This window comes from Aptenodytes patagonicus, chromosome 6, assembly GCF_965638725.1.
Source record: "Aptenodytes patagonicus chromosome 6, bAptPat1.pri.cur, whole genome shotgun sequence".
NCBI lineage: Eukaryota > Metazoa > Chordata > Aves > Sphenisciformes > Spheniscidae > Aptenodytes > Aptenodytes patagonicus.
Window position 1 is genome coordinate 3,811,095 of NC_134954.1, and position 124,591 is coordinate 3,935,685.

The following is a 124,591-nucleotide window of genomic DNA, read 5'->3' on the forward strand; positions in this document are numbered from 1 at the left end:
ATGGGTTGAGATAAAAACAGTTTAATAATTGAAATAAAATATAATAATAATAATAATAATAATAATAATAATAATAATAATACACAAAGCAAGTGATGCACAGTACAATTGCTCACCACCCACTGACCGATGCCCAGCCAGTCCCCGAGCAGCAGCCCCCCCCGGCCAGCTTTCCCCCAGTTTCTGTACTGAGCATGACGTCCCATGGTATGGACTGTCCCTGTGGCCAGTTGGGGTCAGCTGTCCTGGCTGTGCCCCCTCCCAGCTTCTTGTGCCCCCCCAGCCTTCTCAGTTGGCAGAGCATGGGAAGCTGGAAAGTCCTTGGCTAGTGTAAGCACTGCTCAGCAACAACTAAAACATCGGTGTGTTATCAACGTTGTTCTCATCCTAAATCCAAACCACAGCACTGTACCAGCGACTAGGAAGGAAATTAACTCTATCCCAGCCGAAACCAGGACACCCAGTTAAGACAGATTTTAACACACAATTAAAAAGCTATATTAGGAACAGGAGGGAGCCTTAGAGCTTTGCCTTAAGGACAGGACCTATTTCACAGACATAGTCTCTAAAGACCAGGACAAAGTCTGGGAGATATTGTCGGCGGTGGTGGACTCTCACTGAGCTCAGTGCAATCTGATTTTCACTGTAAATTTCTCTGTAGGTTTTTATTAGCAGAGCACAGCTAGACAAGTGATAATGGACCCTGCTACAGCTCTGCAAAGGATGGAACCAGAATGTAATAAAATCAAAGTATTTTCCCAGTAACAGCAAATACTCTGAACCTCATCCAGAAAAGGACTTGTGAGTTGTCTTACGGACTTCTGAAGTTGCTTTAGATATCGCAGAAACATTTGGTAACTAATTGGCCAGAGTACTTGCAGGTACCTTTAGTATTTCCACTTCTAGAAACTGAACTGAAAAAGCCAAGTCTGATACAGTTATAATCCCATTTTTGTATTTATTGTGTTACATGACCTCAGCCAAGAGCCGGTCAGCTGTTTCTGCCTGTGTGCACGTTGCGTAGCATCGTCTCTTGCTCAGTCTGTGGTCTCTTACCCGTTTTTCTGAGGTCAGCGTGGACTGCGGCACTGTGGGCTCAAGCTGCCCAGCAATGGACCTGTTTCCCTCCCGGACTGCCGTGGATCCTTTGCAGTAGCCCACAGACTCCTAGATGCCGTTTTCTAATTGCCGGCGTGGCCAGCTGGGGCTAGTGGAGGTGGGATGTGTGGGAAGCCCATGCAGAAAGGGTTGGGGGGGGGCAGCACCTTGGGGTTGTCGAGTCACAGGCGAGAAGAGCTTGTCTTCCCCGGGGGGAGCACGGCCGGGAAAGCTCGCGTGGTGGTGCGGGAAACCGGCCCTGTGGGTTTGGTTTCAGCTCGGGTGTCACGAAGAAAACAACAGAGAGCAAAAACCTCCAGATTTTTCTGGAAAGCCTCCAGTCGTCTCTCTTTAGAGATAACACAGCCTGTTTTCTCTTCGGTGGCTCTTGTTTGCTAAATTACAGGCTTGGCTTTCTAACGGTAAGCCAGGAACGTAGGGACCAGTAACTGGACCAGTCTGATAGAGCAGGAACAGATGGATAAGCATCATGGATCAGGGTCCCTCTGGTGACGTTGGTACACTTGGCATTTGCCCCACCGAACTGCTGCGTTGCCCGCCCCAGTGAGATGGGATTCACCTCCGGGCTTGGAGGAGACACTAAAGTGCCCGGAAAAGGGTGAACTCACCAAAAGGGGCCTGCCGGGCTTTCTAGGAAGAGCAGAGAAGGGGAGGGATGCGTAGCCCTTTGGTGGAGCCAAAGCTCTAGCTGCTCCAGCCCTGCGAGCACACAGGAGATGCTTCACCAAAACGTCCCTTGGGAATTGCTTCATCTGACAGATGCGTGCACGCACGCGTAGATCTCCCGCAAGTGCTGTAGCGTCAGGTTGGACTCAAGAACATAACATTCTCTGCCGGCGCAGTAATCTGGCTCTGTGATTCATTTGTCTCATGACTCGGTGCTAGCATCAGAGCTACAGCAATTTCAGGTCTAGAAGAATAATTTGCATTAAAGTAGGTAATTGGCATCTCAACACGTTAATATATCCACTCACAATCACATTTTGTGTTGGAGCGGGTTATGCGGGGTCGCTAACGCCGCTCTCTGCCTTCCTTTTTGTGCTTTCTGCAATGGGCAGAAAAACATACTGCAATCAGAGGGATGGTCTCTGCAAATTACTTGCTAAATTGAACTGTATCCTTGAAATGAACTTCAGAAGTCAGCTGAACTGCTCTCCCAGCATTGCAAAATTGAAAATTATATCAAATTTCAAATCACAGGTGAAGAAAGCAAGCTGGCTTGTTCTGGGGAACAGAACTACGGTTCCTATATGCTGCAATCATTAATGATCCCTGTCAGACTTTTCTGGAATCACAATACTTTCCTGGAGGGAAGGACACTTTATTTTTGATGTAGAATGTTTAGCATTGGGCTGTAGTGCTGTCTCGATGTGTTTGTATGATATTTACTTCTTCGATAATTCTCTTGCAAGAAGGAACGCAGAATCCCTGTTACAGATGTTGTCGGCCACAGAAGCACCTGGAAAGAAGATCCTATTTTCTGCTTCCCGGGTTAAAAGAGGTGGATGATCTTTTCTTTTCTTGAAACAAGATATTATTTTTCCTGAAAAATGCAAGTCCCCTTTGAGTAAAGCAGTCTGCAGATTCCTGAAAAGGAAAAAAAAACCTCAGAAGCTAAACAGAAAGGGGATTTTCAGAAGAGAATATAGTCCATTTCATTTTGAGATGGTTCTTATCTTCAGCTTGTACTTCACTTTTATAGAAGAGCTTTAAAAACAACTTCAAGATCTGTATAAAAAATTGTGTTGTGCGAAATGTCCCCAGCCACTACCTTCTGTTTTCCCCAGACTTGGGTAATCACGAAGCTAATCAGGCTGGCGAAGAAAGAGAACTTTCAGAGCCAGCCCAAAGGCAGCGACCCGTGGCAGGGAAGGGTGCGGGAGCTTTGCCCACCGCGGCTGGGAGCGACTCTTGTCCCCCGGGAGCGCTCCCCCCCGCCTGCACTGCACCCAAGGGCGAGGTTCCCAAACCAAGACCCCAGCCTTGTCCCCAGGTAGCCCAGCTCCCAGGGGCTTCAGCGGGAACGGCACGGGGCCTGCAGGAGACGGGAGAGTTGGGCCCTGACTGTTTACACAAGGTGTATAAACACCTAATGAAGTGCATTAATGGGTTTCAGGGAGGCACACGAGCGTGTTCCTGGGGTGCCCCCTGTGAAACAGTGCTGCGTCTGACCTTTCCACAGGGGCCTCAGACATTGTCCCCTTTGGCTTTCTTACTTGGGTGTCGTGGTTTAACCTCAGTCGGCAACTGAGCACCAGCCAGCCGCTCGCTCACTGCCCCCCCTGCTGGGATGGGGGAAAGAATTGGAAAAGCACAAGTGAGAAAAACTCGTGGGTTGAGATAAAAACAGTTTAATAATTGAAATAAAATGATGATAATAATAATATGATGATAATAATACACAAAGCAAGTGATGCACAGTGCAATTGCTCACCACCCGCCGACCGATGCCCAGCCAGTCCCCGAGCAGCGGCCCCCCCGGCCAGCTTTCCCCAGTTTCTGTACTGAGCATGACGTCCCATGGTATGGCATGTCCCTTTGGCCAGTTTGGCTGTGCCCCCTCCCGGCTTCTTGTGCACCTCCAGCCTTCTCAGTCGGTAGGGCATGGAAAACTAAAAAGTCCTTGACTAGTGTAAGCACTGCTCAGCAACAACTAAGACATCGGTGTGTTATCAACATTGTTCTCACCCTAAATCCAAACCACAGCACTGTACCAGCGACTAGGAGGAAAATTAACTCTATCCCAGCCAAAACCAGGACATTGGGTCAGGGAAGGTGGTCCTCTTACTGCTGTGTCCCCATGCTGTGCCGGTCATCTACTGCCTGCTGCTCGTTGGGGCACGGGGAGGACGTGAGCTGTCCCGGGCAGGGACTGATGCTTACCGGAGATGCTGGATGCACGTGCGTTTGTCACACGCTGAAAGACGAATAGACCCGTGGGATAATTTGGATCTACGTAAATATTTGTCAAGACGGCTCGATGTGCTCAGTGAAGTCAGCAGAGCTGCGGTAAATTACCCCAGTACACAATGCGTCTATTTAAAGAGTGCGAAGCCCAATGGTTTCAACATTTTCTTAGATTTGCCAAGGCGTAGCGACTTTGAAAGATGAGCTGTTTTAATGTAGATGCCCAGTTTTAGGCAGCCAAATTATTTTGCATTTCCAAAGGTCACAATATTTTTAGGAGAATAGCATTCCTGGCAATGGTTTCTTTTACCAGAAACTTGCATAAGTAGTGGAAGCACCGATTAGCCAGGGCTGGTGCCTTTCTTGTGAGAAAGTCAAGCTGAAGACCCATCTCCTGCTGCCCAAGTCAGATCTGGTGGCAGAACAGGTCCCCCCACACCTCACTCCTATTCCACAAATATCGAGCAGGGGCTTGCTTGCTCACTTTCTAATATTTTTTTCCTGTCTGTAGTAACAGCTTAACTAAAGCACCCCGTGTTTTGTATATCCCAATAGCCTTTTTTATAAGGGTGTGTGTGTGTGTGTGTGTGTGTAGATATATATGTTTATACACACACACACACACTACAATTCCTGTGCTCACCCACCAAGAATTGATAAAGCAATGCATTCCCCGTTCCTTGGCTTTTGAAAGATGTAAAGTAAAAGAGCAAGCTATAAGTCCAACTGTGTACTCATAGGATATGTAGGAGGACAAATAATCATATATCTTGTCAGGCAAATGACTATTTAAATTATTTTTCCATCTCAACACATAGGAAGCCACAGCCACTGATAGGTACAACTCAATAGGTAAAATATGCAACTAGCCTAGAAATAGAGTACATCTATTTTCAGGTGCCACAAAACACACGTTCATCAAGAAGACTGTTAAAAAATTAATTTCCTAAGGACATCAGCATTAGACTGTTGAGGAGATCGAGTACTGGATAATGAATTGCGCAGGCAGAAAAGTGTGCTCTATAAAAGGTGAGCTACAAGGCAAAGTCATTTCCTTAGGAAAAAGGCAAATGTCCCAACAGTCTTGGTGTAGGATAACTAAATTCTGCTCTATCTTTGCAGTTTGATATGTGAAGTATGCGTTGTTTGAAAGGTCACATCCTTTATAAAACAGTCTGCTGCTGCTTTTGGCTGCTTCTTTGGAAAGGTGCTCTAGCACAGGAGTTGTTAATTTTAAAAAATATCCACAGTCCAAAGGTGAAGTCCCACTTTTTTTTCCATTCCGGTTATTTTAGCTGTAGGAGCTGGTCAGCAAGAATTTTATCAGCAATGAAATAGACTCAGAATTTATGACGAAGATGATTAAGGCAGGCTTACTGAGTCATGCACTCAGCTGAGCCAGGAGGACGGTAAATGGAAGAAAAGGAAATCGCACAACCTGATTAACAAATGAGTTAGCCAAGAAAGCAACCACCGAGGTGTCAGCTCAGAGACGGAAGGCTCCCCAACGCCTAAGGTTGCCGAGGAGAACCGGGCTCCTCGGCACTCCTGCTGATCCGCAGGCAGTCGCCAGCCCAGTTTCCCCCAGACAACTCCATCGGTCGGCGGCATGGCCAGGCTGCCAACTACCCTTTGCCTTCTCCGTGGCAGGTGGTGGTAGCCAAGTGATAGGGGTGGGAGGCCTCCCCAGCCTCATTCGTCACCCGGCTTTGGAGAGCACTTCGGTGAGCAGCCAGTATTGAGTTAAAAATGTAAATGTTGCCTTCGGCAGGGTTAATGAAATAAAGCTGATCTGGTTTTCCGGCAGCCTACTTGTAGGTCGGATGGATGGGAAAAGGTGTTTGAGCATAGTGTTGATTATATTGATTGCACCTCAGAATTTTCTTGCAAGAAAAATTTGGCTGTTGTCAAAATATTGTTCCTCAGGGACTCGGTCTGCCTGCCACAATTTAGCTTAGCATATTTTTAACGTCCAAACTGCTTAACATCCCCTCCGTTCTCATCTCTGTGCTTGAACGGAGTTTTGTATTTTCGGAGTTGATACTTCAGCCTGTTTGGAAGGCAGGCGGGGAGGGCCGAGGGGGATCTATAAATAGCATCTTAGTTTGGAGCCGAGAGATTTGGAGTCTGATGTGGCCATCTATGCGTGAAGCAGCGATCAGCTCCACAGAGGGCACGTTAAGCTAACCTTAAAGGAACTTCGCGGCCAAAGCAACACTGAAGAAAACCGGACTTGCTCTGTGGCTCCCCACGTGAAGTGGGGTTTTTTTTTAACTACATGTTAAACCGTGTGTTTTAGCTCTATGTTCGTCGATGTGTCCCTAATTATTTCCACTGGTGTCCCCGATTTTCCCCACACTAGGGAGGGGAAGATGGGGCTGCAGAGGTGGCGTTGAACATTGGTCTGTCCGCGGTGGAGGCTGGGCTTCCGATTCCTGCCCCCGCACCTTCTCTGGGCTGGGGATGATCTTCAGCTTAAATATGGCCCCATCAGGTGGGATATCACAAAATTTACTGGCATAGAAAACACATAGCGCTATACGGTACAGACTTATGTGAAGTGGTTAGAGTCACCTGCATTGTGTCAGATATAAATAAGAATGATGTAAAAGGTGTTGCCAAATTAGGAAGCGGCCGGTAGCTTTGAACTCTTGCGTAGGACCAGCAAGGCGCAAGGTGCTGACTCTAAAAGGAGCAGAGGAGAAACGGCATAAAACTAAAACAAAATTGGTGTTTTTGTAACAAGTAAGAAAGATGTTATAAAGGTTATTTACGTTACAAAGGATTTGACAAATTTCCTTTTCGATTTTTTTTTTTTTTTCCATAGTTGTGGCATTTTCAACAGTAATTTTTTTCTAGAACAAAAATATCCATGAGCTCTTCCCAGCAGTTAAAGATCCTTTGGATGAAACAACTCCTTTCGTGGCAAGGGGGAGGCTCAGGAGTGCAGAATACAGAACCTCGTGGCATCGAAGCGGCCGCTGTGCCCCAGCCGTCCCTAAAGGCTTGTGTGACTGTGGTGGCACCAGCTTCAGACCGTGCACTCCGGTGAGGGGAGGGCCGGGGCGGGGGGCGGGGGGGGGGGGCTGGCGGTTTTAAAATAGAAATTAGAAAGCCAAAAATACATGTGAACAAAGTGCAACCTGACTACTGCTTCTAGGAAAGCAAGGTCCAGGGCCATGGGTGAGACTAAAGGACTCGTGAGTTTGTACAGTAACAACATTTCTGTTGTCTAAATTAACCGGTGGAATATGATGGTAGTTGCAGACTTACATACAGAACGAAATTTTCAGAGTTAATTTTCTTCTTAGTCTCCTTCAGCGTGCTAGTCACTAGCGCAAAGTCTCTACCTTGTTGCACTCGTGTTTGTAAGAAAAAAATCGATTTAATGCATGTTGGATCTGAGTAAATTGAGCCTTGCTGAAAACAGTTTTCCTGACAGATTACATTTGCATCCCAAAACTTACTTACAGGGATTTAACGCATCTCCCCTTGTTATGCCACATGAACGACAAGCAAGGAATGTTGGGTTTATCGCCTTTAATGATTTATCTTTATTTTTATCTTTTCTGTGTCGGTACACGGTGTTCCTGGCCTGGCTCTTACACGCTTAATAGGGGAGTACAAGTACTGGTAGTGTCTAAGTGGTTTGTTGCTCTGCTGTGACATTTATCAGCAGGTGGCAAAACACATAGCCATGGTAGAAAATGTGTTCCTTGCAGAAATTACATGTTGCATCTCATCCAGTCTGACACCTTCTCTTAGGTCAAAGAAGAGAGAGAAAAGTGGGGGTGGGAGGTTTCTTTCTGCATTTAGGGGCAACGGATTCACAACGTGAATCTAAATGGAATCTAAAATTTGAGCTGGAGAAAAGATCCATTTAAAGGAAGTGTGGTTTTGGAAAGAGTTTTAATAGGCAATAAAGAATGACCATGTGTTTCACCTGGAGATCTCAACAGCCAGGCGCGGTGTGCCTCCTCTTCTGTGTGTTGGCACGAGCTTAGGGCAAGAGGGAAAATAACCCAAAAAGGCTTTACCGAGGTGACCCTGAGCAAAGCTCTGGCAGGGGTGGATCCCACCATCTCCAGTAGATGAGGTGCCCCAGTGGCGGTGACTGCAGTAAGCAGAATAGTAGGAGAACTGCCCTGATGTGGGTCGCCCCCTTGAAAAATACCTGCTCAAATTTGCATAAATGCTTAGTTCTCATTTAAGCCTTTAAACGGAGTGGTACAAAACGCACCCCACAGCTGCACCAGGAGAGGTTTGCTCTAACTTAAGCATGAAGCCAAACAGATCCGGCGGACTCAGATTTGGTGACATGATCGGGGAGCCACAAAGGTGGTATAAAGCTCATTCTTTCTTCTCGAGCCTGTCCTGGATCCTGCTCATCCGACCCAGAGGACTTGGCTGCTTTGCGGCGCTCCCACCGAGCCGCCCCGTCAGAGGCCGGCTTTTCTGCCAGGATAAAGCCAGGGGCTCTATTTTTAGGCAGACGCCAGGAAGGTTTTTGGGAAGCATGTCACGGAGCAGCAATTGCAGGAGCTGGGGAGCTGCCAAACAACCATTTGCTAGCCCTCCTCCCCCAGGCACGTAGGACCTGCATGGCTCGTTGTCTGCAGGTTTTTGTCTTAGCAGAGGAAGGCAGAGCTCTCTGCATTGGGCCGCTAGTCATTACGTAGCAGATCGGCTGAATGGCTGTGGTGAATTTAAAATAATTGCACTATAGTTATTCACCAGCGTACGTTGCATTTGGAATCAAAGGTCGCTTTTCTTCCTTTCAAGGGGAAAACATTGTAAGCGAACCCGTAATTTTGAGTACGCTAATTCCAAGACATTTGCAGATACTGAGTGGTTGCCTGGAATAACAGCCTCTCTCAAGAGAAACGTCAAATGCATTTAATCAGCCACATGTAGAGCTCTGCAACATCTGCAAATGAATTATTAACGATCTCAAATGTTTCTGAATGATCCAAAAGTCAGGAATAACGTGGCTCTTCAGATAATCAGCTCTGATTCAAGGCTGCTCCTTTCCATTTTATGCACTAGAGGCTCTGCACCTGCCCGCTGCTGCTAACCGGAGTTCCTTGCAGCTCAGATAAACCTCTCCGGAGGCGCTTGGGTAGCTGAACAAATGCGAACTGCAGCTGGCATCCAGCTGTGTCTGTATAGATTTAGGCATCGCGTAGTGAATAGCCGCTGGTCGGTGTTGTGCATCTTGGGGGGAGGTAAGGGATGCTGCGGGGAGCGCAGTTCCCACGTGGCAGTCGTCACTGCACATGGCTCTTGTCCACAGAAGTCCTCCACTCCCGCGACGCTACGTCTGACCTGAAGTAGTGGAAGATTGGTGGGGGTAAGGTTTGCCTGGAGAAGCAGGTTTGAGTCATGAGTCTTCTCGTTAGCTAGCAACAGCAAGAATGGCAGAATAAAGCTGTGAAGCAAAGCACGGCTCAGGACGCCCAGGTTCCAGCCTTGGCTTGCCCTTTGCCACGTTACGAAAATCATAGATGGCTCATGTCGCTTCGCCTGCAAAGCCAGGTATCTTGTAAAGTGCTTCGGGAAATACTAACGACTGTCATGCTGTATGAGACTCAAACCCCTTCCACTGCAATGTGGAAATACCCTTGTACAAGGAAATAATTGCAACAACCTAATTTCTTCAGATGAGGTAATGTGGTTACATTATTTTTTTGAATCAGCAAACGTTCTCATTTAAGAGCCCCAGCTGACAAAATAATGGAGCCATCAGGCTGCAGATGTAAACAGAACACTTGCAGTAGCATGTGAATTAATGAAAAAACAAAAAGGTATTAACTCTTATGGACACCAATACCGTGAATTCTGGTATATGTACAGAGAAGAACTCCCTCGGGTCTTGAGGAAGCTGTTCAGCAGCTTCTTATATTCGGACCAAATGCAGAATTTCTGTTCAATCTGCTTGTTGGGGAGGACACGATGAAGCTTGCTGCAGGTTTTAAGAGGAAGATGTGAGCAGAAACATTTTTTCTTTGCTGGACAAAAGCCACCGATAAACAGAGAGTACAAACCAGCTGCATCTGGGATGCCGTCAAATCGTAGCACAAAAGAGGAATTAAAAATCTACTCCTTATTTTACTTGAGTAAAAATCGCAGGGTGGTCACTTTGTATATAATTATAATAATAAGCTTGATGGAGCGTCTGCTATGGATTATGTATTCTGTGTGCATTATTAACAACATGCCTGTTGTTGTCCCACTACACTCGTAAGGAAAACGTAAAACACAGACAAATGAAAGCAGAAGCGGCTGTGGCTATTAAGAACAATTAAGCACTACACAGCCTCTCTGCAGGGGGCCGCTCCGGAGTGGTTTAATGGAGCAGATCTCATGTTATGATGTAGGTTTTGATAATGCTGTCTTGCATATTCAGGTAAAACTATCTGCTCTTCCGCAGGAGCAAGAGGCAGCTGTAGCTACCAAGAGGGTGCTGCCTATTTAATATTTGCTCATTTCGTTTCATTTCAAAAGGGAGCTGGAGATTCGTCTGTTAGAAATAAAGCACTTCACAGGGAGATTAGCTGTCTGCTTTCTGTGCCTAGAAGAGGAAAGGGTACTGATGTCACTTTTTAGCTCGAAATCACCCACGTAGTTCTGTTACACCACGTGCAATTCTGTTATTTCAAGCTCAACATCCCTTTTCTTGTTTATGAAGATGAACCACAAACAACAAAGTCCCTAGTGGCTTGCACACCCTGTAAGTGAGATGGTCTTCTAAAAAGTGGTGTAGTTACTCCATGATTCTGTGATTTTTTACTCATGCCAAGGTTTGGGTTTTCCAAAGCTTATTTCCTCTTCTACACAGTCTCTGAAAGAATCTGTCCTTTTATGCATAGGTTTGTACCTCTGGTTCCTTAGATCCAAAATCATTCTGGTATCCAAAATTTTCATTGAGCTCTCCTTGAATAAGAGCCCGGAGGCAGCGTTTATGCCAAACAGCTCCCCGGGGCTTCGGTCAGCTCGGGAGCTTGCGCAGCCCAGGGGAATGCTGTGTTCAATTTTGGGCCCCTTCACCTCACAAGAAGGACGTCGAGGTGCTGGAGCGTGTCCAGAGAAGGGCAACGAGGCTGGTGAGGGGTCTGGAGAACAAGTCTGATGAGGAGCGGCTGAGGGAACTGGGGTTGTTTAGCCTGGAGAAGAGGAGGCTGAGGGGAGACCTCATCGCTCTCTACAACCACCTGAAAGGAGGTTGTAGTGAGGTGGGGGTCGGTCTCTTCTCCCAAGTAACAAGCGATAGGACGAGAGGCAATGGCCTCAAGTTGCGCCAGGGGAGGTTTAGATTGGACATGAGGAAAAATTTCTTTACTGAAAGAGTGGTTAAACGTTGGAACAGGCTGCCCAGGGAAGTGGTGGAGTCACCATCCCTGGAGGTATTTAAAAGACGTGTAGATGAGGCACTTAGGGACATGGTTTAGTGGGCATGGGGGTGTTGGGTTGACGGTTGGACTCGCTGATCTTAGAGGTCTTTTCCAACCTCAATGATTCTATGTTTCTGTGACTCTAAGGGAGTGCTACGGGCTGTGGTAGGAGGGGAATGAAACTAAGGAACTTAAAACTACCACCAGTCATGCTTGACCACGTTTCTTTTGTGCGGCATCTCTTCTAGGTCCGCACACCTTGTAAATTAGGTATATTATTGCCTGGTATATGTTCAAGGAATAATGGCTGAAACAGGGACCTGTGAACCTCTGTCCCTTCACTGGAATCATTCTTTTGAAAAGAATGAGATCAGCTAAAGAGGTAGGAATAATAATAGCATGCTACATTAACGTACCTGCTGTAAAACATCATTGTTTTGACGCAGTCAGCCTTTTACATCGACTTCAAAAAACCCAAATCCCTTTAAACCATAAACCCCAGTGCCTGATGGTTTTGTTTTCCACTTGAAGAGCATATCAAAGACACTCTGAGCCAAGTCTCTTAGGAAGGCCCTCGGGTCTGGGGACCTTCGGTGGCGTTAGGGGAACCGCGGTGCCGCAAGTATCGGCTCAAGGGAAAGAGGAGCATCACCGCGCAGTGCCAAGACCCACGGCAGGGCTGGTTGGCTTGTGGCGGAGGCCATCCGAGGGCAATTTTAGGACAAAGCAGAAGCGAAGGTTGGCACTTCAAAGCATTTTTCATCTTCATTTCCTCAGCGCTGCGATGCGCTGCTGGGATGCGGTACGGCTGCCTCCCGGCTGCCATAGCAACGTGTTGCTCAGCCCTGCATCGCGGGGCGAGGGTGATGCTCCTCCAAGCCTGCGGCTTGGCAGCCGCTGGGGGGGGAAATGGAAAAGCTCCTTTTTAAAGCACAGTTTTATGTCACCGTTGAAAGAAAGGAGGGCAGCAAAAGGAAAAAAAAAAAAATGCAGTTTATTTTCACTGTGAAAAAAATAGATAAACTCGTATCTATTTTAGCCATGAGGACAAAACCAGCAGCATGCACTGTACCATGGCTGTGCGGTAGCACACGTGGTGCAAGGTGTTAGCTTTGATGTGCGACTTTATTACCTGCCCAGAGCTGGGGGCAGAGGGCACACGTGCACACACGTGCTTTAAGGCTACTGCTACGTAAAGGAACCGCAAGAAAACACATTCAGAGCCTCCCTGATATCCTGCTCGTGCTTTGAGCCGTCTGAGGCAGGAGAAAGGTGCTGTTTCAGGGTCTGTGCCAGAGTCGGGGAGAAGATTACTGTTGTCTTCAGCGAGCTTTGCCCGAGCCCTGCTAAAGATGTTTTTAATTATTTAGTCTGGTATCACGACGGTGTTCGTTAAGTGTGTTGAACAGCGTGTTTGCAGCCGCTGTACGCCTCCATCGAAGCTGTGAGCGCCCAAGGCCCTGCACGAGCTCCTGCTGCTCTGCGGCGGCAGCCCCACGCTGCGGCACGCAGGTCGCGGCCAAGTCCAGGAGATGAGATCCCCATGCCGTGGAGGCTGCAGCTGCACGAGCCCTTCTGTGTCGTCATCACGGAGACCTCGGTCCCACACTGAGCTCGGCCACGGGACAGCAGGCTGCTCCCGAGAGGCCGTTGTCCCTGGACGGCAGCAGCGCCCGTGCATCCAGCCCTTCCAAAAAAAAAAAAAAAAATCTTCTCCTGGGAGAGATGTTTTGCAGAGATGGACAAACCATTCCTCACCTGGTGAGCGAGATGGAGCGGTGGGGAAGACGCCCTCGCTGCACCCTGGAGAGCCAGAGGCGTGCAGAGCCAACGCCGTGACACCGGCTGCTGGGTCCCGGGTCCCCTCCCAGCATCTAGCGCCTGCGGCACAACGCCTGTGTCCGGCGGGCATCTCAGGCCTCCACACGGCCTTGTGCTTCTCTGGCTGCCCATTATTTCCTTTTATGAAAATGTTTATGTGAGTTAATTCCTTTCTCCCATAAGAAAAGGGGAAAAAAGGCATTTAACCACAGCCCGGGAAAAAACCAAAGTGTCTAGCAAGTTGGCTATAGTTAGGCTTTGTTACCCTGTGTGTGTGAGCAAGGGCAGCAAATACAGTCTCCCGTTAAAATATCACCTTGGAAGGCAAGTATAAAACTGTTAAACTTGCTCACTGAAAACAGCAAACATTCATTTAACTCTCAGTGCTCTTGTCTGGACAGCGCTCTTAGTCGTATGGTTTAGTTTTAGGTAGTCCTGTGCGGAGCAGGGAGCTGGACTCCATGATCCCTATGGGTCCCTTCCAACTCGAGATACTCTAGGGTTCTACGTTTTTATGACTCTTCCTCAGTTTTACAAATTACATATGTATTAAATGTTACTGATTTGACAAAAAGAAAATTTTCTGGACTGTGAGGATTGCAGGAGCAGTATTAGGCTCAAGGAGGATAACAGTATTAGGAATCAAGGTGATAAAAGTTGTTATTTTTTTAAAGCACGATTTTGTTTTGAATAAAAGTGTGATTCCAAGTTACCAGTGTCACAAGCAAGCGCGTATCAAATGGCAACAGGTTTGTCCTTCTTCACAAGAGTGAATATAACTCTGGGATTTTTTCAGCTCTGTGTTTAATATTTCGACTCATCCAAGTAACAGGGAACTGAGGGATTTTGCCGTGGCCCAAAGCAAGAGCTCTGGCTGAACTCCTGTCGCCTGCGATTGCTCAGGGTAACGGTGACACTGAAGATGAAGCCTTATTTCTGCAGCCTTTGTACTTTGCTTCATTAGACTTCTCCTCGCCAAAAATCATCCCCACCCCACTTAGCAGAGACGAGCTGCTGAAGAATACCGCAGGGAAAACCACTTTTAAACTATAATCCTGGAAACGCTTATGCCTGAGCTGGCCTCGTGAAAACCGTGTCTGACTCACGGAGCTACACAAGCACATTTCGTTCTGTAAAAGAGCCGTAGCTTTTCCAGAACATCCACTGCAGGATGTCTTAACAGGAGCTCAAGAGACATTTCAAGTGCCCAGGACATGTGGTGAATAATAAAGGTTCTGCGTGTACTTACGTATACGTGTCGCGGCCATTTCATGAAATGGGAAATAATTTTTTTATTAGACGGGAAAGTGGTGTTACCTACAGGGTGAGTTCTCTGCCTGCCTTGCCTTGAGGCCTGTCTCTTTCTTCGTGGTAGCCATCGTGAGAGATGGCGAGGAACCCATCTGCTTCCCCGCTACTTCATCAGAGCTTCCCAGAGCTGCTGCTACTCACACACAAAGGTTCAGTTTTGTATTTTTGTAGTGCTTCACCATAGAGTCTGCCTTAGCTGGACAGATCATTTATCTTCCTCCCACTGCCAAGAGACACATAGTCATTAATTTGGGGGGAAGGGGGGGCAATTTTCAAAAAATTTGAGTGCAGTTGCTGCCCTGGTTGACTTCAGCAAGCTCTTCGGGTACGCACCGCCCTTAAAGATAATGCCAGTCGGTGTTCTTACAGCCCAGAAAAACCAGAAGTATAAAGCTACCAACTTATTCTACAGTAAAATGATAGACTTCAGAAGAATTGTCTGTAGAAGTAAAACGTATATGTCTCCGTTTCAAATTATTATGACTTTATCAACTGCCACAAAGAAACACAGTCTCTTGTCCAGAAATAATTTATTCATCAACAATAAAACGCTGAATAGAAAAAGCCTTTTAAATAAAACTATATATATAATGCTTTATTTTTTTACTCGATACTCCACAAAAACCACTACAGACAGTAACAAAATAATCCAATTAATCTTAAAAATTTCAAATGATAATTGTCACTCTTCATTTATCGTGTTTTATGAACAATGCAAAGGTCATTTGTTTACATATTGTAGTTTTACTTGATTTCATTAAATCGTTTCTTAAAACACTCGAAGCAATTTGTTGTTTGTTTGCCCCATAATTTATAACATATATAAGTATATCAATAAACAATATAACAGCTCTGAGAAAGATATGCAGACCGTTCAATGGCAAGTAGTCTACCGTAGGTTGTTTAGTGGGAGAGCGGGAAGAAATCACAACTGAATTGGGATAGAAGTCAACACATTGAAGAGAAATAATATTTGGGGAACAATTACATATTTTCCATTGCCCGTTTAGTAATGTGATCTCTTTCAAGCTCTGATTTCTCCTGTTTTAGATACTCTAGCACCTTTGCTAGCATATCCTCATCCAGATACTGCCTGTTTTGCGTGTCATCCATTTCCCCGGCCACGGAAAGCCTTTTGCTGAGCGAAGCCAACTTCGCGGCCTCCTGCGGTCCCAGCTGGCGTAGGTGCTCCCTGATGGCCTGCTCCAGCCGGTCATCTTCCTGCAAGTCGCTTTCAGAAGCTGGAACGGGGACTCGTTTCATCTGGTTCGTATTGATAACTTCAGGATATTTTGCCAACACCTTTGCCAAGTAGTCGGCCAGCTCTTCGTCCTGCTCGTTCAGTTTCTCGTACTCCATTTGTCGCCTTTCCAAATCGTTCATCCAGGCGGCTTTAGGAAACGGGTGTCCTTTCAATCTTCTGGGAATGTAAGACAGTCTTGGCAAATCATTTTCTTGATTAAGACGATTCAGTAAGTAGGAGGGATTCTGATTAGCCAAATTGTCAGTTCCCAGAAGGCTGACAATATCTTCAATATTGAGGTCTTCAGGTAGATTTTCTGGAATAACATTAAGAGGCTGCTTTACGTTATTTTTAAATATATCGCTCTGTCCTAGATTAGTTTCAGCGATCTCGTCGAGGTCTTCTGGGAATTCTGCTTCCTGCTCAGCTTCCAACCTTTCACTCTGAAGCTGCTTTTTTTCTCCAGCCTTCAACATGTCTATTAAATCCTCAGGAGGAATTTGTAAATTCCTTGAGATTTCTATCAGCTGAGCTATAGACTGAGGATCGAGTTGCTTATCCAAAAAGGTGGGTGCTCTTTTTTTCTCAAGTTCTCCTCCAGTCCTTAATTTCCTATTTGCAGCACCGCCCATCAGCCTCTTCAGGTAATAATTCATTAGCTTTGAAACGTCCTGTGACATTTGATCCTTATTGTCTCTTCTTATTTCATCCTCAAGGAAGCTGAGTTTCCCCGATCTTTTCATTTCGTCGTCAATCTCCTCTTCGTGTTTATCAATTTCTTCTTTGCTATCTTTTATCTCTTCCTGGGTTTGACTTTCCACTTTTTCCTCTATGGGATTCCAATCTTCTCCTCCAACCACATCCTCATAGGCAATGTTATTCACTTTATATACATCGTCTTCGTCGTCTGTATACAATTTCTGGTCCTCATCCAGCCTTTCTTTCTTGTGGTTACTAGGTCCTGCCATCTTCCCCAGCTCCTGAAACACAGACTCCAGTGTAGCAAGGCTTTGGGGTGTGTATTGCTCTTCCACTATTTCATTAGTACGCTTGAAAGGACTGTCTCTTGAACTGTCTTCATAGTGCCCAAGCGGCATTTTGAGATATTTTTGCCACCTCTCAGGCCACTTGTAAGCCTCATAATCGTCAGTTACTCCAGCTGGAAAGTTGTTATCTGAACTCAGACCATAAGGTTTATTCTCCTTTGGGCCAACTTTTGACTCTTTCTCAGCTTGCCGCAGGGCTTCCAACATTACCTTAACCCATTGGGACTCATCTTCGGTCAAAGAATCCCTTACGTTATCTGGTAGGTGAACCTGATCTTTGCTTTCTTTCTGTTGCAGGAGATACGGGACACTTTGATAAGAGTTGTAATCAGGGCTGCTTTCTCCCTTGTTAGTTTGCTTGCGAAGATCTTCTATGTATTCCAAAGCTTTGATCATATCGGGATTTGGGAACCTCTGTAAGTTTTTCATTACATAGTCTGGATCTTTCTGAAGCAGCTGATGCTGCTGGAAGGAAGCTGCATCAACCCAACAGACTACGACAAAGAAAAAGGTGAGAGCACAGGCTGCTTCAAGCTGGAAGGTTTTAGTTTCTGCCATGTTTAAAATATTTCCTTGAAATAAAGAAGAAGAAGAAAAAAGAAGCAGTTAACATATGGAGACAGACTTAGCAAACTGAGAAGCAAAATAGAGATTGTTCTTTTAAACTGGAACTTATCGGGAAGAATACCACCAGTACCACACATGTTTTTACTAGTTATGGAAACCTAATATAACTCATACATGGAAGCCATATATTTTGGTGGAAATTTGAGATTTTCTGAATCTTTCCTATGATTCCTCAGTTATACTGGCAACTATTGGTTTCCTATGCTAGAAATTTCTTATCTCTATGTTCAGTGTACTTTATGAACATCAATTTCCCAATGGCAGCACCAAAGTATAAAATACAAGTCCTATATAGCTCATGAAATGCCCGTAGAGGAATCTAGATGTCATTTTGATTATGAAAACAAAGGCTTCAAATGGTAAAATCAGTATATCCAGATATTTAAATGCCGCCCAAAATGTTAATATTAAAACTGCATTCAGAATTATTTTGTGAGATTGTTCCGTAGGGCATCTAATTTCATGCTGGGGTAATACGACTGAGTGGTGCTAGGCTGCAACAGAATTAATGTAATCAAGTGGAGAACGCAGCCTATAAAATGACTTGCAAGTTTATTTCTGTCATTCTTGTTAGCGTTGTTATTTCCTTTTTTGCTATTTCATTAAAAAAAATATTATTTGGATTACAGGTGAATGTTAGTTAAGAGCCTCTACGAGCGAACCATTTTCCTACGGGCAGTGATCCCCTATATGAAGGACAAACTATAATTTGTCCTAAAGGTACAATATAATTTTACTGAATCCTTTAAGACCCGTCTCAGAAATGAGCTCGAGTAGGTGGGTTCCGAGTGGTGATTTCATTCATTCATTCACTTCAGCAGAAATTGAATCGGGTCCCAGGACAGGCAGGAACATGACCATTGGCAAAAGTGAGCTAAATTCAGTTAGAATAGATCAGTAGAAGCCCACGTCTAGTCAGCCTGCCCAGCTTACGCCGGCCAACAATAAATTCTGGAACAGAAGCGGGAAAAAATATGCCTCCGACCGAATTAAGAAGATTACAGCACTGCTGCGTATGAGGATACAGCTGCACAAGCCCAGTCCTGCGGGGAGCTGAGCATCCTCTACCCAGCGAAGGGAAAAATTGCCGTCACTTATTTCCTAGGAGATGCTCAGGCACTGATACACGGGGGCCGTGAGACAGACTAGACTCTTTTCTGACCCAGTTGCATTAACGAATAAAGTACAATAATGAGAAAGAAATTACAAAGATAGAAACTGCTTTGATTGACTGACCTATTTTGGTTCCTTTGGTTTTTGGCTTGGTAAAAGCATCCTGTTGAGACGTTGGTGATTCATGACAGACCGAAAGAGCTACGTATACCACTATTTACCCACTAGAAAGTGGGCGTGAATATGCTCATTTCAGCTCACTTGTAGATTTTTCCACTCAGTTTTTGTTCCTAACGTAATGTGACTTAACTAGATAATTAAAGCAGTATCAGTTCAGAGAGCTGCTTCCCTCCCCCCCCCCCCCGAGTATGCCTGGGCAAGCTAACAGCCGTAACAGCAAACAATTTCCCCAAACATTTCTGGCTACTCAAGCCTGGATACGTTTGAGCATTGATTTCACAAAGGATTGGTTCAGAACAGCTGATGAGAAGGTCCCACCCTCCAGGTCTGAGTTTGCCCCGAAACAAAGCCAACACATCGCTTCATTTTCTGTCACAGAAAAGGCACTAGTCCTATACATAAATGTGTATCTCCACGAAAAATAAAGCACTTTGCTACTTATTGTAGCAAATAAACGAAATTCAGACTTTCTCTTCCGGCAGCGAGACTGGTTATTAACAGAGCCAGTTTGATTAGCGCATGAGAAACTCTGTCCTTTCCGAGGGGTGGGGGAAGGGAGAGTTGTTCCATAATTATCTGCCAGGCACGTCCCACTCACAGAGAGCAGGAACTCAACCCCCTTCGCTGCACACAATCATGTGTTGTTACAGCCTTTGTGAGAGTCGTCAGCATCCCATTAAAATCAAAATGCGCGTAGCCAGGCAAAGTTTAGTTTAGCGTTCCACAAGGGTGTTGCTCGGCTGGGTATCTCCTTTGCAGGAATAACGGGTCGTTGGCTCCTCTCTAGATATTTTGGGAGCATTTGTCTCTAGATCGATTTTCACTTCTGATTTATTGGCAGATGATACTTGAAAGCCTTGTCAAATGGATTTGGGAAAGCTTTCTTTCAAAAGCTTTGAGTTCAGGTCATAAAATCTTGTCATTAAATATACTGCGTTATCTAGGGCAAGAGGACTCCTCCCCAGCCTGTCAGACTTTAATTCCATGTTTTTTTGGAAAAGAGAGGACATTTTAGACTACCTTTAGGATCTATAGTAAAACATTCTCTTCTGTGCCTCTCAAAGGACAAATGCTAAAATGGCTGTTTTGTCTACAGACGGATAATTGTGAAGCTAGCCTAGATGGGGAGCATCTTTTCTCCTCTATTAGCACCTAACAATCAGGCAAATCATCTTTCGGCCAACAAACGTAGAAGTTCCTATTTACAAAACGAGGCGATCGAGTTCACAATTTAACAGGTACCAAGGCAATGCAGACTGACAGAAGTTCCCCCCAAAACAGACAAAAAAATACATCTCCTTTCTGGGATGTTTCCATGGTAGCAGTAATTTTCTCTCTCGATCTCTCTCAGCAGCCGCCTCTGATGCGAATGTAATGTTTCCAGTGAAAATTTGCGATGAAAACTCGTAAGCTTTCCTATGGATGAGTCCCTGCCCTGGGGGTCTGGGGGGGGGGAATCCAACAGCAGTTTTCCATAAGGAAAATAAAGAAATGTCTCACGCACTCGTCCTCCCGTTTACTTTTGCAATAACTAACACGGCTACGGTAAATTTGCCTTTTTTTAAGGCGTATCTAACCCTTTACCCTGTGCAAGGGACTTGAACCACGAACAAAATAACAGCGGGGTGAGGAGAAGGGAAAAAAAACCCCAAACCCCAAGCGGTTCTGAACGAATACAACGACTCTTGGCATACGTGTACATCTGGAGAGTTAGCCAGATTGCGTCTGCATCCAAGGTAACCTCTCATCCTCTATTTTGACGCGGCTGGAGCGCCATGTGTGCGAGCCGGCGTGGCCGAACGCAGTCGCAAACAGACAGGCTATGCTTCCCGGCTTCAGCCCCGGAGGTGGCTGGTGACACAAGTGTACCGCGTATAGACAGTCACGGGTCTGTAGTTTATATATTTATATATTCCACTGCAAAACATCGGCTACGACCCCCCGCCTCCTGCCGTAACTCGCTGTTTAACTTCACCTCCCTTCCCCTGCCGTCGGTTCCGACCCGGCTGGCAGCCGAGCCCCACAGGGCGGCCGAGGGAAGCCGGCCCCGTCCCACCCGCCCCCCCACCCCCCCAATCCCCGGCCGCCCCTCGCCGGGCCCGGCCGCGCCGCGGAGCCCGGCGCGGCCCCTACCTGCCGCCGCCGCTCCCGCCGCCGCCGCCGCCGCCGCCGCCGCCTTCAGCACCCGGACAGCGCCCGCTTATACCGCCCTCGCCGCGCTGACGTCAGCGCCCTCCCGCGCCCCGCCCCGGCGGCGGAGCCTCGGCCGGGCCCCGCCGGCGGGAAGGGACCGGGGACCGGCAGCCCCCCCCCCACCCCCCCAGGTGCGGGCTGAGGGGCGCACCCCCAGACACACCAACACCCACCCCACACACACGCACCCACACCCCCCACACACACCAACACCCACCCCACACACACCCCCACACCCACACCAACACCCCCCCCACACACACACCCCCCAACACCCACCCCCCCCCACACATCAACACCCACCCCCCCCCACACACACACACACACGCACCCACACCCCCCCTACACACCAACACCCACCCCCCACGCACACCCCCACACCCACACCAACACCCCCCCCCACACACACACACCCCAACACCCACCCCCCCACACCCCCCCACACACACACCCACCAACACCCCACACCCCCACACACAGCAACACCCACCCCCACACACACACACACGCACCCACACCCCCCACACACACCAACACCCACCCCCCACGCACACCCCCACACCCACACCAACACCCCCCCACACACACACACCCCCCAACACCCACCCCCCCCACCCCCCCCCCACACACACCCACCAACACCCCACACCCCCACACACACCAACACCCACCCCACACACACGCACCCACACCCCCCCCTACACACCAACACCCACCCCCCACGCACACACCCACACCCACACCAACCCCCCCACACACACACCCCAACACCCCCCCCACACACACACACCCCCCCACACACACACCAACACCCCACCCCCACACACACACCCCACACACACACCAACACCCCACACCCCCACACACACCCCACACACACCCCCACACCCACACCCACTCCCCCACACACACCCCCCACACCCACACACCCCACATACACACTACCCCCCACACACACACCTCCACACCCCCACACCCCCCCACACACCCACGTCCACTCCCCCACACACACACCCACACCCCCCCACACATACACTCCCACACCCCCACCACCCCTCCACACCCGCACCCCACACACCCCCCTTCCCCCCCCCCCCCCCCCCCAAAGGGGTGGGTATAACCTTTCCTATGGATGAGTCCCTGCCCTGGGGGTCTGGGGGGGGGAATCCAACAGCGGTTTTCCATAAGGAAAATAAAGAAATGTCTCACGCACTCGTCCTCCCGTTTACTTTTGCGATAACTAACACGGCTGCGGTAAATTTGCCTTTTTTTAAGGCGTATCTAACCCTTTACCCTGTGCAAGGGACTCGAAACACAAACAAAATAACAGCGGGGTGAGGAGAAGGGGGGGGGGGGGAGGAAAAAGGGGGAGAAAAGGAAAAAAAGGCAAAAAGAAAAGGAAAAAAAGAAAAAAAGGAAAAAAGAAAAAAGGAAAAAAGAAAAAAGGAAAAAAAAGAAAAAGGAAAAAAGAAAAAAGGAAAAAAAAGAAAAAAGGAAAAAAGAAAAAAGGAAAAAAAGAAAAAAGGAAAAAAGAAAAAAGGAAAAAAGAAAAAAGGAAAAAAAAGAAAAAAGGAAAAAAGAAAAAAGGAAAAAAAGAAAAAAGGAAAAAAGAAAAAAGGAAAAAAAAGAAAAAAGAAAAAAGAAAAAAGGAAAAAAGAAAAAAGAAAAAAAAGAAAAAAGGAAAAAAGAAAAAAGGAAAAAAGAAAAAAGAGAAAAGGGGGGGAAGGAAGGAAGGAGGAAAGAGGGGAAAAAGGAAAAAAGGGGTAAAAAGAAAACAAAACAGGCAGACGGGGTACAGTCAGTGCCTTCTGCTTCTCAGCTCCCACAGGCCGGGGGGTGGTGAGGAGCTGGGGGGGGGGCGCGGAACTTTGTTAAGCTGACCAAGACCTGGGGTTTGCAGGTGACGGGCGAGCCGGCAGCGGGGGCGCACGCCCGGGTCCGCGGGACGGGAGCGCGGGGACTGGAGGTGAGCGTGAGCCACACGGCGAGGAAGACCGTGCGCCGAGGCAGCGGGGCGCGAAGGCCAGCGGGTGCACGCACCCGTGTGCACCTACCTGTGCCCGTGCTGTTTGCGGGGGCTGGCCTTTTAACAGCTACAGTCTGCGGGGATTTTTTTTTTTTATTTTATTTTATTTTTTTTTTATCCGTTGCATGAGCCCTCGCAGCGCAGTTCTGGCTTTGCGACAGGGTAGGGACGGTTCACGGCATCCCTGGCCTCTTCGTCAGGCGCGGGAGGCCCGGGAGCTCCCGGACCGACTAGAGCGTCCTGCTGAGGTCTGGGTGCTCTCGGGGCAGGGGCTGAGGGGGGGGGGGGGGGTGGCAATGACACCCCTCCGTTGGATGCCTGAGACAGATGGAAAAACCGAAGCACGTCGGGGAAAGATAAGGGGGAAGGATCCCCTCTACGGTAGCTTCCCTGCCCCGGGGCCCGCGGGCAGCGGTGCAGGAGGGCACAAGCACCCCACTGCCGCAGGGCTCTGCCTCCGCCGGTGGCTGCGGCGTGGGGCCGGGGCCAGGCTGCCGCGGTCCCGGCTTCGACCCCGCTTCCCCGGGGTGCGGATGCAACCGGAGAGGGACTACCCGCCTGCGGCACCGCTGCCAGGCGCTGCTGGCAATGCCCTTGCAGTTTTAACTCTGCTCTCGGCACTCTGCGTGCAAAAAGGCCGGCGCTTGCATGCGTAGATCACTAGGGTGAGTAAATACCACTGCGCCATAAGTCAGAAAGCATGAAATGTAACACGCCGCTTCAGCTGCTGCTCTGGGGTTTAGCTCGTTCCTTCTGCTTCCTTTCTATTCCAGAGAGGTCGTTTTATTTTGGCTTTTAAATAAGGACTCCTTTTCCCCCAAAATAAATCTTTCCTGACAATTTTGACCTTTTACAGCACAAAATGCAAAAAACTAGGATGGATGTACCTTCCAAACCAATAAATGTTACAAAATTAAATTGTCACAAGAACAGCAAGGTAGAAATAATCGCAGCCGTGAACACAGACAAAAGGACTCTCCTTGCTGCATTTGTTGTAGTTGAAACGGAGATCTGGAAGCCTCTCGTTTCACCTCACGTAGAGCTAGGAGTAGCACAGAGGACCAGTTTTTGTGCTGAAACTCTTCAGCAGCAGCTTTATTCAGGCCCCAGATACCATCCAAAAGGCTCGCTTTCATCACCGGACCCAGAAAGAAAAGAGGCAAAAGAGAAGTTACGTCGGGACCCACGATGGCACCCCTGAAGATGGGAAGCAGAAAGGCATCTGCTGCAGTAAGCAGAAAGCGAGGTCCAAATAAACCATGGTCTACCCTGAGCAGCTGGGAGCCGTATCGCTGACCACCACATCCCCCCCTTCAGCCAGGCTCTGAACTCCCACAAAACGTACAGCTGCAGGCAGCGTCGTCACTAATGCACCCGACTCCACTGAGAAGATAGTCACCGTGATCAAAACAAAACCAAAAAAAAAAACCCAAGAAGAAAAACGCTCAGTCCCGATTTTCAGGAATTTTCTCGTGCCTCCGCATGCGCTTCCAGCAGACTCTTGTTTCGTGCATTCTGCCACCGAACGCCTAGCATTTATCCAGCAAATTCTTTCCCATGAAATCATCTCGCTGCCCCCCTCCATCTATCCCTGATCTTCAGCACCAGTGCGTATTTCAGACGGCTCAGATTAATTGGCGCATGGGCACGATTCCTTCCTCCGCTCCTTAACCGCTCACTTGAGATTTACAGCGTGTGAAGTCAGGCAGACACTTGGCTTAGGTCTCCGCCGCGGCTATTTTGGGTTCAGTGGATAAAATTTACCAAAGGGTATCCACAATTCAGCTGTCAATTTTACTCCACGCCAAAAAGCGCTGCCTGGACGTTGCGCTTATGATTGATTGCATCCGCGCAGTCCTATACGGAGGGCCTTAGTGAATGGACTTTTTTTTTCCCCCCATATTGAGTGTGTGGCATTCTTTTCCTCAGCATGAGTCACGCAACAGAAAATTCGATCTGTGCTGTCATTAGAAGTTCCATGGCATTTTATACAAGAGTAAGATCACATCATGGCATCTCTGAATTTTAGGAAATTGCATTAGAACTAGCTCAATATCAACTCTTTAACCAGAGGAGCTTGGTAGTCTTGTTTTTCTGAGCGCATTTTGACCACGCTGCATCCCTTTTGGGGATCCTGGGAACAGAGCGGTAATAAACGCAACGGTTTCTCTGAACGGCTTGCCCTGTCACATGCTCCACCTTACATACTTACGCGTCATGAGAAGCTAAAAGTTAATCAATCAACCCTGCATCTTGCACGCTAACTTAAGGGTAAGTAAAGCTTCAGAGAGATTTCATTTCATTTCACGTAAGAAACAAGGCAGTGGGCGGGTGGGTGGGGGAACTTCACTGCAGCAAACAGGGGCAAGAGGGCTCCAGCCCGCTGTGTTGTGTCACACCCAGCTAGAAGATCATCATCCCTAAAGCTAACGGAGAAAGAAAAGTCAGGCAGCTCGACTTCAGGTGGTAGCAAGGTCTAGACGCCGGGCTTGGTGTCGTTGTCCTTGCGGCCAGTCCCCGGGACAGCGCCAGCACCGGTGGGGTGATGGTGGCAAGAGCCGCCACCGTTCATGGACCGTGGCCTCCCGGCGAGACCTGCCTCCCACCGCATGGGCCCAGCTCGCATGAGAGGATGAAGCGGTGATCTTGACGGTACGAGCATCCCAGCAGTAACGCGCAGCAGCAGGCAGCACATTCGTCTGGCTGTTGCGGCTCTTTCCTAACACCAAAATAGTTCGCAGGTTGTGCGGTTCACTTCAGCTCTAGCCCTCTCCTCCTCTAACTGGTGTCACCAAAGATCAGCACTGCTTAAAAATAAAGCAGGGTTGTGTCGATATTGATTATTCTCCCCCCCCACCTTCCTCCATTTGCAGCGGCAACTAAAAATAATTTACAATTCATTACAGACCTGGCATTTCTTGCAAAATAAGTGCCATTGTCACATTTAAAATTCAGTCCATATCTGACCTGAATATCTGCATTTATTCTGTACGCAATGAGGAGGGGGAGGTTTTCTTTCCTCAGAAAAAGTTCATCTGCCATCACAGATATAGAATCTTCTAAATTATTTTAATTTTAAAATACTTGAACTCTGCTTGTGTCCAACATTAGACTTGTTATTTTGTGCTCATTTTGCATGCTTGAAAGATCAAACATATTTGTAATGCAAATATTTTTGGCATCCCTAAATTTAGTACGTAATAAATGGCTCAAATTTCATTACCAAGGCTGTAAGGGGAGGGAAAAATATGACATTGTAAGGAAAAGTAAGGGCTTTGCAGTTTGTAACCGTAGTCCTTTAAAGGCATGGATGTCAAGGCAAGCGTCTGGTGGCCATAGATCACCGAGCTTTATTCCACGCTGCAGCGAGATTAAGCAGGTTCAACGCCAGCCTGACCGACACGCCTCCCTGAAGTTTTGCTACTCAATCCGTAGGGACATTTCAAGAACAGATTTTGCTAAGAACAAAACCAAAAAAAATACAAATCCTGACTTTTACCCAACATTTACATGTTCAGGATTTCAGGCTGCCTGCATGTAAAGAAAATGAGCTAGGAAGAGGAGCTTTAGGACACGACTTGACCGCTGCCTCTGAGACATGGGTGTGTGTCCACCTTTGCAATGTGGACATGCCAACAACCTCGCAAGTGTCGCTATTTCAGCGCAAGCCTCTTGCGCCATGGGTGGGGTTTCCCTTACCCACCCTGCGCCGTCTGAGATCTGGGCACCCCGTACGTGTGAGAAGCACAGGCGGGCACCCGGCCCGAGGAGGTGGCCAAGACGGCCACATACGCGTGAGGAGCACGGGCACCCGGCCCAAGGAGGTGGCCAAGACAGCCATGTACACATGACGAGCACGGGCACCCAGCCCGAGGAGGTGGCCAAGACGGCCATGTACGCGTGAGGAGCACGGGCACCCGGCCCAAGGAGGTGGCCAAGACAGCCATGTACACATGACGAGCACGGGCACCCAGCCCGAGGAGGTGGCCAAGACGGCCATGTACGCGTGAGGAGCATAGGCACCCGGCCCGAGGAGGTGGCCAAGACGGCCATGTACGCGTGAGGAGCACGGGCACCCGGCCCGAGGAGGTGGCCAAGACGGCCACATACGCGTGAGGAGCACGGGCACCCGGCCCAAGGAGGTGGCCAAGACAGCCATGTACACATGACGAGCACGGGCACCCAGCCCGAGGAGGTGGCCAAGACAGCCATGTACACATGACGAGCATGGGCACCCGGCCTGAGGAGGTGGCCAAGACGGCCATGTACGCGTGAGGAGCATGGGCACCTGGCCCGAGGAGGTGGCCAAGATGACCACATGTGCATGAGGAGCACGGGCACCTGGCCCAAGGAGGTGGCCAAGACGGCCATGTACGTGTGAGGAGCATGGGCACCCGGCCCGAGGAGGTGGCCAAGACGGCCATGTACGCATGAGGAGCACGGGCACCCGGCCTGAGGACATGGCCAAGATGGCCACATATGCGTGAGGAGCACAGGCACCCGGCCCGAGGAGGTGGCCAAGACGGCCATGTACGCGTGAGGAGCACAGGCACCCGGCCCGAGGAGGTGGCCAAGACGGCCATGTACGCGTGAGGAGCACAGGCACCCGGCCCAAGGAGGTTGCCAAGACAGCCATGTACGCGTGAGGAGCACGGGCACCCGGCCCGAGGAGGTGGCCAAGACGGCCCGGCAGCCTCGCTGAGGACACCTCGCAGGCTCTCCCTCCATGCATGCCCACCAGCCTGCCTACAGGAGCCACCCTGGCCCAGCTGCTCAGCCTGCAACACAACCGCTTACGGCAAACTGAAATTGGTGGTGGTTTGTGATGGAAAACACTGCTCCGCGCCTACAGCAGCTCAGCAGCCTTCCTGCGCCAGGGTTGGGGTCACCCAAGGCTCAGCTGTGCCATGCCTGCTTGTGAGTCCTACCCCAGGGCTTTGCCACCCCTGGAAGTGCCTCTCGTTTTCTCCGGTGACTGCTGGAGGAGCCCAGACCTGCTGCCTCGCTGTTCCTACCTCCCTGCCCGATGACCTACGCTTGCTGTAGGATGCCTCAAGCTTGGGATAATCGGGGTCCACCACATAGCACAGACCCTCTGCTCATGGCAGGTGGATGGGGCCTGTGGGCCCAGCTAGGGCTAGAGGAGGAGAGACGCCTCCGCTGGAAGGAGCCTGTAAAAGCAGCAGATGAATCAACAGGGAAAGAGTTTACTGTTATACTTGTTCCAGTGCAGCCTCCAGTTTGAGTACCATGAACAGGAATAGCAAAACACCAACAGATTAAGGAATACATATCTTCTCACATAACCACCAAATTATTTTTATCTCCGGGCCTCCCCCACATCCATACTCACATATTTTCTTCCGTGGAGTTTCAAGGCTCTTCACAAGCCTGTGACATCTGCTTACCAACATTTGGTGTAAAAATATCAATATCTGCTCTGCATAGCTGTTCTGAGTGCTACATTTACCAGCCAGTAAAGATCAAGAGCCTCCTGGGAGCTGGCTGGATCCAACTGTCATGATTTCAGCACTGCTTTGCGTCAGACGGCAGAATTTAAAGTCAAAACACAGATAGTTTAGGGAGGAAGACAATGCGGAGCCCTGAGTCATACCCTGCTGAGGGTGAGGAGAACAGATTAATAGACAGCAAACATGAATGAAACCGAACAGCTCATTTTAGTCATGCGGCTGCTTCTGAGACCCAAAATAGGATTTATTTTTAGTCGTTGAGCATGAAAAGAGGATTTCTTTGCACTTTGCCAAGGAGAAGTTGAGAAAAGAGCTTCAATTAGCGTGGGGCAGGCTCCCCTTTCCTTGACACCCAGCGGAGCTCAGCAGCGGGGCTCGCTGTGCTCAGGGAAGTTTTCCTGTTCACGGGCTGCTTTAACGATGCGTCACCCACGAGACTTTGCACGACCCGGCAACTTTTAGCATCATTCGGATACAGAAGATGCAGCCCGTACTCCAGCCCCAGCCAACTTTCCTTTGCCAAAGTTGAGTCAAAAAAATAATAAATGATGATTGCTTATAACCAGGTCGTATCTTTTTGAGGAGCTGCGCTGCTCCCCACTGCTGGCTCATGGGGGAAGGAGACAAAGCAACCGTGGCTTGGCAGTTGGAGAAACTGCACAGGTTCACCCAAAATCATTGGAGATTCCCTAAACGAAACCTCCGAGCCCTTCAGAGCAGCTGCGGCAACGACCAGCAACAGCAGACGGCAAAACCGGTTTGCCTCTGCTTTCCCGGGCGAGTGCCACCTGCCCGTGTCAAGCTCCTTGGCTGGTGTGAGGGTCCGACCCGGGGTGTTGGCCACCTTGGGGTATTTGGGTCAGCGGAGATTGACCTTCAGTGACGGTTTTTTCATGAGAGAACGCAAAGGTTTTACATGGGAGCGAAAAAAGTTGGCACAACAGTGATCTGTACACACATTTATGTGGCTTTTCATTTTAAATAAACAGATAGAAGAGATTTCATGGCTGTGCATAAGGTTAGTTACATTATTTAGTCCTCTGCTAAATCATTTCAGCAATTCTGCCCTGCAGAAACTTCATGATCTTGGGGCTAAGCCATTTCTATCCCTTACTTACATTAAAGCCTCATTCACTTTCACATTAATCACTCATAAACGTGGAAAAGCTCGGTGATTTTGGATCTCCCTGTCTCCGGCAGAAAGCCTCCGTTTTGTTATCTGCTGCCTTGTCTGACAACACAGGATAGGACTCAGAGTAGCAAAACTGCCACTCCAAAATTAACACTCCTGTTCTTACTGTTTGTTTGGGGGTTTTTTTGAGAACCCAACCGTTCTCAAAGCATGAACTAGCATGCTTGCGTTACCTCATGGGGGCAAACGTTCTTCCGTCCCCAAGCCATTGGGGCAACGGGTGCTTTAGCAACGCAGCGTGCGAGAATCTATCTGCTAAAGGTAGGAGGGCAGGAAGCCATGCTCCGTTTCCTTGCCATAAAACATTATCACAATTTTCTCTTGCATTGTCTTTGCTACTGGCATTAGTTTCACCGGTGCCATTACAGCCTTTTTTGTGGCCATAGGTTCGTCCTTCTTCGCTTAGTAAGTATGTGCCTACATATGTTCCAACCCTATTGCTACAGTAATTTATATAGATCTGGGTCAAAACCAAATTTAGCATTTGGTCACGAACGTGACCAAAATAGAAAAAAAGGGACTCAGTGCAAGGCACAGCACAGAGCCAATGTTACAGAATTTCTTCCTGGAGACAACTTCTACCAAGAAGAGGGCAAACAGTTTGATTTGGTAGCTTGTGTGGACAAGGCAGAACCACTTCATGTCATGCCCTTTTCTTAAAATGTATACTAAATTAAAAGTTAATTCACCATAAACATGAGTGAGTGCATCAAAACGAGACCACAAATTCCTACCGTCCCATGTGGTTACAGCTATTAACATTTGCCACATCCCCATTAAAGGGGAGAGCTTATATTTTTAGGGTTGAACTGTACTGACTTCGAACTTCAGGATACGCAGCCAGGGAGAGGTGGCTGGCTTCAACGGCAGCTTCGCTAGGTTAGTGATTGTAGGATCAAGGCAAGTCCAGAACCTCGGTGCAAAAAGCAGGAGAGATACAGGGTTAATCATTTACCCCCCAGCCCTGCACCAGCCTCCTGCCTGGCCAGCCTCGCCGCCGCAAGCAGCCGGGCTGCGGTGCCCCGTGGCTCGTACAGCCGAGCAGAACTCCAGCACGGCCCATTTATCAACTGGCAGAGACACTCTCCCCGGATGGTGAGGATTTAATGCCGTCGCCCAGATGTGCAGGAGGCATCTTCTGAACAGCAAGAGACAGAGAAATCGAGCAACGCGGTCTGGGAGCAGCGAGCTGCCGCCCTGCGTTAAGTGCACGTGGACGAGCCGCCGCGCTCCATCCAGCGTGGGATGGGGTGGGAGCCAGAGGGCGGGTACAGCTGGGGACATGGCACAACGCGTCCATCCGTTGAAAAGATTAAGAGCTCTCTTAACATCTGTAATTTGCTTTTTCTTATCACTCAATCCTGGAAAGGTTTCTCGGGCTAGGAAAAAAGTGCTAGGCAGGCCGCTCCCTTCTCTAGCAAAAGTCAAAATGTAAGCAGTGACATTGCTTCCCCAAACAGGCTGCAATCTGCATGGCAACTAGTAACACCTCTGCAAGCTGGGAAGAACATTTGCTTGGACCTCCAAACTGTTTTAGGTAGCAGTCTTGCATCTCTCTCTCAGCTATCAGAGCCTTGACTGGCAAGTAAAATCCATATAATCAGGAGAAAACGCTGCGATTTTCCCCTAAGGCAAATACTTTCTGTCTGATACGCCTTGCTGGTACGTGCCCCAGAAGGGCTGAGTGCCCTTCCCGGCCCTTCTCTTCTTCCAAACCCTGGGCCAATCCACCCAGTCACCCACCAGCTGGGCTGTATGGAAACCCGCTCTGGGCTGAGATACCCCCACTGGGTAAAGGCAGACGTGTGCCAACCCACTGACCGGCTTTTTTTTTTCGGGTAGGAAAATGGTACCGTAACAAGTAAGTTGGGGAAGGGACAAATACCCAGTGAAAAAGTAGCCCACGCGCTATCGTGTCTGAATATTAGTCCAAACAGCGTATGGCTGCAGGCATCTTGCTGAGCAGTCCCAGCTTAAGCACAAGATAGGACTGTGTGATGTAAGATCATTTTTTTCTGCCTCAGAATGAAAGAATTGAGCAAAAAAATTGGATACATGTTGACGAGTAGATGGAGAGCACGGATTCTGTACCAGCAAAGATAAAATACACAGCTTCTTTTATAAAATATTAATCATAAGCTATTTTTCCAGTCAAATGAAATGTACTCAAAACAAACCATTTGTATCCAGGGATCCCTGCAGGCGACAGAAGGCTTGTCATGAAAATAGCGGCTTGAGTGCTGGGCTAATAATTCATATTCAATAGGATTCGAATCTGAAAGTAAGCAGACACATTATTGTATCTCAGCCCAAATCTGCAGCATCCTTACTCCGGAAATTTTCTCCCGGATACCTTTAAAAATCCAGCGCGAACTCCGTAGACCCTGTTTACCCCTGTCTCATCAGCCAGAATCTGCAACAGGGCCGTGGCTGCAGGAGATGCACTTCTCCAGCAGGATGGGACCGAGTTATTGGCTTCCATTTGCAAGCGCTCACACTGGAAAAGCCCTTTTACTTTCACACGGGGCTTTTCAGCTGAGCGGGGGAAACCGACTTTTGTCGCCACAGGCATCCCGTGAGCATCGTGACAACTGAGATGATATTATTTTGCCTTTGCCTGACGGCAGCAACAAGGAGTTACGTGATGCTGGCAGTAGCTTCCCCGGTGCTATCTGCGTTCCACAGACTGAGCAGACTTCCCAGGCGCAGGGACACCGCGTAGGGCCAGAGCCGGGGCTGCTCGTGGGACTCAGGTCTGTCCATTTTTACCGTTAACGCTGTAATTTTTCTACCTCTTCTATTTCACCACCTTAGCAAACTGTTTGCCTGTCCCTAAAACCAACCCAATATTCAGCGATCATCTTCCCTGTACGAGGCAACGTGGTGGGGAAAGGTCTGGATCAGCGTGATACGTTTTCCACCAGACTTGCAGCTCTTAATTTTATTTTGAAGCAGTCCTGCTGCTGCACCGCCACTGTGCTGCAAACCATCACCCCGGGTCCGTCCCACCGGCAGCAGGTCTGCACAGCTCGGGAGCTGCTCACAACCGCAAGCTGCGTCCCCCAAGGACTCAGTGGCCATCTTCCGAAAAACGACAGGTATCCTGCCATCTGTACCTACTGCATTCTCGGCGTGATGCTGGATCCCATAGAAGTGTTCTGGTTCACCCAAAACAAATCGTTTGAAATTCAAGGCAAAAGCAATTCATTGCAGCTGTTTAAAATCAGGTCGCAAAGCGCCGCAATGAATTACTGTCAGCCTTACCTAGAGCATGGCTTGCATATGCTTCTGCGTAGACGTGGGGTCAACGGGGAGTTGTTTGGCTGGCTGTGGTTTTCCACTAGTGTATCTCAAAGCTGAATCAAAAGTCCGGATACTACATCTGGCACTGGAGATCTTGTCTGAAGAAATAAAGGGATTACTTGTCCGTGGAGGGAGGTTTTCACCATCTGCTGCAGATGGAATATCGATGAGGTTCTCAATTTTACGTAACTGTTTCACGATATCGTTATACGAAAAACAAACAAACAAAAGAAAACACAGCCTTTCTGGGTTGATGCCGCTTGCTTTTAATGAGGAAGTCATGACCATATATGTTTGTTGAAGTGGTGTCTTCTCAGCTTCTCCAGATGTGCCGTTGCCTGTTGCAACGTGCTCCAGACAGCGTCATACCGCTGCTTGGCTTCTCTCTCAGACTACGGCTGCAGCAACTGTCCCGGCTCAGTGGCTGTTTGCACAAGCCTCCACTGGCCGGGTTTCACCCTGGCGCACGAAGGTCCTTTTCTCATTCCTCATCCTCTCTTCTGCAAGGACCCGGCGGTGGCTGGTGGGTACAGACGTGGTCCTGCGTAGGAGCAGTCCTCCCTGAGCTCCTGTGGAAGGATTTCCTTTCTCACTGCTAGGCATTGTGAAGGACGCCAATTCCCGTCTTATTTTTTGTAGAATGGAGGCGTTCTGTACAGAACAGGAACAAATGGGAAGGAAGAACTGTAACACCTGAGGGGAGACAGCAGAAATTGGGCCGAGAAAGAAACGTTTCAGTTGTCAGTGGCGCAGCTGCAACACGTGAGCCAACGCAGCTGAGAAGACGTATGCTCCTCCGGAGACCACGGCCAGAGGCTCTGAACCGGAGAGAGCAGATGGTGCAGGAGCTGAGGCAGGAATGTTGAGTCTCTCTTTCAGGGTCTGTGCCAAAGAGGTGGGACCAAAGGGTAATTAGGCTGATGAACAGTGATATTAAACGTATGAAAGGAGGCTTACGATGTAAGAGAAAGCTTGGGAAAAATAAGTTGAAGTGAGAAGCATAACAGAGTAAATCCCAGCACAATTAACCTGCGGGGAAGCAGAAATACAGAACCTGCTCCCAAAAGTAAATCCTTACATACAACTGCAGTTATGTTCCCTGATTTTCACCCACCGAGTACACGTACGAATCACAGCCATTTATTTGCTTTAAAGAAGCAGTAAAACAATCGAATTGAAAGTATGTGCTTCGGTTGTAATAAGACCAAATACATTTGGAATATGCACAAAATTAAAAACATGCCTAAGTGCTTTGAGCAGCAGTCAGTGTTTGCTGAATGAGAGCCCTTAACCACGATTTGGAATTACTACTGACAATTCGAAGTTTACGCTGTTACTTTTCACAGCTGCTTAGACACCAGGGCTCAGAGACCATCTACCGACAGTCAGCAGCACCGAGACAGCGTTAACTCAGAAATCAGAAAGAACTGCAGAGGCTTTTCCGTGCCAGTGGCATCAGACAAAACCAAACCAAACCTCCCTTTTATAATCATTACAACCAAGTCCAACCACTGCTTTCACCAAACAATGACACTTTAAGAGAAAAGATCCCAAGAAACAAACAATGATTTTCAGGCAAACAGATCATAAAACAAGCCTGCAAATTTGTATTGCTACATGGATCATCGAAAGGAACATCTACAAAGGTGCCCACAAGCCACTGATAAATGCAGTGTCTTCCCACGGCTATATTGCCTATTATCTGAGGACTACTCTGGCCTGTGAAGTAGCTGTTGAATTCATACTTTGCATTGCGCTGATGTAAGTCCTAAATTCATAAAGCAACATGAATTTTAATAAAGCTGAGCAAGTCTTGCCCGGCCTATCAGCTGCATTATCTTAAAAGAGATGGATCATCAAATACCACAGTATATACCCACACGTGCAGGAAATTATACACACCCCAAAGGGGTTGTTCTAGCAGGTTTTTTTAGACAGAAAAGAAAAGAAAAGCGATTCAGTGATGTAATTTTCTAAGTAAGTCCCTGAATCCTTGGATACTGCAGACAAAAGTTCAGAGGTGACCCTGTATTTCTGAGATGACCCTGTCTCACAATGAGGTCTCAAAGTACTTCTAGAGTTGTAAATTATCCCTCTCCAAAACTTATTTTCAAGTGTCTTGAGAATGTAGAGCTGTCTTACAAAGTAGTGGCCATTCCTACACATTCCTTTCTGCCTTATTTAGAGTCTACCAACAGCCCTTAAAAAATCTGGAACAGCTGCGATATAAAAACAAATCCAACTCTAAAATAGCATCCTGGAAAGAACCAGGAGTCCTTGTTTTGCTTGGTTATAGCAAGTACATCCACTCCAGTGTACAGATGGAGTGGGTAGACATGACTGTAATCAAGAACAAGTGTAGCACTTGCATGGGGGGGGTTAAATTAACATTTCACAGACCGCCTCAATGCTGACACTTCCTAACATCTGTTTTCTCTGCAATCTTAACTCTCCCTCATCATGTTTTTGGAGTATTCTCTACTGTGTCTAACAGAATGAAACCCTGGTTGGGACCAGCAGAATCTGCTGTGAATTATTTATATTCCAGTATTGCTGCACAAGAATTAAGCCATTATACTACTCTGTGGGAACATACCTCATCTTTTAGTCTCGTTTTCCTCTGGTCTGACTTAGTTCAGATTAAAGAATAGAACCTATATGCCCGTCCCACTGTTTCTTTCATTCTGATTTGAAGCACTTAACAGCATCCTACTACAACACGGCGTAAGTCCTCCTCCAGAACGACTTGCAGAGAAGAAAGGAGAAGAGCGGCTTCCATTGCACTTTTCTTACCAGCCTTTCCATGACCTTCCTGTAGACTTTCTTGTGAGCAGTCCAGGGCATAAGTCAAAGTCTTGGTGGCCTAGCTGCAGATTAACGGCAACTCTGGGACCATCCTATTAATATTATAAGAACAAAAGTTCTGTAAGATATTTGCCAATATATTTTACCTTGAGGCATTTTGAATAGCTACCTTCACAGAAAAGTTGCATTACAGATACAAGAACATTTCCTTGACTGATTGTTTGCTATTCTCTGGTGCAATCCTGAAATATTTTAAGGTTTGCTTACGACTCAAGAAAGGGGAAAATAAATAAATAAGAAAAAAGGAAAGGTTTTCATCGGAATCAAAGATTTTGCAATTGATGCAATCAGTGGACATTCACGACCTCTTGCACCATTTTAAAACCTAGATTAAAGGTGCACAAGACAAAGGCAGAAAGACAGCTAACTTGCAAGACTGACGAGTGAAACACAAGTTTCTAAAACTTAAGTGTTCGCTTTTGTACTGACGCATTGGCAGCAGAGCATTAGTCAGACAGCCAGAGAGTTTTCATCTAATATAGGTATATTAGCATGCAGTGCCTGACTACATTTTGATTTGAAGCTAAGCAAGGCAGGCTCATCCTCTCCAGCAAGTCAGACTGATGCATTCTCCCAAGAATCATGCCTTACAGAAAAATAATCATGAAATATTAATCATTTCCTATTTAGAGCTGCAACTGTCACAAATGATGTAGCTCTCTCGCGTACAACCTCCTGCTGAAAAAGTGCACAAGGAACGCAGCAATCGTTGCCTGCTTCCCGGGCAGAGACAAAGCCTGGGCTGTATGAGCGTTGCAGCCCGGCCGTGCCAGCGGTTGCCCGCAGGAGCAGGGAGAGCGCCCGAGCCCCGCCGGCATGGGTCGGCTCAACCCGCCTGCGGTGGCACCAGCAAACCCATACCGAGTCATCCTCATTAACCACTACCACGCTGCTTGTACGTTCAACCCTGTCTTCCCGCACCAGTGAGTCCCCTACTTACAGTCAAGAAAACGCTGCCAAAAAGTACTCAAAAAGCTTTGTCTGAAGACAAGCAGTTGGCTGCCCTACAGAGTAGGCAGCACTCCCATTCCTTGCCGGCAATAACCAAACACCGACAGGAACGCCGTATGGAAGAGGAAAGCACGGCAAACGGGTTTTCATCAGGGTTTATGCTCAGAGCATGCATACGGCCCTATTGAAAGATCATCTTGAAAGCTCCATGTGAGTTTGGAGACCAGTCAGACGGCGATCAGACTCAACGCCCCATGACTTGCAAGGCCTGTCATTCAGCCGAAACAGCAAATAATGAGAAATAATTTCTCTGAATAGCTGGTAGGCAATCCAGAGCATGAAACCTATTTGCATAAAACAGTCATTGTCATTTCACACACGCAGATCTCTGGCAGTCAAAACCTCACGGTAGATCATTCAGGGACTGAGGGAAAGAAATTAAATCAGTTGTTTGCTACAAATAACTCATCCAGTTGTTACTGACGTGGCACTGCCTCGTTACTGGATATTGCCAATGCTCCAAGCCATGACCTATAGCCAGGATCCCAGGACATAAAACCCTGTGTGACATCTTAAGATACGCCCTTTGCTATTACATGCTGCTGCAAATGGGCCAGGAAAATCAAATTGTTCACACGGGACAGAAGGGAAAAAGCACCTCCAGGCTAAAGGTAATGATGTTTATCAGACGGAATTAGGTGATCCAGGTCACAAGAAGTGCACTGAATGTCTGTAACTGGGACACTTTTGGTTTCGATGACCATCTTTGCCTACTATCAAATACACTTTCAGTCATATATTTCTTGGGCGTCTTCTGATCTTTCTCAATAACAATTATATCCTTTATCTGCAAACAGAGCCCTGTTTGCAGATAGATATACACACACACACACACACACGCTTCCCTGGAACTATGTGATTCCGTAGCATTTTCTCCCTCTTGATACTACGGAAATTAGTTTTTAGACAGAATAAAAACATTCAACTATTACCTCTGTTACCATCACCAGGATGGTACCATCTCACTTCTTGGAGCCAGAGGGGGAAGCCATTTTAATGGAGCTGGCTTCGGTATCCGTACAACGGTACCTAACTTTCAGTTTGAGTAACGGTTGTGAAACACTATCTTCAGCCATTGCATTGCAATACCACCCAAGTTTATTGGGCTGGAAATACTTGCTAGGACAACTAGCAGTTGCTTTCTAATGTTTGAAGGCAAAGCATGGAGTTGTTCTCCATCAACACTCACCCACGTCCCAGTCAAGGGATTCAGATTGGATGGAGACTTTGAAGAAAATAAGGTGATTATAGCCTTTCTGCCTGTACGTAGCGTCTGTGAGTGTAAGGTCCAACAGACAGTCTTGAATACCTACAGCCATCCGTCCCCAGTTATCTCCATCTCAGTGGAAACACTGCTAAGAGTTGCTTTTGCTAGGTCTCTGCTAACACTTGACAGTCTTCAAGAGGAAGAGCCTAGACAGAAAGCAGGTTCACCTTTGTAACACAAACTACAGCAATACGCTTACCCAGTCACTGAAAATAAAACAGATGATGAAGTTTTCCAGACACAATGACCATTTGCTATTTCCAAAGTGAGATTATGGCGGGGCCCCAGGTTCTGCTCCTTTTTTTGCTGGCTGCGGGAGCGCAGCAGCAGTCTGCCATGTTACCGTGCTGGCTGCAGAGGCTGCGTGGGCACCCAGAGATCTCTCTAACTGGGTAGAAAAGAGGGCACTCCGTCACTTCTGCGCCGTATCTGAAGGCACATCCACCCAAAGTCATGCGGTTCCTCTTTCCAGAATTTGTTGCATTTTGCTTGAGCGTGGGGCTTGTTCCTAGTAACAGAGCGCCGTACTTTCAGCATAAGGGATGCTTAACACACGAGTCCGAACAGCAAGTTTGAGAGCAAGGCTTGCCACGTGGGTTAGCAGGGCAACCAAGAGCATGTCTTCCCCCATCTGCCATGGATTCCCTGCGGGGACTTCAGCCTCTCTGTTCCCAGTTTCCTTCTCTGCAGGACAGATAAGTTCCCCTGCCCATCACAGCATTAAGCATTCAAGACTGGGAGGCCCCTTTAGTATAAAAAATGTCATAAAATTTTCGGTAGGTTTTGAGGGGGGTAGGAAGGGAAACAACTCACAGGAGAGAAAACTGCTCAAAATAAACCGCAAAAAAATAAGAAATGTGACAGAATAGCCCCCTGTGCTGTGCCTGAAAACAGTTTTCTATGGTTTTGTACAGAATTTACCTGCAAAAATTTCTGTGTTCTATAGCATTGTGGCATTAAGGTTTGTTCTAGCTCTGAAGCACGACGAATTTAAAGCAATTTAGAATATGGCAGTTCACAGTCTAACTAAAGAACTTCTGATAGCCTCATATCACAGGCTTTACATTTTAAGCTATACCATTAAACTCAAATGGTGAGAACAAAAAGGCCAGGTTCAGCTATTCAGAGCAGTGAATCTTATTCTCCTGATGTGCCATACAGTGAAAGGCGTCAACGCCGTAACGCATATTAAGAAATCTGTCACTAGCTGTCATCCGGTTGGAAAGAACAAACTCCCCAGGTCTCACTGTTGACAGCACTGAAAGGAACAGCCTCACATTAATTCATCCCGGTGAACGCCTCAGCGTGCAGCCCTTCCACTTCGGATATGGACAAGCTACTTTCTGCACTAATTAAAGGATGTTAAAATGAGATCAGCCACCTCTTATTGCCTGTCTCACATTTTGTGTTTGCAACTGTGTTCAAGCACAGCTAGGGGTGGCTAAATATTAACCAAGAACAAGTTAAATAAAAAGAAAAAAATCAATAATTTCTAGATTAGCTGCCTTTTATTTCCCCATTCTAGTGACTAGAATTTCATGTGCCATTTTTTTATTCACAATTCACGTGGCTGAAGCACCCCTGGGTCTAATGAATATCTGCACGTCCAGATTTTTCCCCTAAATTAAAGAATTTATGGGAAATGGAGAATTTGATCCCTGTGGGCAGGTACAGTTGTGTCTTTGCCGAGCAGCAGATCCAGCACGGTGCTAACACAGGTCTGCAGACGCTGGACCAGAGCCGACTCGGGTCCACCCAACCTGGAGTGCACAGGGACAGGTAGGGGCAGGTCCCAGCACGCTCTCGCTCTTCACCAGGGTATTTGAGCTTTCTCTCCTCCGCAGTACTCCTTCCCTGGTGCAGCAGGGAAGGGAGGGAGGGGAGAGGACAGTACTTTACAAATAGCCGTGGCTTCACAGAGAGTCTAAGCCCCAGGTACCCGACGTGCTCACGCGGGATGTCTGCGGGGGCCCCAGAACTGATCCCAGTCTGCCCTAGCCCACAGAAGCACCTCAGCCCCTGGGCCACCCTTCACCCTGAAACTCACATTCCGCCCAGGATGCACCATTTGCTGTTACGTTTCGGTATCAAAGTAAGTTGCAACCTTTCCGAAGCGCAGACTCTCCTACAGGGACAAAACCCCACAGCTCCTCAAAATCACGAGGCCTTCAGCTACACACAAAATCGGAATCGGAAAGGTACAAAAAATCCCAAGCATTTCCCCGGTGGCAACCAGAGTCATCCACACGTATTACTTTGCTGTGGCCCTACTGCCCACAAAAATCCTGGCTTAAGTTTGTTTCTCTTAAAAGCGCATTATTAAGTTCCAGCGTCTCGACTCTGAGAAAACTCCCCCTAGGAACACGCATAAGAGAACACAGGAATTCAGGCTCTAGCCAAGGAAGAGCCCATGGTGTGAACACTTGCTGCCTCCCAATGTGCCCACCAGCGCTGAGCGATGCCAGTGGTCTGATTTCCAGCCTCAGCGAGCGGGCATGGAGAAAGGAGCGGAGGGGCAGACGTTGCCCTCTCTCACCACGGCTCAGCAGAGAGCTTGGGGCACCGGTGCTTCAGCCCCGGGAGCAGCACTGTGCTTCTTGTTTCTCCTCTGCAGCGCACAGTGGACTGCTGGATTTTTTTGTACATGAGCACTTGATGTTACGGTTTCCCAGGCTGGTCTCTGCCCAGAAACGAAACTGGAAGCACAAGCGCAGGATTACTTGCTCATAACCAAACCACCACAACTCGCATGATTAACGCATGCCAGGAGAGGTACAAAGCTGGGCTAATAATACATGATGTCCCCACTGCGTGACACGCCAGCTAGCACAGCGCAAGATAAATGGGTATATTTCCTCTGATAGGCACCAACAGAAATCGTATTTCAGACAAGTCAAATCCATCCATTCTAGTGAAATGCCAAAACATCCCAGTTTGCAAGCTCCATCTCCTTACTGACAGCAGCGAAAGAAAACAGCTCAGATGTCGGTGGCACAAGTTTCTTTTTGCTGCTGGTGAGTTAAGAAAGCGTGTTCAAAACGGCAGTAAATAATCTGCCTAACAATTCAGAAGTATCTGCATTGGTTTGTGCCTCTGTTACAGTATTAATCTCCCTTGAGATCTTTCAGCGGCATGGAGACTCACATGAAAAGCAGTGGTGCAAAACACCACGTGGCACGCAGGCAGCTTGTTTATCACACGGGCTGCTCGCTGGAGCCAAAAGTCTTAAATGCATCAGGAGAAGACATTTGGGAAACAAGATCTCCAGCAGCTTTTGTATTTGCCTGATAGGAGCACACATAATATTACTGAATAAGGACAGATTAGGAAACGCAGGGACTGCATTCGGATACGTCATAGGAAAGGTTGTAGTCATGGCAAGTTGTCATCTGGATTGATTCTAACGCCTTTCAAGTCTCTGGTTAAGGTCACAGAGTTAACCCACCTGCAAACAAGAGGAGAACACAATCTCAGCGCTACCAAATACAAAATATTTCTAGCTCAGATGATAGTTTTCTCTACTGATGACAGCAGAGACACAAAGATGCTTGGGATGCTGCTGCACACAGATTCATGCGTATGCAGCAGCTATTCTCGGCAGCCAACAGCCCCAACCTACTCTCAAGCTACCAGAATTGAGGGCCAATAGTTCCAGAAACTAATTGCTGCTGCTGGAACACTGCGAGGGGGAGAGGTGAAACCCGGAGTGTTTCTTGCTCCAGGGGAATTCTTGCCTTTAGTACCAGCTAATTTCACAAAGAGAGGTCACTGCAATTTAAAATCCTCTATCTATGCCTTAACCTCTGTTGCCACATGAGGTTTTTTCCACCACTGCAATTGAAAACCACGTTGCTCTGTCACTGTTACTAGGCGGCATACCGAACACTAGAAAGCCATCCTTGTGGAACGAACGCTGCACGAGACACCACTAAACCCAGAGGGCTGGGCTCATCTCACCCAGCACTCGCTGTAGGCTGGAGTGCGACGGTCTTTCCAGGCTGCTTTCAAAAGATGGCAAACCAGGGCAGTTCAGCCCACCCAAGGGTACGTTTAGGAGAGATGTAACGGGTGACCCATCAGAATTGCTCCTCTTGCTCTGGCTGTAGATGGCTAGACCGACTCCACATCCACTTTTAAGGCAGCTCAAGCTGGATGAGGTGAACACCATCCAAAGTGATCACATTTGAAAAATACATCAACGCAAGTGCTGGAACATACTAGTAACACCGCGTGGAAAATTTCTGCACCGTAGTATCTGCAAAAGGGTGACACCAGGTAAAACCAAACATACCCACCACACCCACACCTTCCTGCTTATCAACTCTTGCTGAATTTCAGGCACCTTTCAAAGAAGAAAATTGAAATTTTGCAGCCCATCAACCCCAGAGATTAATTCCATTTTTAATTAAAAGGAGGGTTTTCAGACTGAAATGGCCTTTATAATTTCCCTGTTGCACTGGAAGGAGATGAGAGGGGAGGAACTTCCCTAACTACCGTTGCTACCAAACTCTGCTTTAAGGCACCCTGGGCAAGAGCAATGTCACTACACGGACTCAGCCTTTAAACCTAGCAGAAGTTTTAGAAATACGTGAGTTCGTAAGAAGAAATAGCAGCAGTAGCATTAACCACCATCACCCCCAAATTATTTCTAATCGCTTCTTACTCCATCTTTACTGTAATTATATGACCCTTCCTTTGCAATAATTTCATGTCGTACTATGGAAGAATGACTTTCGATTAAGCAATCTCCTTCAGTAACTAATGGTAAGATTAAGACGGTCCTTCATTTAACATTAACGATGAACAAATCAATACATCTAGTAGCTAAAGCTATTAGAGTAGTTTCTTCATATTCAATTATTGTCCACAAAGGTGCCTCAGGAGGGCTTCCGTACAAACATTGGGCAGTGCTGGGAAAGGGTTAATCATCTTTCATGAGTCGCTAAGCAACGGGATTCTGCTCTTATGGCATGTTTTGCCAGCCAGAGCTGTGGCAATGATGCAACCTTTCTGCATCTTACCCAGAGAGTTCTCTGAAAACTTGTCTGCCAGAACAGCAAACCCCTAGGCTGCTCGCAGACTTAAATTTAGCTCCTGATAGCTATTAGTTTTCAAATTGCTTTGGTACATTTAATTTTCTGTTCCAAAACATACATTGTATTTTAATATGACTTAAATGATGGAGAAGAGGACTGAAATGCAGCTATAGAACTAAAACCAAACAAAAAGTCCCAATATTCAGCGGTATTCAATGCCCCGCTACTAAGTCCCTTCATGAGGCGTCTCAAATACAACCAATAAAAGCAATCTTAAAAGAGTGCAGAAATTCAGAAGCCAGGTTCAGACTTCAGGGATGGTCCTTTCTCCCTCCCAGAGGGGAAGGAGACCCACAAGGAAGGTACAGACAACTCCAAGCGGCTGCACTGGAGGTACAGCCCAAACCACACCAAGGCTGCCTCAATCATCAGGGGTTACAGAGGGCCGGTAACTCATAACTCAATCATCTCAGTTATTTGTGCTTATCTGACCGTACATATCTCATACACATCTTAATCAGGAGAGAAGGATGCATCCTATGAGACATGAGGAAAAATTTCTTGACTGAAAGAGTGGTTCAACATTGGAAGAGGCTGCCCAGGGAAGTGGTGGAGTCCCCATCCCTGGGGGTATTTAAAAGACGTGTAGATGAGGCACTTAGGGACATGGTTTAGTGGGCATGGGGGTGTGGGGTCAATGGTTGGACTCGCTGATCTTAGAGGTCTTTTCCAACCTTAATGATTCTATGATTCTATAATGAGCAAAGCCAAACAACAGGGATTTAAATATCCATGAGCTCTGGGAAAATATATTACCAACCTTGGAAAGTTAATTTTCAGGGACTTGCTTCTGCAAAGACTTTGGGAACATTCAAACTCGCACATGAACATCAAGATCGTTTTGGACAGAGCACATGTAAATCAAGCATGCACGTCAATCCTTGCTCAGCTTCAGTCATTTAGTCTCAGCCAATCTCTATGAAACAATACAAATAAAATCTTTGTGTTGCCAGCATTTTCTAGCAAAAACTACTAATCGGATTTTACGGAGCCAGGTTTTGCTTTGTTTTCCCCTAATTTCTTAGCTGTCTCCCATAATGGGCCTACTTACGGTAATATTCTGGTCTGCGTGTTTATCACGGGGGGGTGTATCAACTTACTGGGGTAAACAGAGGTCTCAGCCCAAGCTCCTGGCTGTGCAGTAGGTTAGACACAAGCACCAGGCGTACAGGACTGGGAAGGCAGCAGCTGTACAGCGGGTCTGACTCTCTTTTGGTCACTTTGAGTGTTCACTAGATCTTAACAAAGTCAGTAGACGCTATTCTGGACTAAGGGTTGGGTTGATGAATGCTGCCAAGTATCGGGAGGCGGTCAAGTTTCGGGAGGGGGTCAACGACTCTCACGACTAGGATCGCTTTTCCTTGGGAGCAGAAAGGACATCTGCGTAAAGCAGGTCGCTGAATAATGAGTTTGCCTTCTGGCAGGTTGCTCTAAGCAGGTTGGGAGGTCTCCTTTGGAACTACTGGAACGAAATACCAGGTCTGAGTGAAGGATTATTACATGGTATCACATCACTACATAATGATTACATTAGATAACCAAATCACAAGAAAAAGGATGAAAACATATGAATTTGGGGGGTTGGCCAGCCTAAAGTTACTGAAAAATAAATGATGCACCTAGCTTCACTTCAGCCTGTTAAAGCTTCTGCTGGTATTTCTTCCCTGGGATTGATGAAGAGGTTTAACCGAGTAAGCCATTTTTATCAGAATACTGGGATTTACTGTGTTGAATTAGTTTCCATCTCAAAAGAGAAAAATCTAAATTTCTTAAAACAGGATTACTTTAATACTGATAAAGATCAAAAAAACCTTTGAGTGAGGAAAGAAAAAAAAAATCCTTAAAATAAACACGTGTGTGTTTCAGAAAATTCTCTATTTTGTAATGAACTGGGTTTGCTCGTAAAGCATCTTGGACCCCTTGCCATGCGTGGGTTGCTTTACGCGGGCCAGAAGGAGAGGCTGAGCAGGCTCAGTCCCGAGACCACGTCAGCTCTTGGACTTACAGCTGGACCAGGGAGGCCTGTGGGATGCAGTTGACGTGAGTGGGACCCCACAGCAGAGGAGCCCGCGGGGAGCGGGCAGCACTTCTGGAAGCAGAACCAGCAGTTAAAAAGAAGATCACGAAGACTTAGTCAGAAGGAAACCTGGGCCGAGGAAAGCTGACGGGCTGCCAAACACGCAGGGTGGAGGTGTTCCAGGTGGCTCTTCCCCTCCTCCACAGATGCGCGAGCACAAAGGCACGTAAACTACGGCCGGGCGCAGCCGGGAGACCTAGGTCAAGGTCTTTACTTGACTGTACACTTGAACTTGGTACTTGACTTACAAGACTGACGGTATTTAAAATCCAGATCCGAGTTCTGGTCTGCTCTAGAAACAGGCCCAAGGTACGAAACAGAATTTCAGCTCTATCTTGGATTTGAACCCCTTTCAAGTCCTTGTATTTGTGGTTCAGTCCTTTTCTAGCGACGACCTACCGGCCAAAGAAAACCTGTACATTTTTAAGCCAGGCTTTCAAACACACTTGCCAGATCTCTACCTATATCAACACAGTTCATGGTGCTTTGGAGGGGGCGACAACCCCCCATGTCTTCAAGCGCCTCCTTCCACATCTAAAGTTAGATAAAACACCAAGTGCCCAGGAATCCATTCAGACTTTTTCAGGTAGTTTTCAGCAATCAGAATGGACGGTGACTCAGTGGCCGAGGAGAGGAAATGAGTCATGAAGCAGCATCTCTTGTTACTGAGCTGGAGTGTCCTACGCTGAGCCAGGGCCTCTGAACGCCCAAGTGATTGGATTAGACTTCTGCTGTATTTTCTGAAAAGAGCTAATGAGATAAAGCTGGAGGGGAGAGCTCTGAATGCCACCCTTGGAAAGGCAGGGCTCTCCGCACGCTGCCAGGGCTACTCTTTCGCACGGGGGGGGGGAAATAGCCTGCATCAGTGACGGTCACTGCTGGTGCCACCCGCTTCCTTAAAACTAGAGAAAATAGAGCCGGAATGGGCCTCTGGAGGTCATATGCTCCCTCTCCCTCCTGCACAATATTATTTGAAATAATTAATTACTATCATCTAAATTATTTCTTTGGGACCAGGAAAAGCATGCAGACATCCTGAAAAACACAGGAAATCTCAAATAACGCTCTCTTGCATGAGGCAGGTAGGTCGCTCCCCCCTACCCCCCCCGCCAAGCATGTTGTAATAGAGACAGACAAGAATTTGGGGCACAATCGTTCCCTATATTCTGGGAAAAAAAAAAAAAAAACCAAGCAAAACTGACAACAGCATGCATTTACTCGGGAACAGTAAGTTAGTCTTTCTGTGTCCAATTAATCCGCCCGTACTCTTTCTAGCCTCATTACCCACGCTTCACAGTCAATCTCGTGTTTCAGCATCCAGACCAGATCTGCTTCAGTTCACATTTCCACAGAACCCAATAAAACCTCTCTCCGCTGGGGGAGATGGCTCAATATATCAAGCTCTTCTTGTGCAGTTGCTTCCAGTCATCTTCAGCTGAAAACCTTCCCCGGGAGGGACTGGGATAACCTGTCACCTGCCAGCTTAGCTCAGTTTAAAGGATGACTACTGAAGATAAAGAAAACTAGTAACTTAAAGCGCTGACTGATTTCTTGGGGAAAAAATTGGTCATTTTTTCAGCAGCTCTAAATTCTCCTAACCGTGTCATTTGTTACTATACTTACAAATCCACATATAGCTGCATTTGATATTTATGTATAGTCAGGCTCCATTTAGCCAGGGAAATGCCACTACATGGAAGGAAGCCATCTGTTCCGAAACAATCAGGTTGACCTTGCTTTCCAGCAGGCTGGGATCGAAAAGAAAGGCATGTCTTCGTCTCTCTGAGGAGACAAAGTGCCGTGCTCTCAAAATGCAGAACAGCTTCACGGGGGCGCTCAGCATCCCTGCCGCAATGCACGGAAGGACGGCGCTCACGACAGGCAAGATGAGGCTGCCGGAGCAGGGGGTGCAACAGGTATTTCCATCTTTACGAGCATTGCCTCGAGCCGTGACCGATTCTGAGGATGCCTGCTAGCCACTTCTGAGAAGCAGGGAGTAGTTAATAACTGCACCGAAGTCGGAACTACTCTTCTGCCTTTGGTACTGTACCTGGGAGAACATCTTATAGCTGACGCGCTGGGAGTCATCTGATGCGTTGGCTTACACGGGACGCAGAGCCCTTTGTAAGCCACGCGGTGTCGGATCAAGGATGGAAGCTGGAAGAGGAACTTATTCCTGACCTTAGAAGAAAACAAACCTATCCCTCAGGCACGGGAGAACAGGCATCTCTTTAAAGTTTTAAACTTTTTAAATTTAACTTTAGAAGCTGTTCTTTTTCTTATAAAAGAAACAAAGAACAGAGAGATCACAATCCAACCTTTGAGTGCTCTGTCAATAATTAATAATGACACATCTAACGTAACAGGCTATGGCATTACAAGAACTCCCTAAAGCTTTGCCACGTAAGACATTGACTGCAGCCCTGGAGAGCCGGCAGTTTTGAGGAGTCTTGCCGAGCTCTCCCGAGCACAAATCGAGAGGCCAGAAGCGAGGGAAGAAATCCAATTATTTGACCAGCAACCGGTTGTGCTTTTTCCTACCCCACAACACTGTGATCGCCAAGGAGCACCAAGGCAGGCAAGCAGACAGGCTCGCGCTCTGACGAGAGAGCCTGAGGGAGGGAATACCCACCCTTTAATGTCACAGGGGCTGATACTTACCCCTGGAGACTGGCCTGAGACCACAATTTTTGTCAAAACCCACTGGACAATTTCTGGTTACTGTTGACCTAGGCTGGTGAAAGGTTCCAGAGCCCATCGTTTAATCGCAGCTGGTTCCGGTCCCTTGTGTTAATCTTTCTCCAATTATTATTTTTCCAGACAAACGCACACTTTTTTGCTGGGTACAGAGAGCAAGAGATTAAAGGACTGGCCGAATCACTTATTTTTAAAAAAACACTCTACTTGCTTTGCAATTAGGAGAAAAAAACGTGGCTGGAGAACAGGGAAAATTTTCAAACCTTGTTTTTAAACCTGCCAGCCCTTCCCGCAGAGAATGCCTCCAGCCGTAGAAATGCCGGAGCGGGGGCCGTCAGCTGTTTCCATCCACGCGGCGAGGCCTCCAGGAGAGGGAGAGCAGAGGCTCCCAGGTGCTCGGGATTACGTGCAGACTTAGGCTTCGGTGTCCCGGAAGGTTTCTTGTTGCTGATTGCTTCTCAGTTTTGTAATACACCTCACGTGGCCAATTTCTCTGGGTGGCTTTTAATAACCTCTTCAGGCTTTATTGCCTTCTTGCATCCACATCTTTCCGGAAATCCTTTTCTTTTTTAATATGATATTTGCCTGCACAATACATCTGATTTCTCAGGGAACAATAACTCTTCAGCAGGCCCTTTTTAATGAGCAACTGTAAAGAAAGCATCTTTTGTAGAATCAACATTTGACACGAGGCCTCAGAAACAGTGTTCTTTTTAGATTTTAACCGCTTTCCTCCTTTTGATTTTGTTTTATTCTCATACTTTGTAAGCTCCTGTTTGATTTCCTCTATTTTCAATATTCCTCAACTTTTCAATAGCAGCTTTGCTCTGAAAGATGACCTTCATTATTACTGTATGCCGTACAAAATACGCTCCATCTGCAAGCAACACGATTTGCTTTGCTGATACCCTTTCCCCTGCTAGTATAAATAACCACCCTAAGCTGCGATATTCGAACTGGGCTCTATCCCACGTCCCAGGCTCAGCGGTTCGTGACGCTGAAGAATTCAAATCTCACAATATCTGGAGTTATTAGTAAAGCTAGGTATACTTATAGTGTCGTTAATTTATTAGAACCGCAGTTTCCGACATTTAAGTTTCTCCAGGCATTAAAATTAATAGGAACTCGAACATAGGAATCTCAAAGGCTCAGAAGGCAGAAGTCAAACAAGAAGAGCCCCAGGAATGATGTGCCACAGGACCAAAGTTACAAATCAGCCATCCTTGGGCATCCCTTCTCTCAGGCTGTGGTTCTATGGGGAAGACAGACACTTGGTTCATGATCTCTGGTTGCTTGGGACAGGGTATATACCGAACCTCTCACTGTCAGCATCTGTAAACCGAGCTCTACCACTGCAAAAATCCATGCAAACCCCATTTCCTTCTGATCACACCTTCCGTGGGTTTGCATGGACAACACTACCCACGACAGCGTGGCAATGATCTGAACGCTAGATACAACCCGTTCGCTTACAATTTCTTCAGTGCTTCTGTTCTGCCATGTGAAGTCCAAGATTTTCCCTCCCATGTCCCCTGGTAGATACCAGGTCACCCTTGCGAAAAGGGCACAGCATTACTGGTTTTCCCATCCCGCTCTTCCACTTCAGCCCCAGTTTGTTCCCAGTCTCTCCGTAGCTAGTCTCCTGTGCTGCGTGACGACCCAGGTACACCCGCCATCCCTCATTTGCTTACAGACAGCACACAAACCTTAACAACCCCAAACTCACCACACACTGACACACCAGCTGTCCTGGTCCCAGCACCTACTACTTCTCAGGTTCATCTCTGGCCCTCTTGGGAAAGAGCCAGTCCAGCCGTGCTCTGAACTCCTCAGCAGGGACCTCCTGCTTTCTCCACCAACGCCAGTTCCTACAGGCCTGCAGAGAAGCCTTTCCAACGTTCCTCTGGCCTTCATTTATCTCTGCTTCTGCTGCTCTTCAGAAGAGCTACCGCTCAGCTGCTTATTTAGCCCACCTCCCTCCCCATCCTTCTGGCTATGGTTTCCCAGCTCAGGACAGTCAGCCTGTCGCTGGCATCCCAGATTTCAACCCATTCCAATGAAACCCCCTGCTCCCCCCGTAAGATTTCACATATCGTCTCTGCTGGTCCTTCGCTGTCCCCCCTAAATATCTAAATAGCCACCCCACCCTCCTACCCCACCAGGAGGCATGTACCTGCTCAGGGAGTGAGGCCAACTCTTCTGAAAGGGTCCAGACTGGCCATCGTATCTGCAGACTGAGAAGTGGGCTCTGGAAATCAGCTCATTACAGAAACGGCAAATCATCAGCTATTGCATTTCTAGGACAACTCCCTCTTCCACAGCGATACTACCTGGTTTCATCTATCAGCATTTTCTTCCATCTATCAAGAACAGTGCAGCCCACTGAATAAGTGCACTTTACTGTGGTAAGAAGCTTTAGGATTTGGGGCTAGTGTGCGTATGGAGAAGTTGATATGATCAGTTAAACTTTTCTACTAATCAGTTCAAGAAGGTAAATCCACAGTAAATTGGCCACAGTGCTGAAAGAAGAAAAACATATGCCATTTTCGACAAATTATTTAAAAGTTTGGTCTTTCAACGGCTGTAGCTAATTAGGTTCTGCCTACATATCGATGGGATATCACAAATCCACAAAAACAATGCCCAAAGACAGAAAGGTTCTTCAGACTCAAACGGTTTCAGAGTGTGGGGGTTTTTTCTCATTATTCCTCTGTCAGCCAGAATAACAACTTTCTCCTCACATCGTACAGGTAATTAAAGGAAATGTTTGTAAGCAATCCGACTGCCCTAACGCTCTCAGCACCCCAACTGTGTAGGTGAAGCTAAATCTAACATTTTGTCAAAGCCAAGCGGCATGCTTCTGTTCTAAGGCAGCTTCAACTGTCCGCTTAGGGGATGGGATTGCTTTGGGAGTAAAACTGCCCATCTTATTCTACCTCTGGGTAAAAGGCAGCAGCTCTTGTCTAAGACGCTTAAACAACCTAGAAGAGGAAGAGTTGAGCAGTGAATAATTCACCATGTAGGAATTTATCCAGTTTGGACCTTGGCTGAAATAACAGCCCTGCTCATCCAAAGCAGAATCTAACGAACTCTCTGATCATTGCATGTTGGCAACTGAAGTTTAAAGCTCATCGCAGCAAGGATGAGTGCAACGTATCTTGCCAAGATACTGATTCAGCATTAACTCAAAATGATGGAGTCATCCCCCGAAGGTGTTTATGAGCAGGAGGACCATCAGTGAACCAACCGGGAGAACTCTGCTTCCTTTGAGAATACATGACGTTAGGCTATGAGATACGCCAGAGCTTCAGCCTTCCAGTAAAATCCATGTCTTGCCCTGTCAAGAGCATTTGCTTCCCCAAGAGCTCTCTTCTAGAAAACATGAAGTGGTTGCAGCACGTGAGATGTAGCTGACGGTCAGAGCTGTATTACATAAGCTTGGCATGAAATCATTAAATCACGTATACGCTTGACTGACACCCATGACTATCCAAAAGCTATTTGCAGGGGTATCAATAAATTGGTGAGATCATTGTCCTCCTCCCTCTCTTCCCAATACCTGGATTCTAGCAGATCCAGGTAAATCAACTGCGTCTTCATAATGAAAACAGAAATTTAATTATTCACAAGCATTCCCCTTGAGCTTTCTCTGGGCTTTTTGTGAATGATTAACAGAGCAGCTGCTCCAGACAGCACTCTCAATCCCTGCTTGCTGGCCTGTTAAAAGCAGTGACTCATCAGCACATGACGTCAAACCCTCCTCTCCTCTGAAATGGCAGGAAGGAGGTTTCATTAAAAAGATAAAAAAAGGTATCAACATAACAGCCTGAACTTCCTCCCAAACACACGGGGTTTGGTCAGGGGTCAGCTCTGCTGCTGCCTGAAGAGTTACGCCGTGCGTATGCACCAGTGGCTCCATCAAAGGGTAAACTTTGCTGTTCAGTACTAAAAACATAAAACATACTTCCCTGGGCAAGCTGATCAACTGAAAATCAAAACCAAAACCCAGCATTAGGCCTTTTAGTAAACCCTGCTCGTGCACCTCACGGGAACGCTTCCCCGCGCAGCAGAGCTGGGCAGGGCGGTGAGCACCCCGTCTTAGCTCTCCCCGCGCTCATCGCGAGCTGGGAGTACTTTCCCAAGATGTTTACGCAACCCAAAGTAGCCATTAAGCAGTCCTTGAAATTGCCCAAATAATACTTTCCAGTAACACCCGATAAGGGTGCCCAAACAGACAGGCAGAGAAGCATCAACAAGTCCAGCGCTGCCAAACTCAAGACCCCCCCCCGTTGCCTCCACGCCTCGCTAAGGTTGCGCTGAAATGTGCGGACAGGAGAAAAAAATCTTGCGTGAACGCAGCCGTGATTTCCCTATCTTTGTGAAGAAACCTGGGCCCAGCGCCGTGACAGTTAGAAGCAGGAGAAGTGATCTAGAAAGGGGCTGTTTCTCTGTAGTTAAAATTCAGATTTTTACTCCAGACGGCAAGTCCTTCTGTCACACGGACAGCGGCGCTTTACCCAGAAAATCTGCAAAGCGACGGAGAGGGGAACAAGCAGGGTAATTTGAGATTTAGCTCTTACGTGGGATTAAGTACTAACATCTGTGATATTTTACTTTCTCTGCTAGCTTTAGGCTGCAAAGCCAAGCCTCAGCCTCCTCTGAGCCCAGCTCCTGCGGCAGCGCGTCCCAGACAGCAGCCGCTCGGCTCTTCAGCTGCGAACGGCCGTGGCAGGGGACAGGAGATATATTTATCTCCGTTCCCGGCTGCCCAGAGGGCAGCATCGCTTGCAGCCCGCAACTCCCGACTTCCCCCAGCCTGGTGTTGGAAGCAGAAATGCTGCTGTTAGCTCAGTCTCTTCACAAGAGGCAGGCAATTAGGGAGCAAAGCGGAGGTTTGGAAAGAGAGCGTGGCAATGCGGGGGCTGTCCGCAGGCGCGGGGTTTGGTCCAGAGCTGGAAAATGCTGCGTGGGTACGGCTGCGCTCCCACCCGCGCTCCTTCCCCCCTTACTTGGTCAGGCCACGGGTACGATATGAAAGCCCAAGGATGACTGAAATGACTGACCAAACATGTATAATGTAAGAGGTGCTGGATATTCAATGAGGGCAAGAAAAACAGCGTTACACACAGGCCGAGAGTTGCTGTGACGTAAGCCCCTGCCCAACACGCTTTTCGATTAAAAAAACCCACAAAACATCAACATTATCTTTATGTCCCTTTGCAGGGATGGCTTTACTGTCTGACCTTTTGGCTCCGTTAGTATTCTTAGCCTCGACTGGGTTTGACTGCTGATTTTGCTACGGGGTCTCTGTCTATCTGCAGTCCGAGTCAGGATTTGTTTTCTCACATAGATAGGCAGCAGGGAGATGGAAAGTTCACAGCTAAAACAGCCCCTGGGTGTCCGAGTTAACTCCGGACAACAGAGCACTCTAAAACGGGAGTGAAAACACTCTTACTGCTTACCTTTCTAGAATCGATTAGCAATGAAGTGCTAACGGACTTGAATTTTGCACGTGCCTCGTAATCTCAAGTTTAGACCCCAAATAACGTTTCAATTTGAAAAAGCACCTAGCTGCCATCTTATCTAGTGGCAGTAAGGCGCTAACGAAGCATCGCTGTATTGCAAAATTCATCGGAGCTAGACCGAGCGCTGTAATTACTTAAGAAGGAGAACCGGGGAATACAATACCAGAAAGGTGGGCATTCCTCAAACAAGGCTTTCCGAAAGACTTCGCGTTCTTGACAGAAACAAACAGAGAAAGGAGAGAGGAAAGGGTCAAAGAAGTGCTGGCAGCGGGAGCCGAGGGCCGAGCAGGGTCCGGCTCCTGGGGTCCCCTGCTCTGCCTTCCCCGGTGAGACAGACCCTTTCTTTCCCTCTGCGGAAAGTCAGTTAAAAGTGAGTAGAGAAAGGAAGAGACAGGAGATGAAGGGGAGTTTATGCAAGAGCAGACAGCGGGAAAAGGAAAGGAAGGAGGACGAGGTTGGAGAAAACAGGGAAGGGCTGTAAAAAAATGGTAACGAGGGTATGGGGCGGGGGGGCAGCCCGTGCAGAAATGGAAAGCAGAAGGAGTTGAAAGCTGTGGATAACACTACTGAAACGATTCCTCTCCAAATGGCGAGGAGACTGCATCTGGAAGGACCTCTTTCTTATTCCTCCCTCTTGCAAAAAAATCTCTCCCTCCCGTAGGGTGGCTCACCCTCTCTTTGCCCTGCTCCCTGCTCCCGCGGGGATGCTGGAAGCAGGAGAGGCTGCTGTCACTCCCGCTGCCAGCTGGCAACGAGGACTTACCTAATGCTCTTGGCAGCCATCCCTGACTAAGAGCTCTGCTTCCCCAAGCTGCGCGAAGGGGAAGCTGCATGCCAGAGCCCTGGAGGACCTCCCTCCTCCCGGCCAGGATCACCTTGGAGCAGAAAGGGAGCAGCAAGCGCTTTCACTCCCGTTTACTTGTGCCGCACTATTACTGCTTGGCCTCACATATCCAGCCTTCTGCATGTGTAGACAGTAATTACTTGAAAAAAAATGACAAACCCCCCCTCAACAACCACGTTTGCCATCAGTACCTTCTTATGAGCAAATACCGTTCTTGTATCTTCATAAAGGAACAGAAGGAAAACCACGGCTCTCATCCCTCTCTAAGCGCCCCTTTGCTTTTCTCTTAGTTTTTCCTTTTACCCGAGTAATCTGCAAATATTTGGGGTCTCAGATTTCTCCCGTTCTTTAGGAGAGAACTGGTTGCTCCAACTTGGCTATAATATTTGGGGCAACCTTATTAGCACAGGATGCAAAGGCTGCTCTGCTTGTTAGCACATGGCAGGACAAGTCAACCGACAGCAAACCCTTGTGTCTCCTGGCCCGCTCCTCCGCTCCTCCCGGTGTCCCAAAGGACTTGGTCTTCCATTTCTTCTGGAAGCCATCGCAGCGGCCGGGGGCACGGTCTGGGCGCTTATCCACTGGACGGGACCAACCCGCCCAGCACGCTCTCTCAGAGATCAGCTCTCTACGTGCGCTCTTAGCCCTTCCCACGCAGCCGAACACTAACAATTTAGAGTAAAAGCGTTTTAAGTTGATCTATTTTTTCGAAGCCAAGTCCTACACGGAGCATGGCCATGTCTTATGAAACGGCATGTCTGAGCTCCGGCCCAGCCCTCACCGCCGTTGCAAAAGCCACAGCAAGTTAGACCTGAAGCTTTTTGCACTTCCTAGCTCACCCCGGTGGGGTGCTCTGCGGGGCCCAGCGGTGCAGCGTGGGGACGAAGGTCAATGTCCTGGTTTCAGCAGGGATAGAGTTAATTTCCTTCCTAGTAGCTGGTACAGTGCTGTGGTTTGGATTTAGGGTGAGAACAATGTTGATAACACACCGATGTCTTAGTTGTTGCTGAGCAGTGCTTACACTAGTCAAGGACTTTCCAGCTTCCCATGCTCTACCGACTGAGAAGGCTGGAGGTGCGCAAGACGCCGGGAGGGGGCACAGCCAGGACAGCTGACCCCAACTGGCCAAAGGGACATTCCATACCATGGGACGTCATGCTCAGTTCATAAACTGGGGAAAGCTGGCTGGGGGGGGCCGCTGCTCGGGGACTGGCTGGGCATCGGTCGGCGGGTGGTGAGCAATTGCACTGTGCATCACTTGCTTTGTGTATTATTATTATTATCATATTATTGTTATTATCATTTTATTTCAATTATTAAACTGTTTTTTATCTCAACCCACGAGTTTTTTCTCACTTGTGCTCTTCCAAATCTCTCCCCCATCCCAGCAGGGGGGGGAGTGAGCGAGCGGCTGCGTGGTGCTTAGTTGCCGACTGAGATTAAACCACGACAGTCGAGCACAAGCGACTTCTGCCCAGGCCTGCCAGGTTTCAAAACATACCCAGTGTCGTATTTTAAGTTCCCCCCCCCTCCAGAAGAGCCCTGGCTGTCGGAGGTGAGCTCTTCTGCTGCTTTCCAGCTGGAAAATGATGTGCAGGAACCTCCCACCCGCAGCCACCACCTGTTAGAATTTCAGCAAACTTTATTTCTCATTTATTTTATTTTAAAGCGTGACTCCAGAGTTGTAATCCCCTTTTCTACATCTGAAAAGAAATAGCTGTTTCCACAATGCTGAGCCAGCAAGGCAGGGGGATTCCTTTAAACTTCAAAAATGCAAGTGGCCCCGTTAAAGCAGTCTGAGCTTTCTTACGTGCTTGTTACAGAAGACACCCCAAAGTACTTTGCTGAGTCCAGGCCTCATGCACAGTTTTTATGAGCAGTTACAGAGTGTAAGAAAACAGGAGAAAGAGAAAGGAGTTGTGCTTCTGGTATTCATCAGTATAGCTGTTATTTAAATTTTCTGACCAGCCACCAATGAGCCACAACCGAACACGGTTCACGCAACGGGTTAAAACCGCCCAATACCCCCACACTGAAGGCGCAGCTATCCTTGTACTCCATCGCTCCCTAAGCGTTACCTGGGAGTTAGACAGCAAAACGGAGAACCCCTTAAAAGGCTGCTGCAAGGAGAAAGGGAATAAAGGGATTTCTATGCCTGTGCTAGGTATCACAAGTAGTACTGGGCTTCCGTCGCAGTCAGGAAGCTGGAGGTGTCATTAGGAAGAGCGTTTCGACTGAGGGGGGGGGGGGGGGAGTCCAGTTTCAGGGCAGATTGTCCCAAGAACACGTTGGGATCTCCACCACGGGCTGATTTGAAGAAGTTGGAAAAACACCACTCAGATACGATTTAAGCGCAGCTGACCCTGCCTGGGACTGAAGGATGAAGACGACAATTCCTTGAGGCCCTGGGCTTTCCACTTTTATGCCAGGCTTAAACATAAATGTTAGAATGTACATTACTACATAACATTTTTGACATACTATTTATTTTCATCATCATTCAGACAGAACCGTCATGCCAAATGTTGCGGTTTCCCCCATATTAACCCAACGAGAATGAATCAATGTTTTATGACCGTGTTTAAAAATAATTTATCATATGTCATTGCCCGCTGCAGTACCTTTTTTGCCAGAACATTCTTGTCGTTGCCAACATAACTCTCTGTGACAGTCCTTGCCAAACAAGAACCGATTACCCAGGCCACCGCGAACAAGGACCACCTTGTCACCGGCAACAGACACCAGAAAAAACCCTCCTTCACCCCAAATGCAGCTGTCGGCTTACAAACCCAGCCAGCTCTCTGTTCTTTTTCCCAGAACACTCCTTTCTTGCCGCACTGTCAAGATTGTTCTTTCAGAGCTGTTATCCAGCGTAATAGTCACCTAGGACCACAGCCCAAGCGCTCTCGAGAAGTAAAACAGAACATATTCTTTCACCTGAAACTTCCGTGAAGATGTTCCTCTGCGATTTGTCATGGTCGGCTCCGCTCAGCTAAGGCTGACTTCTCCCTGTTAGCTTCCAGAAGGACCCTGAATCATGATCTCCGCACGGCAGGGAGACTGTCAGCAGCTGCTGACAATTTATTCATGCAAGATCCTGGTCCGGAGAGCAGCTGAAATCCACAGCAAGCCGTAATGGATTTGTCACCCTGTGTAACTAGGGATTCTATGTTCAGCACTGTTTTTTCACAACAGACACACAAAATTCACCTTTGCGGGGAAAAAACCATCAGCACTCTATTCTCCACTGCAGAATCTGGTGTGCAATGATACGTATTGGGTTTGGAGCAGGAAGCTCCAGAAGAGAGGAGAATTCTCAGCGGGACTTTTAAAAGGAGATGATGGAAGGGTAAAGTAAACTTTGAGATACCGTCTGTATGTTCCCCCCACCAAGTTTCCTTTCAGCATTAGAGAGCAGCAATCTTACCACACTGATACACAGGGGTAACCGGATTTTTCCATATGGGTATGTACGCAGAAATGTTCCCTACCTCATATACCTGGACCGTCTTTAAAACGTACGACTACAACCAAAGGCAAAAATCCTCAGCTGAACTGCTAACCATCCCCCGGCTCACTGGGGCATTCCAGACCAGCCACAAGTTTGTTTGCAGTGTGTCCTTTCCGCAAAAGTTGGACAAATTTTGTAGCGTACCGCGAAAGAGGAATGCAAATAAGATGCTATTTATTTCTAGATGGCCAAAGGATTAGCTTTGAGCAATTCTATAGCATTCTCTGTATGAAAACGTGTGGTTACAAAAGCTGTTAAGTAAGTGAATAAAAAGTCAAGGTTAAGTGGAGTAGACAACAGGACATGAAAAAACTATAAATTACGATAATGTATATTGCTGGTCTTCCTTAGGGTTCGCTGAACAATAATTTCAAGAATAGCTTCTTCCTTTCCCTTAGCCTGGGTCTCATTAGTCATGTTCCAAGGCAACAGGTTTCCATGACAGCAAACATTAAGTCTCTTGCAGCACAGCCCATTATTTCTGCTATGAACGCTAAGCTTTCACAACTCTACTTCAACCTAGACCAGCTATCTTCATGAAAAAAAATCCCTGAAAAATCCCAATAGACGTTTAATAAATCAACAGCTATATTTTATTTGTACTATGATCTTGCTAAGGAACACGCACGCTATTGAATTCGGTAGGAATGTCGTCAAATTTCCCCGAAGGACGCTTTTACCTGGTCTGAGCTCAAAAGTTCTTGGCAGCCGCCGAAACCAAAAATATAATGATGTAAGATGATGATGCAGACGCCCAGGCTCATAAAGGCATCCGATAAAGTTAATGAAAAGCCCCCCAGTAGGGATTAACTGCAGAACTGAGACCTTCGGGTTTAGTCATTTCATGCAGGGTGGGAGCAACGTCCCCCTCACGCAGGAGCTGCGCTAACAGAAATATTTTCAGACGCCTTTCCAGTGGAGTAGAACATCACGGACAGGCACAGATAGGAGTTCTCTCTCTCTCTCTGAACTGTATTGAGCCTTGTTATTTTGAGGGGACTGTTGACTGAACGTCTCTGGGTATCTCTGAAAGCCTCACTCACGCTGTTAAAACTCTTCTAATCTTTCCTTATAAACCAATCCCTCCTGACCCCTAACGTACCGTTACTGCATGCTGTATTACTCCAACGCTAACAGAGCACTCCACAGTGCTAAGCAGAGGATAAAAAAAAAAAAGAGTTATCTTTCAGGACTGTAAAATAAATGAAAAAAACAGTAATTCATCCTTTCGTAAGTACAGCATTACGCTGTCCAACATAAATTCAGACACAGAACCATACCTGAACTTTGCAGTAAGTTTCCCAGCTGGGTTTCTGAAAGCACAGGGGGTTTTTTGTAGGAGCAGCTAGGGGGAGGTGTTGAAGATTCACTTTCAGTGGCTTTTTGTTAAACAAAGGCTGACAGGAGGTAACCTAAACGTCAATTTTCCTACAGTTATTTGTAAGAGTTGACACCTTTTAATGAGCCACAACACTCAGAAATGCATAATGAAAAAAGAAACAGAATTCATGAATCCTGTGAGATCCCGCCACCCTTGCCTCTCGCTCATGACGACTTGTCATACTTTTGACATTATTACACTTATTTTTATCCCAGTCTAACATCTGTCTCTCTCTTTTCAATTGCCATGATATGTTCAAAGATGTCACAACTCCTGAGTTGCAAATAGTTGCACGACAGAGAACCAGGCCTGCCACAACTGGTAAGCAGTAAGATCACAGTAAGAATCCTCCAGGCAGGGATGCTAATAAGAAAATCAAGCAGCTTTTTGTTAGATGCAGCTGGCGAAAGCAAGGAAGGGAATCTAGGCTAGCAACGCGACCATGATTAATGGTTATTTCAGTAAATGCAATTTTGCAAACTAGGACATATGTGCTTGAAGCTTGTCAGCAAGGTGAGCGTTTAGATAACCGCAAAGGACGTTAGTGAGATTGGGAAAACTGTTAAGGAACCTGCTTTCTAATACTTTTTTCGATAATAATTTCATAAAGTAATCTCAGAAAACTTTACATTAAGCATTTCCTAGAATAGTCAGGCAGGTTGGAAAGAGAAGCATCAACAGCAAACACAGATGAAATGGGCAATGCTTCAGAGAGATTTGTGAACACAGACACGTATATCTCCTGCTTTAAGAAAAATCAAAGAACTAAGATACCAAGAGAGACATAAATCTTCTGATGAGCTATACTCCACAGTGTACTAATCTGTGTAGAGTCCTGCTGATGGCAGCGGAGTTCCACAAAGACGGAGGCACAGGCATTCTGACACAGTGACCTGCAGGTAACCTGGCAGTAACTGGGTTTCATTTGGGCTTTTTCCCTTTGGAGAAAGAGTTGGGTTGAGCTGAACGCCGCTGTAACACCACTTAGGTGAGTGACCCCTTTCTCACTGAAGGTTGTAAAAAGTATAAATACAAGTTTTAAGTTTCAAACCAATCTGTTCTTAAGTATGGGATACATACAGACACTTGCAGAAGTCACGTTAAGTATCGCTCACCTGCCTACTTTGTGTAGCCCATCTACAGGCAAAAGCAACAGGAATCTGTAGATGTTTCTTAGAGCGCAAATATAATTTAGCAGGTCTTGAGAGTGCTTAACACACACCTTCCATCCAACTTCGTAGCACAAAGACCGTTGGCACAACAGGCTCACCGTATTCCAATGACCTTTTGCACTAGGGCAAGGAACCCACAACAGTTCCTTCACACTCCTCAGGTTGGCACTGGATAAATAGCATTGCCAAACTGATGTATTTCAGATGCTATATTGATGTAAGTACCCCTAGCTAATGTATTATTTTTTTTCCGTAAGGAATTCTTCTTCATTTGAAATGAGAGAGAAAGAAGTCCTACGCCTCTTCTTAGAACGACTGAAAAGACAGGCTTATGATATCCTTATTCATACCAAGAAATCTTCTTTGTGGAACTCCTATTTTGATATACCCCAGAACTCAAGCAACGTGACAGTTACAAGAGTCAGAGAACCGCAGCAGGGCTCCAAAAAAGAGTAAAAGCAAATGAAACTACTGATGATTGCACTGAATAGAAGTCACTTATAAAAGTAAAGAGCGGAAAGAGCCTCTTTGCACATTCTGAAGTGGCTTCTTAATCAATTAAGCCCCCTACTTTAAAAAAACTTCATTTCAAACCATGAGAAAATAATATACAACTCATACAATTTCATTAATTTACTATTAAATTGAATGTCTTCAGAGCTATTAAAAGCCCTTCAGCAATTTCACTATTTTTTCAATGCTGAAAGTATGCCTTTGACATCAATACAGAGACAACAGATGGATAAAGTAATTATAAAAAGAGCAGCATGACGCTATGAACCAGCTTGTCACAGTTTTACTAACAGACTAGATAACACAGGCAGAAAAGCAGGCTGACAATTAGCAAAGTTGTCATGTTGTGTCAAAGTGCTCCCACCCTCCAAAAAAAAGCCCCCAAACCCCTCCCCAGGAAGATACAAACAGACTGGGAAGGAAGGAGCAATGACAAAATTAGAAGCAGCATGCAGGACATTTAAAGATTAGAAAAATCCCTGAAGGAAAATATTGATTGTACAGCCCAGAAGTCAAAAGAAAATATACGTTGAAGGGAAATGCGAATCAATGCTCGGATCATTCCGGCATATTCGTCTGATAACTTACCTAGTTTTTGTATAGGATAATCTCATGATTTGACGGAGACAAAACATCTAGCTATGAGTCATGGGCTAAGATAAATAGAATTTCTCTGAGCTTTGAATTCTGTTCAAGGAGGAAATAATCTCTCTAAGGAAGCCAGTTCAATCAGTTTCGAGAGTCCAAACTGCACCGACAGAAAAACAGGCAAGTTAAGACACCTGGCTCCCCACACACAGCTGCCGTGTTTTGTAACACACAGTAAGATGCACAGCCCAGCTGATTCTTCTCCTCTCTACTATTTTACCCTTTTTCCCTTTGTGCAGCTTGCAAAGTTATAAAAGGTTGACCAGATTGTCCAACCTTCACAAAAATGGGCCACGTTCAACTACTAGAAAGCTGATCATCCCAATAGGCGTGAGAATTTGGGACTGGAAAACTCTACTGGGAAAGATGGTTATTGGCGGATACCAAGAGATACACGAGATGATCTTCACCCTAAAATCCCAAAGACTAATTTCTTCTCTTCAGGATATCTCCTGCTTTCAAGCTGCACGCCTCCAAAGGTTGTAGCCTTTGTCCAGGTCCAGGGGATCTAGGAAGGGGATAGGAAAATGAGGAGAAAGACAGAAACAGGCCGTCTGCATGCAGCAGCAGAAAGGATTCATCAAACCTGGGAGAAGCCTACCTTGAGTCAGAACAGTCTTCCAGATTAAATGGAGGTGTGGAGTGCGCTCTAGTAGCAGCTGGAGCAGTCTTATTAGCAGACTAGAGCAGAAAATAGAAGGAAGACAGTGAAAGAAAGGGGCTGGTCCAAAGAGGAGCATTATTTCTTCTTATACTAGATGGGTTAATCTTTTCAAAACAAGCTCGTGAAATCAGGGCCCACAACAATTTGACTTTTAGAAAAAGAATTATTATTAGAGCAGAATAATCATTACATTCAAAATAATGGACATTTGTACAAAAGTAGAGTCATACGGTCAGCAGTGAACCAAAACTAGTAAAAATACCTCTTCAAAGTACTGTCAGAGTAACCTTTTATGATGACAAACCCCATAGCTAAAAGACATGGTACAAAACAAGTGTTTAGTCCAGCAAGGAGAAGAGAAACTAGATCAAGGGTAATAACTCTGAGAAACTCATACGCAGAGTAATGCAAGTACAGAATTGTTAAACCCTGTGCTACATTAGCTGACCTTCATCTTCATCATTATACAAACAAACCCCTTTAGTTATTGGCTTTTGGTATTTCTCTGAGGATCTGGCACGTTGGGAAGCAATTTCAGGAAGTGCATTTTACAGGTGCATACAGCAGTTCTCTCTCCAGGTAGTTTTAACATTAAAATGCAGGCTTATTCATGTACTCTTCCACTGTCTGGGGAAAAAAAAAAAAGAAAGAAACAACTGATGCATTATGGAGCGGTACCGTAATATTCAAACAAACCCTCTTGTCCTCTTTGAAGACAGTTGCAGTTTTGCATGGAATTAGATCAGATTAATTAAAATGTAGAAATAATTCTGCTTTAAAAACCCTTAACAGCGTTTAGAATCTGATCTTCAAATCATGACGTACCACGGTTGCGGCTAAACCGCAACCTCTAGCTGGCCTTTGTACATAGCTGGCTTAGTTTCACGTGCAAATGCCAGACCACAGTGAAAAACCCTTCGGCTCGCATCGCGTGTCCCTAGCTAGTTCTACCAGCGTGCTGTTTCCTTCAGCATTATGATGGATCCTTCACTACCTAGGGAAAAAATGAAGTAAATCCATCACATTCAACTGCTTTCGCCATTCCTGGCTCAACGGTACGAGTTACAGAAGAGAATTCCTGCAGGGTTCTGAATAAAGGTTACGTACCTGTGCCCTGCAGAAAAACTCCGCAGGCGTTTATGAATGAAAGTGGAGTTTGCCAGCACATACTCTTTCCAATTTTAAATGTTAATAGTAGGTCATCCGTTTCCAGTGTATTAGTGAAACAGAATAGATTTTTCTGTATTTATATATATATAAAATATAATCTTAGATTATGTGCTTATATTATATAAGTCTCTTAGATATGTCTTAAACTATTTCTCACTATAATGTCCGAGAAACTCTAGCAGTTAAACTGCAAGAGAGCAACAGCAATATATAAAGAGATGATTCCGCAAGATGCAAGAGGGTTGAATTGAAAGCTTACGGAACTGCTCCCTTAACTGCACTGTCGTACCTACTGAAAGCGAACGTAAGACACGTTGGGATAATTAAGTACCAGAAGTGCTTAGCTGTATTTTAAGCTCCTGTCAAACAAGGAAGATGAAGGAAGGTGAGGTGTTTGCCTTTCGTCTTCCTCTGCCTTACCTCCTGCAACATGTCAGAGTCTTCAATGGCTTTCACTGCAGACCTCTTGGAAGTTTCTTGTACTTCTCCACCAATTATAAACTCATCAAGAATAAAATAAGCTTTTTCAAAATTAAAGATAATATCCAGCTCGCACACCTGCCAGAACAAAAGGACACCCCACATTTAAATCACTTTTACAGCGTTATAAGCACTACTGGGCCAAAAGTTGTTAAGATGATCAAACGTATTCACCATATGCACTCTTGTGGCAGGCAGCAGGGTGAAGAAAGATACTGCGTATTATGTAATATTGCAGCTTCTGCACATATTCTCTTCACATATATAGCCTAGACTTACAGCAAAGATATTCCACTTACTATATTTTATATAATACACTAGATTCACACTGGTTTTCAGAGAACAAAGCTGACTTCCTAGCCTACTAACCTTATAATAGGTCCTATATAGCACTTGTAATATGGGTTACATACGTTCACGCACAGTGTCACAGAGCAAGACAAATTCCCTGTCCTAGTGACCTTACAGTCACCAACCGCTTTTTTTGTTCTGAGGCGGTACCAACGTGAGTCATGGCACAGTGATTTAAGGAAGAGATGAATTAGGGTAGTGGGAACAATTTCAAAAATATTCATAGAAAAGATGGGTCTCTTGTAGTCTTTAAAGACTTACTGAAAGACTTACTCATGTCTTTTCTTTAAAAAAAACCCAACAATTTATCTTTTTCCTCTTTATATGTCCTTAATTATTACACAATATTATGAAACAAACAAACCCAGTATATCTGAAGATGTCAGGAGAGAGAATTAAAGTACTGTCACCCAGGGGTTTTTAAGTAATTTTCCTCAAGCTTTCCCCTCAAATTCTATTCCAAGACAGACGTACAAACCATCAAGATTAATTTCTTCTGGGGGGAGAAAGGATGGAAAAACCATCTTATGAGAATTTCAGCACTATTTTGTAAAACATTCCACTAATGAATTTCACTCTGGATTGAGAGAGTCTACGGAGCAAGTAGTGCAGACGGAAACACGAAGCAAACCAGCTTCAGATAACTGTTTATCAGACAGCCAGGAACGCGGTTCATGGGAGAAAGCGAAACCTACGTTTCCAAAATATCTGTCCAGAAGCTCTACGTATCGATGAACGACCTCTAGTGTCAGGAGCTCATTATCCTGGTCTTCTATTGCACAACAGAAATACAAACTAGCATACCTAGGGAAACAAAGGCAAAAATGAGAGAGTGAACAGCTGGATCCGCAGTGCTCTGCTCATCTCTTAGAAGTTATGCAAATGACAGTTAATGTCCATCTGGTCTCTAAAATAACCATTTTCTTTCATTCTTACAGTGTCCCAGAGAACACTTAAAAAGACCAGATAATTTAAACAAATTATTAATTTACTTAGAAAGACAAACTCCACCCTTGGCAAAGCGGGATACCTCCAACACTGGTCTTAATAAAACAAACAGTACTACTTTAAGGTTTCCCTCACCTGCTGCAATAGCAGTACAGCAAGCGGGGTTAATTAAACTGTAGAACGAGTTACTGCTCTGTATTAAAAAAATAAAAACAAAGGCAAAAATAAAGGTGGAAGGAGTTACATCTCAGCAAGCCTGCTGGCTATCAAGTGACTGACAGTGTTTTACACAGGGCCAGAAAGCGTGAAACTGCTCAGACCAAACAATCTTCATATCTAACTCGCAGCAAAACTTTACGTTTAAATCAACCCAAGATGGGAGTAACGATCTACCTCAACTCTCTGGTGCTGTGGCTGGAGGCCCAACTTGTCACAGCATCTGGTCAGACGTTTGCATCTGTCACTTCACAGCATGGAACTCAAGTTTTTGCTAAATGGGAGACGCCGCTTAATTTGTACAGTGTGCTATACCTTAAGGCTACTTTTGTTTGCTACAACTTTACAAGAATTAACAGGCAGTTGACGCTAAGCATCGTGTAACTGGGGACCAGTGATTTGTTTGGAAAAGGAAACGGGAATTAACGCTTTCCAGAGCAACTAGTATTTCAAAGACAAAATTTGACAAAACGTTGGAAGTGCCTCAGAACAGTTCCTGCAACCTCCCAAAGAGCCTGATAAAGCCCAGCACACGTCTCAGCAGGCTACCTTGGGGAACTGGAAGGAGCAGTGAAGCCTAAAGCCTTCTAACAGAATTTCAACCACTAATACTTATTAGGTTACTCCCATTTTTCTCATTTGACAGACTGTACAAGTATTTTTCACCCCACAGTTCACCCTGCTGATTTATCCAGGGACACTGTGCTGTTGTACGCAGTTAGGTTGCCGATGGCAGGCTCCTACTAGCTTCGTCTAGCACTTAGGGTTTTGTTCGCTGTTTTTCTTACAGTGAGCGTTTATTTTTCCTCTTCTAGCACGTGTTGTTTATATGAATACTAATTATGTGTTCTCATAAAATTACTCACACCTTTTGTAAACAAGCTTGAGGTCTTTCCAGTCAACAAAACTACTTGTTTTTTGATTGCGAGACAAAATAATCTGAACAATTTCTCGAATGATCTTTTTCTTCTCTTTATCAGGTAGCGTCGTATACCATTTCTGCAGCCTTAATTTCCCCTGCCGACTGAACAGCAGTATGAAGTGTATCTAGAGTAAACAAAGCAACATGGTTAACGCCGGGGCCACGGCCGGAGAAGAGCATTCCTCTGCCTGACGCCGGAAATCTGGGAGATCTTAGCGAAGGCATCGCCAGCCCTGGCGCGACGTCTGGACGTGGCGTCAGTGAGGTCTGGGGCAGGCTGAGCGTGGGAGCGGGGATCCCTCCCCTCTCCCGTTTCTTCCCCCGGCAGCTCTCCCCTCCCTGCAGGACCTCTCCCCGGCGCATCCCCCTTTGCATCCTCTCCCACCCGTCTGTCCTCCCTTACCTTGTGCAACCAGCAGCTTTGCTTCCTATTCTGCCGCTTCCCTGGGGAACAGGAGGAGCAGCACCACTCTGCAGTGGTGAGAAGAGGGCCCCAGCCCCTCCTCCAGCAAGATTAGACACCTTAGTGAAGGGAATAAAGACTTATATACAACAGGGCTAGGGAGAGCAAGGATGCAGTGTGGCACGAGGCTAGAAATACGAATATCTTAGTTAGTAATCATAATCACTAACAGTTCTGGTATTGCACTATTTGAGGTCACAAACAAAGCAGCATATGTTTCTAGAAGAGGCTGTAAGAAGCAGAAGAAACCAACTACTTTGGAAAGGGAGCTTGACTAGTTTTACTAAAGAAATCACCAGATTATGAAACACAGATGACTGTGATGACAAAGGACAGACCTCGGTGACCGAGGATATTACATTAAATAAAGCATGATATATACACTGTTCTAAAATTTCAGCTTTAAAGCTAGTCATAATTTTACACGGTTTGACCCATGATTTTTTCATGCTTAGCATTAGCAGCACTATTGAAATACAGAAGCGCTAGCTTTTAAATGCCAGTGGGCCTTTGGGAGAAGAGCATCAATTCACATTTATACAAATACTTTTATTAGCAGATTAAAATAACTGACCATACTAAGTCTTTAAGCAGTACAGTAAGTCATCTACCCACAGCACGGAAATGGCTTTAAGAATGCAGGAAATCTATTTGAGGATGACATCCATCTCAACGGGATGTCCTCTGCTAAATGGAAAAAAAACCCCAAACCTAGCGGGGACAGAGATGCTTCCAGTGGCTGAAGACACTGTGAACTGCCCTGTTCTTGACAGGCGTCCCCATTGCTTTTTCTCACCGGTACCAACACCTGGAGGCCAGGGACTTGCAGGAAGGATGTCTAACCGTAGTCACAGCCGTGTGCGTGACGACAGGCACGCCGCCACTTGCCCGTGCAGAGACAAGGCTTCCCCCTGATGCTGGGAGGACCAGGGAGAAGCATAGGACCCTCATTTTCCTCACTTGCTCCCAGTCCTTGCCAGAAGAGCTGGCAGGTCCCTTGCCACATCCCCATTCCCCTTAGCCTAGCCTTACCCTTCCCTATAGCTTCTCAATCTACACTCTAATCCCTTTCTCCCTCTTGTTTCCTATTCCAGCTTATTGCTGTACCTATACTTCCCCATCACTCCATCTCCCCAGTGAGGATTAATGTTCACAATTACTATGAAGATTACAACACAGATTTCTGTAAAGACAAAATCGTTCTACGCTCTGGTGAAGTCCAAGCAGAGAAGTGCACCGGAGAAGCTTCTACGTAGAAGGAAGAAAAAAAAAAAAAAAAGGCAAAAAAGCTACTGGATTTTAAACAAAGCATTCGTTCATCATTTGGAACCATTCTCTAGCTATTAAGTCGCATAGTTCTTGAGTAATCCGGAGAGAAAAGTTCTGACTATATCGAGAAAGACTTCAAATGTGGGATCGTTTTAGGGAAAGGTGGACTTTTTTAATTCATATGTGCCTGTGGCACATACTGCTGGAAATACGGCTCTTGCCATCACTAGTCTAATGTGCTTGATAAAATTACAAGGGTTTTGTAGCTGCTTTGTGTTGAGTCCTGTAATACTCTCCAGATGAGCTTGCTAAATAAAACCAATTATGCTGCTGGCAGTACACGTGGCCTGATTACAGTGAAGATCAAAGCACCATCTTCTTGCCTTTCTCTGTTCATATTACCAACTGGGCTTTGACATGGTAATATTCCAGCTGTCAGGGTCACCCCTTCCCAGTAGATGAAGGGACAGTATTTACTGTCCATGCACTTGTCCACTGAGAGGAGCTGGATGAAAGAAAGACTACTTTGCTCGCTGCACAGCACATTAACTCCAAAGCCTTTGTAAAGATGAGGGCATTTCGAAAAGCAGAGCGCAGGTTCTGCAGATGAGAGCAGCAGGTCAGCGGGTGTCCATTTAAAAGCAATCAGGCACAGGTAGCAGCTATTTGATAAACAAATTTCTAAAAATACGGTGAATCAATAGGAGAGGGTGATCAGATTCGATTGAAAACGCAGGGAATTAGCCAATGAATCCCTATCAAAAGCTGACAGCATGTTCACCATAACAAGATCGTGCTGTTTGAGACATCCTCAGGGAGAAATATATTTGCCTGCAGTGCTTCAACAGGGAAAGATAATGAAAGGGTATTCTGGTTTAGGTTCAGCTGTTGAACCTAACAGACCTTAAATCTGACTGCCTGCAAGTAATACATGTATCTCCAGGAGAGCAACCTTACGCCTCTAAAAGGTTAAATATCAACAAGCCAGGGAATTACTGTGAATATTACCACCACTTTCTGCTGATTAGTTTACTTCAGGATGTTATGCTTCACCCATAGGAAAGTGAGCTGCTCTCCATTTAAAACTGCTTTGAAAACTCCACTGTTTCTTATAAAGATACAGTTGATGTTTCACCACCACTTGCAGAGGCAACATTCTTTACAATCCGAAAATATCCATTAACGCTCTTAAACACATCAAGATTCGTACACAAGCTTCAAAAATCCTATCTTTTGGGTCTCCCATCCCACACTGTCTCATATGCAGAATATAACTGCATACCTCATAAGCCAATTTTACTATTATAGAAATATATACAGCTAGAAAATAGGTAAGAGCCTCTACTGTAGTCCATTTCTAATTTTACAGTCTGCAGCAAAATAGTGTACCCTCAAGCCCAGGTACGTATTGCTGGCCAGCTGATATTAGATAGTTGCAGAAACTTAGAAAATATTGTGGGTTTTTTTCTCTTTTGACTCTTCTTCCTTTTTCTAATTTCTAAAGTCCACTCAATCTGGGGAACTCTCTAGGAGGTAAATAATATTACATTTTCAAGAGGTTAATTCCTGTAAGCATAAGCATCCAATTGCTATAGACATCGTTTCATTCAGTTCAGCTTTGCTCTGCCCAGCCACACTGACATGATACGACACACTCCTCACTCTCATAGCTCTGTTCGTTACAGCTCACTGGAAAGATTTTGATGCTCCAGTAAACCTGGAAATGTTGAAATACTGCACAAACATAAATCTAACAGCTCATTTATTCCTTGCTCCTTGACTGTGAAAACGTATTTGCTTTCCTACAGTGCTAAAGACAAGGCGGATGTTGATTAAGGAATTTTTGGTTGGTTTTCAGCAGCCAAACTACAGACAGAGGTAGGTTATCCTGCAATGTTTTACTCATCTTTAAAAGTTCTAATTCCAGAGGAAAACAAAGGCAAACGACTTGCTTCAAGCAAAACACCTTTGAAGCAGGGCGCTTGGTTTCCTTTCCTACCATTCTAGGGCGTGCTGGCTGTGACTAACAATCACCAGACCCAGGGGCGACGCCAGAGGGAATTTTTAGGTCCAAGCCTGAGTGGGTCGGGATGAGGAGTGCAGTTCCTATGAGAGCATCGGCTGCCTTCACACGCGGAGTCTGTAGGAGACAAGCTTTGGTCTGGGAGCCGAGTGTAATTTTATTAGCTTGTTACACTGAATCAGATCCAACCACCTACAGCACTGTGCAAAATGATCTCCATAAACGTCAGTAACTAGCCTAAATGACTGCATTTTGTATTTGTAGGCCACTATTTTCTAGCTGGAAAAACAGGGTTGGGTTTTTTTTTTTAAATCAAGCATTTAAATCAGATTTCTAAACCTGAACTCTATCCCCTTCTCACACATCTCCGAATCAACTGTAGCTGTAAGTTATATGACAGGTCAGGAGGTTACGGGGCCTTCTGTTTTATCCAGATCTACGAAACTGTACCAGGGTAACAAACAACACCCTTAGCTTCAGGGCTACAAAAAATCAAATGGTAGACTTTGACATGAAATAATTTAACAGTAAATAGAACAGACATCGAAAATGCAAAATACAGAAGGTTTACACGTTCACAAACAGCAAATGTAAGAGAAATAGGTGAAACTAACGCACACTGTGATTTTTTTCCACCTTCTTTGGGAGACCTTTCCCTCCTTTTGCTAATGGGCTGTCATGATCTGATAAGCAGCTCACCCAAGCTTGTCTCCTGGACTGTTCCCTGCCAAGACTGGAGGTCCCCTTCGGTGCAGCCGTCCCCAGTATTTGGCCATTTCACACTCCAGACTGATCAAACACTTTACAGTTGGCTCACTGGTTTCAAACTTGGATCCTTCGTTGCTTTTACAGAGGTTTTAAAACTTAACCTAAGTTAAGTTAACCTAATCTGTACTGCAACGTTTAGTACGACTGTCTAAAGGACTCCAGACTATATTCTCTTACACACAGAACAAACCACCCGTAGGGATTTCAGATGAAGACGACTACACGGGAAGACAAAGCAGCTTTCCTGACTCCCAGGGTCATTTCTCCAGTTTACTGTCCAATGACATAAACCTGTAAAATGCCTCATTTCTTCCTGCGAGGTGAGCTCCAGGGGTCAACACAGCGAGGCTCTAATTCACCCCACTGTGAGAAGAACAAGCGCTAGAAATGCTTCTCCTCCTCCCATAATTCTGCATAACATTCGCCGACTGGTTTCAAACCTGTTCTGCGGCGTCTGGCTGCTCCAGCTCCCTCGGTGGGAGAGAAGGACAGGGAAACGGGAGGACTCCAAGGAGCCTAAGGCGAGGGAAGGCAGAAGAGGAGATGGCGTCTGGAAGACTGCGGAAAGCAAGCATCCTTCTCTTTCCTGGGTGCTTGGTTTGGGCAAGGATTTGCTCAGCTAGACAGCTCTGTCACTCCAGCAGCACCGGGTTTAGACTCTGCTTCAGCTGTAACCTTTCCGAATTCACAGTCAAGAGCCCTCCCAAATCCAAGTCACCTTCATAAAACAGAAAGATGCCTGAAATTCACAAGTTAACTAAAATTCGCAAATTAGGAATTACTGCCCTAAAACAGACAGCTAGGCAGAACTCGGATACTTTACGTTTTCCTTAAAAACTTTCCGTTTAAGGCTGCTGCTGCCAGCAGGGCAACAGGCAATATATGACATGCTGATAAAGAAAAACGCATGGACCACATAGAATGGGAAGCGGGATGAAAACAGCCACACCTTCGGCTGCTGGCATGACAGAAGCCTGGGGAAAACCAGACTGACTGGCTGTGCCTGGTGGAGAGGAAGCGACTTTTTACCATAAAGTTCTCTTTTAACTTATTCTGACTCCCTTGAAGTCTGCTTGATCTGCTGGCACTGTTTTAGTCTAGTTGAGTTCATATTTTGCTTATCTTTTACTCTTTTTCATTCTTTCCTCCGATACGAAAGAATGTATTTCCCAACAGACAGCTGTCCGGGATTTTTTTATTAGTATTTATTGTTACATCACATCTGAAAATGAACAAAACCTACTTTCATTAAATTGTTCCTTTTAAAAAGTATGAACATCCAAATTATTCCAGCCATTAGCTGATCTTTTTTCTCTCCAAAACATTTGAAGAATAAAAAATTCCTTTTAGTTTTTGCTTTGTTTAGTGGGGTTTTTTTTGGAGGGAGGGAAGTAAATACTGAAATTTTTCCAAAAAAACCCGAATGAATAGCTATACTGTGAACACACAGATGGTTTGGAGTGCCAGGCGTTTAGGGTGAAATGAGAAAGATGTACTGAACGGACATCTACCGACCTAATGTATTAACAATCTAGCCACACCAGGAACAGACAGAATAACAGCACACTGAAGTACAGGTATTTTGGTATTCTGCTGCTGCATGAAGTCCCCATCTGGCTACCGACCTTTAATACACACACTCTGAGGTTTTAGGGACTTTTAAAGCAATTATGTAAAATCCAAGACAGGCTACTTTATTAAAAATATTCATTTCCTTACTTGTTTACTCTGTTACTAAAAACTTTTATTCACAGCAGCGCAGAAGCTGACAGATGTTTGTTAAATACTGCAGAATCTCAGCTTTAAAATTTAAAACACGTATTTAGTCTGTATGATGTAAGCAAATAAGAAAAAAGAAAATAAGTGGAAAAAACAGCAACGCAAAAATACCAAAGTAGCGTATCGCTGCCTAACTGGCACAGAATTCTTTCTCACTTAATCTCCATTAGGAACATTTCTGAACAATTTCCCCTAAACAATACATCCAAAGTCCATGCAATAAACGCTGTGCCAGATCATTACAGGCACACGTGACTATAGTTACACATTGATTTTATGCTTTTCATGATGCAGAAGTCACCCTGATCGTATTACTGAAGATTTTAAATTGGCCGGCATACTAGCGTTTAAAGGATATTTACACCATATAGTATTGATCCAGCCGACAACCTTCTTGATAGCCTCATTTGAGTTAAATAAAACTATAATAAAAAAAAAAAATAAAAAGCTCAAGTTCTGAACCAAAAACATCTTGAAGCTCCTCAACTTCTGATCCCTACCTAAGGATGGGAAAACAAAGCTCAAGGAAGCCGTAGGTGCCCCACAAGCTTCCTCCGGCTCTGCTCCTGCTTATCGCTGCCTCTAGCAGGTCTCGTCCTCCCGACCTTGGCTCATTTCTCATAAATCAGTAGCATTCCTTCAACAACGTCCTCCCTACAGTACAGGCATGCTTGTGCCTCCTCCTCGCAGGCTGCCAGGCGTCCCACCAACAGCGAAGCCAGCTTTCCAGCACCTCTCCGGAGAGGAGAGACAGCACAGCTTTCCAAGATAGCTCCTAAGATGTAGATGCAGGCAACGACATCCAGTTTTTACAGAGGGTAATTATTCTCAGTTTTCTTAAATCGGTGCTTTTTTATTCCTGCAAGTGGAATTACTCCAGTTTCTAGGCAATAAGCAAGAACAGATCCAGGCAGGGAGTTTGCGTAAAACCTGCCTCAAACTCTGCCATTTGAGAGCAGGCCAGTGACCGCACTACAGCCACGTGAACCAGAGAGACGGCACTCACATCACAACAGACAGTTGCAGGGATGCTAGCTGGCTGACCTCACAAAAAGCAGCACAATTCGAAGACATTCCGAACAATTATTAACTAGGTAATCACATCCCTTCTGCCTCCTGGGCTGGGCTCTCAGAGGTCTTTTTATTTGTTTATACATTTTTGGGAGGCAGTGGAAATCTTCATTAGGTTACTGGAAGGAGGAGACCAGGGGAGAGGCTGAACAAGCTGCCGAGAGGTACCCCTAATTCGCTACAGCCCCAGTGTACTTTACAGTCACAAGAAGCCATTTTCCCAGGCTGTTCCTTGAACACCTGGTGAAGAAACAGACCTAAAATCTAGCCCAAATCAGACTCTGGCAAAAGGTGCAGCCTCTTTTATTCTCATTTCCAGTTTGTCTTATCAGGTATTTGCAAAGCCCTGCTACGTGAAGGCACTGCAGCGCCCTTCCCTTGCCTCTGACCTTTCAAGGAGCAAAGTTAAAGAGCTTTTCTCTGGGACAGGGCGGGCACACCAGAAGGTGACGAGTTGCCCCAGCTCCTCAGCCAGCTGACAGATAGTGCTTCAGCCTGGAGAGCCCGTGCCTGCTGGAGCAGGAACACTGCAGGTCTGCAGCAGCCTCGCACCCATTCCTCCAGCTCCCAACAAAGACTCTGACGGAAAACCTGAGCTCTGGAAGGACCCGAGATACACCGGAGTTAGGATCACATTTGTGAATGACTCTGAAAAAGCACAGGACTAGTTTTTTTGGAAACGCTGAAGCGTTTCATTTAGGCATTTTCAATAGAGAAATTCTCAATTTTCCCTTTTAAAATGGCATTTTTTCACTAAGGTAGAAAAACTGACATGGATTTAATAACCTAAACATAAAAGAAGCAACCATTGTTTACAGAAGGGAGGGCCAGAGCACAGGATCTCACAAGATGCTTTATGTTGGCCCAAAATTTAGCCTCCAGAATGCAGACGACACCAAGTTGGGCGGGAGCGTTGATCTGCTCGAGGGTAGGAAGGCTCTGCAGAGGGACCTGGACAGGCTGGATGGATGGGCCCAGGACAACTGTATGAGGTTCAACAAGGCCAAGTGCCGGGTCCTGCACTTCGGCCACAACAACCCCATGCAGCGCTACAGGCTTGGGGGAGAGTGGCTGGAAAGCTGCCTGGCGGAAAAGGACCTGGGGGTGTTGGTCGACAGCCGGCTGAACATGAGCCGGCAGTGTGCCCAGGCGGCCAAGAAGGCCAATGGCATCCTGGCCTGTATCAGAAATAGTGTGGCCAGCAGGAGCAGGGAAGTGATCGTGCCCCTGTACTCGGCACTGGTGAGGCCGCACCTCGAATACTGCGTTCAGTTTTGGGCCCCTCACTACAAGAAGGACGTTGAGGTGCTGGAGCGTGTCCAGAGAAGGGCAACGAGGCTGGTGAGGGGTCTGGAGAACAAGTCTGATGAGGAGCGGCTGAGGGAACTGGGGTTGTTTAGCCTGGAGAAGAGGAGGCTGAGGGGAGACCTCATCGCTCTCTACAACTCCCTGAAAGGAGGCTGTAGCGAGGTGGGGGTCGGTCTCTTCTCCCAAGTAACAAGCGATAGGACGAGAGGAAATGGCCTCAAGTTGTGCCAGGGGAGGTTTAGATTGGACATGAGGAAAAATTTCTTTACTGAAAGAGTGGTTAAACGTTGGAAGAGGCTGCCCAGGGAGGTGGTTGAGTCCCCATCCCTAGACGTATTTAAAAGACATGTAGATGACGTGCTAAGGGACGTGGTTTAGTGGGCATGGTGGTGTTGGGTTGACGGTTGGACTTGATGATCTTAGAGGTCTTTTCCAACCTTAATGATTCTATGAAAAAGTGGACCAAAAAATTAATTCTGCTATTCATCCGGGTCTTGTCATGAGGCTTGGAGGAAAGGCAATGCCTGAGGTACTGCCCCGTCCCCATCCCCATCTCCTGAACCCGGTGGCTGTTGAGTTGTGAGAGTTTCATGTAGCCATTCCCATGGCTTTTCTAGAGCTCAGAGCAGACAGGCAGACATTCACCCAACACTTCATGTGTTCTCCTTCCAGCATGCAGCGTTGCAGGACAAAGGCACAACATGGTAAATACCTGCATTTTCTTCAAACAAAAACGATTCCATTTCTCATTCCTTTGCGGTTTGTGTCTATCGCTCGCCTCAGGGGACTAAGCAGAGGGTGATGACCATACAGGAGTTCCTGCGCGGGCTAACGAGCCATCGAGAACTGCAAGTGTCTGAGCAAAACTACCTTCAAGCTCCAACAGCAAGCAGCAAGGCAACAACGGGCATTTACTGGCTGGTGAAGAGGGATTTCAATGCCTTCTCTTCTCAGGTCTGAACAGAGGAGAGCAGATGGACATCCCACACAAATTCAGCAAGTTAGAGAAGAAAAAAAAAAAAATAAAATGGTGCACAGAGTACCTGGGGTTACGTCTGTGAAACTGAGAAACATCAATCCAGGGCATACTAGGCCAGAAAGACACATCTGGCCAGAAAGGCACGTCAAGCTTGCCTTCAAACACACAAATGTAAATTTTATTTTCCCGTCCTACCCCAGTGACTCCGCATGCTATATTCCTACTCACAAATGAAACACCATTTGTGCATGACTGGATCTTGCACCTCTCTGAACTGCAACATCTGCAAAAATGCAAAGGCCCAGGGGTGGCCGCTCAAGAAAGCATACACCCAAAGCAGCCAAGCAAATGCAGATGACAGCCTGTAGGAACAGGACAGCAGGGAAATGAATGGGCAGGGATGGTAATTAGTAGCTGTGCATATGTGATACGGAAAGAATTCTTTTTACAGGAGCAGTACGGTTTTAATTTAGGCATCACCGGGAAGACTACAACTGGCTCACGTAAATGCCTGATGTATATGCCAAAGCATAAATCTTGTAAGTACTTTGGGGGGGGAGCAGCTCTACCTGCCCTCCCTGACCCATCAGTTTCCTCAGTACTTTCATCATTTTGTCCCTTTGCTGCTCTTGCACGTAACTGATGCCTTCAGAAGGCAGAAGGTCTATGGGATGGTTTATAAAGCATGGGATTTTGAAGTAATTAGAGCAAAGATACAGAAAAGCAGCAAACATTTTACATGGCCCGCATGCTTGGCAGCATTTTCTTGCCTCCTCATAGCCCCGGCTGCCCATCACCCCTCCAGCTCTCCTCCTGCATTTGCCTACCCCAGATGCCATGGCTTTCTCCAAAGCTCCCCAGGCACTCTGCATCCTAGTAACTCCTGGCTCTGAGACGTGACTATGATTTCCTTATTTGTGAGTGAAAATATATATTAAAAAAAAAAAAAAAAAAAAAACTTAAGCAAAGAATCAGCGGATTATCTACCATAACATTTCTTTTGCTTTCCAGAAATGAGCTTATTACCCAGAGACAGTAAAGTGTGCACCGCAATTACTACACAGCCAGCCAGCCCAGAGCGGTCGCTAATATAACAATGACAATCTGTAATGACAGTGAGTACTTGAGAGAGGACATCCAAAACTGGAAGAGGAGCACATCAACAGTCAGAGATTACAGACTTCCTGAGAAGAACCCTAAAAACATTTTTCCTAGCAAATCCCACAAAATGGTATTCAAAAGTCCAACTGAATGACAGGGAGTAACTGAATACCAGATTATGGATCACCCACTGAGCAGTACTCTGATCTGAGCAGAAGGGGAGGGCATAAGTAACAGGGCACGTGGAAAGTCACTCTGGTAGTCCTGGTCTCCAGGAATCACAGGTTTAGGGATTCAGGCCCAGAAACCGGAGCCAGACAACCCACCTGGGGGTTGTTCATCCTCTATGAACTGCCTAACCACTAGGACACCCACAGCACCCTTGGCAGCGGATTAAAAACATTCATCTACACTGTGTGAAAAAGTATTCCCTTCTGTTTTCTTTACATTCAGTGCCTAAAAAGTTCACAGGATGTACCCTGACTCTTCTTGTAGCAACCATTCTTTACAGCGTTCTTGATTTCATGCATTTCTATCACTTCCCCCGTAGTCACCTCTTTCCAAGCTGAAAAGTCTATCTACTCAGGATCTTCTAAAAAGGATGCCATTCCATTACCATTATCTACTCCCACACTAATAGTTCACTACAAGATAAATAAACAAAGAAATACCACATGGACTACTACTATTTTTTTTTTTCATGTAGAACGCTGCCTCAAACAGCAAGAATCGTTTATTTTTCATTTTCTCTCCTTCTCTCATCTATTCGGACCTGCTGCCCTTCTTGTCTTTGAGAGGGAAATGCCTAGAGACAAAGTTCATCTTCTTTGCTAGGCCAATACACAGCTGTATCACAGAGCGGAAAAAAGCAGTTTATTCTTCAAACTGTAGATAGTAAATTCCGTGCAGCATTGAAAACATCTTTTGCAGATCTGCGTCTGTTTTAACAGTTAAGGGCACTGAGACTGTTGGTGAGGTCAATATTCAGAATAGCTGAGAGTTCATTTCCAAACACCAGGCAGGTATCAGCAGCTGCAGTCACTTCAACCAATATTTCCACCCGAGCTTCTCGATCAGTGACTGATATCAAATGTCTTGCTAAGTGGAAACAGTGCTTGCCAACTCCTTTTCTGTTCAGGCCAAGTACATTTTTAGAGCCCCTGTGCTCAGTGGGATTCTTTTGATCTTCCTCTCCAGGGTTTCAGATCATGCCCACAAGCACTAATTTTTCTCACTGTACTGACGAGCAGCACAGGTAGGAGGGAAGCAGGCCCTTTACTACGCAGGCACCAATTCTGCACTCAAAGCTACGCAAGCAGAGCCGTGTACTGCCATGAAAGTAATACTGATAACACTGAGGTGGCAGCAGCATCGAGGTGTTGCAACACTTACAGGCATGAAAGACTACAGCAACACGTGTCCTTGGGGAAACTAATCATTTTCTCCTCTCTGCTCTCTCCCCGCTCTTCGACTTTGTGGAGACAGCAATCCTTCAGGACATGTTTCTCTGCTGCACCCATATATGTCAGGGAGCAGAACTTAGTCTCTTTTATAAAAAAATCTTTTTTTTAACATGTCACAAAGCAACAGCCGGGCAGAAAAGCTGTCTTTCTCAGCAGGTTGTGAAGTTAGCTTTGCTAAACAGACTCTTTCCCCAAACTTCCCTGGAAATCTGCAACAGAGCAAACAACTGAAACAATCCTCTTGCTAAGACACGGTCCCATTTGCACAAGTATCTTCCATTCAGATCTCAAAACGCAGAAGAAAGGTGGCAGGCACAACTATGTCGTTCCAAACCGGAGGAACCCATCTAGGGAGAGTTTAAATGACCTGTTGGTCATTTAATTATGAGCTGTCTTTGCTCATAAGCCTGAGTAAGGCTTATTCTTGGTTTGTAACCCAGTAAACCCTTATTTCTTGACGCGTAACCCAGTGTAACAACCCCTTTGGGGAGACTGGATGACAGACAGAGGAATTTTAAGTGAAAGACTACCCTGACAAAAGCACCCTTTCATCAGCACTGGTTCCACAACAGGAGAACGGGGTAAGGCTGACAGCACTAGTTAATAACGCCAGCAAGGGTTTGTACTGTGGCCTCAGAAAAGGAAAAAAAAATAAAATTATTAATTGTAAGAATGCACACTCACCTTATGAAATTATAACAGTCAATACAGCAGACAGACTCCAAATTGTCAATAAGCAGCACTATTGTAAGCAGCGCTCCCCTGGGACCATCGTGAGTGCTTTGAAAACTGGCATTTGTGAAGTGCATGCATCAGGGAGAGTTCTGAGATCAGCTTCCCTGAAATCAGCTCCCATATTTACTGACCTTCAAGGGCAAAATAGGAACTCCAGTTGTTTACATAAGCTTTACCCGAGGGAAATGGATATGTAGGGCTGTCTCGGGGTGTAACCAGAAAGGTTATGTCTATATGGGGACTTAAGGTGTAGAGACTGCGTTGCCATCTGTAAATTCATTACTGTGCATATTCTGTTTGCAAACGTAATAACAGGTACACCTTTCTAAATACGCTAGATTAACACATATTTAGCATTCTGGCTAAACCACTGAAAAGAAACAACATAGCTCTGCCTTTGAGGATAGAGACAAACAACAAAACCTGTCCTCCGATGAAGGAGTTGAGAGACTTCTGTTCAGCTGCACTGCCAGTAACTGATATTACAGATGAACACAATAGGCAAACTGTGCAAGACAGCAGCTCGGGGCATGCTCACAGAACCTGCCCCACGTCTGAATTATCAAGCAGCGAGATGGTTTCCCAATTAAGAGGCATCACTGACCAGATGAGAGCCCGCAGTCCTCCTCGGGGAAAATCTAGCCATTATTCTGAGGATATTGGTCATCACGCTTAACAAAAGAGAATAACCACGGCAACCTTTTCTGATCCCAGCAAACCACCACCAAGCACAGCACTGGAGAGCCAAAGGGCCTCCCTCCCAGGATCCTGCCTGTCAGCCCTTTAACCTGAAGGGCTGCTGCCCCCTTCCAAGCTAAAACAAGCCGCTGCTGCCGCCTCTACCCAGCCATGGAGCCGGATTGCACACGTAGACTGGATGCCAATAGACAACATGCGAGGAACAGAACCGGACCCGTGCGCTCTCTCACAGATGCATCACTTGATGGAAAGGCAGAGCTAAGCTCCTACAACCCCCGTGAGACCAGGCGGTTGAGCAGAGGCACCCGAGCTGGAGGCAAGGCTGCCGCCCAAGCTCTCCACTTACCCGGCACCAGGGAATACACGGGGGGAGAAGCTCTTCCCAATGCTCCTGTCACAGGAAAACCCACCGCCCAACACCGCCCCGCTTTAACACCAGAGCCAGCCAAAAGACAGAGATCCGTATGAAACCACATTCGACCCTTCTCCAGGCACTGGAGCCGGCTTGAACCTCAGCTCCTCAAGTTACAGGAAGACTTTATAAAACCTCTCTCTGCAACAGCCTTGTTTTCCTGGTTGGCTACGAAAGGCTGTCAGCATGACCCGAGCACACCCCGAGGGTCAGAAGACAGAAACGAAAAGAACAGAACTTTCATTTCCTCAAAACAGGTGCAAATCTTGTTCAAACCCGCTTGGAAATAGCATTTCTGCTTCTCGGAGCAGCCGGCACAGCCCCAGCAGGCAGGCTGGCATGCGCTTTCGAAAGAACGTATTTTACCTCTAAAGCCAACTCGGATTATTCCAGCAGAGAGTTTAAAAACAAATAAATAAATAATAATATCCAAGTTTTTCCAGGGCCAGGGACACAAACGAGCCGCTGGCGCCGAGTTCTGGGCTCTGCCCTCTCCCCAGGCACACCGAGACAGGGGTATTCAGATGGCAAAGGCCACCGCAGAGCGGTCCCACGTTTGAGCCCACCTCGGCGGGGACTTTGCTTTTCCAGGCAGCGAGCAAACACTTCTGTTTGCTTTAGGCTCTTGGGAAAGCAACGTCCGGGCCGGCCCCGCGGAGGGTCTCCCCCCCGGCCAAGCCCCGGGCGGAGGAACCCGGTCCCCGCGGCTCTAAGGGGAACCGGGGCAGCTCCGCTCCGCCCTGCCTCCGGCCGGCGAGCCCGGAAAACGCGCCCGTCGAAGGGGGGTCCGCCGCCGGCCCGGCCGCGGCAGCCGGGGGAGTAGGGGGCGGAAGGCGGTTGCGGCGGGGCAGGGGGCGGCTGCTCCCGCCCGGCCCCGGTCCACTTACCATGGCGTGGCGGCGGCAGGCTGGGAGCCGGCCCGGCCCGGCTGGCTGCCGGCCGCCTCCCTCCCGCCCTTGCTTCCCTCCCCGCCCCGCGCCAGGTGAGGCCCCGGCCGCATCGCGCCTTCCCACAATGCCCCGAAGTGGAACTCCCCGGGCGCCTCCTCCCCGCCGCCGCCGGGCCGGGTGGGCAGCGACTAGCCGGCCCGAGACGCCAGCATGGAGTGCGAGAGCGGGGCTGTGAGGGGGAGCAGGCTGCCCGCGCTCTTCCGCCGCCACGGTGGGCAGAAGGCGTCCCCGGGACCCCGCGGCGTCGGGCTTTCCCGGCCGCGGCCTGGTGGCGGGAGACCGTCGACGGAGGCGGCTGCGTCTGCCGCCGCTTCCCCGTCCCCTGCGCTCCTGGGAGAAGGGAAGCGGAGCGCGGGCACAGAAGGGCAGTTTTCTGACAGAGAGACGGTGCAGCTGGGCGTCCGCGGCAGCGTGCCAGCGGCAGCGTGGCCTCCCTGGTGCGTGGCTTCCCCGCAGAGCACGCATTTCTGGGAAGCGAGGGCGCCGACGGCGGGCAGGGGCTGCAGAGACCCTGTCCGCACTTGGGGTGACCCCAGCCGTCACCCTGTACGTGCGTGAACCGCTCAAAGGGCGCCTTTCTCGCCACAGTGAGACCCGAGTTTAATAAAAACACAGTTCACGTCCTCCATTGGCTCTAGCTACTCCCCTTCCAAGCATTCACACCCTAAAGACACTCTGGTAGAGCTACAGGCATGATTGCTCTGCAGCCCATCGCCGTCAAAATGAAACTCGGATAGTTTAAATACCTTAAATGGCTGGGCTTTGCTAACCTGTGCTTTTCGATGGAGCTGGATGAGAGAGCAAGACATGAGCAGCTCTACCGGTAGATCAGCAAATCCCTGTAACCTCTGGCAGGGATTTGATGATAGGCGGCTGGTGCCAAAAGAACGTGCAACGTCCACAGACTCAGCACTTGAATCAAAAGCTTTAAATCCAGGCCTAAGGCATCTCAAGCTCTTACCAGGAGTCTGACCCAGATGCAAACTACCACATGAGCATAAAATGAGAAAACTTTGGATGTTTAAGTCCCATGTTTGTAGTCTAAAGGAGACATTCCCCAGCGCACAGCATGCATCTAGCCCCCAGCACGGTGTGTCTGGATTCAGGATACAGTTCCCGTCTGCTCTGGGCAGAGCTGGGCCATGCTCTTGTGTGCGGTGCTAGATGCATCTGAGTCATCGGTGAGAAAGGGAAATCTGAAGGAGCTCAGGGACTCCAGGGGACACTGTGGTGTCAATGGCTGACACCGGTGGAACCCTCTGGCTTCAGCAAAGGGGGAGAGGTCCCTCAGTCAAAAACAATTGTGCGTGCATGGCTGAGAGGGCAACCGGGCTGGAATCCACTCCCAGTTGGAAAGGCTTGTTTGCAAGAGCAGAGAGCATATGCAGGGGCGTGCTCCTTACGCTCATTTAACAGTGTGGAGATAATTTCCACATTTCCCTAAGCATGCATGACCCTACTCCTCTCTGCCCTCCGTAAGCTTCAATTTGGTCTATATAGACACGCTGTTCATACAGCCCTTCACTGCTGCTTCCTCAGTTCTGGTTTCTGTATGTTCCAACCCCGTCCCGTCAAGCAGCACGACACATGCTGTGCTGTGATGCTGCCAGCTGCCGAGTGCTCTGGTTTCGCTTCTGGAGCACACAACAGAAGAAGTACAAGTCCCAGCTGCCTACAGATCTCACTGACACTTCATCCGCTCGCTTGCCTCCGGCCTCTGTCGCTTCCTGAGTACACATCCTGCGCCCATGAAGCAGCACTATCTACAGACCGCATGAACATGCTCGCCCTTTGCTGCAGAGCTGTGGTGCAGCACGCAGCGCGTCACGCTGCCAGACAGCACTGCCCTCGCTGGTTTTGCTGGGGCACCGTCTTCGCCTTCAGCGAGCCTGCCAAATACGTGCTTACTGCTATCGGCATCTGTTAAAGTCGACCAAAACCTTTTGCTAGATTCTCCCAAAGATAGCTGGGATGAGTAAACAGGCCACGCGAAGTGCCACAGTACCCGCGCTGCCTTCCCCAGGAGGTAAACACCCGGCTCCCCCACAACCACAGTCATGCTCCTCTCCCTTGCAGCCCCCAGCTCTGCCTACTGTGGCCTTATGCAGAACAACAGAGAGCTGGCTCTGCGCTTAAACCCCAAACGTTCCTCACTGTTGGTGAACGGGGAGTGTCCGCAGATAGCGCTGCAGCACTGGGAAAGCCGCGTCTCCGTGAACACTCGGAACTGGGTTTGCCTAACATGCAAGAATGTGGACACCACAGTGCAGTCATACTACAGATGTGGGGCATCAACACTTTCCTCTCCAAAATGAATTCGAAATTAAGGGACAAACAGTCCCCTCACTACCCCACCCCCAAAAAAATGTTTCATGAAAACAACTCTGTTCAGTGGCCTACATTTTACCTAGCTATGTAGTTTACTCCGGTGATGGACAACAATATTTTTTTGCTTAACAACCGTTTCCCAATAATCTTACTTTACTATGCAAAGACCTTACCTAATTAGGCCCATGAACTCAAGAGAACTAGCCTGCTGCTTTTGTGTTTTTGCAAGTACATCAGAAAAAAAGCAGCAGCAGCAGCAAACACATCACGCGTACAGCGCATGCACACTAACAGCAGTGACCAACATCAACCCATTATGGCCAATCTTGCAGGTTAGCAGAGAGAAGAATTTTGCTGCCCTACAGAAACAAGGCTGCAGATACAGGATCAGGCCTAAATTAGATGCTTTCCAGCACAGAAAGCCAGGCTGTACTTAATGACTGGCTAACTAGAAGTGGTAAGGAGTTGGAATCCTCCCCTCCCCGCCTCTCCGCCACTAGCACTGTGTGCCTGCGTAATGTTATGATAAAGAAGATAGCTCAAACTTCCCAGCTAGGAACTACTGATGGTTATCAGTGTCACACAGCAGTGGGAGCCGGGGGAGGCAGCTGTGGCCCACAGTTGTGCCAGGTGAACTGGCGGGGTGATCTCATGCCAGAAAAATGCCATACCAAGGACTCCTTCGGGTCCTTCCCTTAGGCCCAGTTAATTAATCTGAACACAAAAGCTTGCAAAGTACCGCAAATTTCTTTCTCTAACTCAAAACTGCTGCAAAAGGCTTTGAGACCCTTCTCTTTTGGCTTCTGTCTCTGCCTGGAGGAAAATGCTTGCATTCCTTTCTTGAGGGCCCTTTGAAAAGGCTTTTAAGCAGGCAAGCAGCTTTTTACTGCTACTGGACATTGCATCCTCTTATATTCCACTCTTCTAGCAACCTATCACATTCAGAAGTAGAAAACGTTCACACCGAGAGTTACAGTGGATTCAGTGAGCCTTGTGTGCCTACAGCTGCTGGTAAGAGCTTCTCTAGCTCCTAGGTGTAAGTTTTGGGGAGTTTGGACGTTATTTATTTGAAAAGAAGTCATTGCTAAAATGTCAGATGCCATGGACTGATGGAGTCCTAAACCTGCAACAAGCTTCGTCTTAGGCCCTCCTAATCTCTGCAAGCTTTATGGACTGCAGAAGCTAATCCTGGACCATATAAGTAAAGCTATACATTCACTAATGATTCACAATTGATTGGGAAGTTATAGTCACGTACATTTCCAGGGAAACAAACAAATCCTGACAGCTCCAATTAAGAGACACAAACCACTGTCTAAAGAACAGCAGGGAGAGAGAAAAAAAAAAAAGTGTCTCACTTCCTTCTAAAAAACTGCAAAAAAAATTCCTTCTGCAAAAACTCCCACCTTTTTATTGCAGAAAGAAGCCTTTTTCCTGACACTGAGTACCACAATAAATGAAGCAGAACACTGGCCATTTACACCGATTCCAGCCAGCACACGCCTCGGTGTCATTTTTCAGGACCTAAACTGAGCTGCTGCTGGGCACACAGAGCCACAGAGTACTTCAGGTAGGTAGCCCTGTGCAAACCAAGGAGTTCAGGCTGATGCACGCTCCACTTGGTGATTTTACAGGAGACCTGCTGTGCAGGTTTTTTTTTTTCCACTTGATACTAGGTCCGTAGGGCAAAGAGAAAACTTTAAAAGCCTAATCTAAATTCAGCTGCAGGAGGTAGCTTTTAATTGCACTTTGGATCAATAGAGAAGCAATCTAACACTTGCTCTTGGTTACTAGGCAGGGGTTTGTACTTCTCCAGATAATTTTCCCCTGCTTTTTATATGTGCCCTTTTCCTTATTTGCTCGCACAAACTGGATTCTCTACAATTTAAGTGCAGAACAAAGCAGTCATATCACTAGAGAACATACCGTATCATGTATCTGTGCCACAGGTTTTGGTACCTTATCAGCAGCAATAGCATGTTCAATGAGTAATCCCAACATTTAAGCAGTTTAAAGTACTAGAAAACTGTTGAAAATAGCAGTCTCAAATCCTTATAGTCTGTACTGAAGCGATAGGTGTACACAAGTACTTAAAGGGTGTCAAGTAGCATTTTATTTCATTTCCCAGCTGTATAAAACTAAGAGCAGGCCAAAAGGTAGACAGACATTAATAAAGCTCCATCCAGAATTCTTCTATCAAAGAGAAAATGTGTTATTGTAGCCCTCTTGTGTTCAGTCGGATTAACAGCTATTAGATCCACAGCGTCCTTCCTTGCGACCCCTTAAATCAAGGCTCTGCGTGCTTTAACCACACTGCCATTCAGTTCTTTGCCCCCTCCACCTTCCCTCAGTTTCTTTCATGTTTTTCCTCTTCCCATCCTGGTTGTAAAATCTAAGCATATTCAGACCACGCTTCTGAAACAGCAGAGTGCTCAGTTGCTGTATTCACACCGTAAAACAAGAGAACTGCTCTTTTGGAGTAGGAGGACTAAAACATCCCTTGTTGCCTATAAGAACGCTTATATTCCCAGCATTTCTTCTCCATAAAAGGACTGTAATGAACACAATTTACAGCCTTGTTTCCCTCTTTTAGATAATGCCTATGAGATCAAGTTTTAAATTGAGCGTCCCGCAGACACCATTTAGACACGTGCAACGTTTCTCTACCCTTACAGAAACCACCCGGACATTCTCCAAACCCTGCACGTACTATTGACAGTCCTGTGGATCCCAGACCTTCCCTGCCGATCACCAAGATTAAAAACTGGTGTCCACCACTTAGCTGGGACACTGCACAGTCAGGCTTGTAAGAGGTAGTGGCACTTACAGTATTCTTTTCCAAACTGCAAAGGCAGTAGGCAAACAGAAGAGCAAGTTACGGCTGCATTGCTGTGGGTGCTTAATGGGATGGAGTCTCCTAACTGAGGGTGAGGTAACAGGTTTCCTAAAAGACACTCACCTTCCACGTCTGCTGCCTCAGTCGTCCTTAATTCAGCCACTGCAAGACCGGTTCACTCTTAGAGATCAGGAGGCTCAGGCAAGCAGTTCAGTTGTGCTTCAAGAGCTGCTATCACCCGTCTCCAGGAGCCGAACTCCAACACGGACATGCTGCTGCGGAGGAAACCTGGAGAAGGAGCCATAAACTAAGAGAGAAAGAAGGAGAAATGAATGAGAACGGAGAAAAAACAAAGGACAGTACTAGAACAGAAAAACAGCTATGGCTTAGCAGCAACATCAAGGAATATTAGCAAGCAGTGCCCACTCTTAATCAGCAACACAGGGGTGCACTCCAGTTCATGAAAACTGAAGAGAGTTTCAGCAGATACACTCATACAGATTTTGAGAGCAGCAGAAACCATAAGGAAAACAGGCTTCAGAAAGAAAAATCAATATAGATAGTGAGAGTCATGCTATCTTCTCTATTTGAAAGGCAGCTATAGTAGCAAAGCTAGGAGCAAGTCAAACCCTGTTCTGTGTCTTTCCCTATAAACAAGGTAAAGGGGAGAAAAGCGTGCACCTCCATAACATTTGTTATTGCAAGCCAGGTTCCTGAAGAACAGGGTAATAGAAAGCATTTCGGAGGAAAAATGCAAAGACCACATATAAAAATAAGGACGGGAAATCCTACAGTCAACCTGTATTTCTACATAAATTTATCTTGGTTTTGATAAACGCTAAGAGATACCTAAGCCTCTGGGTGTCTCACAGAAAGCATGATTCATAGCACATCAGGGCCTTTGTAAACAAAATTGACAGCACTTACTTCGTAATTCAGTTACAACAGCTAGATGTAAGGCAACCCGTGGTATCTTTGTGACAAAAAGCAATTTAGGAATGAATGTACGAAGTATTCTGCAGACAAGCCAGTCGATCCCACCCAAATTAGGCTAACACATCGAGAGTAAGTCAAAGAATATGGTTGAACTTCTCAGTGTGAGCACAGATTATATAGTAAAACTGGTAAGAGACCCTGGGTACGCAAGTCAGCTGGAGGGCGATTAGTTACGGCAACTCTGAGCTGCCTGTATGTTGGGGAGAAAAAGGCTCACGCTATAGAAGCAGAAAGCAAAGTTTCTAATGATCCCACGTATTTCAGTTTATCATTTGGTAAAATATTTTATATTTAATTTTATGAAAAATAAATTGTATTGATTTTATTACTGATATTATTTTGAGACTTTCTTCCATTGCCAAAGTGATGACACCAGTAGCACTGTCTTTGCATCTGTTCAACTATTAGCTTTTACATATTAATAGAGTTTAGTAGACCACACACAGCTACCTAGAGACCATGCCCTTACTTCCTCCAAAGGGGCAAAAAACTTTGCAGGATCATTTGCTGGCAGTCACTTAAGAGACCATTGAGAAGGCTTGCCTTACACCCACGAAAGAAGCAGAGGAAGCCTTCAAAGGCCACGTTGCAACTCACTGAAAGGTGGTTAGTTGATGACAAAATTTTTTTTTTTTTTTTTAAATGTTAAGCTGGCAGAAATTCATCATTTTTTGTAGGGTTTGATCATGGTATTTCAGTTAGCCAGGTCATTCAGCACTGAGGACTTCGTCTACAGAGACAAAAAGCCTTAGAGAGCTTTCCTTCTGAAGTATGTAGCCGTAAATCTGATCAACATAAAAATCTGTCCCTTTCCTGCACCTAACGTGTTCTAAACCTCTCCGATGAGTAAAGTCAACACCACACCAAAAAGCTCATTGCTAAGACCTGCCACACAGCCTATCTGAAATTTAAATGAAGTTTTCGACATAAGGAATGTGAGAAGTGATCAACCATGCTTTCTCATTCTCATTTAGAAAACCAATACGTGTATTTTAGTGCTCTCGCTACAAGGACACCATTTGCAGTTCTGAAACATTTTCAAACTTAACTAATCTAGAGTTCATATGCCTTATTTAAAACATTCTCTAAGACGGTCTATGCAGACGCCTAAACAGGCTTTTCCAACTACAGATCAGTTAACAGCTTCATTATTTCCAATCAGTTTTTCTTGGAACTAGAAAACAGGGTATTTTGCCTTGGGAAAGGTGAGAAGTTTAAGCTGATCAAAATGAGATGTGTCGTTAAATAAAATTACAGTATTATAATACTGTAATATACCACACAGGCTACTCAGCCACCCTTCAGAGGTGGAAAGAGTTTGTGAAACCCTTGCAGATTCCTTCTATTGCTCCTGACTACCCTCGGGAGCAGCGAGCTACACCACGTTAACAGGCCAACATTCAGGCATTCCAAGTGTTAGAAAGCCAGCCAGTGCTGTATTTGAGCCTGTGAAGGCTGTGAGTAACTGGGAGGGATAAGGGTGCTTCCCAGCTTGTCCCCATCCTTTCTCTGTGAGAAAGTATCATGAGACAAGTGTAACCACCTCCTGTGGCTGCAGTTTGTGTCCTCTGTATATATCTTATTGTAGATTCTGCTCATCTTATCCAGCATAAGTTAATATTTCTCTAATACCTCCGACAGGTCCAAGGGATCTCGGGGAAGGGGTTGATCCTCTGATACTCTATATTGTAAGAACCTTTGCAGACCTCTGAAGGGGAACCAGAGAAGAGGTCTATATGAGCTAGCAAGAAGGACACAGGACAGGGTTATACATCCCTAGCTGGGACCACGCAACAGTTGTTTGTCTCTCAGCTCACTGGTTCATCGTGGGCTTTTATCCCCACTGCCGCAGCTCATTCAGCTCCAATACAACAGATCTGACAAGCTCTCCCTCCAACCTAGAATTTGGACATGGGCCATGTAAAGGAGGAGCCAGAGCATACAATGGGGGTTGTGCATTCACAGAATGGAAGAAAAGATGGATCATCCAAATAGACTAAGTGAGTATCAAGAAATATTTTATTGTACATGTAATCAAAGTTTAAAAAACAGACAAGAAGGAGCAAGGGACAGATTTATCTAGCATCTCTTAACTATGCAGGGTACAGAAATACAACTAGTAAAGAGTTAGCCCATATTAGTACCCTTTGCTCCCCTTCCTTGCCCCAGTGAAGGAGGTTATACAAGCGAGATTAGTAACGCTTCAAATCAAGCCTTCTCCGTAATTGCACGCTTGAGCTGACATAGTTGAAATACGTTCAGTTTCGTGAGAGAGTATGTGCCCTCAAAATAGTTGTTTATAAACAAAAACACCATCTCTTTAGTGGTTTGTAAGCATTACTCATTCAACACCAAAAGTATACTTAAATGACTAATGATTTAGCAGCCATAATTGTCTTGTTATATCTGAACTGACACTATCTTTAAGTATATCAGTTATAGAAAATAGATTCCTTAGGTTTAACAATATGTAGTAGAGAATATATTATCTAGTGACAAAACCGTAACGTAAAGAAGCAGAGGAAGTATCCACAGGGAAGGGGGGGAGCCGCATGCTGAGCAAGGGGCGCGTTGACTAATCAGAACTAAAAAAGCTGAAGCTCAGGAGCGCTAGCTGCGAAGGAGTTACACCTCAGTATCATTGGTGTAAATTTCAGAACATCTGGTTTGAAAAAATATGCTATTCATCCCACATCCCAGCTTAACTCATGACCCTAGATCCTCCTTACGTACCACAGTAGGATCTTAAACAGTTCTAGCAATGTAACTCATGTTCTGCCTTACATGCTGCGAGGAAGAAGGCTTCCATTCTCTTCCAGAGCCAGATAGGAAGAAGTCTGAAAATGAATGCAGAGCATTATGAGGGCTCATTCACGCCTTCAACCGCTCAGTTTCCTTCCTAATTTACAAGGGTGAAGGCCTTCAGAGCAGAAAGCTGCAATTTTTTTTTCCAGTACAAGCTGATTTTCTCTCAGTAGCTTAGAAATAAGCCTTCACACAAAAAAATGTAAGCTATACAGCGTGTAGCAAGGGATGAATCAAATCAGTGTGACAAGTGCTAAATCCTAAATTGAAGGCAAGACAACTTTTGGGATTCCCACAAAAGAGGGATTTGTTCATTCTTCAGCGGCCCAATAAGCCTAGCAAATTAAAAGACTCTCTGCAAAACTTCCAGAGAAGGCCCATGGAAAGGCAGACGAAGCCAGATCCAAAATAACAGTAACTAACATATTCTGGATTCTAATGCCCTTTGGAGACTATCAGCTTTTTGGCTTAAAAGGCAAGTGAATCATGACGTATTAACGGTACCATGATCTTCATCTATTTCAGCCTACAGCATGGTGTAATGCAGATTATTAGTGTCAAGTTACACACCCAGGACTTGAATTCACTAACACTCATAGCACCACTGGATTGTTGCTGTAAATAAAGACAGTCTAACCCTTAAGTCCGCTGCCAGAAAGAGCCTACCACCTTTGATAGTTGTGCACCACCACCCATTCCAGGCCAGCTGACCTACCCACATTTTCTGTCCTCACACATATGCATCTGTTTTCAGAAAAATCTAAACAGCTCCAAGCTTAAACTCGGTGACATATTACCTTAGCTATCAAAGTTTCAGAATAAGTTCTCCTTACAGTGTTCAAATGTAGGAAATTCACACAACTGACAGACCCATTTATTAGCAGTATCTCACTAGTTATTTCCTGTGCGTGCCAACTGCACAGTCATAAAAGCCTCCCAGCTCTTCCTCATACTTCTCAGCTTTGAAACAGGAAAGGATCAATACAGATATCTCAGGATTAACAGACCTAGGTGCAGGGAAATAAACAGCTGTTCTGTACCTCAGTAATTATTGCTCAGTATTTATCTGTTTCAAGCAACACCAAGGCAGTATTTGAATTTATGCTGCACTTCAGCAGAGACAGGTTCCCTACCATTAAAGAAACATCAGCCTTTCCACAGGAAAAAGTCTCTAAAATTTAGCTGGCCATTTTTTCTTAGCCATTACATTTAACAAGGCAGATTTGCTTAGCTTCCCATTCTAACAGCATTATAGAGTTGTCAAAGCATATGGCTCATACCTACAGCCTGTCTTTAAAGTGGAGTAGCTGGGCTGCACGATTTCGTAAGAACTACAGAAGTTTGTCAGCTATGCTAAAACACTACTTAAAGAGCCTAGAATTGTTCGAAGACTCACCAGCTACCTAAACAGAACAGTTGTCCCACAAAAGTGGTTTCACTAATAACTGAACTTCAAGACAAGCACTACAAGAAAGCCAATAAAGGAAATCTTGTGTGATCACAGGTGTTCTCTCACTGTCTCATCCAAAAGAAGCTACCTGCCACTTTGAAGTATCTCCTCCTTCCATAGGAATAACCAACATACCTTTTGGAGGCAGTTTAGACAGCGACTGCTCAAAAGTATTTCTACAGAACTGCTTTTTGGAAGAGAGAATAAGTTACCTTACTATTTGCACAAATTGAGTTTACTACACTCATTTTACTCTGATAATGTTTTAGCTACAAGGTATCTGTACAAGATACATCAGCAGAGATAGCACATTGTTAACACTACATATGTAAACCGAGAAACAACAGGTCCTTTCATCAAGGTGTCATATTGCAGGTAAGCCATTTTACGTTAGTCCAAGAGGCTGCGAAACTGCACTTCCGCACCACGGAGATTCCAACAGAAAAGCCGTGCTCTACAGAGGTGACCGTCCATCCTGGAACAGCAGCAGGAGAAGAATCAAGCAACCAGTGTTTGCGGTAATATTCTTAAGAAGGATTCCATTCATTCGGTGCATATTGCTGTACATAAGGTGCATAAACCTGTCAGGTATGAGATCAGCGTGAAGAGAAGCCAGTTGCAAGGCTGCAACCAACTACTGGCGTCATGTCCCAGATCTGGAAGAAAATATTGTGGAGAATTACACGGCATTATTATAAGACCTAAGAGGTATTTCTGCAAGAGGCATAGAAGCAAACATAAAAACCTCCCTGGACACAAGGTAGCTAATCCTGTTTAAACGGTACTTGAGGAAAACATCATGAAGAGTTACACCAGCCTTATAAAACGAAAGCCAAACTTAGGGCTCAAGAGAGTCTTCTAGCAGTTCTCTGTAGGTCTGTTTTAAAAAGTGCTATGCAGTTTGTTATAAAACATGCTTACAGAAAAACAGGGACAGACTGGAACAGTCTCAGTTCTGACACGCATGGCGGATGCATAGCTTAAGCACAGCAAGATTCTACATCAGTCTGATTTCCATGTCAGTGTCCCATAACCAGGGCTTTTAGTGGCAATGCTCCAAGAAGCCAGGGAGCTCAGAGCAAAGGAAGCCTGCACGTTTCATCACGTCTGTGTCTTTAAGGCCGCTGGCAGATTCTCCTACTGCTGATGCCTGCTTTGTTTGTCCAGAGGACACCAACAGTAACCAGTTCTGAGCGCTAGACTCCATACAATGGAGTGACAGGTCATTTCCTCATTCAGCTGCAGGAAGAACAGTCTGCAACAAATACGATTCTTGCTGCCCACAACAGTTTGTAGCAACAGTTGTCAGAAAGAAAAAAGTATATACAAACATTAGTTCTCTGTTAAATATCTCTAATAAATGCAGGCAAGAGGTACATGAATACCTTCACAATCCGGTCGCTCCCACAAGTCACCATTAGCCCTCTGGAGATGTCCATGGACATGTGTGAAATGTTGTGTTTTCCTTCATGAAAGGTTGCCAAGGAAGTACGGCTGCATGAGAACAATTCAAATGAAAGCCAGCGATCAGATGAAGCTTGATGGCATTGTTATAGCAGTGCAAAATAAACTTACAAGAAAATTAAGTTGCTCAAGTACTAATAAATCAGTCCTGAGAACTGCAGTGCCATATTAAAGGGGACAGCATTAAATTAGCGAGTCATGCTAAGGCATTGCTTGTGTAGTTATACAGGTGTGATATTTCCTGGCCTTCTGCAGCCTGACTGTTAATAATACTAGAGCAGAAGTCGGACACTGCATTAGTAAATAATTCTACTCTTGGTTATAAAGTCAAGCTCAGCTACATTTTTTCCTGCTGTCTATAGTGAATCAACTAGGGCACAGCACCTCCCTTTTTCAAAAAAACCCAAACAAACAAACAACCCCCTCAACCAAAAAAACCCAGCGAACAACAACAACAAAACAAAGAAAAACCCCCAAACACCCCAAAAATTGGCATCTGATTACTTTGGTCCTTTAGCACTCCAGGTGTCCAAGGAGGTGACAAGACAGTGAAGTGCTGTTCATGTCAAGATAAAAAAGGGGTTCCTTCATTGCTAAGAAGAGTTTAATGAGACAGTAAATTAAGTTTAACCCAATTTGCTTGCACGGGGAGAATAATGTTGGGCTGTGAAGAACATTCCCGTAGGAAACAGTTTTCAGTAAGTGCACATGAACTAATGCACATACATGCTGGCAGCTGTGATGCATTGTCAGGCACCCATTTAGCAATTTTAAGTGCGATCAATAGCCTTTACCTAAACAGAAATCTTGAGACAAATACGTTTCAACTCTAGATCTGGGCTCATGGAATAGAAGAAATAAAGTGGATAAAAAAGTTGTAATACCACATCTGATCCAAATCAGCTTGCAGAACCAGCTGAGGGATCTCTGCCATTGTAGTGCTTTGAGTACCCAAGGCAAAGGTGGCCTATTAGCAGAGAGTCACCTTGGCGTGTTTGTGTAGCATCATGTGTGGATGTGGAGCAAGCACAAGCATTTCTGCACCTCAGCAGTATTACTTTAATTTATTCCTCCTTAATACTCACTCTTCATCCTTGATTGACTCAAAACAGGAATCACAGACACGGACCTGGAACTCAAATCCCATGATCGGGTAACTTGACCGTTTGGTACTGCACTTGCCACACACTGCTTGCCCACATTTTCTGCAATGATGCTTCATGGAGGAAGAAGAAAACAACCAAACAAAAAAAAAATCACTATATTGTGCCACTCAACCACCTTACCAAGTGCTCACTGAACGACAACAAAGCTTCTGTTTTGCAAGCTGTTAGGAAGCCTTCTGTTACTGCAACCAAGGACTCTAGAGTTCTGAACAGTCTTCTTGGCCATTAATGGGTTTACCTCCATATTCTCCCTGCCCATCCTCTTCTCCTTTTGCAAGCTCCTTCTGGGAGCAGGGGAAAAAGAGGGTTGAACAAGCAACCAAGGGAATAACAGTCTAAGCAAGCCAGAAACAGATGAGTGTCGTGGTGCCTGCCCAGTCCCTCCAAAAAGAAAGCTATCTGGAAAGCTTTGACATTCTAGCCCAGTAAGAGCAGGGCCATCACTGCTTCACTGAACTGAGTACCCTACAACATGTTAGGCTGCAATTTGCTCAGTTCTGGGGCATTGCGTGCCACTTCACACAACACTTGAGGATTAGCTGTCCACAGCTCCAGTGCATAGAAATATTCCGAGAAATCCAACGGAGCACTCCCAGCACAGCCTGCTTTGCCCCTTGATGGAAGTTTGATGCAACACTTTACATAATTTCTTAGCACTGCCTGGAAGCGGTGACCTCTCGATAAACCCTCACTTCAAAGCAGCAAAAATACCAACAGTTTAAAAGATCTAACAGCTTTAGTGGTTTTCTGTCTGCATTTTGCTTAAGTGCTGAAGTACAGCCAAGCACTCGAACCAGCGATCTCACCTGTCTCAACCCTAATGTCTTTGTGTCCCACATTTGCTTTATGTTCCAGAAGAAAGGTTGTTCACACTTCTGGCAGGAATCACTTTCTAGCCATTGAGGAGCCTACAAAAGAGCAAGAGATGCAAGCAATCAGAATTATTTTTCCTCACATGACAGCCAAGGAAGTTTGTTTTAAAAACCCGAAGTTAAGTTTTACTTGGAAAGATGCCCTGTCTCAGCTCTGGACATTACGACAATAGATTGCCTAGGGTAAAGTAAATAGGAAGTTTAGTACAAAAAACCCCAAACCCAAGACTGCAGTTATTTGTTACCTACGCACCTCCTATACTTTTTAAGCCCACAGCAGTATGTTATGTAACTGCTTTAATAAGAAAACTAATTCAGACATCTAAGTTATTAAACTTGCTGCAGGCATTCAAAGACTGCTACTCTGGTTGCCCAGATGATTTTTAAAGGGCTAGTGTAATCCAAGTTGTAGAAGCTATGAGGCAGTCATCCCCGCTAAGAGGGAGGATCCAGAAGTAAATTCTGGAAGTAAATACCTTTTCTGCTCCCCTAGGATTGCAGTTTGACATAATTAAGAACTCGCATGCATTTTCCATCCTGCCCACATCTTCGTTAAGCATCCCTTCTCCCACCCACATATTCTTCCTGCCATAAACGTTTTAGGCCAAATGAAAATAGTTAGAGCTTTCACACATTTCAACACTCTCAGATACTTTAACTGAGCATCCTTGTAAGGGATAGAAAGAGAGGCACAATATTTTTAGCGCACAGACTTGAAGAGAACATGTATATTCTATACAACTTTGTACTTCTGATGGGGGACTCTCCCTGAAACCCAACAGGAGGAAAGCTGGAGCAACAAAGAAGCTTTTCTCCTCAATTCACTTACATCCATTGTTGATAGTAATAAAACTATAGTATTGTCAGTTGCACCACCGTCTCACCATGAATATTAATACCAGATGTCCAGTTCCTACATCTTCAACCTTGATTGCATCCCCTTCCTTCCCCCATGCTAGTGGAAAATATTGTAAAGGGTAGTAACAAGTCCAGCGTGTGGGGTGGGGAGGAGAGTAGAGGAAATGAGTCGCCACTCCACCAAGTGAGATGTTCCATATTGCTTCTTTCAGTTACTTACAATAGCAGTTTTCACTTAAAGGCATTTTTGAGAAGACAATCCACTTTCTGGCTCCCTCTAACAGAAAAACAGGGTATCTTCCTATTCTTTTCATCTTAATTTCAGGCATGAAATAGGAGGTAAAAACCTGTCAACGCTACCAACGCTATTACCAGCATACAGCTGGAACTGCCCAAGATCAACAGTACAGCTGCCAGTGGAGTTACCATTCCTTCTAATCAAAAACAGTCTGCCTTCTAGTCTTACGTGCATTAGTACAAATTTGAAGATACCCTATAACATGACTCACTAGCTAATGCTCCAGAGGCAGTATGTTCATCATTCTTCAAACATTTAGTTTCTTTGCTTTTGGATTGGGCTTGATTATGTTTTTCCAATGAGTTCTGAGACATCACGGCTGTTCTAAGTTAACCATATTATTTTAGTTGTATTAAAACTGTCTATTATTTAGAAGATCCCTTAATTACTGCGTGCAGATCCAGAAGAGAAATGGCCACATCTTGTTTTCCCAATTGTATTATAAGTCAATTCCTTGCAACTACAAAGTTTCATAATATCACAGAAGTTTGAAGAGAGAACATCATGCTGAAAGTGTTAGGAGCATCACATACAGCATTCAGTGTGTTTAAGGTGACAGCTCAACACATGTCAGAAAACAGTTCTTAATCATGACTCTTGCATTTAAGAAAAAGCAACAGGGCAAGGAAGGCTAAGCCTTAAATACTGCTTTATGGGGGTGACCAAAACTCCTATAATTATGGTTTAACCAAAGATAGTAATATACATCTTTTCAGCTCCTATGATGGATATGAACTGATGCAGAAAGAACATGCGTGGCAGGCTCAGTTGCTGTGTACTGAGGTCTTTAAAAAAAAAAATGTTGTTTGGGGACTGAATTGCTACATTCTGAACCGCATCTCAAAAACAGCATCTCAATTCTTTACCTGCTTTGACATGAGTTGAGAACTTACTTCAAGACTGCTGAAGCACAGTCCATTGGCTTCTTTACTGCAAAAGCTTGCCTGCTTTAGAGCGTTCCAGCAGCGAGGGCTGTAGCCATTCCAATGAAAATGTTGTCTCATTGAGATAAGACTCTAAGCAGTCCCAGGCCTGTCCTGCACTTCTCCTGGCCTGGGAATCCATCTACTACAATGCAGTATGGACAGCCACTAGCACAGAGCATGTTTTAATAATATCATTCAGCCTTAGAGTTTCAGGCAATGTGAGGAAAACAGCCTGCAGAACTGACTAAGCAAAGCCACATCAGCATCTGAAAAGGGGAAAAAATATAAAAAAAAAATCTTTCACCTAGGACATGATCTTACCTCTTCTCGGCTGATATCCATGTTCCAAACAGCAATTCCCCCATCAGCTGAACAAGATACCAGCTGCCGTGTCAGCTGGATGTAACAGATAGCCTGCACCTTGTCACTGCAAACAAAGCAGACACTATTTACCCATAGGTATTTAAACAAAGCTTAGTTTCCCAGCAAACCCCGATTTATCCTTGTAAAGCTACCTAGGAAGGCAAAACTGATTTCCAAACACTTTGCTAAGTCTACTAAGTAGAGCTATGAAGAGGAGTGAACAGATGCTGTCACCTAAGCACTACCCTAGCATCAGGATGTTGCCTAGAACAGTGTTCTCACAGGCTTGACCAGAATACCAGAGGTACAGTTCCGTGTTAACATTTGCTGGCAGTAAGCATTGACAGTGAGCTGAGTGTCAACTGGCTCAGAGTGCGCGTGCAAATACTCTTCTGTGTTGGCAAGGAGAGCCAGTTATCAAAACAGAGACAACTGGAAAAACAAAGAGAAATATTTGTTTCAAGATACAGCTAGGAAGCAGACAGAGCTTCCACTTTTGCTAACAAATCACAATAAGTAAGTCTATAGCTGCAAAGCAAAGCATGCATTCACCAGTAAGACAGTTTAATCCTAAATAAAGTCATGGCAAAATGAAAGTCTACCCGAAGAAACTAAACAAAGGATCTCAACAGTATTAGACTGCTTTGCAACATCTCAGTTGAATTAAAAAAGCCATTCTGCTTCTCAGAAGAACTTACTTTCCCGTTCAGTATGAAGTTTGATGCTAAGTGTGATGTTTGAAGAGAAACTAACAGTGTTATAAGTCTTCACCAGGACACATGATGCAGCAGTAACAGCAGTATAAAGTCCTCCAGTCACTGACTTCAGTTACTTTTTTGTAACCAGTACTCTATTATTAGTTCTTTAGCCATAAAACTAAATCCTCAAGATTTAACAAGAGTTCTAGGGCTAAGGCTATCAGTCTTGATCAAAGGTGGATGGAGGCATCTATGGAATTAGACAAGAGGAGAATGCACTATACAAATACATCTTCAAACATAAACAAGATCTCTACTACCACTGCATTTCTAAGTAGACTATATCTTCAGTGGTGAACTGCCTGTCAGACTGAATTAACGCTAGCTGCCATTTTTAAACCTAGGGCCTCGTGCCTCTGTAAAAATAAAGAGTTGATTAAATACAGACAACTAACTACCTAATCCACAGAACGGTGGAGATGCGACGTGCTTTTCTGAAGTCGAGATACCACCCCTGTAATTTAGCCAATCAGTGTATCACCTCACTGATAGAAAGAGACAGAGAACAGGAACCTATTGAAGCTTATTCTACATGGGTACACAAACATGCTTATACATTAAGTTTCCAGCCCCACCCTCACAGGCAACTCAGTGAAGTATTTACAATACAGAAGCATGCAACTTTTACATAAAGTCCAAGCAAGATGATTTAGGATTTTTACCCACCTCTTTCTGTAACCTACTTTTATGTTACGTTCTCATTACCCATAGTTTAGAAATATCAAACGCGAGCAAAAAAAAGATTTATCAGTAATGCTTTCGTAGTACTGATTACCCTTCTTCCCCCTCAAAGTCCTCAGAGTTCTGCAAAAAGTTATTTTCTCCATTATTCACAAAATTTCAAATATCTTGCCATGCTATTTAGTCTTCCTGGGACTCTGTGTTCATTACAGAACATGAAGGAAAAGTAAGACACCATTACATACTGATGTCCCTGGAGCAGCAGTGTTCGCCCCTTCCTTCCACCAATATCCCACATGATAATGCTGTGATCAGAGGCACCCGAGAAGAGCAGTCGTTGAACAGGATCCCACCACAGGGAAGTAATACTTCCTAGGAAAGAACATTTCTGCAGTCAGATCTAAGGGAGCCACTCCTCAACACAATGATGCTCTTCTGGGTCGTTAAAGTGAAACCTGAGGTACTCCCTTACTACAGTTAACAGATATTGAAAGCCTTAAGGCAAAGGACAGCATGCAACAGCAAGATACGGTCCTGCTAGAGAGGCAAAGAGCATTTGACAACAGAACAAGACATCCCTAAGAAGAAAGTCAGATGCAAAGCATAAGCCAGAAAGTTCGAGTTACTAGCTTTCCGCCCCTTGTATTTAGGTAGTTGGCTTTAAGAGTCAACAAGGCTGCTATGCGATCTTTGGAAGGTGAAAAGTATTAAAACTTGCCAAGCGGAGACTAGTATCTACAATACAGGAAGGTGCTTGGTCAGTGGTCGCAGGACAGCATGCAGTGTTCACAGGTAAACCGACTCCCTTACATAACCGTTTACAACCTTAAAATAGTTGGAGTAGGAAACCAAGTGACAGTTTCACTGCTGTTAGCAAATCTGGCCACTACGTACTAAATTACAAAACTAGATTTCAGAAGGCCCAACCTGGCTGTGCACCTCATTAGTCACACATAGAAAGAAATGAGTCATCTGACAGTAGCAGTCTTATACTAAACCCATATGTAATGTAGACAGGAGACTAAAGAAGTAATTTTGCGTCTCATGCCGCCTATAGTTTTGAAGGTGCAGGAACATTTTATTCCTTTACAGACATCCTTCCCTTTAAAGCATCCTTCCATTGCTGAGTTGTCATCAAAAGCCTTGTTAGTCTGAAAGTAAGATGAACAGTAATTACAGTCCAAATCAGTCCTTTCCAGCTCTCTGGAGCAAGAGATTTTTCTTGCCTCCTTTAGGGCTACACTGTTTTCAGACTGACCCATTTGGGAATAGTTCTCTCAGAGAACCTTGAGCATCTGCACCATAAAAGGCAGCTTGAGTATTATCACAGCATTACACAGAGTAGGCTGTTAAATATGGAGAATTCTGGAAGCTGACTGTTGAAGGACAAGCTCTAAAACCATTTAAACTGCAAAGCTTATGAAGTCACAGTAAGGCAAGAGCTAGAAAGGAAACAAGATGAAGTCAGAATTTTGAAGTCTGGCAAACAGAGCTGCACTCAGAGAAGAACTAGATGCCATTTAAGTTTAGAGTTACCAGGCCTTGAGAATATTACACAAATACTGTGGAGGAAAAAAGGTTACACATAATCCATTTTGCTTTTAAAAAAAAAAAAAAAGGGGGAAAAAAGATGAAGTAGCTACTACTGCACCAACTGAAGATTCTTCCCTCAAATGTAATCATCTTTTATACTAGATCAATTCTTGTTTTGAGGATCACAGTCCCCTTAGGGAACTTATATGTAAGCCAAAGTTGTCTGCTATGCGGACAGCACTGCTGAAGTCGGTGCTTGGACACCCACCGCAACTCAACAGATAGAATACACGCTATACACAGTGCCGCATCGAGACATACTGCTTTCAGACTAACAATAATATCTATCAAGGAGTTGCATTTGAACACAGACTAGCGCAAAAGCATACAGAGGTAAAGGAGTCTCTAGGGCCAGGAGAATTATTTTGCTCCTAACTAAAACAATCTGAAATTCTGCTTGAAAGCAGAAGAGGCATTTATCATTTGAAAATCTCAACTTGTCTCCCACATTCAAAACCAGCTTTATCATTTTACAGTCATCTGCAAATCAGGAGTCTACCCAGCTTTAACAAAGTCTACTCTATACTTACAGCTATTAAACAAGGCAGCCTTTTCCAGTGGGTCAGAGACTCATGACCCAGTAATTCACCCCTACCCAAATGCAAACCAGTCAGCTGATTTGAAAGTTGCTAGTACCACATGGGAAGAGGCATTAAGTCTTGTTTATTTCTCTCAGCATATTATTAAATTATACATTCTTCTGTGATTTGCATTCTTGCCTTACTCATTACAGCAGACAGCGGCTCAATATCAAGTTACAGACTATTTGGTTGTTCGTTTGATATAAGGACTTCAGCTATACTACACAGGATGAGACATTTGTCTTTGACTAGACAGTTTTGATTCTAAAAGGCTCTCTAGATTTCTTGCATGTAGCTTAGTTTCAGCTAAACAGAGAAAACTGAACTAGTATCCCATAAAGACTGATCAGAACAGCAAAGTCTGCACTGGAAAGAATTAAGTGGCTTTTTAGAATCTAGATTGGGGGTTGCTAAAGCTGCTTTAGGTATTATTATAGTACTACAAGATCTTCGGGGGGGGGGGGGGGGGAAGAGTAACACATTCTCATCCTTTCTTTTCAATGTTAAGGAGACTAAAGTTTTTAAAGGTGGCCATCTAGTGGATAACTTGTGTTTAATTGCATGCATATGTTTACCTTTATTTTCCATCTATAATAAAAATACCTGTCAGTATTTATAAGGCTAGGATTTCCCCTCAGCAAGAATGCGTCTGTTCTTTAAGAGATAGTCATATGCACAGCTTTGAACAGCTTTTGATAGCTACTACCCTGCACTAGTTGTTTACCCAATATCTATCCTTAAGAGGTATATATCCAATTAAATGTCTCATCCCGATTTACAAAGAGGTACTATAATCTGGGTCAGGTGGAATTAAGAGGAAGAGTTACTTTACCTTCATGCCCTTTGAGTGTTGTGATAACTGAGCATGTATTCTGCTCAAGCTTCAGGAGCGTGATCTGTCCAGAATAATCACCAACAAATGCATGCCAAGTTTCATGATCATATCTGAACACCAGTCAAGGAGAAGCCTCATTTGCTTTTAAGAGTATTTTACGGGACTGAAACAGATAGCACAGCTATCTATTCCAAACAAATTGGAAAAGAACATTTTAATATGCCAGATAAATATTTACGTAACTACTTCTAAAGGGGTTAGAGACTGTAATAGTTAAACCTTTTTCATTCCTCTCTTCACCTCACACTTCCCTACATGTGCAAGTAAGACAGTATGGAAAATAAGTGAGAAAAGTTTTAGAAAGCCACTGGAGAAGCCACGAGATAATCCATCCCCTAGTTTAAGGCAAACCAAGTAGATTTAGACCATTTCTAGCAGATATTTACAGAACACATTCATGATCTTCTACAATAGATGCCAGAACTCCTCAGGTTACTTGTTGCAGTGCAGAGCTACCACTAGGAGCACCTCACTGAACACTGGGTGGCATTCGGTCTTACCTAGTATCTACTCCTATAAACTCTTAGTTTTCTAGCATGTTATACTAGTTGATGCCCCCAGGATAGGAAAACTAAGATACAAGGATGTCGACCCTCCACAGATAGTTTACCTTACAGTGGAAGTATACTCCCAATGTTCTAGCTACTGGGAATGAAGGTGAGACCATCTAATTTCTTGTTCTGTTCTCTGCACTTTCAAGTTTACTGATTGCCCTGGTTTTGGCTGGGATAGAGTTAATTTTCCTCCTAGTAGCTGGTACAGTGCTGCGGTTTGGATTTAGCATGAGAATAACGTGATAACACGCTGGTGTTTGAGTTGTTGCTAAGCAGTGCTTATACTAAGTCAAGGACTTTTCAGCTTCCCATGCTCTGCCAGCGAGGAGGTGCACAAGGAGCTGGGAGGAGGCACAGCCAGGACAAGTGACCCAAACTGGCCAAAGGGATACTCCATACCATGCGACATCATGCTCAGTATATAACTGGGGGGAGTTGGTTGGGGGACAGTGATCGCTGCTCGGGGACTGGCTGGGCATCAGTCAGCGGGTGGCGAGTGGTTGCATCACTTTTTTTTTTCCCTTGGGTCTTGTTCCTCTCTCTCTCCCCCCACTTGTTTTACTTTTCATTACAATTTATTATTACTATTATTCTATTATTTCAAGTATTAAACTGTTCTTATCTCAACCCACAAGTTTTCTTACTTTTACCCTTCCGATTCTCTCCCCCATCCCACCGGGGCGGGAGGGTAAGCAGGCAGCTGTGTGGCGCTTGCTTGCCGACTGGGGTTAAACCACGACACTGATGCAGGTCCTTGAGCACGGTATCAAAGACTGATCTGTATTTCAGAAAGGGTTCTGTCATTTAACACCAACATAAAAGCCAGCCCACATCCTAACATGGGATCTATTAACAAGGTGGCACGTTTGGCAAAAGCATTATACATCATAAGAGTTTTCTAATATTCAGTTTTCGTCACTATGTAACTACTGTCTCCAGAAACTAAAGCCTAGCAAGCTGGATGGAACTAGATCATTTGCCACCTTTAGAAGACTTTCGCTATTCAGGATATAAGCAAGAGCTACAAAAAACCCATACAGCTGACACCACATAACCCAAGAGCTGTGTATAAACTCACCTGTCCTCCTGGAGCCACGCAAAAACACAAGCAGCAGCTAGCGTAGTAGCCTATTCTACGCAACAGAAAAGATTAACTTCAAAAAGTCAATGTACCAAAGCGCCCACCACCATAACTGAAAAAGCAGAGGTTTTGCCATTGGATGACATTCTGCAGTCTCTTAAGCCTTCAGAATCTTGAGATAAACAATTAGTTTTCAACAAATCCACTAAGTCCCTAAACACGTGATCCTTTCTTCATCTTGGAAGTTCAGGCTAGCATTATCCCCGCTAATCCGTAAAGAATAGGCACCCTGCTGTGTTTTTCAGAGGCTTACACATAGGATCATTAACAAATAACTCCTAAGGAACCTCCTGACAGGGAGACCAAGCACCTAGTACACACACCAGAAAGCTAGTTCTTCCAAATACAAGTCCAAAGGCAGGATCAATTACAATGCATTTTCAAATGCCATGGTCTTCACTCAAAATTTATTTTTATCTTGATAGAAAAGGTCATATTCTTTTCTCCATTTTCGTAATAAACTGTTCCATTATTTGCAATAGCATTAGGTATAGAACCCATTGAATTCAAATAGTGAGGCTCAGAGGCACCAGACTGTTCTGTGAGCTAGTCTCCTAACACACACACGCACACAGTTCTGTGCTGCATTCAGCTGAGGCGAGCTGTACATGAAATGTTTTGCGGGACACAACCCCCCTGAACTCTACAAGAAGGACAGCAAAAAGGAGCAACGGTACAACAATACAAACCCATCAGCTCTTCAGTCAGTAAGGCAGGGTCTGCCCAGGTGGGAGACCTCAGAAGGCTAGACATGCTGCTGGCAACCAAGCAGTTAGCTTTCCTCCTCGTTTCTTAGCACTACACAGATATATAGCAATCTAGAGAGGTCTTTATTTTTTCAAGAGATGTAGTTGACCTCCTTCAGCTTTTGAATCATGCCACTTCTACAACATTACTGCCATTAATCCTCATACACCAGCCGCTACCTCCAATTACTGTCCAGCCACATCTAAACTGCCACCATTAACAAGTGCTAAAAAATAGTTTTAGAATTTAAAGTATTTAACTCATGCTCAAAAGTTTTGATATATGAACTACACTTTAAGTTTCTGGGTTTGTCTTTTACATAGGATAAAGAATGCCCTGAAGTACTTACAGCTGAAGAGACAACCGGAGTTCTTAAGCTACAAATGCTGCAGTTAAAAGCAATTTGCAGGAAAGCAAACTGCACACAGACAAATTACTACTAGTAATGAATAAAGTTTCAACGCACCCTGTAGCTTAAAGATAGAAAAGATTGACATGAGCCAAGACAGAAAAATTAAAGCAGTCCAAAGGGTTTTCATGATGTTTTATGCTCTAGAAGGACTCAAATGCACACTGGCATCTGTTGAACCAAGTGACCTGCCTAGGAAGTGTACAGGCCAGGCTATAGATACAGTTACTAGTCACTTCCACGAGATGCTACAGACAAACATCTCAAAATAAGGAACTAGTACACAGTGCGATTTCTGTAACTCAAGGTCACAACATCCCCTTCTACTACCTAACAACAGCTAACAGAAATAAAGGTATTAAACATCCAATCTGAATAAGGGTTTGCAGACTTGCAAGAGATTTCACTCCAGCTTTTTACATGAAAAGGAGGGAACAAAGTGAGCTCAAGGAACAAAGTGCTCTTCCAGTTTCAGGGTAGCTATCTTTTTTCAAAGGATACTGTAGACATGAAGCCCAAGAGGTGAAGTAATGTCTCCCCAGCATACTCCCACTCCTGGTGCACATCCAGCTGATACACTTGTCATGACCAGTGCTGATAACCCACTCTGACGTCAGGCAGAAAGTAATAGCAGACACTCGATTCTGATGAGCTGTGGGAAGAAAAAGATTCTGGCTAGTTTTTCCTAAAAATCAGTGATGTGTTCTTACGTTCTAATTCAGAGAGCCATAGGTCAAAGATGGTATCTAAGCGATGCCCCAGGGAGACATTTTTACCATCATATTATACTTGCCTCTAGGCTGAATTAAAAGGCTAGCATTGTTCTGCTTGGTATTTGCCTTCTGAATAGCTTAAGTGAACCAAACATGTCAGTCAGCTAATTTAAGCCTTTCTCCCACAGAGAGAGAAGCTGAGTTCAGCCCAGATACCCAAGATGTTCTGGTGACAGAGCAGGCAAACCCTCAGCTTCCTCTTGTTAGGCCAGGACTTCTGGGGAGTAATGTAACACATCTAAAAAACCTAATTGCTTTAAGTGCCTCTTTTCCTGACCCCAGGGGAGCTATGCTCAGATTCATGCTTTTAAGCACTTGAAAGTGTATCTAGTCCATGGCACTCAAGCTGCTACCCGTGACAGCAACCAAATCCCACCCAGCTTTGTTTAGAATGCTGCCACTAAGCAAGAAGTTACATGAGCATTAGAAAGAAGCCCCCCCTGCCCCCCAAGATGCAAGTACTTCCCTTGACTGAGTTGCCAAGTCATCTTCCTTAGGATAAAAGGGGGTTTTGTTGCTTTAAGAACAAGGTCTTTTTCTTCTAAGCAAGAACATTGCTTCTATCAGTGTCAGGGAGTCATAAGACAAACTGCACTTTGTTTCACTACATAATCTCCAGTCTTCAAGAGTCTCCTTCAGGCCTTTCACATTAATATTCCAATTTTAACCAGCAATCAACTTTATTTCTTTTAAGGATGTGCAGACAAATGCTGAAATTAGCACCTCCATAAATATTAAAACAATCCCTATTCCCCATGTACCGGAAAAAATAAGATCTTTTTCATCCCTGTTGCTCTCCTAAGATGACAGAGAAGGCAAGGACTCTTATCTTCAGCTAGAAGTAACCGAGCCCAGTGATTACAGAAAGTAAGGACGGAAATTGCAAATACCAAAATGCACCTTTAGAATGCTCTTACCCTAACATTCATGCAGCAGAACTACTCCACTTGAAGAGCAAAATCTGAACTCACTAGTTCTGGCTCATTACGCTCGCAGGCTAATGATGTACTGAACTTAATGATAATGACTGCAACTCAGACTCAGCTGACTGAGGATTACTCAATAACAGAACATTTGTCTTATGGCAGCTATCCCCAACTACGTGACAACTAGAAGGTCAGTCAGATTTAAAGCATATTTGGACTTGATTAATCTGTGACGGCGTCCACTTTCCCAAGCATTTTAGATGCCTCCCCTTCACACAAATGTTAGCACAGACACTGGTTAACAGTTTACCTGGATACGTCTTCACAAAGTTCATCTTATTAAAGTCCTCTGAAACATGAAACTCCTAAAAGCAAAGTGGAACCATTAGAAAAGATACCGCAGTGACATAAGCAATAGCGATACCCAAAAAAGAGCAGTAGCCTCACAGACCAAAATTTGCATAGCAGCAGTATATCTCACTAAAAACTAGCAGTTCCTCAGGCTGGAGCATAGCACACTGACACACCAACTGTAAATTAAGGTTATTAGTGAACTACATTTTCAACAGGGAGCACCCTTTCAGAACAGAGTTTGCTAAAGGAAGATTATATGAGAGATAAGATCTCATTTGTCCCCAGCAGAAACAAACAAAATTGTATCTTGCAGTATTTAGGATTTAAGTATCTGAGACTTCATAATGGCCAGATTTAAGTGAGAGTATTCTCTATTTGATCCATTAGGCTTACTGAAATTTTAAAAGTCTCAGTTTACAATTTCAAGTAGTTATCACTAGAATCACTATTCTATATAGTTCTGTGTAGTCTTATTCACAGTAGTTATCAGTAGAATCACTATTTATGACACTCATGCAGTACCCTGGCTCCTTATAGGACAGTTACTATTTTGACGTTATTTTCATAGAGAAAGGAAACCATTAAAGCATCTGGGAGTCACAAGACCCCCTTCCTTTGCCAAGAAAAGTGGGGAAGAATACAGACCCTCTTTCTTTTCTGCCATATGTATCTGCTCTCCAGGAGAGGGAGAGCAATTACAGTGAGAGTATAGAAAGACAGAAGGAAGACTTCCCAGAAAGAAAAGAAACCAACCCTGCCTCTTGTAATTTTAGAGCTAGCGTTGAAATTTCCACATCGTAAAAAGATCTGCAGCAAGAAAATCCAGAGACACCCGCATGGCGAGATACAGGCAGATCCATACTTCTGGCCAGATGCAAGCTAGCTGCAGTTCACAACCCTCGTTAGTGCATCACCATGGCACTCTGCCCAGCTTAATGTACTCCTCAAAATAATTCCTTGACGAAGTGTAATTCTTTGGGTCCACTGCTACACTAATGGCTCAATGACTTCTTGAGGCTAGCTGGCTCACATCTAGCCAGAAGAACCCTTGCTTATTTGCAGTCCTCCCATGTACATCTCAGGTGAACTGCCAAGAAGTTCAGCCATTTAGTAGCAGCTGCATTCCAAAAAGAAGGGAAAGAAAACAAATTATCAGCTACCAGCAACACCGGGTGCTCACAGACAATCTAAGCAATTCTAACCTACATTCTGAAGAAAAGTCACAGCAACTTACCATGATAGCTCCATTATCCTGGCCTACAAATATTCGTCTGCTGTCATGATGATAAGCCATGGCTGAACATGGTGCTGTCAAAAAAAAAGCAAGCACGTTACAGGTATTGAAAGAGAGGTATTAGGATACACATCACTTTTATTAAAACCAATTCTTTCACTCAGAACAAGTAGCTTGACAGAAATTAGTCTGCATAGATAATGTCCCTTGGTGAGACAGTTAAATTCCCATATGTGAAGCTGAGGAAAGGTACACTACTACAGTAACTCAGATATACCGCTAGGAACCATATGCAAACATGATTTCCTGCCACAAGGTGCAACTCCATAAGAGAAATTTTACGCAGGCTGAAAGCCTAGCTAGCAGCAACAGCATGCGCAGCTGGTTACACTTAGGAACTTGAGCTCACTAAAATTATCTCAAATGGAGCCCTGAGTTGTATACAAGAACAATATTCTGTTCTTTACATTTGAGGACTGCATCATTACAAGAGAAAAGTGCTAGACAGAAATATGTCATTGCATGTCAACTTCACATGGAATCATGTCTCAACATCTGTAACTTTAAGGAGACTCATATTTTTGAGGTTACATACAATCTCTTTTAGCAGAAAACCTCTAAAGACCTACTTCCCTTTTTGAAATTAAGGGCTAAAATAGATGTGAAAAAGCAATGACAACAAAATTACAATAAGGTGTCCTAATAAAATTTTTGCAAAAAAATTTCACTGAAGAATGTCCTCATTAAACTTGCAGATTACAAGGATGAGAAAGATACAGCGTTCTAAACTAACACCTTCTTCTCCAAGACCCTCAGAAAATGTGGCCTTGAAAGTGTTTTTAGAAACTGAAAGCCAGACAAGACAGTCTGGAATATTAATTTAGGGAAGTGATCATGCCCCTGTACTCGGCACTGGTGAGGCCGCACCTCGAATACTGTGTTCAGTTTTGGGCCCCTCACTACAAGAAGGACGTCGAGGTGCTGGAGCGTGTCCAGAGAAGGGCAACGAGGCTGGTGAGGGGTCTGGAGAACAAGTCTTACGAGGAGCGGCTGAGGGAACTGGGGTTGTTCAGCCTGGAGAAAAGGAGGCTGAGGGGAGACCTCATCGCTCTCTACAACTCCCTGAAAGGAGGTTGTAGCGAGGTGGGGGTCGGTCTCTTCTCCCAAGTAACAAGCGATAGGACAAGAGGAAATGGCCTCAAGTTGCGCCAGGGGAGGTTTAGATTGGACGTGAGGAAAAATTTCTGTACTGAAAGTGGTGAAACATTGGAACAGGCTGCCCAGGGAAGTGGTGGAGTCCCCATCCCTGGAGGTATTTAAAAGACGAGTAGATGAGGCACTTAGGGACATGGTTTAGTGGGCATGGGGGTGTTGGGTCGACGGTTGGACTCGCTGATCTTAGAGGTCTTTTCCAACCTCAATGATTCTATGATTCTATGATTACAGTGGTCATACTGCATAAGGATGAGTCCATCTCTTGGAACTACCTACAGGCACACTTTATTTTGTATAAACCCTTTTAGAGCACAATCTGAATAGTCTATTTAGAAAATTGATAACTATTAGGAAAAAAAAAGATTATGGGTGGTATTTCTAATCTAGACCCTAGGCTACTCAGCCTGCAGCTGAAAAGACACAGAACATCAAGGAGTCCAATTCTTTGGTCTTCATTTAACATTTGCATACAAATTACTCCAGAAATTGTCATTCCAAAGACTATCCTTTGTTTGTATGACATTTTATTTTGTCATTGTATTCCTTCTTTTTATATGTGGTATGTGGCTAGGTGGCAACTCTACATTAAAGAAGTTACAGCAAAGCACCCAGGCTGAGTGATGTTTCAAAATCAAAAAAGCAAACTGACACTCAAGATCTACTCAACACTGAAGCTGCTCCTCAGTATTGCTTTCTTAATAATCTAAATGCTGGGGAAAAAAAAAGAAAAAGAAAAAAAAGATGCACAGCTTGGAAAGCAGAGAATATTCTTATGTCTGAACTTTCAGCTAGTGGTTTGAAAAGCTCACTTATTTGGCAGACGAGTTATTTGCCAGCATTTGAGACATCTACAGCTGCAGACCCACACAGTGATTTACCTGGTGAAGGATCTGGTTCTGACAGAATGCTGCCTTAGATCTCACCCACTGTGCAGCTAGTTTCAAATTAAAGTCTGAGCTAGCGTTGCTGCAAAGTTCCCAAATTCAAGATCATCGAGTGAATCCAGCACTTGGGGAAATGGGAAGGAGGTATTCCCACACACAGCACAGGTACAAAACCCACGCTATGCTTGGCCATCACTTACCATCTCCAGCATTGTACTTACATGACATGGTGTGATAGATGCTGGGCCAGTATTGTCCGCTGTCTCTCTTCAGCCATACTCGTATTGTTCTGTGTCGTGGGAAGAGCGGGGAGAAGACAGTTGTAAGCGCCTCATCCCTTGCATCTGAACCAGTTCATTACTTATATATCAGCTCCAATCCTCTTAGCTTTTGTGCTACTCAAACATAATAGAGGAACAACGTAACAGAGTAATAGTACTCCAATAGTACTCTAACATAACAGGAATAATAGTACTAAGAAGAGCCTCCCTTGGATTCTGAAGAGCTTTCTTCAAAACTATTTATACATTAAATATGAAATGGAAATACTATTTCAGCTCACCTCAGAAATTGCTACATATTGCATCCCTTTAATTCCTTCTCCTTGGCTCTGGCTGATTTAAGTCAAATTCAAGTTGCAGGAACTTTCCAGCTTTGGCAGAGCAAACCACAGCTTGTTTTATAGCAGATTAAGTGTTTGATATGTTTAAAAAAAAAGAAGTGCAAATCATTCCATTATGGAAGTCTAAACTTTTGAATTTTTACAGCTTCTCTGTTCAACTCATCCTTCAGCAAGCCAAATACTGAATATTAGTAACAGAAGCACCCCATCCTCCAGACCAGCATATTACTGACATCTCCATCCCCAAATATTGACGTATGGATCCACAGAGGACATCATATCTAGTTCAGTATTATTTCCTCTAAGCCATGCCTCTACTCCCTCATGTACGAACACAAAGGACAAGCAACGTTAGTAGCACTGTTACATTGCACTGCTCCTCTGGCCTAAATACAAATAGGATCGATTAGCCAGTCAAATAGGAATTGAAGACGATGACTTGGACAGCATGCTAAGGCTCTTTATAAAATTGTTTTTAGTTTGTAACCTTCCAGAATCAGGCCTTGGAGGGAAAGGAAAACCGGTCTTGAGAACATTTAGCATTATACCAGTCTCATGACTGTCAAATCCTGGGAGGAGGAATATAAGAGAATCAGCAAGGAAGTGGAAAGTTATTGTCAATTAAAACCATTCCTACAATAGGCACATTTGAAGGGAATCTACATCAAGAAGTTAAGAGCACACATGTAGACAGTGTTAAGGTTATTTTAAGTCTACTTGAAATTTCCTCTCCAAACCATTGTTTGCCTTCTTGTTACTGTGTAAATCCAACTTCCACATTCCTAAATGGAAACCTAAATGCTCTGTAAATATGTGTACCTGGAAATACTGTCAAGAGACTTTGTTGAGATGAGTTGTTCTATTTACTTTTAGCTAAATAAAGGCCTGGTATTTAGAGTTTTTTAGAAAAAAACTAGGGAATAGATTTGCTAAACATCACGTAGGATTGCCAGTAAGAGTTTAACAGAAAGAGCACAGGAGGGGACTGGTATCTTGCATCAGGACTAGAACTTTTCAGGTTGAAGATATAAAGGCAGCATTCTAATTTTGTAATCCATTTAAGGGCTTTTCTTTAAAAGACCACTCAAAAATAAAGCAGACAATGCCCACCCTTAACGTACTACTTTCCTTTTCTAAAACTTGAAATCAATACAGCTGAGTACACACTGCCTCAAAACAATGATTTTCAGCTTTTGAATCAAGTCACTTTTCCACCAGTTCAGTGGCAAATGCACATTACTCCAGTCCATTAAATATTTTGCATTAAGACTGTCTCTTAAAAGCTATCACTTCCTCTTTACAGTAATCGACACCCTGCCTCATGGTCAGAAAGTTAACACTTCAGAAGAGCAGTTGCTATTTCTTGATAACATAAGAAAAACGAAAAAAAAAAACAATTCTTCCAAGTCATTCTTATGATGCAAATGCCAGCAGCAGCATGGGTTAGCACCTATGCATTTTTAACGGCTTTTTAAAGCAGTTCCATCATACTCAAACTGTTCTGAACATCTCAGATGGTGGCTTCCACCATTACTAATTCAACTCTCTCACTTCTAGCCAAAATCGTGTAATTATTTTTGATATAAAAAGACTAGGAGTTAGCGTAGTGATTGAGATCGTGCATTGCTGATTTTCCCAAAGTAGACTTCGTTTCTTCTCGGTATTCTGGTCGATTATAATAAACTAGGAATTACAGAATCATAGAATTAATATAAAGGAAGCAAGGATTTGCTTTTTCTAAGCAAATTATTTCCTGGAAGTATAATTTCTGCACCGATCATCAACAATACAGTCCCTCACTAACGTTGAGAGCCTAAGCAAATAGCTGCAAGAGTTGGCAAAATTAACTTCTGAAAGCTTCTTATTTTGGTTTAAGTAAGATTTAGACTTCCCTAGCCTCATGCTTGCAAAGATAAGCTGTCAGACAGCTTTATATCTAATTATACAAAGCTCTGACTGAGCAAAATTTGAAGAGATTGTTTCACAGCAGTCAGCAAATAACCTGTGCCAAAATCCCACTTCTCCTCGATTCTCTCTCCTATAGACCTGTTGTTGTGGTGCATCTCCTTTTGTTAGGACAAATTAATTTGTGAAATACCCGTTCTAGCTTAAAGGACTAGAGAAGTCCTTCAGTAATGCCGCTTCCACAGTCTCCTTCTACCATGAAATTGTTTTATTATGAGAACGACCATATCAACCCTAGAGTCTTTAGCACTCTTCTCAAAACCTGGTCTTTATTTAATGAAGAGGCTTGTGCTCAGTACCCGAGAAGAGCTGGCTACCACTCACCTCTCCTTAAGCATTCCCTATTAAGGGCCTAGAAAGACACAGGTTTGTTTGACTGCAGTCTCAGTAAGGATGGAAAAATGTTGAAATCCATTAAGGAGCATCCAGAGATAGATACATACTTTTTAAATTACAGCAGACTCAAACATCAGAGCGGCAGGAGGAAGTAAAACAAGACTAAAAAAAGACCTCCAAACTTCCCTAACATTGAGTGTTGAACCAGAAGTTGCTTTCAGGCAGAAAGCATGCACATTTATAGAAGAGGTTTTTGTATTCAAAGGGGGTTTTTTGGTTGTGGTTTTTTTACGTGATATAAAGAAACACACACAAAAGCCATCTTTAAGCAATACCGAGTGTGGTCTTACCAATTTCTAAGGATTTTGATTGTTCTCAATTGCTGTTTCTTTTACAGAGTGAGTAAGCACCCAACACCGCTGAAGAAAAAAATTGGGGTTCGAGAGCAGAGCAAATCCTTCAGCGTTCCAACAGTATTTGTGCTCATGCCACATAAGCTGCCCTCTAAAAGCCAAATGCAGGTACGTCAGGGAGAAAGAAGTGACAAAAGATTAGCACGCAAATCCAGACTTGTTACAATACAAGCACTGCTGCAAGTACTACGCAGCTACGCTAGCCCTGTTCCAAGAACTGCATCTTCCCAACACCTTCAAACCACTAACAATTGCTTTCCTATCTGAAATCCATCACTAACAATTGCTTTCCTAGCGAGAACAGAAGACTGCATTTTTCTGGTAGTCAAAATAAACCGGAAGTATTTAGACTGCTATTGACCATGTTCCCAAAACAGCATTAGGAATCTGGTTTAATCACAGTGCAATGCAAGCTCAAGGACACAGCTTGCAGTTGATGCTTTTTATAGAATTTCTGCTCACTAAATATTGGGCAAAACTAATGTTTTAAGTTCCATAACCAAAAAACCCCCCCTAATATCGCAACTTAAGCAGCAGTTCCAATGCAATAGCAGCTGCTGATGGTCACAGAACACCAGCATTCAGATGGGCTAGTGACTCTAGAGATCCTGTTAGCCCGTGGTAAACATAATACCTTCATCTTGCATTTAGGGTCTTGTACACTAGCTTATCCTCCCTCAGCATCCCCAACTACAGCTGGGAAACGCTCATCTTGCCTTAGTTATTTGTCTGCTGAGAACAAGGATAATAAGGCTAAGTCCAGAGATTTGACTGTATCCCAGATCAGCGCAGCCCACGCTGGCCTGTCTCAGCTCCGAGAAAACACTGAACCAGCCTCGAGCAGACGGATCTAACTCACAGCTGGTACCTGAGCTGGCTGCCCAGGCTGAGGGACACACTGCAACAATTCCAAACGCTGTCTTGGAGCCAGGATCAGGCAAGATGCCCGTAGGGACACAGAGTTAGTCATCCTTTCTAGGTAAGTTCTGAGAAAGTTTCCCAGATGGCAAGTATCCTGATGAAAAATCAGACTGGGAAAATTAACTATTTAACTCCTGCACGTATTCTTGCTTTTTTTTTTTGGCTTCAAAACTTTAAAAAAGAGCCAGATTTTTATTTGTATTCACAGATCTACTATGGCATCTTTTGTACCCTCAAAAAAAAAAAAATAGAACCATTACTTCTCATTCTAGGTAATACTGTTTAAAATGGAAAGAACTACAACTCCTCTAATGAGAGGATAATCTACAACACTCCTGGAGAATGCGCACCAATGTTTTCCTCACTACTTAACTTGTAAACGCATTCCTCTGACTGGTTATTATGAAATACTTGACAGCCTTAGCTGTATTAAGATGTAATAAAAAATACTTTGGCCCTATTCTTTTGGTGTACACAGCAGCTCTTTCGCTTCTTGAACTCTGTACTTTGCTTGCTGCTAACAGTATGATCAGTTATGCAGTATGAACACCTACGCCCCATTTTTAGTGAACAAACAGGAAAGCAGCAAGTTTGATAACATGTTAAACTGTAGGTGAAGGATATGTGAGTGAGTAGGCTTTGGTGTACTGTAGGAGGTATCCCAGATTAGAGGTAATACAGTGCAACAGTTTCTGAAAGCTTAAATATCTAAGTAAACTCCCATAGTAAGGCAGGCTACACAAATTTAGGCTGGAGTCCAAAGCCTCTCTCAGAAATTTACACACACCAAAGGTGGGTAACGGCCTCTGCTCTCCTTGCACAGGTCTGTATCTGACATCAAAACTTGCCCAGATAAAGATGCAGCTGCATCCTCGGCTCTTACCACCACAGTCTACGCGTGCGGACTGCTAACTTTCAGCATTAGACCTTTAAGTTTAAAGGCTGGTATTGTCTGCAACAGGCAAGCCTCTGCAAGCCTGTACCATGAAATTCTGTTCAGGTTTAACTCAGATATGAACTCTTTAAAATTGCTACTTCCTCTTCTCTCCTTCAGGAAGCGCATCAAAACAAACTGAACACAAACATGTTAAGATTGAGCCCACAGTGGCACCCAAAAAGCCAACTTCATCCTGCACAGTACTAAGGTACCGGAACAACTGCACATAGAGTGGACTAAAAAGGAAGCTGCTCAGTCCCATCCAAAACCTGTTATCCAACACGTACTACAGAAAGTCACTTCCACAGGAAAGGAAGAGACCAACCAAGTCCATCTTCCAGTCAAAGCCAGAAAACATACCTAACACATCCGAGTGTCACTGCTTGCTGCAAGCTAGGTACAATTACTGCCATGGTTCAACAAGGAGCAGTACGTACTACTGCTTCAAAGGGTCAAGACTTCAATCCTGCTGCTTTTACATAGGCATTACTACAGTGAAGGAAGCAGTTTACCTCTTCACCAGGTAGGAAACTGCATTTCAAACTCTAAGAAGCCCTACTAAGTTGCAAAATCAAGCTCTGAAGAGGCAGGTGCTGTTCTGCGGAGTCACAAGACTCCATCTCCCTCCGTTACCCACCTTTCAGTGCACACGTTGCACAGTATGATGTCCTGCAGTCTGAGAGCATGAAAATATTTAATACGTCGATATCTAATTGTACAGTTTGAGAAGCACATACGCCTTTGATCCTCTGATCCTGCTAACGCTGTGCTGAATGCTTCCAGCACCCAAAACTCCAGCAATCTGGAAGCCTGGATAAGTAGTTCAGGATATCTGCCATGTGCCAGAAGTTGATGGTATAACCCTAACGCTAATATTAACGCACTTAAGAGCACTTCTTTGACTGTCTATTACAACAGGCACCCAATCCGATGGCTGAAAAAAGTATTTTTGAGGAATAGGAGCCCGACTCCAAATGCTTCAGAAAAATATTTTCAAATAGCCTTTAAACAACATAAGGAAATCTTTGCCTTGGTACCCCAAACTTACAGCATTTGTACTTCAGGCTTTTAGAATTCAGTGATGAGTTTTTACTCCAGTCCTGATAATTAATCTAAGAATTAAGTACGCTAATCTTCAGGGAAAAAAAAGGGGGGGGGGAAGGTGGAATCCAACTAGCCAGTTTAAAGAACTATTTATTAAGTCTTGCTCTTCCAAATTCAACTACTTCTACTGCCTGTTTTCAGAGTTCAGCTGGCACTTGAAAACAATTCTTGGCATGCCAATGAAAGGTACATTCTTACTGCCTCTCCACAGGGAGTGAAGATAGACTAGCACTTTCCGATTTCTCAGAAGTGCTGATAATCAGCACCAATAAGTGCGGCTATAGCTTCACATTTTTTAATATCAATTATGTTGCCAGGTCACTGAGAAGTATGACAAATTTGACAGTGTTCCTACCTGATCTGCATAAGAGCACCATGACACGTCCTATACAAATTTTGTTGCTTTAATGCCAGCTAATGAAAAACTAACAATATCTGGTAAAGGTCACTTAAACCAGGACAAGCTTACATCCTTTGCACTTGGTCTGTTCCCAAATCCTGAATGCCTTGGCTAAGAGTAAGCTTATCAAGTTAGCATGTGCTGTTGCTAGCTGGTCCGTTTGCTCTTTTTGACTTAAAAATAAATGCCAGAAAACCTCGTTTACCAGTTCAGGTAACACCATAGCTCTGCTGATTTTCAGCACTCGGTCAGGCTTTTCAAATGAGAATTCAAGCAAAAATTAATGCAAATTCAGTTTTAAAAGTTTTATATTATAACAGTAGAATTATCCCTCCACCAAGCTACATCTCAAAGAACGCACTTTCATACTTTAACGTGCTCCTTTCAAACACTGCCGCAGTTTCTGGACAGGAGCTCCTAAGAAGCATCTCCTACCCCTCTTCACATTTAAAAGTCACTTTCCACATAGCACAGGAGAAATTCCAGCTCTCACCACTACACTGCAGACACCCCACCTCTATCCTAGCCAACAACCCTCTATGGTACTTGCTTCCTCATTTCCCTTTTTGTTTCATCTGAATAACTGCTTAATGACATTACCAGCTTTTGTGACAGATGTTTCGCATCCTATGCGGAGCCAGTGCCGAAGATCAGGATTAGACTCTGAATTAGACTCCTTTCCAACCAGAAACCACTGTCCTCGGCAGCTCATCACCACCTCTCCCCTCAGATCTGCCAACTCACTCCCTGAACTGTTTCAGCCAGGATGAAGCAGGTTTGAGACCTTCAGACTCAGCCATCAGAAGGGGCTTGTTTTGACTGAAGCAGCTCGGGGAGCTCCGACTACTCCCGACAGACAGGGGAAGCAGTAACGTCCCTCCGAAGTGACTCAGCCAGCACAGCTGAAGGCGGAGGAAAAACACGTTCCCACATTTTTGGTTCTGCTCACGACCACTGCAGAACCCTTGCACGCACACACGAACGAGTCGCGCTTTCCACGGCTGCTTCCCCATCAGCAGGGAAACGCCGTCAGCTCCGCGCCCCCAAGCCCCGCTCCCACCCGCAGCCGCGCGGGCTGAGCCGCTGCCTCCCTCCCACAGCGGGAAGTCGGGTAATGTTATTTTCCTCCCTCGAACTGCAGCTCCGGTTATTTCCTTACGGCTCCAGGAAAAGAGTCACGGCTGCGTGTCTCCTGGCAAAGTTACAGCGTAAAAACTGATCTCCCCCCCCCCCCCCCCTTCCCCTCCCTCCCCCGCACCCCGCCCCAGGGCTACGCTTCCCCGGCTCGGCCAGCTGCGCCCCGGTTCCGGGGGCTCGGGGGGCTCAGCCCCAGCCCCACACGGAGCGGAGACGGCCGAGGGAGGGCAGCGGACCCGACCCTCCGCCGAGGGGGGGGTCGCCCGGGCCGGGCCAGCCCTGCCCGCCCGCTCCCGCCGCCCGGCCTAGCCCCTCGCCGAGCGGGCCCCTGAGGGGCCTCGCCGGGCCGGCGGCCTCCGCTTACCTGTCCTCGCTAGCCGTGATGACCCCGTCCTCCTTGGGGATGAGGAGCGCGGCGCTCACCACGTCCTGGTGCCCCTCGACCTTGCTGAGGAGGACGGGCCGGCTGCTCTGCGGCCGCGAGTGGATCTCGGCCGCCATGTTGCCGCGGGACCGGCCCGGCGCCCATCAGCTGACGGCGCGGGGAAAGCCCGGCGGCGGCCGCCGTAAGGCTGCGTGTAGCGGCGCCGCCCAGCCGGGCCGAGGTGCCCCGTGTAGCGGCGCAACGGCGGCCGCGCGCCGACGTCGTCCCTGGCGTAGGGCGGGCCGGTGGCAGGCGTATTCTCTAGAATAGAAGAGCCGCCGGCCGTATCTCCTGGAAGAGCGGGAAAGCACGATCTGGCTCCGGGCGGGGGCTGCCGGTGGGGTCTCGCACCCTCCCCGCCTGCGGGGAAGGGTCACCTCCGCGAGGCCTGTGGCTTCCCAAGGAGGAGAAGGTGGCCTTGGGCTCAAACACGTATTTCCCTGGGGCTGGCTCTGCTCTCCTGCACACACACCGCAGAGCTCCGCTCGGGAAAAGCCCCGCTGTTCACAACAGTGACTGCCACCCCCCTGGGGGTCCCGAGGGAGCCCACTGCCCGCACCCAGCTGGCCCAGGGCCGCGGTAAGGCAGTGAAGTAAAGGATGTTCCCCCTGGAGTAATTGATGGAGGGATATGGACTGGGGAAGGACGTGTAGTCACAGGTATTATCATAGAATCATTAAGGTTGGAAAAAACCTCTAAGATCAGCGAGTCCAACCGTCAACCCAACACCACCATGTCCACTAAACCATGTCCCTAAGTGCCTCATCTACACGTCTTTTAAATACCTCCAGGGATGGGGTCTCAACCACTTCCCTGGGCAGCCTGTTCCAACGTTTCACCACTCTTTCAGTAAAGAAATTTTTCCTCATGTCCAATCTAAACCTCCCCTGGCGCAACTTGAGGTCGTTTCCTCTCGTCCTATCGCTTGTTCCTTGGGAGAAGAGACCGACCCCACCTCGCTACAACCTCCTTTCAGGTGGTTGTAGAGAGCGATGAGGTCTCCCCTCAGCCTCCTTTTCTCCAGGCTGAACAACCCCAGTTCCCTCAGCTGCTCCTGATCAGACTTGTTCTCCAGACCCCTCACCAGCCTCGTTGCCCTTCTCTGGACACGCTCCAGCACCTCGACGTCCTTCTTGTAGTGAGGGGCCCAAAACTGAACACAGTATTCGAGGTGCGGCCTCACCGGTGCCGAGTACAGGGGCACGATCACTTCCCTACTCCTGCTGGCCTGTATTAGGTAGTTTCTCTACATCTTTTAAACTAGAAGCAGCTGTAAGCCTTTATCCTTCAAGTTCTTAAGCAGCTGGGTTGTGCTGGTTATTGCCTTCACATCCCATGCACATGAATATTGTCCACGTATTTGGTTAATCAACAGCAGAATTCCTCCCCTCCCCTCTGTGCTGTTCTTTGGGCAGCTGCTGTGACAGCAGCTCCTGGAGGAGGGCAGCAGACAGCAATTTTCTTTCCCCCCACCTGCCCCAAGAGAGGAATTTTATCTGCCTCACTGGGTTTCCCAGCTATTTGCTGGACAGCAAAGGAAACAGACTCGAGAAGAACGGGTTCAGCTTCAAGCATTAAAACCTTGTGGTTAAATACACTCTGCTTTGCCTCCAGCTTTTCCCTGTTTCCTAACCTTTCCTCTGTATTTCCAGAGCCCACCTTTCTCCCACCCTTCCTCCCTCCTGAATCCTGCCCGCTCCCCACCCATTCAGCTCTTGCCTGTGTCACGGTGCTTTTTCTCCGGTGTTCCTCTCTCGGCCTGGTTCCTAAACTCACAGCCTGCTTTTTTTCTCTCCGTTTCTTAGGCTTCCTCAACCTATTTTTTCCATCACCCCGTTTGCACTACCGCCACAATCAAACCAAGCAGCAAGCCAATCCAGCCCCGCGCTACCTCACCGTCTCCCGCGGTTCTGAAGGGGCTCAGCTACAAGATGAAGTTGCAAGATAACGGTCCCTGTGACAAGGGACTGACTACGTTTCACTTCTTCCAGGGTTGTGCAAGCCTTCACTCAGGCTTCAGAGGGAGAGGTTAGAGGAGGACGCATAGAGGATGTAGGTCTTTCCAAAACAGGTGACCCTCTGTGCAGAGCTACCCCAAGAGCCCAGCCCAGAGCCCCAGAGGGATGCAAGTGCCTGAAAGCCCTTTGAATCTAGGGGAGTTAAACGTCTACCTCCTTTTGAGGCTCTCGGTCTCCACGTCTAGAGACCTTACGCTTGCTGCACCCTACAGGGAGCTTTGGGCTTTCTCCCAGTGCTTTACCACTCGATACCTGCTCGAGCTGAGGTCCAGCAGACAGCAGAGCTGCTTGCTCGGCCCACCGCGCTCGGGGATGCTGGCTGCATACAAACGCGCTTGTGCAAGAAGAGCTGCAATCATTTACCAGTTCCTCACACCAGGACCACCTTTACCGGCAGCTCCACGGGTAAGCTTGGTAGTTTACTGGGTAAGGTGCCGGTCTATAACGCTGTGAGAATCTGGCCTGAATCCCATTCGTAAGGGGGGGGACCTGGCGTGTGGCAGTCTGACCGGGTCACCGAGGACAAGATTATTACCCCAGGTCTAGTCTAACAAACCAGCCCAGCACAGACAACGGGCAAGGACTACGTAAGTGAAATACATGGCACAGCTGGACCTAAAACCCTTCAAACACAGTATTTCAGGCCTCGCCCGCGTTTGCTGTGCGAGGTTACCCCGTGCTTGCAAACAGCAATACAGTGCTTAGCCCAGTGGACATACCTATAATCAGAGCTAATAATTCTCTCACTAACCAAACAGCCACCAAAAGGCACCTTCTTGCCCAACGCTCTTTTTCTGCTCAGACTCGTACATACCTATTCCTCTGCTTTTTAAACCTGACCTGCTTAGCTCATGCCAATTGTCAGAAATGAGATTCTGGCTCTTCACCCAAAGCGAGGGGAAGGCAATGCCCTCCCCGTATGGAACTTCACAGCAGGGCCTCTGTATGAATGTGCAGTTATAGGATGGCATATCCACAGGGAAACACGTTCAAGAACAATTATCCAAAGACTTTATCTGATGACGGGTGGTTATGAGCTTAAGGAAGATTAAAAATCTTCCTTTTTTTTAACTTACCTTTCTTATCACATGAGACATTCCCTCTGGCCTCATGATCTGGTACTCATCATCCTGCTGACCTTGACTTGGGATCGTGGTGGAAATGCATTTTGGTTCAGAGGTACATCCTTCTACCAGCTCTTCCATCTCCTCCTGAGCTCCTTCGCAGGAGCAGGGAGTATGAAAACGTCTTGTGTTTTCTACCTCCAGAATCACAACCTACCAGGTCCTCCTCGCTAAACCCTTCCTCCTCCTCCTCCTCCCTTTCTCCAGCTTGCCTCCTATTGCCTCCCATACAGTCACAAAATACAGCACTGTCATTTCTCCCCATCCCCCTGCGCTCCACGAATCGCTCATGCCGCAGCATGCCATAATGGTGAGTCTAGTTTTAAGGCATATCGTTCCAGGTAAATAATACCAGAGCCGCGTGGCACCTCGCACTGAAGCGGCAAAATCCCCATGTGCGTGTCCGCAACGCTCGGAAAGGTGTTGTGCAGACCTGTTTCTTAGGCTGGATCACGTCAGCTCTTCTGCCACAGCAGAAATCCAGCAAAAGCTGTTCTTTTGTCAATAAAAAGTCATTCCCCGAGCAGACCACATTTGTCTTGCTCCTTACCTGTGCCGGCCCTTGCTCCTCCTCGTACTTCTGCCTCTCCGGAGGAACACGGCACAGCACATTTCATCTCCTTTGCCCTTGGCGGGAGCACCCCTTACCCAGGCGATTCTTTGCCCGGGTACCCTCCATACCGGCCTCTGTTGTGGGGAAGAGGAGAAGACTTTACTTTCCAGCCCGTTTTAACCGGCAAAGAACCATCAGCCAGGTTACCGCTCCACAGCTTTCCTGGTTAAACCAGGCATAGTTAGCACGCAGTCAGCCATCCAGTGACCACGAAAACGAGATGGGAAGATAAAGGACCCCCCCCCAAATCGCCTGCCCCTCTCCCCCGCATGCCCCGTCACACGCAGGACCAACACGGGTGGCAGGGCAGTGAGAGGGGCCACAAGCACCTGAGAAGGGCGACACCGCCCAGCTCTTCAGCGTGCGGGAAGAGGGAGAGCGAGCAGCCGAGGGCTTTCTTGGTGGGGGGATCCTGGCCATTAGCACCCCGCTGCAGGGCTTCTTGCTCAAGCTGCCCGCCTCGGGATGACGGAGCCCCGGCCCGAGCTCGCGGGGAGGAGGAAGAGGCCCTCTCCAAAATAGCTGGGAAAGCAACCCCCTCGCCTGGGAAGAGCGGGAGCTGGAGGAAGAGGCCGGAGCATCGCCTCTCCCTCTCGCAGGCAGGCTCAGCAAGGGAGCTCGGAGGCGCTGCTCAGGCTCCGGCGAGGCTCGGCGACTCTGGTTTAAGCCTTGTATTAAAAAGGCGAGAGGCGAGTGCGCGGTTCAAGCCTCGGCCGCGAGAGGGTACTGCGGCCCCGCCGCGCCGGCCCGGGGGAACGGCGGCCAAGGGCGCGGCGGGCCTGCGGGGGCAGCACCTCCCGTCACCCGCGGAGGGGCCGGTGAGGCAGGGGGGGACACGGAACGGGGAGGCCGCCGCCGAAACACCGCCACGTGGAGACGCCAACGAGGCGGGAAATTCACCCGGAGGTGAACGTGGAGGACATCCTTCGGAGCTCCCAGCAGAGGACACCCAACGGGAAAAAACCAGAACAAACCGACCCAAATTCCATCATTTCCCCTCAGAATTTTTTTTTTTTTAGGTTTGGTTTGTTTTGGTTTTTTTTAAGTACAAAGAGGAGCACTGAGGGTGGGAGAGGCATTGCCCCTGCTCCACCAGAAGCCCCGTGATGCCTGCTGAGGACGGCAGCCAGGGCGAGGGGCGTTCTGCAGGAAGGTCCGGGGGTGACACGGGTCTGTGCTGCCCACGGGCACGCACCTACCAGCGAGGCCTCGGAACGGGCCGATGGCAGCAGCGTCCTCGCCTCAGCCGTTTCGGGAAGGTGGAAGGGCCCGGGTTGGTCAGATACAGCGCTGCCTTCCCCACTCTCCACCACCTCTTCAGATCCCAAACCAGCCAGGGCAAATTAGTCTGGAAGTGAAACAAACGCTGCCTGTGAACCGAGGAGACATACCCAGCCCTTTGGTCTAGGGCAGGGTGGCTCACAGCCAGTATAATTAAGCAATGGCCACGGGTTCCGGGTGCTCGGTGCCCCAAAGGAAAAGCATCTGATTCACTCCCTCTATTGCACAAACACCCTTCAGGAGCTGGTACACTTAATTACAGGGAACTTGGTGCATCAGGAGCCCAGATCCAATATTCAAGGGAGATGCCATGGGCTTAGCAGCCAGGAAAGGCTTGGGCAAGGTAATCCTTGGCTCAGGGCTAATCGTGCATTTGGAAGTACATTGGAATGGAAATGTCAGCGTGTTAATGCACGTACATCCCAGACAGGGTCCAATCTTCCAGACTGTAACAGTTATCCCCACCATGGCCTTGAAAGCAAAAACGGCATCCCTGGGCACTTCAGCGTGATCTGAAGGACAGAGAGGACTGAAGGCAGTGCAGCACCAAGATGGCTGTGTAACCATAAACTAGCAGCATCCACCTGACATGACTCCACGTCCCTGCAGCACACAAAAAGCATCATTAGTCAAGAGCTTACAGAAAATTGCCATCTGGTAAGCGAACAGTGCCCACTTGGCCATAGCAGCAAGCCTAGCAAAGGAGGAGGAGGAAGGAGATCCGCATGCTGCCATCAGCTTCAGCACCAGCCTCCCCGGGGAGGAGGGTGGACTGCATCACCCTCCATTCCTTCTACCTTCAGGTTCCCCTACTGCCTTTGGTAGGGGCTTGTCTCCTCTTGGGTGTCACATCCAGCACAGGAGACTA

General features: G+C 46.0%; 3 protein-coding genes across 4 annotated transcripts; all 3 read right to left on the reverse strand.

Annotated features, from left to right (window-relative positions):
- Positions 1-15,113: 15,113 nt before the first annotated feature.
- On the reverse strand, positions 15,114-20,953 carry SCG2 (secretogranin II). The gene is made up of 2 exons (XM_076340872.1): positions 20,892-20,953; positions 15,114-17,410 (listed from the first exon to the last, which is right to left on the reverse strand). Exon 2 carries the CDS (start codon positions 17,394-17,396, stop codon positions 15,534-15,536), a length of 1,863 nt encoding a protein of 620 aa, XP_076196987.1. The 5' UTR covers positions 17,397-17,410; positions 20,892-20,953; the 3' UTR covers positions 15,114-15,533.
- Positions 20,954-62,366: 41,413 nt separating this feature from the next.
- On the reverse strand, positions 62,367-81,322 carry AP1S3 (adaptor related protein complex 1 subunit sigma 3). Of its 2 annotated transcripts, none has more exons than XM_076340873.1 (5): positions 81,259-81,322; positions 66,248-66,426; positions 64,911-65,019; positions 63,805-63,942; positions 62,367-62,841 (listed from the first exon to the last, which is right to left on the reverse strand). In XM_076340873.1, the coding sequence occupies exons 1-5, from the start codon at positions 81,259-81,261 to the stop codon at positions 62,806-62,808; spliced, it is 465 nt and encodes a 154-aa protein (XP_076196988.1). In that variant the 5' UTR covers positions 81,262-81,322; the 3' UTR covers positions 62,367-62,805. The 2 variants fall into 2 exon arrangements, with proteins under 2 accessions (XP_076196988.1, XP_076196990.1); XM_076340875.1 differs by lacking the exon at positions 81,259-81,322 and adding an exon at positions 68,511-68,610.
- An 8,160-nt stretch (positions 81,323-89,482) lies between these two features.
- On the reverse strand, positions 89,483-118,795 carry WDFY1 (WD repeat and FYVE domain containing 1). The gene is made up of 12 exons (XM_076340876.1): positions 118,628-118,795; positions 110,650-110,717; positions 108,330-108,403; positions 107,052-107,106; positions 105,544-105,694; positions 102,129-102,241; positions 99,368-99,494; positions 97,642-97,747; positions 95,173-95,274; positions 94,286-94,416; positions 93,122-93,230; positions 89,483-92,392 (listed from the first exon to the last, which is right to left on the reverse strand). Exons 1-12 carry the CDS (start codon positions 118,762-118,764, stop codon positions 92,333-92,335), a joined length of 1,233 nt encoding a protein of 410 aa, XP_076196991.1. The 5' UTR covers positions 118,765-118,795; the 3' UTR covers positions 89,483-92,332.
- Positions 118,796-124,591: the final 5,796 nt, after the last annotated feature.

Bases quoted from the DNA above. Each gene is read 5' to 3' on its own strand.
- SCG2 (XM_076340872.1), bottom strand. From the start codon at position 17,396: ATGGCAGAAACTAAAACCTTCCAGCTTGAAGCAGCCTGTGCTCTCACC.
- AP1S3 (XM_076340875.1), bottom strand. From the start codon at position 68,579: ATGTGCTGTGCAGCGAGCAAAGTAGTCTTTCTTTCATCCAGCTCCTCT. The intron at 65,020-66,247 runs GTGTGAGTAATT...TTGTTTCCCTAG, and splicing joins CTCAAGCTTGTTTACAAAAG to GTATGCTAGTTTGTATTTCT. The intron at 62,842-63,804 runs GTAAGGCAGAGG...TTTTTTCCCCAG, and splicing joins ACTCTGACATGTTGCAGGAG to ACAGTGGAAGAGTACATGAA.
- WDFY1 (XM_076340876.1), bottom strand. From the start codon at position 118,764: ATGGCGGCCGAGATCCACTCGCGGCCGCAGAGCAGCCGGCCCGTCCTC. The intron at 105,695-107,051 runs GTAAACTGTTAA...TTCTTCCCACAG, and splicing joins CTTTGTGAAGACGTATCCAG to CTCATCAGAATCGAGTGTCT. The intron at 102,242-105,543 runs GTATCCTTTGAA...ACTGGTGTTCAG, and splicing joins TCTTGGGCTTCATGTCTACA to ATATGATCATGAAACTTGGC.